Source organism: Platalea leucorodia, assembly GCF_965183815.1.
Source record: "Platalea leucorodia genome assembly, chromosome: Z".
Lineage (NCBI taxonomy): Eukaryota > Metazoa > Chordata > Aves > Pelecaniformes > Threskiornithidae > Platalea > Platalea leucorodia.
The window spans coordinates 31,294,445-31,436,002 of NC_138858.1; the positions used below are offsets into that span (position 1 = coordinate 31,294,445).

The 141,558-nt window shown below is 42.6% G+C and overlaps 1 protein-coding gene across 2 annotated transcripts; it reads left to right on the plus strand.

Annotated features, from left to right (window-relative positions):
• Positions 1–27,590: 27,590 nt before the first annotated feature.
• On the plus strand, positions 27,591–85,467 carry SLC1A1 (solute carrier family 1 member 1). 2 transcript variants are annotated; one of them, XM_082335738.1, is made up of 12 exons: positions 27,591–27,760; positions 41,787–41,927; positions 60,767–60,859; positions 62,688–62,802; positions 65,256–65,298; positions 67,128–67,235; positions 68,623–68,807; positions 72,939–73,046; positions 78,788–78,910; positions 79,444–79,638; positions 80,158–80,292; positions 83,417–85,467. In XM_082335738.1, the coding sequence occupies exons 1-12, from the start codon at positions 27,670–27,672 to the stop codon at positions 83,661–83,663; spliced, it is 1,584 nt and encodes a 527-aa protein (XP_082191864.1). In that variant the 5' UTR covers positions 27,591–27,669; the 3' UTR covers positions 83,664–85,467. The 2 variants fall into 2 exon arrangements, with proteins under 2 accessions (XP_082191864.1, XP_082191865.1); XM_082335739.1 differs by lacking the exon at positions 27,591–27,760 and adding an exon at positions 28,033–28,714.
• The last annotated feature ends 56,091 nt before the right edge of the window (positions 85,468–141,558 follow it).

A 141,558-nucleotide genomic window follows, 5' to 3' on the forward strand; every position in this document is an offset into this window, starting at 1 on the left:
CCTCATAAGACTTGTGCTCTAGACCCTTCACCAGCTTCGTTGCCCTTCTCTGGACACGCCCCAGCACCTCAATGTCCTTCTTGGAATGAGGGGCCCAAAACTGAACCCAGTACTTGAGATGTGGCCTCACCAATGCCGAGTACAGGGGGATAATCACTTCTCTAGTCCTGCTGGCCACACTATTCCTGATACAAGCCAGAATGCTATTGGCCTTCTTGGCCACCTGGACTCACTGCCGGCTCATATTCAGCCAGCTGTCGACAAACACCCCCAGGTCCTTTTCCTGAGGCAGCTTTCCAGCCACTCCTCCCCAAGCCTGTAGCATTGCATGGGGTTGTTGTGACCCAAGCGCAGGACCCGGCACTGAGCCTTGTTGAACCTCATACAGTTGGCCCCGGCCCATCGATCCAGCTGGTCCAGGTCCCTCTGCAGGGCCTTCCTGCCCTCCAGCAGATCAACACTCCCGCCCAACTTGGTGTCATCTGCAGACTTACTGAGGATGCACTCAATCCCCTTGTCCAGATCATTGATAAAGATATTAAACAGAATTGGCCCCAATACCATGCCCTGGGGAGCCCCACTTGTGACTGGCCACCAACTGGATTTAACTCCATTCACCACCACTCTTTGGGCCAGGCCATCCAGCCAGTTGGGTTTTTTTTTTTTGGTTTTGGTTTTCATTTTGGTTTTGGTTTGTTTTATCAGAAAGATAAATATTTTGCCTTTTATCATTTTACCCTTTTCCTGCATACAAAATAACTGTGTTCTCTCGCTGTGTTTTCCAAAGTCTGCCTTTTTTAATTGGTGTACACAGTCTCTAACTGTTTGTTGGCACAGCTGGCTGAAGGGTTACACTGGGGAAAAAATGGGACATAGTCAGACAGCTACAGAGTAGAGCTCAGAAAAGCTTACCATCTGCCTAGGTGCTTGCACTCTACCCATCTGAGCTCCCAAGCTATTTCAGCACCAGTACATTTCAGGGGGTGGAGTTAACTTGCCTTTGCTAGATTGATGCAGCACTAGGGCACACTCGGGTGGTTTTGGGACCTTCTGATGTATCCAGGTGCAGACATTTTACATGAGTGCGCATGGACAGTTTGTTCATGGTCAGAGAGCGCTTATTTTCTGTCACTGGCATGTAATTCAGTTACTGTGAATGTGATGGTCAGGCATATGTACACAAATAAGATTAATATGGGAATATGTCCCATATTAATAAATTGAGGTGGTAAATTTGCCTTCCTGGGTGGTGAAAAGCCTTAACTTCTGAAACTTCAAAACGCTTTTGCCCCGACCAGTGCCTCAGAGAGGGTGACACAGGCTGTTTCTCAAGACCTCTTCCTTGAGGAGTTCCCCAGCAAGACTGTCAGCTGCCTGCAGGACTTCCTGGTAGAGCAGAAGGGATGGACACATTAAGCTGCCATAGAAAAGATCTTTGCCAGCCCTGTATCGTGAAAGCACACTGTGTCGTGTTAAAGGACAGTGTGTTGGGGGCATTATTCCTTCCCCAAAGGCACACATAACATCTTCCACTCTTAGTGCAAATCAGATACAAAAAGAGCCTGTTTGAAAATGAGGCTGAGAGTACAGATTAGTTGACCAGCTATCAGGAGTGACATCAGAGCATACTAGTCACTGTGGCAGCAGGCCCCTATTAAGCAGCATAATTGCTCCCATCAATGAAAAATGCTCTCAGTTCCTACACCAAATATTCAGTAAAAATCTAATCACCACTTCAAAAATTACAGCTCCTGACTTTCTTACATCTTAACCCTGCTCTATTACAAACTGTCCATTATGAAAAAGACACAAGCTCATCATATACAGCCAATGTTTACATGTTCTTAATACTCTGATTTTAATTCATAGCATGAATGTAATCACTGTTAGAAAAAATGTAGATGAATTAAAATAACGTTTAGACTACTGACAACAAATCTGAAGTCCAGTACTTACTCACTTTGCTGGATACTGAATCTGGAAAATGGCTGCTAACTTGATTCCCACTATCTGGCATTACTTTCTTTCCTGATATATTCTCACTTACAGTATTCGTCTCCTACACAGCACATCATTATTTATATTTTGTTCCTTTATACAGTCTTATCACCTTGCCCTGTAACTTCATCACCCGGAGCCATACAGCCCAGTTTGCACATACTCAGTGCAAACTCTCACTTAGTAGCAAACCACTCCTCTGCTGTCATTGCATTGGGATGTTATGCTGTCATCATCTCTCCGATTAAGAATAAAACAGGTTTTCCTCCCTTCTCTTCACAATTCTGATGTTGCATCAGAAGGATTATATTCTACATACATAAGGGCCTAGTTATCCAGCCTGTACTTAGGAAAAACCCCACCTAAATAGGTTGCATGAAACTTGTAATATTGTCTCCTCCCTCTCTGCCCTGCATTTCACCCCTCTGCAGAAGACTGTTGTGCAGCCATCTTCCTGAAATGGAACTTTGAGGGTCAATGCCACTGACCAGCCTGGTGTGCCAGCGCTGCCTGGACAAAAAGGACAAAAACCGAACAGGCTGGTTGTGGCTCTGGGCCATGAGTGAGAGTGTGATACATATGAGGATCTGCACTCATACAAACCCCACCAGAAGACTCAGTCCCAAGGTGTGGCCTAGCTCCAAGGCACAAATTCAGGCACCACTTTTGCCGTGCTATTCTGTATCATTAGTAGAAAGTGGTTGTCATCTTTCTTTTCTAGCAGTGGCAGCTGTATGGGCCAGTGATGGGTGGTAGCATCGCCTCTGACCCGCAGCCAATCCTTCCAAGCACAGAGGGTAGACTCAACTTTTGGGAAAAAAAAAAATAAAATATAGGTGATGACATTTGACTGACAACACTCTAAAAAAAGCACTGACATTCCCACTCATATACACGTAACAGGAAAAATCCTGTCCACAAGCTTATTAGAAAGAAAGATTTCTAAGTGGCCTTAACTGCAAGAGCATTTTTTTCTGTCTGCCATATAGTTTAGAAATGTCAATGACTTCATCTCACTTAAATGATAATAACATATGAATTATAATGAACGTTCCTTACATGAAAGCAAAATTTATGAAACAAAATGTTTTGCACAGTAGGGCAGTCAACATAGCATGAAGCAAAACTCTGCAGACCAACACTTTTGCAAGCTACCCAAAGAACTCCATTTACTTTACTGAAATAATTTTTAAAGATGTAAATTACCACAAGTTAAGGTTCTACATGTTTATACTGAAAAGGGGATTTGAATGTCTGAACAGTCTGAGTTGATTATTTCAGCTAAAATAATTGTTACTTCACAAAAAAAAAAAAAAAATGCTGAAGACAAGGAAAATGCTTAAGGCAAGACTGTCATATTGGAAGCAGTGCTTGGTGGAAAAAAATGAACCCCATTCTAGGATCATAAAAAGTTTTTCAAAAGTTAAGAACTTCACCCTCTTCAAGGGTGAAAGTAAACCACTAAGGTGATGCCACATACTAAGGACACTCCTCTTAACAGAGTAAATCAAAGGAGAGAAGAGGATGCAACTGACATATCCAAAACCAAGAAGGTCAATGATCTAAGTAGCTAATGAAGCTTCATTTCATATGGATCTGTGTCTTACATTGTTTCCTCAGCAGGACTCTGATGATGTCTGTCTCACACAAACACACAGCATCATGACTCTTGCAGGAATTTTGTATCTTGAGACTGTCTTGGCATGTAGCTGGGATCCTCAAGGTGCAAAAGTCATTCCAAGAAGAGAGGAAAACACATAGACATACAGACACACACAAACACATTCACAGACAAGAATGTAGGATCAGATAAGCCTCATCCTCTAGGAAATGGATTAACAAAAAACGTTCTGGTGATAAGCTCTACAGAAGCTCTTTTAAGTAAATTAAACAGATAAGCTCTTCTACCCTGATTTTGGTCAAAAACTAGTCCAGTTGTCATCTGATACCTGTTTAGTAGCCTCCAGCCCATTCCTACTGAACTGTGGGTGCTGAGCTTCAAAAGCTACAATAGGAATCCTGTTAACAGTTACAGTACAGAAAACAGAAAATTAATGCAACGAAAACTCAGCTCCCATTTGCCTCAACATGGCAGGCAGCACAGGATTGCTTATATTGGTTGATGTGTGTGTTGGACTTTTTTGTTGCAGGTGGAGAGCTTCAGCTTCCAAACCCATCTGCCTGATATCTTTCATGAGAACTGACATGGAATAGAGAAAGAAAAGCTTGCATTTGTTGTTGAGCAAAATGAACTGCTCACCATTTAAATGGTATCTGCTGAGCAGTAGGTAGAAAGAATGAACAGCAACATATGAGGAGCAAAGGGGGAAAAGATGTTGCTGCTTCCATTCTTTTCCCCTCTTCTACCCTTTGCATTAGCACCACATAGTATGGCAGAATAAAGCCTTGTCTTTACACTGCTCTGGTACGTCTAGAAAGTCCCTGTGACCACAGACATTGCATATCTATGCTTTTCAAGTTGCACTTTTAAAATACAGCTCTGCTAGATAGAAAATTACGTTCTTACTTAGACTGCTTCAGCATCTCTGCTTCCGTCTGTCTTCTTGCTTTGTTATCATCAACAACACCAGCAGACCATTGCTAGCAGAACTGCAATTACCCTATTTATTTTCAAAAAGACCAACATGTATGGTAGTAAAACTGTCCTACTCTCAGATTTTGCTACTGAGAAACCAGCTTATTGTCAGAATGTAGTTTTGTAGCCAAAACCAAATTAAGAATTAAAAAAAAAAAAACAAACGACAAGTTAAAAACAAGAGAGTAGAAACAAGAGACTGGAAGGTAAAGCAACTGCATGCTTCAGGGCAGGAGGGAGTTCACAGGAATGGAAGGCAAATAACACTTGTTCATTATCATGATGCTTCTAGTACTGTCCATTACTAGAGATGGGAAACAAGCCTAAATGGACCTCAGCTCTGACCCAGAGTGGTAATTCCTGTGTTTTAACACAACCACTGATAGGTGGATACAGGGGAGGATTCATTTCTGCCTGAGCAATGAAAGGACATACAGCAAGACTAATCAATAAACCAAGACCAGGGAGGTGATCACTATAATGGTGAATTTACAAGAATAAGAAGGAAAACAACATCAGCCCTAATGAATATGGATGCGCTGCCACACTACCTGGGAACAGAACATCTATTTTTCCAAATAGAAGATCCCTTACAAAATGTGGAGAGGACAGCTTCTGAGTAAAGAAGAAACCAACATGTGCAAGCATCAGGTTCTTATGCAGGGTAAGAGATAAAAATAATTTGTGCCTTTTGAGACACAGCCATAGCTAACCAGTATCTTAAAAGTTCAGCAGGAAAATTTATAACTAATTTAACTGTGGAATCATTCATTATACACATCATTACACATCATTATACACATCAGTTGTGCACTCTTGCTTCAGGGAGGTCAATGGGAATTTTTCTATATGATGAAAATTTTTAATTTTATGGCATTTAATGGCTGAAAGAAAACTATTAATTTAATTTATTCATTGTCCATATGAAACAAATCAGAAGCACAGCAGCCCAGATTCTCAGCTACACCAGAAAAAAAACACACAGTACAGCTCCTGAGAGTACAAGTAATGTCTGTGTTCAGCCTATAACAGACCACTCTGAACCAAGCCAGTGGTGTGTGCAAATTTTGACAGAAGCAACCAAGTGCAAACTTTCAACAGAAAGCAGTAACTGTCCCTCCCATGCCCCCTCAAAAAGCAGCATGGAGATTAGCGTGTGATCTGCTACATCTGTCTCACAACAGGATGATCTCTGTCCATTAGGAAGTCCTCTCTTGGCTGAGTTCAAGGTCAGAATGTGCTTTGAAGGCAGAATAATTGGCCACACCAGATTTCTCTTCTGATGCTGTTATAGCTTTCATTAAATAAACTGGTAGCTAAATATCATATTTATGATATTTGCATATGACTGTGCACTGGAGATTTTTTGCCAACAGCTTAGATAGACATGCCAATGATGATGACAGCCATAACTAGAAAAGAAAAATGGACTAAATGATTTCTTAAGGTCCCTTCTATCCCTAATTTATCTTATTCTGTGAACTTCTTGAAACCACTCAACTCCCATTGGAGTTTTATTTTTTGTGCTCTAGTGCCCTGTCAATAACAAATACATTCTAATATTAACTTCATTAGGCCAAGTTGTTCTAAGTTGCATTCTGTTTTCAGCACCCTGTAGCAAAAGAATGCACTTTTAGGCTTTGAGTGTGCAGGAAATTTGGAATGTGCCACATAAACAACTTGATCAACACAATTTTCTACCTCAATATTTGTTATTATTAGAGAGTAGGACCCAGAGATTCTGGTTTCAGATGTATGCTCACAACCCTCAGGACACTGGGATTACAGCAAAGAGCAGAATGTGACTGCTGGGGAATATGTGCCTCTGAACTTTTACTGTATTTCTGTATGTGGTAACAGGGATGATGCCATGAAACACGTGTTTGTTCTGGACAGAGCTGAGCATTAAGTTAAAATTCTGCCTCTTTAAAAACATAAAAATTAGCTTCTGTCAAGAATAAAAATGAAAATCTGAAGTAGAGAGTTCATTGCATAGCATAACACTACAAGTGTGATTCAGAAACTGTCAGTCATTTATGTTTTACAGCAGATCTGTACAGAGACATATTTGTGTCAGATCAGCCCTGCATCCCAGGTACTTCTGGTACTTAAGCTCGTCTCCATAGACAGGGATGTCTGCTTGGACTGCAGCTCCTGTCCTGCAGCACATGGCAGCCATTGAGCCATTGCTTCAGCCTGTGAGCAAGCGGCAGACCAAGCTGTGCTGCAGGAGACACAGGCCAGCCAGAGAGCTTGGCATATACAACGGATGAGAGGTGTCAGGACTCTGAACTCCAATTCCATTCAGACAATGCATCAAAATAGGGACATTCAGGTTAGTGTCAGATTGACTCCAGACAAAATATTTTCTTACTTTTTTAAAATTTAGAATTCCTTAATCAGTATTTTGGGGGGTAAAATTAACATTTGCAAACACTTTCTCTCACTTTGTAGAAACTGTAATGATAATAAAAGCATTCTGAAGGAAAATTCCTTGAGAGCTCTATTTCCAGACCTGAGTGTCTTTTCACTTACAGAGGCATGTTAGATATTGACTTCAGACAAAATCAACAGAACAATCTTTAAAGGAAAGAAACAGGGACTTGGAAGTTTTCATGCCTGTTTTAAGTTGTTCTGTGGCTTAAAAAGCTGAAAATTTTTAAAAAAACACATTTTCAAGGATCTGCTAGTTTTGATGGAATTGAACTATCAAAATAGCACCTTCCATTGTATTTTCTTTGCATGTCTGAGTGTGCTGGAGCTAAATGGTTCTAAGTTGTATGATACTGTTCAGGAAAGCAGAGCTAGAAGCTGGGATACTTCTGTTTTTCTTAAGAATGAGCAACATGTTCCTATAAAAAAGTCTTGTGACATCAATATCACAAACTGAAACAAAAATAGACTTCAATGGGACAGAGCTAAATCTGGATGTAAAAATCAGTGCCATGCTTTATAATCACCTGCAGCCAAAAGAATGATTCACAGTTCTATCCAGTCTGTTAACTGCCAGATAATTGACACTATTTTTCCAGATCCAGAAATTTTGGATGTGGGAACTTTATAACCTTGGAGAGATTTACAGGCTGGTTATGGCACACTTTGTCAGTCCTTCATGCATTCAAAACAAAGAGCCAGCAATGTGGTCCTGGAACAAGGAGAAAATAAACACCTTTCCTCCTTGCTTCCTCTTCCCTACAGTCAAGCAGCACTAAGAGACCTTGAGCACTGAATCATTTTGTCAGCTATGTTAACAGCAAAGATCTTCTCCCCTCAACCTAGGTATAATTGGAGAGGTCTAAGTCTCCCACCACAACCAAGTGCATGATAATGTTTACAACATGATCTAAGCACAGGATACATTTGCTGCTGCTGAGCATACACATCTCAGGAGTTTAAACTTATTAGGCAAATACTCTTGCACACTCTTCTGCATTGGGGAAGGGTAAGTTTATTATCTAGAAAATTTTTCACTATTTTGATCTGGAATTTATAACTTCTGAAATAATTTACATTTAGATGAAGGGCTAAATATTTGCAAAATAGTTTCTTCCTATATAGATAACCACCTTAAAATAATGAATTAGACTTTAAAGAACTCTTGCTCATCTTATATTCACCATGATGGAATTTTATTTAATGGAAACATCAAAAGAATCTGCATAGGATTTCTGAATTGGTTTCCCTGGCAAGTCAGCTAAAAATACTTTCTGCATGATACATTAAAGAAGCAGTAAAGATGAAGATAAATATATCCTGGAGGAGAGGAGCCATAAGTGGAAAACTTCCTTTCCAAGACTTGTGGTTTCCATGCTGAAAATACTGGCTCTCAGTCTATGCATTCAATTTGTTCTCAGAACACCTGAGCCAGCAACAGGCAGGAGAATATATTTGTCACTACTGAATTGAGCACTGCTACCCTTTGCTTCTTTTTTCCTTCTACTGAAGCATAGAGACATTTAAAATGCAGAGCCTCACTCAGGAGTCCTCATTCAGCTGATTTGTTAACAGAAGACACAAGATGCAATGCAGGAGGTGGCAGACAAAGAATATGTACCCAGGTCTGTTTTTCCACAGTAAAGGTAAGCTGACTTGGCTGTGCATTATTTTCCCTTCCTGTTGTTTCCTCTTCAACACCTTCCTGAAATGATCATATTTACAAATAAAAGATTGAAAACCCTTCCCACTCCATAAGTTATCATTCAGCTGGGTTAAGAGGATCAGGAAATCCATCTAGGACACTAATAGCTCCCTCATCACATAAATTAAATCACAGCCTTCAGACAAAGCAGCATGTTGCAAGGTGATACCTCCTTCTCAGTGTTTCAGTGCAGAATAAGCCTGCCCGCCCACTCTAAGCCATTATAGCTGGAAGGTAACAGCCAAACATCCTTGAGACAGTGTCCACTATTCTCCTACAAGGAAAAGAACCACAGTTCCACCTTGACCTTATGGGATCCACACAAAGGCAGTTGAAAGATGGATAAAGGGTGCTGTACACTCTCCTTCGCTTCCACAGTACACACCTACCTGTGGCTTAGAAACAAATAAACTGAAGTTTACCAAGTACTGACCTTTTTTACTGCTTTCCCATCCATGGAATTTTGATTGGTGTCTATAAATATGAGAAAAGTTTACCTCAAATAAATGCCCCTATAGTTGCAAAAGCAATATTAATTTATATCAGCCTGAGCCAAAGTCAGCCATGCACACCACTCTCTGGTACAGTGTTTTCTTACTAGATTAAGAGTAATTGGTGTAGAGAACTGAGCAGAGGCCACTGCAGTGCCACAGGAAAAAACGGATGTGCATCCTCTAACCTTCAGAAAATGTCTTAGTAAAGTCTAACACATCTGTCTCCAGCTTTCTTTAAGCAGCTTTGGACCAGTATTATTTTCTGTCAAATCATCATAAGCTAGTAAGTTCATTCTTGCCACAAACTTGTTTCATAAAATATATTTTTTAAATGCTGTAAAGACATTAAGAGACATAATAGTGGCCAAAACTATATGCTGGGGACTGGTACACTTGCTAAATTAGCATGCCTTTTCCCATTCTGATGACTTGACTTTTAGCTTTCCTAGTTTTATTTACATTTAATCACCCAAGCTGAAACTGTATACCAGCTGTCTGTCAAGGACTGATAATTTCTCTTAATTTTAATGACAACATTTTGTCGGAATTGTTCTGTTCTTTCTAAGAACAGGACTAGAAAATATGTTGCTCTGCTGAAGTTAAAAAAAGCTGGCAACACATCCATGAGGAACTTTAAAGTCCCTCTTAAACTGGGTAGAAACTTAATATGCTATGGTAGGGCATCAGAACAGAGGGCAGACCACAATAAAACTGTTAGTCTGTTTCCCAGTCCTGATGGCATGCAGTGGTGAGGCAAGAGCTTCTCACATCTGCTGCTGAAGAGCCTAACCAAACTGTAGGCACAGCAATTAGACTGGTACTCCGGCAAGGAAAGTAACCTTCCCCACTTCAGCCAGTCTCAACAGGTTCCCCTTCCACCCTGAGAGACAGGTAACGCTCTCTTTCACAGTAGGGAGAAGATGGCCAACAAAAAAAACACTAAATAAATACAGCTGATAGAATTAAAGCCTTTCTTAACACTTACCAGTGCTTCCATAATACTTCTTCTGCGTTTTATGAATCACAAATGCAAATTCAGAAAAAGCAAAAAGTGGCTATTGTTTTGGAGCAGGCCAGTGCTTGTAATGCAGATGGGAATGTTTGACTGGAAATGCTGTGCAGAGACAGCATCACATTATTATCTGCACGTTTTCGGGTCTGTTTATTTCTGTGAGATCAATGCTCCGATCCTGTGTAAGAAAATATCACGTGGCATTGTAATTAAAAACTATGTAACAATATATATGTAGAAAAGAAAGGAATCAAAGTCCAGTGGAAACTAATCCTAGAAGCTACTGGCTTTTGAAGATTGATTATGCAACTCTAATAAAACTCTTGCGGGTTTGATTACATAGCTATATTTGACAATTTTGGAAGTACAGTATTTACTACATTTGAAGATACATATATATAAACTGCTCTATTGTAGTAATTGAATCTGTAGAAAATATGATTTTTCTTGTTAGTGATAAGCATATACACACACACACACGTCCTTCATTAGCCCACTTAAACACTTTAATAGCAATAAAAACAGATCCTTTACCCCAGGTCTGCCCTTGAAATCCATCTGCTTTGTGACACAATGGTCTTTCAATTAATTGTCATTCCCTTGCCTTATCTACTCAGAGCCTGAATTCATCCCTGGATAAGCTCGTTGCACTACATCTTGTTTGTTACGAATCCACTTCGTGATAACCAGCAGTTTAATGGTGTCCTACAAGAGGATTTGGATTCATGGATTTCTGACTGCATCCTAATTACATGCTAAACACTGCCTACAATTACAGCTTTGTTTCCATACCACAAGAACGGACGCACTTCTGTGAAGTCAGTTCCTTTCTAGATCACAGCATTCATAAAAAAAGGTTAGATTGTCATTTACTCACAGTTAATCGAGAGTTTATATCTTTTTGGTGCCTTCCGTTGCATCTGCCTAGTTTTGGTATTATTTAATAACCAATTTACTGTGTCCTTCATGTGTCTATTTTAAAATCCCTCATTCTTTTCCTTTATGAAGTTACACTTTGCTATGATGATGGGTAAAAAAGAATAATTATTACTTGTTTCCAGCATAAGCAAAGCAATTTAGAGCACTGCTAATATCACTGTCAAGCAAACAGTTCCTTTTCTCCACAACAAGCATTTGATGTAGTCAGAAAATGACATAGATTACAGTTCATTTATATTATTACAAAGCATGAAGAAAACTCTGCCAAAAGCTTCTTTAATGATTGTTCCCTTCTCTTTCCCTTCCCACCATCTCTACCAAATAATATAGTCCAGTTGCTTTAACATGTGTCAATGTGGTTCTATATTCAATGCCCAAGAGAAAACAGAATACACATGGAATAAAGACAACTCTGTTAATCATAGCCTACCTTTCATTACAGCTCTTTCACACTTGTTTTGAGAGCATCTGTTGATTTCTCTAAGCAATGAGTAGGAAGTCTTTGATATTTTTGCAAAGAAATATGACCAGTTATTGAAAATGTACTCAGGAACTCATAATACCTTTTTTCTTGTCTACTTTGATCTCAACAAAGAGCCATAATGATATAAAAATATAGATGTGGAGTGTTTTGGCTAAGCCACGGGAGGGAGTTGGTGAGTAGGCTGGCAAAAAAAAAAAATAAATCCTTTTTGCTGCTTTTGCAAGGCTGTGCTTACTTATGCTGCTTGCACACACACAAAAAATCAGCCTTCATTTCAGGGAAATTGCCTAGAATTCCGTGGAAATTTGAAGAGCAATGACTGCCTAGCTGCTCACAACCTCTGCCTTACTCTGAGCACGTGGATCATGCTCTTTGAGCACACCTTCAGGATCACTCTCTCTGAACAGAGCTTTGTGGAAAAATGTTCTTTAAGGCAGCATAGAATAACTTGCACTTATTTAGAAAATAATCAGCTTGGACTGAACCTGATGTTTTCTCACTGTGTAGAGGAATGTAGGAAGGAAAACCTGGATGAGACAGAGCGCATCATTTTTTCTTAATTGTACACTGTGTATTTCTACAAAGAGATCTATTTCTGAAATCTGGCAACATTTCCATATATGGAAAATACAGATATATGTTTCTTATGGATGGTACATAGAAAATTGTGCAATGAGCATAACTGGAATGTATACAGATTATAGATACAGGAATGACTTTGCAGTTAATGTCAGCCTGATTGCTAAGGTCTTGTAAGAAGATTGACAGTTCATATATCTGTCAACAGTAGCATGACTGACTCATTAGTCACAACAGTATTCCCTCTCATTCGTCCTTCCCTTTCAAGTCTGGAGCACGTACAGAGGATACCAGGTCTTCTACCAAAATCAGATGCCATTTTCAAGTACTTCGTAACTGAACCCACAGATAATTCACAATCAGATTCTGTCTCTTTCCAAAACAACGTGGATCAAAAATTAATAAAAAGAGACAAGAAAGCATCATTCTGTGAAAATAAACTCGTATGTAACTCAGTTTCTCTGTAAGGTTCCTACCTTGCCAAATGCAAGCTGCCCAATATCAATTTAAATAAATTTAGACATGGTTTATAATACAGAGGAACAGCAGGGATCCTTTTTGATTCTCCCTGAATAAAGAATTTTACACTATAGCCATTGAAGGCTTTTTAGGCCTTTGAAACATCAATCTCTCAATCAGGCACATTAAGAGATCAGAATAATAGCAACAGTAGAGCACAATCCAGCTTGTTGAAGTCACAGACTTCCAAGGGTCCATGGCAAAATTAAGACTAGGATTGCCTTGTCTCAAAGACATTCAGAAGAAAATATCTCTTTCTTACTTTTTGTTAAGTAGAATGCCTCTGCAATTATTTCTTAGAACAGCATTAGTATTGTGATTGCTAGTGTAAGCTCTGCTGCGATGCAGCGAGGTGAAACAAGTGCTTGATGGTACAAGGACACTTTCACTGAGCATGAAGAGAGAGTGAGACAGACAAATCCATCAAGCTTCGCCTGCAGATCCAAATGCACAAAGCAAAGCATGCTGAAAACCTACCACACATGCAAATAAAAGCAACAAATGAAAAGCGCTATGGATATGCACGGTGGGATAAAATGGGGAAAATACAGCATTAAAGATCATCCTTACTGCTCTCAGGAAGCAGTGGAGACACAATAATCAGATTAGCATTTTCAAAGCAAGAAGTGATGTCAGGCATCCAGTTGGAGATATTGAAGCCTAGGTTTCAAAGTGCTGAAGATGAGCAAGTCAAAGGCAGGCATAACATGACAAAACCCAAGCCAATCTATCTACTGCTGAGAACACAAAACCTAAGCAATTTTGAACTGTTTCCAGTTGAGTCCCTATTCTCCAACTACTTAACATTCCAAGGAACTGAATTTTTAAGAGTCTCACTCAGCAATAAGGACCCTATTAAATGATATAGAGTAACATATACAATCAGAAGCAGTTACCCTATTTTAATATGACAGCTCCCAAGAAAAATGATAATACAAATCCTATTCTTGCAGAAAAGCATTGGAATTATTTTATTAGTTGTTATTATTATTATTATGGTTTTTATGCTACGATTTCAGCAAAATAAATTATACAAACAAAACAATGTTATGTATATAATAAGAAATTAATTAGCACAGGAAAAAACAACTAAGAGCTTTTCTTGTTGTTATTCTAGTCTTTTTTTGTGCAGGCTTAAATTTGAACTATAAAAAAAAAATTGGCCCTAGTATACGTACATAGAAGTTTCTCTAGTACAATTCCAGTGATCCCACTGATCACAATGAGATTAGTTATCTGATAAAACAGGAAGTCAGATGAATAGGATTGGTCCCTAAGCACACACAAATAAAATCTAAGAAAATAAAATAGAACAAAATAAGATAGAACAAAATAGATATTAATATATTATAATATACATCTTGTAATAATAAATTATAACAATGCCAAGTAATTGATTTTATTAAATGTCAAGGGAAAATGTTTTTCTGTCTTCCAATCTTCTTGTTTAAGCTTTGTATTTCTTTAGTTTTCTCTTCTTCAGGAAACTCCCTATCAGCTTTTACTGTCACCTCATTAGGGACCACATTGCTTTGCTGCAGCCCATTAGATGAATGAAAGGCGCAAATGCGAAAAAGACATTGAGATCTTGACATATGCAATGGTAGAAGGCCAGCTAAACCCACAGACTAGAGAACCAGAAGGGCTGCCAACTTACAGGCACCACACTGATAGCTATACATGGCCACAACTCTGAAATTGACTTGTCAGACTGCAGCAGACCTGTAAAACTCATAAAACATTTACTGATAAGGTAGTATGCAGACAGCCCAGCTAAGGACTTTTCATAATGCCAGCACTATTGCTATTACCCAGGAGGTATCTTCAAACAAAAATTTTGGATTTAATTACACACAACAGCTTCACAAGAAAAATAGCGACCCCGGCATATTTTTAGATTCCAAATTTGCTACACTGGGGTGTCCAAAGCATTTCCTCATTGCACTGGCAGAAAATATTAAACTTTGAAGAAGAGAAAAGTCACGCTTTACATGTAAATGCCATGTAATTTGTCAAGGGCTTTTTATATGTAAGTGATGACCTGGCAAAATTGAAGGCGGCTGTGGTTTTTCTAATTAGTTTATAGGGGAATTTCTGCGGAATTATAATTAACAAGTCTAGAAAAGATCTCTTCACAACAAGTCTTCTAGCACTGTTAAGTCTATGCCATGATGATTCCCCTTGTGATCCAGGTGTGATTTCCCCAAGAAAATTAGGACCATGTATTCCAACTTGACTTGTAATGATATCATCCCTATATTATCTTCCCTATTTACAGCTGTAAGTTATAGCAAGCATTTGTAGGAACTTGCAATTTTCCTCCAGACAGAGTTTATCATGTCTCACCAGAGAAGATTCCGTTGCCTATCTTTCTTTGTTGACTTACTCCCACCCAAAATGTTTATCTCACTTTCTACACATATTGAAGGAATGAAATAGTCTGTCTTGTAGCAGAGGTGGGGAAAAAAAGGGTTCAATATAATCGATCAAGCTGCCATGGACTAGCCTTCCTGTGTCTTGCATGATACATGCAGATTGTGCACTCCCAAGTCCAGGCTGCCCCTCTGGTTGTTTGATTCACAGGAACGCATTGGTTTACCTCAACTCCCCCTGTTTTATGTTCAGGCCTGTCTCTTCCAGAATTCAGAAAAACTGCAATAACAAACTTCCAGCATCACATGCATAGCTAAAGTGACATATAATAGTAATTGGAAAAACACTTTAAACAATAAATTGCAAACCTCCTAGACAAACAATGGCCTCTACCAGATATTTAATGTCTTATTTTTCAAACTGAGAAAAGCCTAGGCAACCAAAAAAAAGAAAGAAAATTATGACTGTTTACTCCATTCAGTAGAAGTTTCATTAAAAGAAGAGTTCTTGCAAATTGCCCAGTTAGGATAACTTCACTAGTAAAACTAACTTTTCTCTCAGCACATACAGTCCCATGTTCTGAGATTTTCTGCATTGTTCTGTTATGGTTGAATTCCTTGCTGTTTCTTGCAACCTGTGACCACTTGTAGTGCCACCGGATCTGAAAACTAAGTGACCAACCCACGACTGAAAGTCATTTTACTGAACAAACATGTCCCCATATGTATCAGAATTTCCTCCTTACCTTCCTGTAAAAGTGACATAACAAGCCAGTAGAAGGGGTTATCAGCCCCAACTTATCCATGTATTCATTCACCACAAAGTAAGAAATTGCTAGATGATTATTTTCAACACGCAGCCTCTTCCAAACAAACTTACATACATGATTCATTGGCTCGTCCTCGGGATGGTAGAGCTGATAATAAGCTCTCTTTCAAGATCCTACTGTTGACTTTCACATTCACAAAATTTGAGACCAGGCAATTCAGTGCTACAACAGGCTCTATGCCTGACATTAGATTTTCATTTGCAATGCAGAATGTACTTTTATTTTCAAGAAAACAGGCGGTCTCAATCTGAAAATAACCGCATTAATCAGGATTTCTTTAGACTGATGCAACTGGAATACCCCACAGACACATTAGATGAAAAGGAGTTCCTTTCAGCTGACCTTGTGAGGACTATACAATAACATGATTCCTGTGATGTGACTCCTTTTTTGACAAAGAACATGTTTTACCCCTTCCTACTGGTTGATTCCATGACAATATGAAAGACTATTGCTATGGTCATATCTCTATGTGGTCACCAGATCCAGAGAACCTGGAGAGTTGAAGCCTGAAAATTCTGAAGCAAACCTACAATTGAATCTATTAGCTTGAAAGATAATATTCTGCTACACACTTGGTCCCAGGTCCTCCTCTGCTCTTTAGCAGGTGAAAAGAGCACAAAAGTAGGGGGACATGCTGGCACAGAGGTCTCCTCACAAACTGGGCCAGGGCGGGGAGAGGGGATGAGTTCAATGTTCACAAATTTATATACACATAAAGGAAAATCTGCAAAGAGCTTCTTGAATACTTTCTGCTGCTGCCATGGGAAAGGGCTCCCTTCTGCGGGCTTCTGAATTAGCCGTGCTGACACTGAGCAGCAATGCAGGATCACTTTCACACAGTACTTTTGCTAGCACAGGACAAAATAAGCTGCTCACTTGTTAAAATATTTTTGTATTTCAGTCAGTTGAAAATCTTACCATACAAATTTGCTATACTGCAGTTAAGTTCTGATGTATGGAGGGACTTTATGTCCTCTTGGATGACAAAGAGTTTCCACTGCTACTTCTCAGAAGAGTTTTGCCTCTCTAAAGGCTATTTCCAGAAAGACTTGTTTGTACTCACAGGTCGTTTCTGTCAGAACTGTGAAAATATGCTTAACCTGCCATGGATAAATTATAAAGCTTGCTAAAAGCACAGGTTGAAGTCCTACTTGCTGCTGGTGACTACAAGTTTCTGTCTGACTGGAAAAGTCTGCTGCTTCAAGTCCAGCAGCATTTTCATGACAACATGGTGTTAAAAATCCTCATATTTTAACACTTAAAAAAATAAAAAAGTAATTTTTTATGTTTTTCTTTCTATTTTCTGTCTTCACTGAAAGGGTAGTCAGGCACTAGAACAGGCTGCCCAGGGAAGTGGTTGAGTCCCCATCCCTGGAGGTCTTTTCAAAAAAGACGTGTAGATGTGGTGCTCAGGGACATGGTTTAGTGGTGGACTTGGCAGTGCTAGGTTAACAGTTAGACATGATGATCTTAAAGGTATTTTCCAACCTAAACAATTCTATGATTCTATGATTTGCTACTTTGTAGCTTGCTGATCTCTAGCTAAAGGATTTCTTAGGAGCTAATTTCCAGGTAGACTAAAGCCCTAAGGCAAAGCCTCAAGATTTCTCCTCTGGCTAGTGTAACTAATAAACTAGAAATCCTTACCTCCTGTACAGCACCGTTCCCTTACCAGTGTTAGATGGACCTCTGGTGAGAAGACAGCATAATCATCCTCATTTCACGGGCCTAAGAACTGAAGCACAAGAAGGCATAAATAGGACTGAAATAGTTACAAGGTAGAAAAGAAGACACTAAGAATGACAGTGAGTCCCATGTGTCCTGTGAACTACTATCAACAATACCCCTCACATGATATAATGAAACAATGACCATACCGCTGTACAAACTGCTTGCATAATTTGCACTAAAATATAGTCTCTTCTATAGTAACAGCTGTGTGTAAGATTTACTTACCACACTGACTGAGCATTCACCTGGCTCCTCTGCACTGCACTGCATTCATTTCTCCTCTATTCCTAGCAGGCTTTTTCTGCAGCTAATGCACTGAGACAGATGCTTGGCTGTTTAAGGTCTTCCTACAACCACGAAAATTTGGCCTATGACTTGCAGTGTGGCTGAACCAAAGCCCAATGGCTAAACTTCAAGTCTCAAAATAATATCAACTCCAAACCATGGGAAATTTTCAAATATCAGCTATTTCCTTACAGCTGCAGCTACTGCTGCTCATTTCATTGCAGTTCAGGGAGGGCTGTAATTTGTCAGCCATCCCTTCATCTAAGCTTGTGGAGGCATGCTAACACGTCGTGGTCATCCTGTTCCTCCTGGGGCAATACCTCCTTTGCCAGCTTTCATCCCTCAGCTCTTGCAGAAATTCTGTCCTTCTCAGAAGAAGTTTCAAAACATGGAAAAAGGATGAAAGCTGTAAGGGTCAGGTTTATCTTCCATCAGCAATCCTTCATAGCTATGGGAGGGTGGATGGGAAGGACCCCTCTTATGTTTCAGAAGTCTTTAGAGGAGGGCAGAGGTCTTTTCTGAAGACAGAAAAGTTGATCTGCTGCTGCTTGTTTCTGCCATGCATGATTCCTTGCCACTTCCAGAGTCACAGTCATACCCTGGAACCCCAACGGAGTGAAAGTGTAATACTTGTCAGTATCAGTCATCAGATAACATAGGGTCACAAAAATATTTTAATGAGGAAATGTCAAGGGAAAAATCTGCTTCAGATCCCCCCTATATTTTTGCCGCAGTAACAAAAGAAAAGAAACACAGCCTCTTTGTTTTCCATTCATGTAGCCCTATTAGACAGGGAGGCTGTTTTTAATTCCTCTGTGACTCTAACTGCCAGGTAACACTTTAAATTTTTGCACTGTTTTACTAATCCTTCTAGACATACTTTGTTTCCCAGTCTTTCTGAAAAATGTAAACAAGTATGACTCAATGGCACAGTTCCAATGCAACATCTTATACTCTACCTACGCTTATCCTAAATTTCGAAGATCATAGTAAACCCAGTATCAGCATAGTACTGAGTATGCTGCAGAAGTTAATGGTCAGAACCTAATTACACAGCTTTTCCCAAATCTCCTAATTTTCTGTCTGTTGCAATTGGGCCATTACAGGTATAAAATCTCACAGATGACAAAAATAAATATGTACATTGAACTGCAACATGATTTTGCTAGTACAAGCTAGTGTCCTGGTACTCCTGGGTGAATTCAGCATCATTTTTCTTCCACGGCTCTCCATTTTCTTCTCCAAATCCACCTTCATGTTCTGATTTCCTGAACTCTGCCATTAGTCAGTACTTTTCTATCCCAACAGCACTGTAAGTTGCATATTTTCCTCCGTACTGCAGCCCAAACTGCAAGCCAGAAAATAATGTTATCGTCCCTTTCAAAGACAAATAATATCTGCAAAATCATTTCAGGAATTAGGGTTTCTTATCCTCCCCTCCAATTTCTTATGCTGATAATACTGAATAGGTAAGGTATTTGGGGCATAGAGGCCACTGCAAATGGTCTTCCCCTGATTATTATTTAGAGATTGCTACTACTGTTACTGTTACTGTTACTGTTACTGTTACTGTTACTACTAATACTAACACTAACACTAATATTACTGTCACTATCACTATCACTATCACTATCACTATCACTATTATATAGGTTTTGAAAGTACACCAAGACCCAGTTGTGGAGCAGGGCTCTATTAGCAAAAGCAATACTTAAATACAGACTGAAGTGATGTCCATGTGACAAAGACTTTGCCCTCTACAAAATAAGTCTGTCAAGAATAACTACAATTCCCCAGATGTGTACAGAACACGACTGCCAACCAAAAGTGTTAAAAAGCCATGAGTAATTCCCTAGAAAATGGTGAGGCTGGCTCAAACATCATGAGATTTTAAAAAATCATAAAATATGAGTTCTGCCTCCCTTCAGAGTGTTTACAGTGTGTTACCATTGTATTTTTCAACTTTTTCTTCACACTCTTTTGGGCTAGAATCTTAGTTTACAACTGAATGTTAATATTCTAATGTGTTCAGGCAACTAAAAAAGCTGAGGCTTAGACACAGCCCACTAATACTCCAAGTCTTGTGATAAAGCTCCTGGTGACAAATTGGCAATGCAATGATTGTTTAGCTCTGGCTAGAAAGGATGTCAACGGCACCAAGCATTTTCAAGTTCTTGAAATAAGCCAAAAGGTCAGATCATGTGCCTGTAACTCATTCTCGAGAATCGCATAGTCAATAATTCTGAATGCCTTTCTCCACTTCACCCTCCAGATCTTGGGGTATGTAACTCAACCTATTTCCTCAAACTTGCACAACGTTCTCCAGATTAGTGTCACCCACTCATCTATTTCAATGTGTTACCAAGAGACTTGAGCTTTAAAATAATTTTGTCATTTGCTATCATTATCTTCTATCAAGAAAGTGTTCTGCTTCATTATGTCTTCATGAAAATAAGTCTCCAAATGGCATGTGGGTGAACAGAGCCCTCCAATTCCATTTATGCCATTTGTAAAGAGTGGTAAAGAGCAACTGCCTGGAAGAATCAATAATTTTATAATTACATACGTATTAGAGTAGCTACATGTATGATATATCACATAATGAGTCATTCTGCAGAATTGCTGGAGCAGCAGTAGAATATTATCCTATACTTTGTCCTTTGTTCACTGACACCATATATGAATGCATATGCACTTTGCACACTGTGGGGATAAAACAATGTTACTCCAACATGGCAAGGCAATATCATCATCTTCATTTGGGGAACAATTTATTATTCTACTAATAAAATGATATTTGTTTAACATACTTTTACCTGTCAGTTTTTCAAGATGATAAGAGCTGATTGCCAGTACAGCGCGATTCCAGCCTTCTTCCATGGTCCTGGAGGTCAGATGTCAGTGCTACCATGGAGTAACTCTTCCTCTGAAGTGGAGGTGCCTTGTAGGTATTTGTGTGCCAAAGAGCAATATTAAATACATTTTTTCTTTTGCAACAGACAATAGCAAGTCACATCTGCAAACAATAATGCTGATCCACAGCCCAAAAATCTTGGAAACATGTATCAGGTTCAGTTCAAATTCCTGTTAGTCATTTGCCTTAAGCAGTGTCCATTTCTGACCCAGCAGGTGGCAAGCTATTGCAGAAATCAAAAGGTCAGCCTCCACTCCAGACTGCAGATGTATTTATCTTCTCTAGCTGATCCTATCTTAAGCACATCTGGACCTATCCATCAGTTGAGGACAGCACCTTTATGAATGTGTATGAACATTTAAAAATCGGTGACTGAATACAAGTTTGCCCATGAAGACATCATCTTTCCACACAAACCTCATCCCTGCCACACTGATATTATCTGCCAGGCACTTTTAAATGCTTTGCAGAAACTCAGAAATTTTTAATCACCACGCAAAATGAATTCATTTATTACTACTACCAGAACTCCTTCTCACATGAGGCTAAAGAAGGGCGCTGTGAGAAATATGTGTTTTTCATACTTATCATTGACATTTTGTGTAACTAAAAAGGAAAACTGTTTGTAGTCATATTGATCTATCTCTTTTCACAGACACTTAATTGGCTGAATAATTAAGAAAAAGGCAGAACCATTTTTAAAACCATTACCACAATATGCATCTGGAGCTACACAGCTGCTGGCTCATGATCGCTTCACAGCTATGTCATCATACTTTATAGGCAAATGAGAACTGCTGGACTTTGTAAAGCGTTTCTGCCCTTACTTTCAGAGCATGGCTTTCATTCAACCCTCGGTAAATAGTACGTAGCTACCATTTAAATCTCGATTTGTGAAACACGTTTTTATGCCACTTTCCCACTCTGCTTGCCTATGTTCTTACAACATCAAAGGTCTGCAGCCAGGCAAAAGTACAAGCATTGTATGAAATGTTTACACTACTTAAAACAAGAAAAAAAAAATTCAAAGCATTTCTCACTGATAGGAATTCCTTTAATTATCACATGGGCACAGTCTCTTCCAGCTTTCATCAAAATCTGTGACAATATTCACAGTATTCTTAGTGGAACAGGAACACAAGTTAGAAAAAAATAGAAGTGATCTAGAACATAGCGTTCCAGATCCAAGGTTTCAAAAGCATAACAACGGCACCATTATCAAGTAATTCTACTATGTTTTCATTGTTACTCTTTTACGTTAGTTGGACAGGGGTGAGTTCTTCTGATCTCACAGTGAAAAATGGCTGATAAAACACTAATGTTTAGTTGAGATAGAACAAAACTGGGTTTTGGTAGAAAAAAAGATATTCAGCATTAGAGGGCTATAAACTAGCAAAAAAAAATCCCTTCTTCAGCTGTCATCTTCCTCCCAGCTGTGATCCCGTTGCCTACAACAAAGTTAAAAAATCCCATTGATGTGGCAGAGGATTTCATTTAATTAAAAAAAAAAAAAAAAAAAAGAAAGAAAAAAGAAAACCCTCCTCTCCTTGTTGATTTTAGGCCAAATCCAGACCATTTTACCTACAAGGAATGTATTTTGACCAATAACTCAATAATTCTGAAAAAAACTCAGTTGAGGAAAATATAAAGAAGAATGACTAATTCGATAAGGCTTAGAGTGTCTTTGATAAGACAGTAGAAAAACCTATGCAAACAGAAGATAAAGCAGCTACTGGCAATCTTACTGAAAGTTATAAGTAGATAACAAGGATCCCTCAGTGTATTCAGAACCAGCTACTGGTATAGAAATAGTTATGCCTTTAAAATTAAAAGAGTGGGTTGGATTAGTTAAATATACCAATATGGGATCTGGTAGCATAAATCTAACCTACATTGGATTAAACAGGATCTCCTGGGATAGTCAGAGCATCTGTCAAAGAGGTCTTATTTATTTATTTTACAGGTCAGCTCAGCACCAAAATAATTTTTTTTTTTTTTTGCTTATCCAGCTATATTACATAGTAAGTATGGCAGTTAAACTTTGAGGTCAGATGTCAGGAGGCACAGGTTCCAGGCTATAAGGAAAAATCCTGCAATTTTGGGTGCTTAGTTACAGTAAAGAATTCTTACAGACATAAGACACAGCTTTGTGCATTTCCTTAAGCCTCATTTGGCTCTTCACTGAACTGCATCCAGGATCACACACTTTTCATTTCCAGCTCTAATTTCAGCCTTCATATTTAGCTAGAAAGCTAAAGAGTGGAAGTGAAGCAAGGCAACTTTGCTAATAGCCTAATTCTGGAATTCAGAGATAAAAGCAATGTGCTTGCTGGCTCATGCTTAGTTAACTCCATAAAGAGCTTCCTCTTCAACTTACTGTATTCCACAGGCAAAAGACTTTCAGTGACTTTAATGATAAAAGAAGCCAGTGCAGCAACATGGTCCAGTGCCAAAGGATGACAACTGGAAATGTTCACAGTACTTAGAAATACTATCCTTTTTATTGGATTATTTTCTCATTAAGATGAGATGTATTAGACAGGAATTGATTACTCTGTATTTTGAAATCTTGTGTGTGCTCCCTGGCTTTATGGTGTTAAAAAAAAGTTGCAAACTTCTCATCTGGTGGACTGGCCTCAAATAAAAAAAGCAAACTCAATTATTCTACCTGCATTCTAGGTAGACTATTAGCACCTGTTTTTTGAAATCTTTGCTAAATACTGTTGTTTTATCAAAGCATTTAAAAAAATACAATACCCACAATTTCAGCATTTCCCTGTCATGCGATTTCTTATCTATGATCACCATAAACTATGAGGAAAAGACACTTCATTAGTTTTCTATGGAACAAATCAACTGTCACCAAAACTTATACAAATTATAGTAATAGGCTGACCTAGGTAGAAAAAGTTGAAGGACTAAATAAGTAAAACTCAATTGCTTTCTCCTCTCTTAACTACAATCCCTAAAGATATTTTTAGTGAGTACGAAAAGGCAAGCTTCCACTTGCTACACTGTGCACTACACTGTGCTGTCTGTGTTCCTGTAGGACCTCTCTGCCTCTCCCAGCACTGAAACACTCAAATGGCTCAAGAAGTTGAAAATATTCCTAGCCTGAGAAATTACTTGCTATGTTCCCAAGTAATTCACTTAAAATGTTGTTAAGACAGTTCTAGAGATTGGAAATGAATGTTGAGACACAGGGCTACATACCTATTAGGTCATCATGTGGTAATAACTTGTCAATATAATAGTTATTTATGTATTTATGTATGATCCTAGGTCTACAACAAAGTAACCTGGATTAGCTTAGCCTTCAAGAAAAAAATCATACATGTAAATGCATGCCACTTTTTCCCAGTTCAGATTTTCAAGATCAATTCCCCTGTATGTTTCATTAACATTAAAAAACATTTAAACACAACAAATAAAACCATATTGTCACGCATACAATCTTACCCATGATATACTGTTAGGACTTTGTAACAGTGAGCAATATAGCTAAAGAATGTATTCCCATCATCTGTGCACATGAAGTGTATTGACATTTTTTCACACATGCATCCTATTCATTTCACAGTTATTCCAGGATGTCTTGAAATCACACAAAGCTAAAAATGGTTTAAATAGAATTTAGATTTTTGTTTGCTCAGCAGCTGTGCTTGGTAGCTGTACAGGCAGCTCGTCTCCCAAAGTATTAGTTCTTTTGCTCTTTTTCCATAGCTGAGTTCATTTTTAAAATAACTTCAACATTTCAAGAATGATCCATGGGCTTGGGCTACCTTTAATTCTTTTCCATTTTATTGGGACACTTTTATTATAGTTTTTTCATTTATAGCTCCCCATACAGAAACCGCCAGCTTGACTCTACATCCAGGATCAAAGCCAATGTCTGTCATTCTATAATAGGAAGATCAAATTAAAAACAGCTTGCTCATCAGGATGTTTAAAACATCTCTATTTCACCTGCCTAAGTCTTTTTTTAAATGCTTCTTTAAGTTTCTACAGATGCCATAAGTTAACAACTTCTTGTTTTCAAGGTCATGTCCATGGAATTATATTTGATGAAGTGAAAAAAAGAAAGACAAGTTATTAAGAAAAAAGCCTAGAATTTTGGCACGCTTTTTTTCTTAAATATTTTTAGGGACAAAACACGAGCAGAAAAGAACAGAAACATTGTACTTTGACAGGAAACAAAGAATATGTAGATGTCTTCAATACAATTCAATATATATTATCATACTGTTGCAGAACATGGAAATAAGATATGTCTCTAGCCTTCACAAGTTATATAGCATAATTGTATTACGTTTTTTCTAAGGTTGCACAACTCCTCTAAGATATTGCAAACACCAGGAAGGCTACAATCACATTTCTTTATACTAGTAGGAGGGCATTTTTTTGTGCTAAGAGTGCGGCAGACAATTCCAGCTCTTCCAAAAAGGTACCATGAAATCCTCAATGTGAAAAAAGGATACTTAAACATTAAGAGAAACACACAAACCATGGAAACTCCATAAAGGAAGAAGTAAACTCTAACTTAATTTTAGCCAGTTTTCAGGAACCGTTGTATTGCAGTTATTTCCTCTAGCTCACCAAAACAGCTCAAAAGAAAAGCAGAGTGAGTTTTGAGAAGTGATACATGGGAAAGTGAATAGACAGAAAATTAAAGGAAGGCCTAAACTCTGATGTTGTCTTGCAACTGATTTTGTTGCTACTGTCCAGAGAGGCACCACCTCCCCACCTCCTGGGACAAATCAGACCTTTTAGTTACTGAAAGCAACATCTGAGATTCCTAGTACATGTGGGAGGAAATAAAAAATAACAAATTACACTCTGTGGCAGTGAGAACCAAGGCCAGAGCTCTCCTGCACAGGGTAAGCCTGATCCTGCCCGCCCTGAAACCTCGTGTGACTTTTTATTCCTATACCTCTTCAGTGCCACTCATACTTTGCCACATTTCTGTAGCAAAGTCTGGAGATAGTCATGGTGTTTCTTGCTGTTTCTTTGCGTTAGTTATTTTTGTTTTGCCTTTTCTGTGGTTTTGTAACATGGTAGTATGCCAGCTTTCCTTTTAAGTGGTCTAGAACCTTTTATGATTTAATTAAACTAATATGATACTTACTCATGTGCTTCCTTTCTACCACTAGGCTTCCTTTTATTTTTTTAATTAAATTTTCCTAACGGTGACAGATGCAGACAAATTACTGCAGTTGCTCAAAACATTTGAAAAATACAGCCACTTTTTTAGGAGTCTCTATATAAACTTATGCAGCTGGCTCCAAGTTTTAACACTTGGGATATATGATGGCTCTTGCTTCTCATCCAGGTGGATTTCAGTGCTCTTCCCTGTCTCAGCAAGGTACATATTTGTCTCTTCCCCCAAGCTGTCACCCAGAACAGCCAGATCCATGTGAAGAGGAAATGTGACAAGGTTTCAATTGCAGTTTTTGCTGATCTACGCCAGGCTGTAGTTACCTGGTCATCACAGACAGGAATCATGGAAGCTTCACTAGCGTATGCTTTGGAATGGATGGTGTCAAGTGTAATTAAATAAGATAAATTAAACTTCCATTCTGCACTCTCCTTCATATCATTCAGGAAGACAACAGCAGTGTTTGGGGGTTTTTTTGCCTTACATTTACCAATTGATCTCCAAGTCTGAAAATCATAATGAACAAGTTTATGAACAGATATTGAAAACCCTACCATAATCCCACAGGGAACTGGGTCTCAATATTATACACACCTTCATCATGCTTATGGGTGGGGAGGGGGAAGGAGACCGTCGGCAAGGAGAAATAAATGCTTCTTCACAATTTTGGTATTTAAACTTACCAGAATAAAACCCCAGTGGGAAATCCTACAAGCAATTTCTGTACTCTCTACCCCCAGTTTTCCCACCAGCAGTGCAGGGCAGAATATTTCTCCTTAATATTTAACCAGAGATTATCCCCAGCGCAACCACGGGTGGCTTTCCAGCAGCCACCAACACCCAGGACCAGTCCTTCTGCCTGGACTTGTGGGCTTCCCACAGCCCCTCGCAGAGCACAGGCGGTGAGGGGACACAGGCCTTGCCTTGGCACAGCCTCCCCTCCGGCACGGGGGTTGTCAGGCACGGTGGGGGCTGGCTCGCACGTCTCTTTGGCACAAAACCCGGCGGCCCGGCCCGGCCTGGGGCATACAGGGCACAGGGGGAGGGAAGGACGCTGGGGCAGCGGGGTTTGGGCACAGCACCCACCAGCCACGGCCGCGGGCTGTCAGCCTTTGGCAGGGCCCACCAGCCACCTTTGCTCCTTCCTCCCCTCGGCCTGGCCTGCGGCCCGGGGCTGGCGGGCTCAGGGAGGTGAAGCGCTCCGGGGAGCGGCCCCCGCGGGGAAGGCGGGGGGCCCCTGCCCTCTCCCCTCCCTGGCCCGCGCCCCAGGGGGCCGCCGCGCCCCATGCGCAGCCCCGGCGGGCGTGCGGGAAGGGCCAGCTAGGAGAGGCGGCCGTCACCCGCGGGCCGGCTGGGCGGGCAGCGGGGCCGCCGGGGCAGTGAGGCGGAGGGCGTGCGGCGGGGTGGGTGGGGAGGCGGGCGGGCATGCCGAGGGGCGGGCGGAGGGCCGGGCTATCCCGTTGCCAGGTGAGGCGCAACGTCTCCGCCTCCCCTCTGTAAGCGCGCAGCAGCGCGGAGGGCACGCAGGCGGGCGGCTCGGCTCGGCTCGGCTCGGCTCGGCTCCGCACGGCGTGGAGAGCCCCAGGCCCGTCACCCCCCCTGCCGCCGCCGCCCCCCGCTATGGCGAAGGCGAGCAGGAAGGGATGCAGCTGCCCGGGCTTCCTGAGGAAGAACTGGCTGCTGCTCAGCACGGTGGCCGCCGTGCTGATGGGTGAGTGGGGGGGGAAGGCGGGCGGCCGGGAGGGAGAGCGGCGCCGCCGCCCGCCGCCTGGCCTTGCCCGGCGCGTTACGGCCCTGCCCGTCGCAAGGCCGGCGCGGCGCCAGACCGGGGCCGGCGGCGGAGCGCCGGGAAACGCCAGCGAGGGGCGCTCCGCGGCCGCGGGAGCGGGCCGGGCGGTGCGGGGCGATCCGCGGCCCACCCCCGATCCCGCCGGTGCGGCGGAAGGCTAACGGTTCTCACGGCGGGCGAGGGGGGGCCGGCTGCCCTCCCCCGACGGCGCGCAGGCCGGCTGAGGTGCTGCGGGGCCGGGGCGTCGCGTAGCCGTGGCGGCGGGGAACAGGTCCGCAGTGGCATGCTGCCGCGGCGGCCGGTCTAAAACGGGGTTTTTCGTGGGTAAACGCAGCGGCCCCCGCCCCCGGGCGATCCGGTGGGCAGCGGGGTGCCGAGAGGCGGGGTGCCCGGGGCCTGCCTCCCTCCAGCCTCTGTGGCAAAGGTCTGCTGATTAGCAGGGTAAAACCGTGCTATGAAAAACCCGCAGGTGCACTGGGTGGCTCTGAGCCCTTCGTGCGTGGGTGCTGCAGGCCTCCCCGGCCCACCCGTGTCACGCTGTGCCCCGGGCCGCCCTTGCACACTGTGGAGGGACCGCAGCACGCTCGGCCGGGGCTGACTGACCGCGGGGGACGAAGCCAGACTCACGGCGCCTTCGGGTGGTCTGCAGGTTGGAGCCCCGCCGAGCCAGAGGCTGCTGGGCAGGAGAGCGTTGGCGGTGGCTTTGGGCTGCTTCTGATGGCCTAAGCAAGCAATGCAACTGGAAGAGATGGCAATACCACCCAGCTTTCAGTGGGGTTTTCAGGGGTGTCATTGTAAAGATAGGAGGATTTCTCCTCTGCTTGCCGACAAGTTTCTGAAGGAGGAATGAATTGAACGCCATCTTATTAAGAATAGGTGGGCAAAAAGGTCAAGAGAAGCTGTCAAATGGCTTGGCCGAAGAGACTTTTCCATAGGATGTAATTTTGGTCCTAGTCACACCCCCTTTTCATTTTCTCCTGGTGATTATTTTGACGCTAAGCAGGCAGAGCTTCCTTTGAATTATTGCTCCTGTAGAGAAGTGCTGCTTTAAGTACTTCATTAAGTACGCTTGCTGTTTGATGGGTGTCTTTCAGATGACTTTTCTGCTGATTTGAATTTTGGCTGGAACATATCTGTTTCTGTGCATGTTTGTTCAGGGGAGAGTTATTCTTTTGGAATTCCACCCCGCTATTTATAAGCTGTGATCAGAGATGTACTTATGTATAGATGTGTGTTTTCCTCCACGCATTCAGTATTTGAAGGATCTCAGTTCTTTTTCACTTCTTTAGTAAGTGGGAAGATTTTTGTGGGTTCTGTGTACCAGGTACTAAGGGCTTGCTTTGAAAATCTGTCTGTAGCAACTGGAGGAGTGTTACCATGTGTCTGTGTTTGTGTGTGTGTACAATTGCTTTTTTATGTACTCCTGTCAGGTGCACCTCTATGAGTTGACATACTTGCTTCCCAGTTACAGAAGTGGTTAAGAAATATTCCCCTCTCATTATCTTCAATGAATATAGGTAGAATTGAAGCGTGTGATGTGATCCTACAAGTTGATCATTCTGAAATCAGATTTCCTTGAGAGCCACAGAGCCTGGCAATGTGGGAACTTTGAGGACAACTTGACCCTAGTCCCCCTGATACCCAATGGGAATTCACAGTGAGAGAGGGACAGGCACCCAAATACTTCCTATGTCTTTGGACTTCTCTGCCTGCTACACTGTAATTAACAGTCCGGAACTCAGGGGCGCTCCATAATATGGCAAAGAAAATCTTCATAAAAATTCCTTGAGCTTTGGACCAAATTACTTTTTGCGGGTAGCTATGTGTCTGCTGCATTTTCAATATTTCTTGGGGGTGAAATAAATTACTCAAGAAGAACAGTGAAACTCTCATAAGGGTGGCTCAGTTGAATTGTATGTTATCTTTTTATTACAGCTTGAGGAATGTTTGTAATATACCTGGAGTCCACAAACCCCTCATAATTAAATTTACATATTTATTCTTCTTTAATATACACTGGGGAATCGCTCTGAGGTTTATTAATCTACTTAGTTTGGAGGAACAGTGTAGCATTTATGAACAGAAGAGTATCACTTATTTTGAAAGCAGAAAATATGTTTAGACTTTTCAGAAAAGTATGCATGAGTGAGGAGCGGAAATATCAAATGCAGCAAGGTGTGGAAATGTACTGTGAAAGCTGTCCAGGTGTGCTGCATGATATTCCAGCACTATCATATGGAATCATGATTTTTGCTCATCATTATCAGAGCAGTGTTTAGCATCCTAGTGAGATATGTTTATATTTGCTAGTACCCTTACTAAGCTGAAGAGTTCTCCTCATTACTTGTTGTGCCCATCTCTGACAGACGAGACAGAAACAGACAAAAACCCCTCAGAATTCCAAACAGTTCTTCCTTCAAGAGTAATTATTTTGTGTGTTATATTTGAAGCATTATTGCTCTCTACAACTACCTGAAAGGAGGTTGCAGTGATGTGGGGGTCGGTCTCTTCTGCCAGGTAGCAAGTAGCAGGACAGGAGGAAATGGCCTCAAGCTGTGCCAGGGGAGATTTAGATTAGATATTAGGAAAACCTTCTTCACGGAGAGAGTGGTTAGGCATTGGAACAGACTGCCCAGGGAAGTGGTGCAATCACAGTCCCTGGAAGTGTTCAGAAAACATGTGGATATGGTGCTTGGGGACATGGTTTAGAGGTGGACCTGGCAGTTAGGTTAACTGTTGGACTCGATGATCTCAGAGGTACTTTCCAACCTTAATGATTCTATGATTTGCCTGTCATTTACATTTTCAAAACCATTGGAATTTCTTTTATAGCAGTTGGGGGGGGGAATTATTTAAAACCTGTACACAAAATATCTTCACATCTTTTTGGTGAAAACACCTCCATGTATTATTCAAAGAAAACAAAACTTTGAGGCTCAAAGAGGTTATTTTTCTTACCTTAGTAAGGGTTCTGTTTCAGACCACCAAACTGGTGTGAGGATATCTATGAACTCATATTTGGAGTCTGAAATTGACTGAATTTCAGATTCAGGGCTAATTCTGAGTTTGCGGTTTGTATGATTTCAGTTATAGATTTCATAGAATCATAGAATGTCCTGAGTTGGAAGGGGCCCACAAGGATCATCGAGTCCAACTCCTGTCCCTGCATAGGACAACCCCAAAATTCACACCATATGTCTGAGGGTGTTGTCCAAATGCTTCTTGAATATTGTCAGGCTTAGTGCCGTGACCACCTCCCGGGGGAGCCTGTTCCAGTGCTCCACCACCCTCTGGGTGAAGAACCTTTTCCTAATATCGAACCTAAAGCTCCCCTGGCACATCTTCCTGCCGTTCCCTCGGGTTCTATCGTTGGTCGCCAGGGAGAAGAGATCAGCGCCTGCCCCTCCTCTTCCATTGTGAGGAAGCTGTAGAGCACGATGAGGTCTCCCCTCAGTCTCCTCTTCTCCAGGCTGAACAGACCAAGTGACTTCAGCTGCTCCTCATACGGCTTCCCCTCTAAACCCTTCACCATCTTCATGGCTCTCCTCTGGACACTCTCTAGTAGCTGAATACTGGGCCCGAGAAGCGAGTTCATTGTTCATTAGTGCTTAGTGCGTACTTAGGGCATGCAGTGGGGTCATCTGTGCTGACCAGTGGCTCAGGGGTGAGGTTTGGGCTCATCTGCACCTCCCGTGTCTCACTGCCCTTCTCCAGGAGGCAGAGGGACAGGAGAGTAGCAGCCCCAGGAAGGTAACTGTGAAAGGAGGGATATCTTGCATCCTTTTGCTCCGCTGGCCTTACTGAGCCCGAAGCAGCTGAGCTAACAAAAGCAGTTTAAAAGTCAACTTACTTCAAGTGCTTCTTCAGCCTTTAATAAAGGAAGTTATATTGCTTCCAGTTTGTACAATCAGGTCAAAATAAACCAGAAATATCCCTGAAATTTACTCACCCTGAAGCAGGTTTCCAAAGGACAATTGCAAAGGGAGAGTTCAAGTCACACTTCATAGGATTCTCATAGAGCGTCTATTTTTCATCATCACTTTGTCTCCAGGAGGTCACTGCTGCAACGCAACCAAACCAGTCATGAAGGCAGAAGGCTGATGATGTGTAAATACTTACTCATTCATTAGTCTGTGGGCCATAGCCTAATAGCTTGTAGTCCTGGGCAATTCTTCAGCATAACAGCTTTTTTCTTACAGTGGAAATAAAAGAGTAAGTGATATGAGTACATATGGTCTCAGGCATTGAGTTGCAGCAGCACACTATACTAAAGCAGAGATCTTTTTACATATGTACTCAGAGAGTATACGCAAATAGGTTGCAATTTTTTTGAATACTGATATTTTTCAAATCCTTTAGACCAGTATCCTTTTGTAATCGTTCTGTGGTTGGGGAACATGATTCTGAGGGATTTGCTTTGCAGGTTACAAGTACTTTTATTTGTTGCTTAATGGGATGTCTGTCTGCCACTCCCTAAACAAATTCAGAACTTCCGTCACAGGCAGGCTCATAGGTATCTGAGATTTTCTTTGTTTTCAACAGCACGCGTGCGGGGCACTGAAATTGTTCAGCTATTCAGGAGGGAGATGTGAGAAGCGCAGTATTTAGATTGATGTAGCCACCGATCAGAAGAGGCTGTGAATGCCGGGTGTCCTTTCTTCAGCGCGCCGTAGAGCGCGGTTGTCAGAGGCGTGAAAACGCCGTTTCCGCGCGAGGCGGTGATGGACGTTTTGCGCTCTGCCGTGAGCTTGCGCCTTCGTTCTCCTCTTCACGTTCGTCGCTGGCGCTCGGCGCTCATCCCGTACACCTCGGGGCGTCAGGGAGACCGGGCTTTTCCCGGGGCCGAGCCGGAGCGGGAGCGGGAGCGGTGGGCGGGCGGCGGGAGCTGTCCGAGGTGGCCCGGGGCGAGCCCGGGGCGAGCCCGGGGCGAGGGCGGCCGGGGAGCGCGGCGGAATGCGGAGCTGCGGGAGCCGGGAAGCGGCGGCGGGCGGCGGCGTGGAGTGACTGAGAGAGGGAGGGGCTGGGCGAACTTCTCCAGCGTGCCTGAACACCTGATTTTTGCACCTCTGGAGCGAAGGGAATTTTATGCAGTCTCTGCAGGATCAGGCACCTTGCCTGTGCAGTTCCCTTGTTGGAAGATCGAGGCTGGCCTCCGACCTCCTTTTCTCCCTGCGTTTGAGAGCAAGACTGAAATATACATAGTTCCTATCTGTAACACCAGCACTGCAGAAACTTTGAGTGGTGCAGCTATAACTATTTGCCAGGATTTGATGAGTGCGGCAGCCACTGGAGCTTCTGTTTTGTGCTTTACGGTATCGCCCCAGCAGTCCATATGCCAAAAATCTATTATCTTTAATTTTAATGAAAATGATTATTTTATACTATGGTATTAAGTAGTAATATCTCCCTATAACAATATTTTTTGTTCACAGGTCTGTGTTTAAAGAAAAAATTGGCAGGTGCATTCACACCTACTAGCTGTAGCTAGAAAGGCTAGGCTTCCTCTGGAATCAGATACAAGGGAATTTAACAGCTGCTTTTAAAAGCACTGGTTCCTTTAAAATTCACCCGTGTCAGAGCAGTGTCAGCACATGCTAGCATTACTGGAAGCCCAACAGTGCATTCTTACAAGAAGAATGGTGAAGGGTGAAGATAACAACAGAACAATTTGTAGCATAGCACTTTATTGATGGCCTCTCACCACGTGGAAGGCCACCCTGAATCCAGGGAGCTCACCATGCTCCTGAGGGTGGGAAGTTTCTTTTGCAAACGTAGCCTGCAGCCTCTAAACCCCATACACCTATAAACTCTTTCAGTTTCTCCCAGTAAGTTGTTTCTGTTAAATTACAAGTGTAATTTAAAAATAAAGGCCCATTCTGGATATGAAGTAAGGCTTCACTATTTTTCATTTCCACCCCCTCGTACCTTTACCAAAAAGTGGCCTGTTAGCTTAGTTTAGGCTGTCTTCTGTACCATTTCTCTTTGCTTGCACAATACAGTGCGAAGGTTACAAACAATGAAGCAGCTTAATTGCCTCTTGAAATACACTAGCGAAAACAGAGCTCTCCACAGCAGGAAAAAAATTAAAGCGAATATACTAAAGCAAAAGAATTATTACTCTGTCATTTTCTGATGAGTATAGTTGTAAAGCAAACATCTGATTCCTTTCTTGAATTTTGAAGCATAACATTGTATTAATTTGGAATTTTTAACAAGTGAAGACCAGACATCCTGAATCAACTGTGGTAGCATGGAAATTTAACAGAAGACTGGTTTCTTCCTGGTGTGATTTAGAGCAGCATAGATGATATACTTGTGACTTTTTATGCCTCTTTAGACAGTTGTGGTGCTTATCTGTCTGTTCTCTGGCACACTCCATACGACCCGATACAGGATGGGATCTGTTCAGAAATGTGTGAAACCCAGTAATTCTGAAAGAATGTCTGAATTTAATTTTAAAGACAGAAAGTAAAATGCAGAATGGCCAACAGTTTCACCTGAGAGTTTCACATACTACTGAGGATCAAAAATGCTCTGAGCCAGAAACTCAGCCAACAAAAGAAAACAAAGATAACTGAAGTTAAACATGGTGCCTCTTTTGCTCTTGAGCTGTTTTGAAGCAAAGAAAAACTAACTTTTATTTGTTCTTCTGGCATGTAAAGTGTTTTCTTATTGCCCCTGTATTTTGTGTCTTGTTTTAACATAAAGCTTGTGTTTCACTTTATGTGAATGAAGTGAAACTATCGCTAGAGCTGAACTTTTAAGTAAAGGGAGCTTTGTAAGGACTGAGCCGAAGGTCAATTTACACTCTACAAAGCCCTAAAGCTACCAAAGTCAATGAAATATTTCTTTCCATTTGAAACAATAACACCAATACTAATACCAGCAAAATATTTACTGTTACCAATTTCCCAATATTATTTAAGGGAAAATACTACAATGTAATCACAAAAATATATTGGACTTAGTGTTCCAGATTTATTTTTCTGTCTACCATTGTTCCACATATTGCACAGTCCATGAGAACCCGATAGCACGCCAGAAGATTAAATGTGACATGTGATAACAATTTCTATGGATTATATATAATCTAAGTATTTTCCCAATATATTGGAAAGCAGCCGTTTCTTGGTCCTTTCATGCTTTTGGAACTATAAACAACCTGGCCTTGCTTAATCTGAACTAATTTTCTAGGTCATATCTCTGATCTCTCCACGGTTTGATGTCTTCATTAGTTTCAGAATAATGATGTTGCTGCATGTCACTATCTGTCTCTCTTTAGTTTCCACTGAATTGCCTTTCTGGCTGCTTATCTCAATTTATTGCAGTCAGAATCATTCCAGTGCCCTTCCAGCAAGGGGATAGCTAGAACAGTGTGTCCTGTTTGCTGTCCTTTCCTCTCATCACAGTTTAAAACAGAAGCTGTAACAAGGGTCAGAACCTGGCAGATGTTCCCAATTAATAGCCTTTCACCTTTCTTATACCATTGCCAACCATTTAGTTTCCTGTGTGTTTCAGGGGTCTTAAAAGATGATGTATTTTTCCTGATGTGCTCTGCTGAGCTAGTGTCTCTTGGGCTGTACAGGATGTACAAAGATGCTCATACAGCTTTGGGACAGCAAGCAATGTGTGTGGAAAGAGAACAGAAGATCACTGGGCTTTTGCAGGAAAGGGTGAGAAGCTCAAATTTTTTTGGGTGGCATTCGAATGGTGCCATTGGTGTTGTAATATGTTAGGCCATGTAAGCAGAATGTTAGACGCTAGGAACACCAGAAATGGAGACATGACAGTATCTGAAATGAGTGACAAAAGGGGTCCAAATGAAAGCACTATTTTATAAAATTGAGTGGATTTGGAGACATGGAGGAAGCAACAAGACCTGTACACATCTGGATGACTGCAGAGGAGAGAGGTCGTAGTTAAAGAAGGCACCCAAGTTACAGGTGGGTGGGGTGAAGGAGAATGGTAGTGGGTTTAGAAGTGACAGCTGAAAGGGGTCATGGGGAAGGTCTTCAAAAGAAGAAGGGAGAGTTACCGTTGTCATATTACATTTCAATTTTACTGTAAAATGCAGGAATATGAGACAGAAAGATACCTCCTGGTTTATCACATCTAGTCCACTGCTGCTTCAGGTCACGCCATTTTATATAAACTTCTGTGACACATCATGCTCCACCTTAAAGCTGGATAGGCTTCTTGGTGCTGCTCGTCCTCCTAGGAAGCTATATTGATCAGTCTGATTGTTGAAAGCCTTTCAGTTTCCAGTCTAAATGTATTGTGGTTCAGTGTGCATCCATTTGTTAAAACATTGCTCTTTCTCTGCTATTCAACCATTTTCTGTATTTCTACCTCACTCATCCTGTTTGACAAACTAAGCTCTTTAATATCCTTTCAGAAGGTAGGCTCCTCATTCTTTTCATCACTCCACAATCCTTCTTTGCGTGTGTTCCAGTTTGAGTTCACTTTTCCTGAAGCCTTGATGAGTTTCATACAGTATTCCCCAACAGAATAGGTGCTTTCACCAGGACACATCCAAATTCATGAAGAAATGTGGGTGGTATAGCTGCTGGGAAAGAACTGTCATTTTCCCCAAATGACTTAATTTATGGCATAATCTTTATAATATAGTGTTTATTATGTTAAGGTTGTAAGTACTGTACTTAACTTCACAAATCTAATGAGTCACCGCATTTGCTGAAAAGCTGTGAAGGAGGCAAATTGTATCTCTGATACAACTTAATTTATCTTAACAGAGTTAAGGACTAACCAAGGAACGAATTCTTCACAACACTGCTCTGTATTTTTTTTCTGTATGTTAATGGACTGTTCTGTAGGTAGGTTCTGTGCGGCAGTCCTCACTAGTGTACTGAGACACATACACAGATGAAGCACAATCATGAATTTTTTTTCTTTCCTTCAACTGTATTCTTTTATCTTGGCTTTCTCAGCTAGAAGTTACATCTGCATACTGAAAATACTTGGAAGATATGTAGACATGAAATTCATCTACAGCATATTTAGATAAATGAGAGGAAACTAAGAGTCCAGCAGGAGAAGCTGTTAAATTATCAAACTGGTTAGCCATCTGCACATTGCTGTTCTGCGGCAACACTGGTTCAGCGTTCAGCAGAACTGTGGTCACTCCTAGCCACAGGAGAATGGCCATTATTTCCCTTTTCCTGGCTGAATGAAATAACCGCCCTGGGTTTGACTAAGGGTGGGGTGGGTCCTGTGCAGGGCTGCATTGCAGAGAGGCCGCTCTGTGTTATCAGTGACTGCTACAGGCTGCTCTGTGTTATCAGCCTTGCTACAGGCTCCCGCAGCACAGAATGTAGCAGGAGTTATGTGGCTTTGCCACTTGCAGCGGCCCTCGCACCTGCTGTGAGGAAGGGGAGTACCCCACACTGGAGAAGCTGGTTTTTACCCCTCTGGCCAATGCTCCACCTTGCCTTCATTCCTGAAGGTCCATCACAGGGAGTCACTGTCCACCCAGACTTTCCTCACACTGCAGTCAGAGGACAGCATGTCATTTGTGTGAAGGAATTTACAACTGCTGCACCCTCCACAGGTTAATCAGAGAGAGGACACAGGGGGTCTCACCACTGCGGAGGAATGAACACACCTTCCTCCATTACATTCCTGCTAAATATTTTTCAGTAGACCAAGATTTGACTTGGCAACTTTCTTCTTCTGGAAGATTTCTGAGAGGACTTTTCTTCATGTATCTTTGTAAGCAAGCTTGCAGTCTGGGCAACACCAGCATCCAGAGAGTTAAGATCAGTTGCCATGCAATTGTGCCCCAAAGACTCTAAATCATACCTCAGTAGTTGCCTGCAGTTTTCTAAGAATCTTGGGGTTTTTCAGTATGTTCATTAGAAGGAATATTAATTGTCAAGTAAGACACTAAAATGCATAACAGTAGAAAATATTAAAAATAATCCAAAGAGAGCTGAATTAATAAGCTGAAATAATAAGTTTATAAGTATTATTATAAGTAAGAATTTCTTCTACATCCTCTATTTAGCGTTCTGTAGTTGGTACCGTGTATTTCTTTGTAGTTAAGAGACAGCCAGTGATATTACAGAAACTCTAGAGAGAGCAGAAAAAAAATTGATTTTATAAAATATTACAAAAGGACTCAGACTGTATCACAGACTGCAAAAATCTTGCCTGCCTGTGCTGCAACTTGATATGTTTATATTGAATGTTTTGCATTGTGTTTCAAATCAAGTCAGTGAACTTTGTTTGCCAGCCTTTTCAGTCCCATGCATCATCTGCTCTAAAGATAATCCAATTAAGACCCACTGATATGATAGAAATAATTGTATTTTAGTCTGTCACGTGAACAGCATATCATGTGAAATTATGAAGAGCTTAATCACTTTGTTAATAGTACAATCCATGTTGCTGCAGTACAATTAAATAATATCAGGTTCGAACCATGAGACGTGCCCACGTTTTTTCTTCTTTCAATGCCATATCAAAGCAAAATTCCTATAATTTCCCCAATGTCTGTCATTATCAACCAGAATCACTAACTCTGCTCCAGTGAAAGGGAGTTTCTACATGCTGGAATTATATGAAAACAGGAAAAATAAATACCACAACTTTTTTCAGAGGCGGACATGGTGCAATCCAGAACAGATCATTTTACAAAACAGGTTCTTTGTTCTCCAGAAATATACACTGGATTTCTTTTCTCATTGTCTTTATGGTTCATTCCTAAGGTTCATTCCCGTAAAAAAGTCAGTGGGAGCTGAAGGCGATGTGCTGTTTCTGCAGTGTCGTGCACACTGGTGAAGTGAGAACTCCCTACCAATTAACACCATGCATCCCATATCAGTGTTGTCATCCATGAGTGCAAATAGCACGTTAGGGAGTCCTACCTGTTAGATACCGATTTTATCTGGTTTATATTCTCCTTCAGTGAGAAATAGGACTAGGCATGTCTATGTGTGGACTTCAGTTATCTGTTTCTAAATTGCCAGTTGTTTTACCTGTGAGTGAAGGTAAAGAAGGTAAAGATGCATAGTATCATGCTGTCTTGTTATTGAAGATATAATCAGGTTCTGAAGAGCATCTACCCCACAATGGTAATGATGTAAAGCAAGTAACTACAGTCACTTCATACTGCATGTCCTGAACAGATTCAGCTACTCAGGCATTCTGAGTTTTCAAATTCAAGATCTGAATTGTGTTGCCCCCACAAAATTATACAAAAAAGGCTTCAGGATTTAAGCATCACTCCCTGAAAAACTGTAAATAGTCTCCACATTTGTTTGCTCAGGTGGCTGCTGAGAGGACAGCGAATTTTTACAAGTTTACAATAGCTGTAGGACAATCTGTGACATTCCCCATGTATGCTAGTATAGATGAGCCCAGAGATTATGGAATTTGTTTGGACAGGCTGTGTGTTTGTTTTCTTACTCGTTTCCAAATCTGTGTCATGAACTGCAGCACAATACTTGAAGAAAAACGTAGTAGTCCTGTAGTTGTTCCTATGCAAATAATTTGCACTTTTCCTTAGACAACATTTCAGAACAATAGCAATATGCAAACAGACATACTGTAGATGTAGGGCAGATGGTGATAAATGAGTGTTCACCAGATATGCAAATGTCACAGAGTTAGCTTTGCAGATATGCAGAACCTACAACATAATGGTCTCCCAAGACACATTTTACCTATTTCTCTGGTTCACTCACTGCACGGGCCAGACTGGTTCTGCCACCTTATTACACACAGCCCATCATCTCCTAGGCCCTGGAAAGCCTTGGGCTTGGCAAATGTGATGGATCGAGTGCTAGATGCAGTGCAGCCAGGTGCTATCCCCTTGCAGTACTTCCTGCCCCCCTTTCCCTGGGTAACACAACAGAAAATGGGCCATCCCATACAGAGGAAGCATGTATTCCCTCTAGCTTTTTATACTGGGACTCCTGGGACTACCTGAAAGATGGATGCCAACAAGTTTCTCTTGGTATGCTCGTTTTCAGCGGTTTTCTTCCGCTCTGTTTTTCTTCTCTTGTTCTTCTTACCCTCACCCCTCACTTCTCTTCGTCTGCATTTACAGCCTTTCTTTGAAGGATTTTCTGTCTGTTACAAAGCTTGTAAAAAGACTATGTAGTACCTGGGAGAAGTAGTGCCAAGGAGTCGAGGCATGTCTTGTTTCATATGCGTTCAAACAAGAGAAGTGTGCTGTGGCCTCTTCATGTGTTGCAATCCCAGGGACCCAGACTGCACCTTTCGCTTTCTGTGTTAGTGGCTACTGGGAGAGAAAATGTAGATGCCACGCTATACAGCATGTGCTGTACTGTGCACAGTTGCAAGGAGATATTTGCCTTAGAAAATTAAAGACATGAGATTGTATTGTTTTTTCCACCTTCGTGCTTCCCTTCTGCCCAGTATTGCAGAAGTCTGGACCTTGAGCGGTACATGCCATTGAGCTGTAAGTAGAAGATTGCTCTTGTGGTAAAAATCATAACCTAACTTAGCCATACGGGCAAGAACGAAAAGCAAGGAGAGGGGATGAAAAGAAAGAAAAACAATTTAGCATGGAGTAGAAGAAAGGTGGAATGGTTGAAACAGAAAAGATGAAGAGGGCAAGCAGGAAAAGTGATGTTTTGCTCTTTAAAAAATGCATTATTCCATAAATGAAAAAGAGAGAAATGAAAAGAAAGGAAAAATCCTAATATATACTAGAGGCTTTGCCTACTATAGGGTGTTTTGTGGTTGTTAGAAGTAATTGCACATGTAAGAATTAGTTTCAGAAATGATGGAATATCAGTAGCATTCATGTAGAGAAATTAACATTTTATAAGACTTTTGTCTATCCTTGCTTACATTTTAATCAATATGATGTTAAAATCACGGTGACCATGTGAAATATGTTTATGCTCAGCCACACTTCTTTCTATGCATTATAATTCCCAGGAAGAAAATTCCAGTTGAACTTAGTTATTGAGAGACAAGGACCAAAAAGTTCTATATATGTCCATTTCCAGTGCATAAGCAGATTTATTCTGCTAACTTTCTAACTTTCTCTTGTTACTGTTACAAAATTGTATGTGAAATAACAGTCATAATGGTTTCTAAATACTGATGAACACATTTCCTATACCAGTGATTTTCATTCGAAAATCATGTTGAAATGGAAAATAACGGTATTGCCTCTCAAAATGAAGAAATTTGTCTTTGGCCTATGATTTATTTTCTTTTGGTGGAGCTCTTATGTGTGATTTGTCTCAGAAGCTAGAACTATCTGATAACTCATTTAATCCAAAGATAAGAGGAAGTATCAAGGTGCCTTGTGCCATGGCTCAATCACTGATTATACTTATTGTCTGGTATTTTGTAGATCAGTCATGTACTGGAATGAGTGTGAAATATGCTGAGAGTATTTTTGTTGATCAATTTCCTGGAAATTATTAGATTAATTTAGTGATTGTAGTCACACTCTTTTCTAATTATGTAGAGTAGCAGTTACTGAAAGTATTGTCGCTGGGTAGTCATATTTTCACCAATACAAAATACGTAAAATATTTATATCATATCACTTACTTTCTTTAATGTTTGGTTGTGGTTTTATATTATATTGATTTTTTATAATGCCAGTTATGGGTCTTCTAGAGCTAGTGAAAGCAGGTAAAAAGTCACTGCTGGACTGGACTGATAATCAGAGGGCATAATCAAGATTTTTCCAAAGACATACCTAAAGGCATCCTTCAAGTTCAGAATTATGTGTGTTATTACTGTGCGTGTCATCAATATATAGAACAAAAAAGGAAACATCTCTTCTCTAATTTGCTTTAGAAGTTCCACCATGTCTGTAAAAACATGTCTATTGCTCGCTTTTTTTTGTTTTACTGGTCTTCTATTTTTCCTCCTTTTTTCCCATGTCTCTACTATGAATTACTGCTAATTTGTGTCACATTTTTTGTGTGCCTTTTAGGTATTGGAGTCGGCATGCTCGTACGGGAATATGGCAAACTGTCTAACCTGGATAAATTCTACTTTTCCTTTCCCGGGGAAGTGCTGATGAGAATGCTCAAACTCATCATTCTGCCGTTAATCATATCAAGTATGATCACAGGTATGAGTGGAAATGTACTTTTAGCTGATGAGATTATCATTGTGGTTTAGCTTTCTTTCTAAAAGAAATAACCTTTAAAAACAATTTGATGGAACTCTATATGAAAAGTATAGATTGCATACATTTAGAGTAAGCTTTTCTATAAATAACGAGAATGGATTTGGAAGGATTAGCACCATTATCTGGTAATGAAGTTATAAAGAGCTGTGAGATAATAACTTATGTGTTTATAGATTCTTGTATCTCTTTCTCCCTGTTTTGGGGAGTGGGTTAAAGAGTTGCAAATTGCAAGCCCAAAGCTGCAACTGCATATTCTCAGGTACAGAGTTAACTATTGTAAGTAGTCTCATGCTGCCATTTCACAAGAAAGGGAGAGCTGATCTCACAGCTTACTGTCGTAAAAAGAGGAGATTCCTCACCTACACTTCCCTGGCCTCAACAAACTCCTGTGAGGTACCTTGCATGAGCTCTGGCGTTTGCTGAATCCTTCTGTGAGTCCATTCAATTCACTGACCTGACAGAAAACTAAAAATTAGAAAAAAAAAAAAAAACATCTATTTGGTACGTTGGTTCAAAGGAGTTTTGGGGATGTGCAAGAGAGTGGGGAGGGAGACTGTGTGGCCAGGAAGGAGTTATGGAAAGAAGAACAAAGCTTCCCTCTTTTGGAAGAAGCAAGCAAGCCGTTGGCTGGAACCCCGCCATGGCATGCTAGAATTCGCTAACAGCTCAGTCAGTAGAAAAGATTTGGAAAGATTTGCCGGAGCAAGCCCAAAGCGAAAAGACAGAACTGGATGTCAAGTGGCCTTTCTGGGGGGGGGCGGTAAAGAAAGCCGAGCAAACTTATCTTTATTCTTTAAGCCTTTACTGAAGGAACAAGGGTTATAGCTATTTTCTTTTAGCTTCCTACAGTGAATCAGGACACATTTGTCACTATACCATCCCCTTTCATCTCCACAAAGCCTATATTTTGGGAATGTATTCATGTCCAGGTGTTTGTTGTTTGGTTGGATGGTCATGGAAATACATCAGACATTTGACTGCCGAGAAGGAGAGCATGTTGTCATCAGAAAATGAAAGGGGAATTTCGATCGTGCTATGGAAGTGCTTTCAAGAATAGGATATTGAATACAAACTCCCAAGCTCCTCAAAGTTCATGGCCAAAAGTATCACTAATTTCAGCAGCACACCCCAAAGTGGTCCTGTGACAGGAAGAGCCAAAGGGAAGCTGCCAAGGCCTTTGGGACATATCTGTAATGCAGGGTGACAGAAACCCAGTGTTAGAATTGAAATGGAGAATGTCAAGAGCTGCAAGATGGAGACATCCAGAAAGGAAAGCTGCAAGAGGCAGAGTGAGAAATGGCGGCAGAAAATAGTCAAGGGCTATGTCCAAAGGAATGAAGGGAGGTGAAGTACTTGTTAGTATGTAAAGGAGAGAAGAACAGAAAGAGCAATTAAAAGGTCTTGGTGTTTTAATTAAAAGACGGCAGCATTTTTATACAGAGAAGGAAATGAGACAGAAAGCAAAGGAAAACTGAACTTGACTTTTATCATGTTGAACTTGAGTCTGTGGCAGGAGATCCAGGAAAAGCTACCAAGATAAGACTAATATATTTCTTTTTTCAAGCAAGCTTTTATTTGTGAGTGAAGTTGGGCCTGTGTCTTCAGAAATGAATTATATAATTAGGATAATGATGAAATGAATTATTTATTAAATGTACCCCTGTCCAGCACTTGCGAGGGGAAACAAGAGTCATTCTGTTAAAAATACTGTGCTGCTATTTAATGTTTAACATTCCAGTATGAGTAAACCACATTTGTAACTACTAACATGAGCTTGGATTTTAAAGATTGCAGATTGTGGGAGTTAAATTCATATACAGAGATGAGAACGAGATGCTCTGATTCTGACCTTGGCATATCCAATTTACGTAGAAAAGAAGGGCTTATTTTTTCTACACTTCTATGTTAGTTTTTTATGCAAGAAGAAGGGAACAAGATTGATAATGAACAGAAGCTACTTCAATAGAATATGCAGAGCTTTGCTGTTGAAAACAAAAGCACTAGCTGCCTGTGTGCAAGTGCTGCTGAAACATGTGGCAAGCAAATGGACCAGGCATGTCCATGCATGACGGTTTTCACTGTTCACCTGCATCCTTCTTCAGGATGTTGATGATATATTTTGCCTCTTGTAAAAGAAATGCAGTAACCTTCCAAGCATCAGAAATGTACATTTGAATTGAATAAGTAGGCCTGTGTATAATCATAAAGCACACTAGTCATTTTTCCTCTTTCACACAGAGTCATACAGAATGGTTGAGATTGGTAGGCACCTCTTGAGACCATCTAGTCCAACCCCCCTGCTCAAGCAGGGTCTAGAGCAGGTTTCACTGATCCATGTCCAGTCAGGTTTTGAATATCTTCAAGGACAGAGACCCCACAACCTCTCAGGGCAACATGTTTGACCAGCTTCACAGTAAAACAGTGTTTTCTTGTTCAGATGAAATGTCATGGGTTTTATTTTTTGCCTATTGTCTCTTGTCTTATGTCTGGGCACCACTGAGAAGAGCCTGGCTCATTCTTCTTCATTCTCACCCATCAGGTATTTATACACATGAATAAGATCCCCCTTCTCTTCTCCAGGCTGAACAGTCCCAGCTCTCTTAGCCTCTCATTATGTGAGAGGTGCTCCAATCCCTTTGTCACCTTTGTGGCCCTTCTCTGGACTCACTCCAGTAAGTCCATCTCTTTCTTGTACTGAAGAACACAGAACTGGACACAGTACTCCAGGTGTGGCCTCACCAGTGTTGTGTTCCGGGGAAAGATTACCTCCCTCCACATGCTGGCAGTGCTCTTCGTAATGCTGCCCAGGAGGCTGTTGGCCGCCTTTGCTATGAGATGTTGCTGTCTTATGATCAACTTGTTGTCCACCAGGACCCTCAGGTCCTTCTCTGCAGAGCTGTTCTCCAGCCAGTCAGCCTCCGGCATATACTTGTACCTTGCATTGGAGTTCCCCCAATGTAGAGCTTTGCATTTATCCTTGTTGATCTTCATGAGATTTCTCTCAGATGAATTCTCCAGCCCATCCAGGTACCTCTAAATAGCAGTGTAACCATCTCATGTATCAGCCACTCCTCTCAGTTTTGTATCATCTGTGAACTTGCTGAGGGAGCACTCTGCCCCATCATCTGGGTCATTGATGAAGATGTTAAACAGTATTGCCCCCAGTATTGACCTCTGGGGTACACCAGTAGCGACTTGCCTCCAACTGGACTTGTGCTGGGCCTGGCCATTCAGCCAGTTTTCAGTTCACTTCATCGTGCAATTATCTAACCTGTACTTTGTCAGTTTTTCTGTGGGGATGTTATAGGAGACAGTATCAAAAGCCTTATTAAAGTCAAGGTAGACAACATGACCTCCTCGCAATTCTGAATTTTAGCGTCAAAGCAACATACACACTTGCAAAAAATACTGTAAAGAATAGAACAAGGAGAGGAATGAAATAATTAAGGAGGATCCAGGATGTGTCTTCAGCTACGTCTCTAAACAAGACGGGCACTTCACTGTTAGTGGCAAAGGCACATCTCTCTGCATTTGGCTGTGAACATTCCCTGGAATGAGACACAAAGGTATTTTCCTCAAAAGTAACCTCATCGTTATTGACTAAACACAGGGCATGCAAGGATAGCACCACAACCTGCATGCTGGCTGTCCTTGGTGGGATCTGATGTGCTCTGACTATGCACACCTCCTCAGGATTTGCATATTATGCAGATACCTGTAGGGCTTCTATCCAATGATCACAGCTGTCAGACCTGCGTACATGTTCACGTGCTCAGTGGCAGACATTTAGGGCCCCAATACATGTGAAGTTACTGCACTGAAACTTGTGACAACACTTCAGGTGGGCCTGAATGACTGTCTTTTTAGTTCACAAGCTAAGGGGATGCTACTTAGCTCACCGTGAGAGAAAGCTAAACATTAAGTCATGTTATTGTGCCTTTGCTGATGCTAAGACTTTGCACAGAGAAAATTGTAATGGCTCATTCAGTGCATAGTTGTAACCAGACCATGGTACTGGGTCCAAAGGCATCTGGGAAGTTTTGAAGCCTACAGGAGGCTGTTTTGTGAATGTATGTCATGTCAAAATACTGGGTTTTGGTGACTAGTAACATTTTTTGCACAAGAATCACCAAGACGCTATTGAGGATATGATCTGTAGTTCTATTTTAGGATTAGAATGTCTTAAAAGGTAATGTCACATCCTGAAAAACATCAACTTCTACATATGCTTTTGAGGCAGTGAGCTATGTACAAATATATGTCCCCTGACCAGATCCCTGTCCGTTTTGACATAATGATGTAAATCAAGCCCACAGCAAAGACAGTGATGGCAGGAATCACTCCTTGAGATTCCAGGAGTTTCTGCAAAATTTAAATTATTAGTAATTTTAACTTGTTGGGGGAAATCCTGTCTTAGTGGAAAAACTCTCACTGACTTCTTCAATTAGAGTAGCAACACACTTAGTCTATTTTCAAATTGAAAAGGCAAAATTCTCCCTCTTTGGTTAAATGGAGGCCTTTGTAGAATGTGGTTTTCCTTCACAAACCCAGTTCCTCAGAGTGTAAAAGAGGGAAGACATTGTTTACATACATATTTTACGTAGCGTACGAGTTGCAATTTGTGGAATTTTTCCACTGACCTGCCTAGAGGCTGAACTGCAACCTAGTAAAAACACTAACGTAAGCACTAAGCATTTATTTGTTTGGAAAAATTTGAAAAGCATGGTTCATAGATCCTTGCTTTGGGGACAGGAGAGTCTGAGTAGTGCCATGCTCTTTTAAATTATTCTTAGTCTGCTACTTAGAGCCGAATTTTAATTGTTCTCTTCTTATCATAATTATTTTAATGGATGGCAGATGTAAGTTTAGTTTACCCATAAGCCCACCACTGATAATTCAGTTCAAAATATCTAGCTCTTTTGGATCTCCATGACATTTCTATCCCTCAAATTAGCTAATAGTACACTAATGAATCATTCATGTGAAGGAATTATTTGTATTTTCTGTTTCCTGCTGTAGCGGCATGGTAAAATGTAAAATGAAAATCAAAAACCTAGAGTGTTACTCAAGACAATTGCTATGACATCCAGAACTACACCTGCACTAAGTGTAATACTCCACATCTCAAATCCACTTCTTTGAAGTAACGCTCTAAAAGAAGAAATGACTAGGCAAATACCAAAAATATATTATTTTTAGGGGCTCTGTAGGGCGTAAGAATTGAGAGGAATCTCTTGTGTGCTTCCTGGGAGTTTTGAGGCTTAAATCTAATCCTTCTGGGAGTACTTAAAAGCCTATAAAATGTCTTTGAAAGTCTTGGAAATTCACAACTCTAATTTCATTCAGAGGATGAAAATTCTGTAGAATTGTGCAGTATATTTCATCATATGTCTGCATACTGAGCAGGCTAGTCTCCTTTAATCACTTCTAGCCTTCTTTTTCATGGACTGAGATTCACAGGGTATGTAATAGCAGTAAATGTTTGCAAATCTGTTTTCTGTCTGGATCGCAACAGGACTTAGGCTGGAGACAACTGTCCAGTTTCCTGGAGCGTTGTTCCCCTGTGCTTGGGTACAAGCTGGGGAAACTTACCTGCCCAGCCTGGAGCTAAGTCCTAAACACAAAGTTTCTGGCCTTCTTACCTGCACCTAGGTCCCATGTTAGTAGTTAATGTCAGGAGATCTGGATCTTACCTAACACCCTCAGCCCTCCAAACACTACCAAAGTGCCATGGCTCTGCTTCCCATCTCTCTTCAATCAGTCCTTCTAAGCTGGGGTTATTTCAGGCTGCCTGTCTCATTGATTTTCAAGCTACAAGCCATGGACCATGACGTGGAGCTCTTTCTTTAGGGCTGGAATGTTTCCTGTCAAAAACTTCCCCTAAAAGCTGGCATCACATGTCTGATAAATTATTTTTCTTTGATGATGTTTCCAGGGTTATCCATAAATACCAGAAATCTTAGCTGTGTAGTGGTCACGTCTGTTCTGTTTTCTGCATCATGCTTTGGGTTAAAAGATGTGACACATACATCACACAGCGGGTTCATATCTCAGATCTCAATATTGATGCCATGATTTTACCAGCTATTCAACATCTGTTTTAAGTTCTACAATAACCTCTCTCTCATTTGTTATCTTTTCTCCCTGATGAAACATTAATAAAGCTCTTCCTTATGTTTCTGACCTTCCCTGCACTTACAGTCTTCACAGACAGGTCCAAAGAGGCTCAAACAGATGCATAGGAGTTTCCTGGCTCGTGAATTTGCACAGATTTGCACAGTGTCAGCTACGGGGAACACCAAAATTCCTTAAAGCAATTGATGAGGTATTTGTAGGTTACACACAGCATACCTCAGGAACAGGGAAAAAGGGCAGTATCGGTTGCCTTTCTGAGGGCAGCTGTAAGTGAGCTATAAAGACAGTAACTGCCTTGCTGTATGTTTGATGACGCCTCAACTACTAGGTTTTCGTGACTATAGAAGTAAACTCTTCTGTTACTCCAGGGCCTGCTTTGATTACTGCTGCTGTACTGTCTGAAGCATCCTACTAGTTCCACCTTTCCCAGTAGCAACTGCACACTCTTTTATTTGCACTTCTTGCTTGTAGTACAAAGCCAATGATTCCACAACAAATCTGAGTTACTCTAGCTGACAGTGACCTATTACAACTATGTGAGAGAGAAGAATGTCCCAGTGAAGTACCTGGGCTATGTGACCTTTCTCATTTGCAGAGACCATTGCTTACCCTGTGGAACGAGGATGTTGAATCGTGGGTGATGGATGGGTATCTTGAATAGATTATTTGTTCTCTTCTGTTGTTCAAAATTAAAGTGTCAGTTTCCTACCTTGGATCTATGTTTGGGAAGTTACTAGTTTGCTTTATAACAATGCCACCGAGTTCGGTGAATGGAGACAAAATGTACAAAATGGGAGACAAAAGAGCTGGAATGTAATGAGAAAAAATCAAAGTAGAGTATTAATCAGCTTGTTCTTATTTTTCATGTTTGTCTTTGAAAGTTGGAACAGTTCAGACTTAAACAACCTTTTTTTTTTGTCCACTATATTAGTAACTGAAGTTAAAACACACTGAGGCTGTGCGTATGCTCAGGAATAGACCTGCCAGTTCCATTAGATATAAAACATCCACAGATTTAAAGTACTGTAAAAGAGCACAGGCAGGGAAATAGTAGGAGAACAAATCTGTTTTGTTTCCTATAATGAAGGGCTTCCAAATCACTTTTTCTTTGGTACCACCATTCCTGGGGTGGCAGCTGCCTCAGCAGTTTCCATTTCTGCAAGTCCAAGAATCGCAGCTATTGAGAGATGCCCTGTGACTGAGGCATCTTTAACAGGCCCTGTGCATCACCAGGAGGCACACTAGTTTCCACTCCTTGGGGAATCCCTGATCTAGCTTAACATACTCAAGAGAGTGTCTCTTGAGATATCTGCATGCTCTTCACTTGCTTTTCTATGTTTCTGAAGCCAAGAGAACCTCCAAGAAAGCCGGTCCATTCTATAATATTAGTAAACTAGTTATCTGGGCTCAGGCAGGAAACTCACCTTGTCCGTTTCTATCATGTACATTGTGCAAAGGGCAGAAAATGTTGCGCTACTGTTAATGAGTTTTGCCTTCAGTTGTACTGAGGAATGGTGGAGGTCCTGTCCCTGCTGTCCATGTGCAGTCATTGAGGCAGGGAGGACTGCAGAGTCATGGGCTATTAATGGACAAGGCTTTGTGCCCATCCTCTTCGGATTACTTCTGTCACAGTCATCTATTCCTTTCCCATCAATATCAGTTGACCTCATGCAACTGAGACAGCCCCTACATTATTTAAGGTTTTAAATTATCGTAATAAAACTTTGAAGTACCCTTCTGGTTCATGGAGCATGATTACCACCAGCTCTCAAGGGCAAAGAGCCCCAGCACAACAGCCGTTCTGCGGCATTGGCAGTCACTGCCTCCTGTCCCAGCCATATCACTGGGGGGCTGCTGGTGGGGCCACTGTGGTGGGTCTGCAGTGAGTTAGTGTCTTCTGCTCTTCTGTTCTGGAGCTCAGGTTGTAAACAACAATTCCACTATATAAAACAGGTTGCATTCACTTTTTTACTCCATTTCCCTGTGTGTGGACATCATGATCAATTAAAAAATGTAGTGTCATGTAAAGTTTTCTTTTTAAGAGTCTAGAAGCTAAAACTTGTCCACCTATACATTTTACCACCAGTAATTTTGAGGTAATTTAAGTATTTTCAGTACTCCAGGTTTTCTCTTTTAACTTCATACATATTTAACCTGCAACCATGCAGAGGCTATATTTCTGCTACATCCATGAACTAAATCTGATTTCTCTTATGAATCTCGCTAGCCTGTCCATCTTGGCAGATTGATGTGTCATCTTCCCTCCTTATAAGCTCTTATTATATTCCACCCAAGGAACATCATATCTCCTGAAAAGGCATTAATTTGAGATTATATAACCTCTAAGAGCTTTCTAGAGGAAAATTAAAATTTTCCTACAAGTGATACTGTTTGCAAATAAGAGGAATGGAAGGCAGTACTAGTACCTTCTTTCTATGCATGTAGTCCAATAAACCATCTAGGGAAAGATCATAATACAATGCTGCAATGCTGATTGTGCCAACTGCCTACAGGGCAGCACAACAATCCCTTAGCAAACTTATATCCAGGGTCATAAATTTTTCTTTACATCTTACCTGAACTTCCTTCCATTTTATAATGATTTCATCCCTTTCATTGCCATAAACTATTCATTTCCCATTTATTCCTCCCCTTTTCTCTGGTATTTAGAAGGGTGCATAACAACTACTTCTTCAACCCCTTCCTAAATCATCCAGGACATCCCCTTTCACTATTTGGAATATTCTTTATAACTATTATTGCATTCCATGCTTTAGTCTGTTTCTTAAAAAAAAAAAAAAATCTTCTTTCAATGTCTCTTCAAAGTTAGAAGACCAATATTTATCATGCTAATCCAGTGGTAGTCTCACTAGGTCATCTAGGAATGGAATTGAGAATTTTCTGATTTAATTGTTTGTGGTATTTACATAGCACTAATAGATGCTTATTTATTACCTGCATGCATCTCTCTCTCTACCCCCTCTCCCCCCCTGCACCCCACCAAATTTGCTAGTTTTTTTCAGTTCCTCTGTAAGACGTTCTTATGTTACATTTACACAACGGTACTAGTGGAATAACAGTTGTTTGCTCCAAAGAAGAGAGATTAATTAAATTTCTGTCAAGTCTGTTGAAAAGGTAATTGCTATAAGCCCTCATAGAAATCCTTTTCCTTTACAGTAAGGAACAATGAAATTTGAATAGACAGGATAACTGCTGTTATGGAGGGACTGGCAGAAGAGGAATGGAAGACTTCTAGTAACAAACACTAAAGACAGAGGTGGTAGGTCACCAAAAATCTCATTTGAGAGACTGCGTATCACAGTGTCTTCAGGGCTTCCATTTGCCATAGCTTCGTCCTTACCTAATCTTCTCAGCCAACATCTGAGTCAGAACTGTCCTCCTAATGAAACTTAGCTATATATGCCATTCAGTTAGCTAGTGGAAGACTAGATACAAAAGGCAAGTCAGAGCCCCATGACACAGAAAACAGGAGGAAAAAATAAAATTATATGAGATGCATATCAAGTGAAAGATGGTTGAGAATGACCTACAGGTAATAACAGATAGCAGCATCCGAGTCCTGTGTCTCAGCTGGATGGTGAAGTTGTGCATAGAATCATGCTATCTGAAGTCCTGAATGCAGGTGGTATTTCAGTAAGCAGCTGTGCATTACTTGCTTGGGCCTGACAGTCTTGTTCATATGCAAGGGATGTGGTATTGCATTTCGTAGAGTTCCACAGAGCAAAGGGAAAAAGAGCAAAAGATCCACCATTCAGCCCTTGGAAGGAAACAACAGTAATTCCTGTTGAACCTAGTTTGTGAACTTAGATTTCAGGGAGAATATGAAGAAAGTGAGCTTTCAGGAGATTAATCACGGTCAGGGTAAACTTTTACTACAGGGTCATTCCAACTAAAAGGGCAGAATGGGAAAGAAAAGGCTCAGAGTCTGGAATGGGAAGAGGGAGAAATCACAGATGAATCAAAGATGGCTTCAGGAAAGCATAGGCTCTGAATTCACCAGTGTTAATGGTGATTTCCCCTGCAGCTGTTATTGTCTGAAGTGGATACAGGACAGTTTTCTCTTCAAAAGGTGAGCATAGGCCAAGGACAAAAGGAAATACTGGGCCAAGGACAAAAGGACAGAGGACAGCTGGCTTTGGTACTCTTCCTTGTTTTTCAGAAGGCCTGAGAGAAGCATTCGTCACACAGGAAGTGAAGAGGTAGTGGCAGGATTGCCTTGGCAAAGCAGACATCCAAAGTGGATATAGCCACATCACCAAGAGACTGGGTGGGTGAAAAAAGTTCAGATTAGTTGGTGAATTTAACATTTAGTCTATTCATACCCTTTCTGAGTCTCAGGGAGTGTGACTCCAACATGTGTCCCTGTTTAGGAAGAATTGCTGTGGACTGATGAGTCACAAGGGAGATTGCATAGGTGATGCCAGGCACTTTGAGCACAAAGATCTCTCCAAACCTGACTTCATATTTATGAACTGTCCCAAATTCATAGGACAGCATAGAAGACCTTTCCCTGCTGTGAAAAGGAAACTTTTCCATTTCCATCCATCACCCAACTGTCAAACAATGACAAAATTTACATGGAAACAGGATGAAATCTAATCTTATATGTGTGATTTCTTCCTTTCCTGGCAGTAGCTGATTAGAGCTGGCAATAGCCCATGGAACAAGAATGCAAATTTGTAGTCTCTTAGACACATAGAGGAATAAGAAAATAAGCAATAAGCTTGCTACACAAGTCAAGACTGAAGCTAGAATCTGGTGTTCAGTTCCTCAAGCAAAAATCATGTGTTGCTTCTGAAGGTATAGGCCAAATACTGTTTTAGTATTAGCAGTGTTTCCCATTGTAGGTAGAACAAAAGTATGACAACTAATTCAAAACGGTCTCTTGCCTCTAAGAAAGATTGCTGTTATGACATGACCATCAGCTCTGTGATGATCAGAAGATTAAATGAGAACAGTCAGTACGAGGTAAATGACATTCCAAAAAACAAATTAGAACAGAGAGGTCATACCACAGTCAGGTGCAGTTGAAATTTTGATACTGCCCATGTCTTAAATTAGAAACACTCACAGCTCCATTTTTTAAAGCCAAGTAACTTCATGCATTTCAGACAGCCATCCATTTATCAAGGGCACTGCATCTGCACTGCTTCATTCCTTTTTTTTTGCCCCCAGTATTTTTCGAAGAGTAAATCTTATATTTTTGCAACAAGGCGTAACATAGTGCACCCCTGGCAATAAAACAACACAGCTATTTTTGGGAGGATTGCTTACTGAAATCCTCTATATGCATTTTAAGATTCTCCTGTGTGTTTCTCTTTTCATATGTCTGTTGCAACATTCTGTAAAAAATTTTAAATGGACCTGACTATCCTGGATGTCCATCATGTCACTTCTATGCCCTAGTGACTGCACATTGCAGCCAGAAGAGCCAGTATGGAAGGAAAGAATTAAAACATGTATGCTTGGGAGAAGTTGAGAATTCTTTAGTGATTCCTCTAGCATCTGCAGAAATTCCTCAATTAAAGCAATAAGGCTGATGGCACTTTGGAACAGTTTTAGAACTGCATTTTGTCCTTGAATCAACATGTTAGTCATAGATGAGAAGGTGTAAAAGCCATAGCATTCTACTTTGCAGGAACTTCTCTTGCTATATTTTTGTTACAATAGTGAATTAGATATCAGAACTCTGAGAGAACTGTATACAGTTGATGTGCACCTTACTTCAGTTATTTCTCCTCAGAAATGTGATTAGCTCCTGAAACTAATTGAGAAAGCTACGATGTGGCTGGCAGTTGTGTGGACACAGAAGGCCCTTGAGCCAGGCTCTTCCCTCTGGCACTGAGTCACACTTAAGGAAAAGAGCCTGCCACCGGTGCTAGGAACTGGCTAAGTGGCATCAATCTCTGTACAGAGGAAACGCACATCTTGGTCGTCAAGTGTAGCGGCGTTGGCAAAGGGAGTTAAACAGCCCAGCCTTTTGCTGATTATTCTTAATGATCAATTTGTTGTGCAGATTAAATGAGATGGTGGAAGAAACATACCCTGTCAGCTTCCACTAATCTTCAGAAGCTTTGAGAACAGCTAAGAAGTACTGCAGGAGATGCACTTGATGATGACACTGAAATTTGTAGAGCAGCAAAAAAAAAAATGCCAAGATGTCTAGGTGTTGCTGTGGAACAGAGTCAATCACAGCACCAAGTTGTAGATGTAGTCTCTTATGAAGTATGGAAAAAGAACACCTGGAAGCATAAATCCTTGTGCTCAATTGGGACACCTCTGTAGAAAGTTATGACAAACTCTAAGGATGTAGATGTTATCCCCTAGGGAACCAGTAAGATGATTATCACTGGAAGTCAGAAGAGCCCTGTGATTGTTTCCAGTCCTTAATGCAACCCTTTTTACTCTCAGATCTCACAGGACCACAGGATTAATGAAGCACAGTGGACAACTCTAGAATTACAGTGTTATACCTCACGCCAAAGCCATTTAGACACGTGTGCGTTTTACAGGCCTCCAGAGAGAACTGTTACAAACCACACAACACCACAGTGCAATATCATCTTGTACAGCAGGCATTTTGTTTACTTGACTTTTAATCATGTTGGGCACTGATTTGCTTGTTCCAGTTTAAAATATTTATCCCAACTGTACACATCTCAGAGGGTAAAAAAAATCTGTAATTCATGGATCACATGGTTTCAGGTTTTAACCAGGGTTAGTACCTGTAGTACAGCGCAAGTGTTCTACCCCAGGCAGTAGATCTTGCAAGCGTTGGTAATTTTTCTGTGATGATAGCAACTGCAGTCAGTTGCTTGGCTATCCACTCCACACTGTATGAAAATATAGTTCATAATAAATGGATTTTATTATGAGGCTCCCAAATGTTGATACCAGCATAAAATTTCTTTCTGATGTGGGAAGTGTAGGTCATTCCAACAGACAGGAACAAAACATGAAGAGGAGCTAATGAGGTAGTAGCCTTTCAACATCTCTGAAGATTTTATTAATGCACTGTAAATGGTTCCATCTCCTGCACTCCATTAAATAAAATTAAAAGATTAGTATCGATGAGTACTTGATTTTTTTACCTGACTTTATAGGTTGCACCTTAGGAACTGCCATCAGCTCTTAAGTCTGTGTTAATGGCCAGCTTCAGAGAAAGATAAAAAAGCTTTATAATGTCCAGATACAGAATAATTTCACATCACGGAGATTTCAGTCTAATCTAGTAGCTTGATATTGCTAGAAACAGAAACAACTGGTTTCTTTATCTTTCATGTTATATTATCTGCTGTGATTTGGGGTATTTCTGCAATCTCTGTACAGGTTCAATACCTCTGTCTCCTACTTACGTCTTGGCCTCAGCAACACTCAAAGACAACACAGTCTGCAATCTAGTTACACAGGTGATGAAAGATATTTCCTTACAACTAGTTTGAAATTGCTACATTGCAGTATAGGTAGTTGGTGGCAGTTTCCACTGCTCCTGCCTCAGGAGAGGAAGAGAGTAGGAATTCCCTGTTTTCTGAATAAATGCCTCAAGACATAGTGAATATGAATCATGTTGCTCTGGGATTTGTTGCAAAGGCCACAGTGCTTTACCTGATGCAGAGGTATATAATTACGCTGCCCCATAGCAGTTTTGCTGGCACACTAGTGCAGGGTTTGAAAGACCTCAGCTGGATTTTTATTCATCAAAAACCTGTGGGTATTTCAAATGTCAGGGGCCATTTGGGAGTGGCGGACAGGTCTGGTTTGTCACTATGAGTTTGTCTGAATGGTTTACCTGACTCCAATACCTGCGGAGTTTTTTTGATTAGCTACTTGGTTTCTTTTACCTGAAACATTATGCATTATTTGTATTCCCAAAAATCTGAGTAACTGTTTTTGAAAACTAAAAAGGAAGTACAGAAATCAACAAGAAAGCTGTAGACCAACCTGGAAGCAGTGAAAAGAGGTTGACTCTGTTGACAGTTGAGCAAAGACACTCCTGTATTTAATGGGAGTGGAGTTGTCATTAGCAGCAGAAGCGAGGAAAAAGAAAGAAAACCTGAGGACTGATTTGTGTTCAGAATGTTCCAAAACAACCTTTCTAAGCAGCAAGGCAAAGACAGACAAGCATTTATCACAAAAAGTTCATAAAATCAATTTCCTGGATTTGCTTGAAGCTTCAACAGCATCAGTACCATTGAAACATATATTTTAATAATTTTTCAAGACTTCATTATAACTTTTCCAGCACTTTCAAAATTACAGCTTTGTTCAGGAACATTCTCTGTTCCCCTGTGACACCAAAATGAAAAAAAAAAAAAATCACTCTTGTCAGAGAAGAACTAGACAAGTAAATATTGGTCTTTAATGAAGTTCAACCTTGTGTTATACTAAAGTGTCTTTTTTTTAAGTCTGTGACAAATGGAAAGAATAATTCTTGCTTCCATCAGTGGCTACTGATAAAAATTTCTGAACACCATGTTTCATATTTAGGCTCAATTTTATTTAAATCAGACTATTCCCATGTGTAAAGTAGCTTTATACAGTAGCATTTCAGCAAAGCGGCTCTAAATATGTACCACAAAACAAGATTATGAAAGAAATTTCAAAGGAACTTTGAAAGTTACAGAAGACTGGTGGTGCTATCACCCAGTCTTAACAGGACTCTTGGTTTGATAGTTAACCAGGTAGACATGGGTTCTAAAGTAAGAGTTGGAGAAGCTATGTGTCTTTCTCTAATTTTGGCAGCACAACATATTCCACATGCAAAAATCAGTAGTTGAACACAACACAGGATTAAACTGGTCAGTTGTAACCATTCCATTTTTCCACTTCTGATTTTTCGCAAGTTTCACAATATTGTCCTCCTTTCTGGTTATTTTTTAAAGAGGAAGGTCCTGTGAATCCTCTAGTATTAGAGCAAAAGTAACAGCTATAAAAATAAAAGAAAATTAAATACGTAGGCTTCTTGGCAATACCAACCAAAAGATTCAAGTAAAAAAAGACCATATACAGAATTTTTAAAAAGTTATTGCAATGTGAGGATAAGCTGGGTTAGAGTTTTCCTTTTTTCCCCAGCATTTAAAATGGGATGTTTGTGTATCTTACCCCAAAGTATGTGCCTCTTCTGTTCTGTTGAGGGTCCTGTACCATCCACATCTCTGTTGTGCTTTGATGCCTTCTAAAACTCTGTCAAACAAAATTATTAACATCAGTCTTATTATTTATCCTCCTATTCTTTTCTCAAAAAAAAAAAAAAGGTGCATATACAGTGCAGCATTTCATTTTGGTAGGGTTTTCAGATCCTGGGAGAAGAGAAAGAAGATGTGAGAGACTTGACTTCACTGATTGTTTCCCTTTTTATTCTTTTACAAGTGTATGTGTTGCAAATTAGAAAAACAGTACAAAGAGCTTCCAAGTTGGAGACTGTAACATAGAAAACATGAAGCTGAATTGCAGAAGACTAGGCAGTTAATTCCCAAATTTGGCTTCAGATATTAAAACCTTAACTCTGTTCTGCTAAAATAATATGGGCAGAGAGGAGGATAGATTAACAGATTTTAACACCATTTGGTGTCTTTTGTGATCGTCTCCCTTAAGTCTTGTATATCACAGCTACAGAATTGTATTCCATGCTTCAGTGGCTGTAGCTGAATTAGAATCTCTCTTGTAGGAAAATTTAAGGAACTAATCTGAAATACTCCAGTTTTAAAATGCCCAGGGATGGAGAATCCATCATGCCTGTTTAAATTCTGTACAGTAGACTACACTTACAGTTTATATGCTCAGACCTGTTTAAACAGCTTAAAAGCTGGGGGTAGGCTGAGGGAAAGGGCAAATAAAATAGCCATAAAAGTTTAGTTGTAATTCACAGTAGATACCCAAGTTTAATTACACTGATTTTGTGATCTTATCTTTATTTACAACACTGCAGGCTTTCCATTTTGAGTAGCATGAGTGCCATCTTAGTGTGAGAAATAAGTTTTCTCATGAACTGAAATCAGTGTTAGTTGTATGCTTTGTTTAATACATCTTCCATTAACTCTTTCCGTTATGTCCAAAGAAATTATAAAGCCATGATGTTGCTCAAAGGAAATTTAATTTTCGGTTGGCTTGAGAAGGCGGCCAGTAGTTATCAATTGTAATATATTATCAGTTGCTTACTAATTACAGTAGGATATATCCTATTTTTATATATTGTGTTTTCCTATGTGTAACAAGCTAACATGAAAAAAAGCAACTTAGCAGCCTAAAGCACCCAGTGCAAACCTGTGTCTGCGGCACTTGTAGTGAATGCTAATTCATTCTCTAAATGGAAGCATAATCCTGAATGCAGTTTTGTTTCAGAGTACAGCAGTTTAAAAAAAAAATAAAAACCTACACCTGTCATCCTCAGAGCATACTCATACTTATTCAGTCATGTCTGCGTGACTGATTTGCGTGTTTTTATAGCTACTAGCAAAGCAGCACCGCCATGACAGTGGAGGCACAAGCTGAATTCTAGCACAGCTCACTAAGAGCATCGTTATCCAGTTTAAAAATGCAGGAGCAAAGTTTGTCCGTAATTATACCTCTGTAACTCCAGTGAGCATAACAGTTTGCAAAGGGATTTCATTTGGAGCCAGCAGAATGGCTGTCACAGGAACTTCCTGCCATACTAATTGTAGAATCTTTATAACTGAGTCCTCCAGGGAAATAACCTTGCATGATTATTAGGCTCTGGGCTGAGTCAGCGAGACTGTCAGTTAAAAATATCTTAAGGCAAGCTTTGTGAAGCACTCCATCTCACAAAAAGATTATCATCTTACCTCCACTGTCTGTCTAACTGCTATTGACAGTCAATACAACAGGTTTTAGAATAAAATTCCATGATTTCTAATTTTTATGAACTTTTCATTAAAGGATATGAAAGTTTGGCAATACCAGTTTGCTCTCTTTTAAAAACATGATGTAAAGTCTTCTAAGTTAATGTATCAGGTGCAGAAGTTTCAACATTGACAGCCTTCAAAACCAGCTCTTCTATTGTCCACAGAACCCATTATGTATTACTGTCCATTCTCAAAAGTTCATACTGCTGTAATTTCCACAGCTGAGCCCGCAGGAATGCAAAAATCCTCCTTTCTACCTGTTTTTTCCCAGTTCCCAAGCTGAGAAATAAAAATGATGGTCCAGATTCTGTGTCCATTCTGTTGTTTGTGCCTCAAACAGTATCCTTAGTGCTGACACCCTCCTGTAGTAGCTGTGGCATTGCTTTTATCTGTGCACTGGTCTGTATTCCCTTGCCATATGAATAGTTATTTTATTATCCTTATTTGCTGTACAAGTGAGATAGTCTTTACGTCATGATTTCTGCAGGTATATGTAGTTCTCCTGTAGTCAGTCTGATGATATGCTATCCCATGGAAGACCCCAAAATAATGAAATAGATGGTGAAGTAAAATAGCCTTCATTCTCCCCTCCCAGTACTGTTTGCATTTTGAATAACAATTAACAGAACAAGTAAGGCATTATGTGAATGCTCTAGGCACAAGTTGTTACTGCTGTTAATATACCTTCTGAAAGGTACATCAACACATGGTTAAAGTATGCTTGCTAAGAGCTCTGTGGAGCTCAAAGATCAATGTTACATTTGTGTCAGAAAGATCTTTTGATTTTCCTTCCTTAGTTTTTGAAACTTTATTTTCTTCTACAAAATCATGCTTCTCTGAGCTTAAATATCCTCATAGTATTTTTGCTTTCCTATACAAGGGAATCTGGCCAGTCTCTGATAATCTGCCTCAATAAACATAAAAATATAAATGGATCACAAATGTATAATAAAGAGATAGCAGTGAATTATTAACTAGTGTGATTATAGGCAGTCAAGTTTTACAGTCACAATGCTCGTTTTACTCTGGTTACTGAATTGTATGCGTACAGATATAACTGTAAAACTTTTAAACAATTAAAAAATGCTTCATGAGCAGTTTGATACAATATTGTTGCCAGAAGTTAAGTTGACCTCAGTATAACACCTGCCTCAACACTTTCCCCACTTCAATTAACAAAAACTGCCCTCAGTTTCTGGCAATGACAGATACAGGCAGAGGAGTGGGAACAGCCCAGACTTCAGAAAAGCTTTATTGAAAAAAAAAAAAGTAAACCTGTTAATAAAGGCAAGCCCACCAGGAATGAGCCTTACTTGTCTGAATGTGCCTTTGAGGAACCTGGGGTAACAGCCCTGAGCAGCTCCCTTTTCCATGGCTTTTAGTTTTAAAGCCAAAATGTTACAGATCTGAAGAAAGTGAAGCTATTATTGAAGTGAATATGGAAGTAAATTGTAGCATACTTTCATAAACCAAAAAGAAGTCTAATTCATCACCAATATCAGGGAATCAGAAAACCTCAATTATTTTCTCATAGGAAAATCCAGGGAAACTGGATTTTTTGCAGAGAAGCAGAAGCAAATATATGGGTCTGCTACAGATATTTTTCAAAGTGCAACTGGCAATTAGGTATTTAGAAATACCTTGAATAAGAAAAAATTTCCTGCATAGAAGTAAAAGACAATAAATAATTGTCTCTACAAAAATAACAAGTTTCTTCTAAGACTGTTTTTTAGTATTTTGTTTTTGTGGTTCTTTTTGCAGGTGTTGCTGCTTTGGATTCCAGTGTTTCTGGGAAGATTGGTTTGCGAGCCGTTATATATTATTTCTGCACTACAGTCATTGCTGTAATACTAGGTACTCTGTGATACTGTAACTTTTAAAATCCTCAGCATTGCCTAATTGCAAGTATACAGCACTGTGACATTACTAATTTCCCAGGACAGGATGAGAAGAGACAGGAATCATACCAAATATCTTGATGTACTTGTAGCTGGATACAGGGAGAAGTTAGTCCTGCTGTTCACAGCTGGGGTGTATTCATATCTAATATGAAGCCACAGGCAATTTCGCCATACATTTCAGCTCAGGGAAGATTAGGAGCTGTCTGCTTAGGTAAACAGTGACCAGCAGTGGGAAAGCTGAATGAACATTAAAGGCCAGCCTTAACTACAAAGTGAATTTCCTCAAGAGCAAAATGATAGATTGTCGCTGATTCTCAGATACGAGAATGTATAATGTGTCTCACCTGAAAGAATGACAGAAAATATTGCTTTCCTTGTTATCTCATTTCCTTCCTGAAAGGTTTTTGTCCCCTCTGTCACTGCCAGGCTCCACTCCTACCTCTCTGAAGTCCACATCTCCCTTTGCAGGAAGTTCATTCCCTACAAGCAGCCTTGAAATCTTCCATATTTGCTTAAACAAACATCTTCAGCCTGCCTTCTTAAATAAGAAATAAAATTAAACGCTCCTCTGTCAGCTGTCATGTAGTTTGTGGCTTGTCTTTGTATTTTGTTGAGCCTGAGTGAATACTGTGCTTAGCTATCACCTGCTAAAAAGAAACGTGTTTATTTGAAGGACAAAATATACTTCATAGGTGGCCTACTTGTAAAGCAAAGCAGTATTCAACAATAGAAAAGGAATCACATGCAGACATATAAGGCCAGATTAATTTCTAAAGGTTGCATCACTGAGAATAATATATCACTGCAGTTACACCATTCAGGCTGTCTCATCTGTCTGGGAATTTTCTGTGAAGACATACTGAGGAAAATTACTAAAGACTAACATTAATATGTATCTGGCTTTGAAATTGTCCCTACCCTGAGAGAGGGGTTAAACCAGACAACTCCAGAGGTTTCATTTTGCAGAGTTACACAAATTCAGTTCTGCTTTTATTCACAGCTGTCATTAGAAAGCCTTGTTCCTGGCTGGCTGAAGGGTTATCCAAATGCCTCCTTCTCACTACACTGAGATTTAGTAGTTTCATTTGCTTTAGGTTTGTTTGGATTTGGGGGAGGAAAAAAAAAAAAAGAAAAAATAATGTACATTTGGAAAGGCCTACTATTTCATATAATAGAAAAAATGCCGAAAGTGAAGCCACTAAAGTAAATGGAAAATTTGTCATTGATTTCAGTATTCACAAGGTCAAAGCTGGTATTTCTTGCCCATAATTTTTTATTTCAGCCTGTTTCTGAAGCCCTTCTTTTATGTAGCTTTATTGCTAACTAACTTTATCAAAACATCCTGTTCTATGTTGGGATCACAGGACAACGCGCTTGTATCCATATCTGAAAGCTAGTAACAGGAAGAGCTTCGTAAGGCAAGAGGTAAACAGCAATTCAAAATATCACCATGCAAAAGTTGCAGAACACTTCAGCTGAAGCCCAGCTGAAGTTATTTACCCTCTCAGTGAGCAGTAGCGATCTAGTACCATACAAAAACAAAGCTAGAGTGCCTAAGTCCAGTGGCAAATACGCAGGTAGCTCCTGTGTTGGGGGAATCCACACATTGAAGGACACCACCTGTAGACTTCTTTTTTCTGAACAGCACTGCATGAGCACCTAGGCAAAGCATCTGGTGAGTTTAGCTCACAAAGAATTTAGCTACATGGGATACACTGAGGGAGGGTGCACCAGTACCTCTGCTTGCCCTGTGAGCTCTTCTTCTGGCTCTCCTTCTGCAGGGATTGTCTTAGTTGTGACCATTAAACCCGGAGTGCCTCAAACAGCAAATGAGATTGACAGAGTGGGCAGTACCCCAGAAGTCAGTACTGTTGATGCCATGCTGGATCTGATCAGGTGAGGTTTTCTTTTTTAGTTTTGTTGTGGTTTAAGCTGGCAGGCAGCTAAAAACCACACAGCCGTTCGCTCACTGCCCCCCTCCCCATTGGGATGGGGGAGAGAATCGGGGGGGGGGGGGGGGGGGAGAAAAAAAGGTAGAATTAGTGGGTTGAGAAAGACAGTTTAGTAGGACAGAAGTAGTATCGTAGGGACAAGTTTCCATGCCCTTATTGCAGAAGTCCAAACAAATACAAATAAATTTATGATGTGTAATACAATAAAAATGCTTTCTAATGTTCAGATGAATAAGGAAAGAATAACTTGGATTCCAACAGGTTAGACATTTTAGAGTATATTCAAAGCAGTTTATTAAAAAAATTCCTCTTTACACCATAGACTTTGATTAATAAACCAGTGACAACAAAAATTCCTTTCTTCGCAGAAATTGATATGCAAGATTTACCTAGTATGAAGAAAATATCCAGAAAGGATTGAATGGTTGGCAGGTTACTGAGTGGCAGCTTCTGTGTCATCCAGCACAGACAACCACCTGTAATTGCAGTGTTATGTTTCCCCTCCTCAAGGCAGGATGCAGAGTAACAGATGTAGTAAGGAAAGGTTTCTTAGGGTTGCACAGTCAACAAGTTTGCTGCATCACCAATAGCTACGGCAGCCTTATAAAGAGTCTTTCCCTGTCAGCATCCTGGAAAATGGTAGCTACTTCAAGTGGTTAGAAAAGGGAAACCCTTAGAAAAGTCTGCAGAAGGCTTGAACAGGTTTTCAGAGCTAATGTGTTTAAGGAATTAGAAAAAATTCACAAAAAAGGGATGCATTTCCAATAGTGGCTAAGTAGTTCCCTCAAAAATGTTACAGGAGCTTATTTTTTTTCTCCAGCTGTCCTGTATCACTATTCCTCCCCACTGTTTTCTTTTTGTAGAATTTTTACTTGATCTATCATGTAAGAATAAACTGCTACATATCTAAAATTTGCTTTCTCAGCATTTTTTATTTCAGGAAATGTGACTTGCATTTGCAGATGCAACTCCAGACACACAGTTCTTTGACATTTGTAAAATATACACACGCATATATACGTATATGTATATATCTGCCTTGAAAAAGTCACCATCCTATTTAATAGCAAATGTCTGCTGTCACCTGGGGCATCTCTGCCCCAGCACAGATCAAGGTAGACCTCTTTGAGAATAACTCAATTTGTCTGAGGTTTGTATGTGAAAGAGTTTACAGTCCCCAACCCCACAGCCCCACATCCAACAATGCACAGCTCTTCCCAGCCTCTGTCCCCTCCTGCCTGTGCATGACCAGAATGGCAGCGTCTTGGGTGGCTCATCTCATTCCTCATGGTCACTTGCCCAGGAATCGATGAGGGGAACCGTGCAATCAGCTGCATTATAAAACCTAATGCAGTCTGTTACCAGTAGCTTCCACATGAACATTTCCACACGTATTCACATGACTGATATAGCTCCATGCACAAAAAAGTCTTCTTATAGTAAGAAGCGGTGTCAATTGTAATTCAGAGTAGTTTGGGGTTTTGCTACAGTTTATAGCTCAACTTCTTGTAAATAAATGTAAGACTAACTCTGGAGTTTGAGATCTGAAATTCACTTTTAAAGGAATTAAGGTTACTTTTCCTACATGTTTATATTCATCAGATTTAAGATCCAAATCCAGACAGTCTTGTAAAGATTAAGGAAAACCCTAGGCTTGTACAAACTACTCTTGCCTTTGAAGAAATTTTGCTTTAAAAACTTGAAAAATAAAGGCAGGAGTTGTGAAAGATCTGGAAGGGAGATAAAGGCTTCTGCTTCCATATATAAACTGCTTTTTTCGCCACTGGGCTGTGTATTCAATAAATACCTAATTAATGTTTTTTTTCTGCAATCGTTTGACTCTGAAATTGGAGCTTGGAAAGGAGGCACACAACTGGATTGCACTGCTTCTGATCTAATTTCCTGATTTTTCAGTGTGCAAATATGGTTCTTGACCCTGGAATAACACATGGGAATCTTCCATCAGCCAAGATTAATTTCTGAATTCAAAACCACAATAGAGCACACCAACTATCTGATTCTTCCAGCACAGTGTTTATAAGAGGTTTTTTTTTTCTACCTGTATTTGACAAACCCTATAAAAATGGTGTCTCCTGTATTCCTTACGCAAATGATGGAGATGATGCAACAGGGAAAAAAAACACCGGGTTTAGTAGCTTACCAACAGAAATGTCAAATACAGAAAAATAAGCCTGAAAATTCAACAGCAGGAAAACAGTCAGGTGATTGTCGGGAATCCTGAACCCTTACTTTCTTGTGTCTTTTTATCTGGCTGCTTTCTGGATAAAGGAACACAACCTGATCTGTTTTTCAAGCAGCAGAATTAATAATTTTTTTAATATAAACAACGTGTTTGTAGTATGCTGTAATGTTGAAATGCATCTGCTTTTTTAACAGGAATATGTTCCCAGAAAACCTTGTCCAGGCCTGTTTTCAACAGGTAGGGTTGAACGTTCCTCTTTGCTACTGTAGTTTTCATTGCTAGCTACAAATTACTCTTTTTTTATGTCCCCAAAAACTATGTCAGGTAAAAATTATTTCTGATAAGCCCAGGAGTATCTTAATCTCCCATAAAAAGACTTCTTGGTTTCATTTCCATTGTGATAAACACTCTGTTATCAGCTCTTAAGTCCTTGATCATTCCTTGCAAAAAAACACTGTTTGACATGATTTTTCCTTTTGGGACAGTCAGAGTTAGAAGAACCATGTCGTGAGCATCTGTTTCCTTGCTCTTAAAAAGCCTCAGTGTCTGATGAAATCTGCATAACTTAGCCCTCACCCCCATGTGTCTCACATCTAATGTCTATTGCCAGACCTGATGATCCGTCTTAAGGAAAAGACAGCTAATTGGTAAAGTCTGTTTGGGTCATCTTTCAGAAAAAGTGAGATTTGCAAGATGAAAGAGGACACTGCTGTCTGGATATCAGATTTACTTCAGATTCAGTCATTTTTATCTGTATATATATCAACTGGGTTTTGTGATGCTCTCTGCTTCCCTTTTATGTCTTTCCCAGGAAATGATGTTAACTGTCCTGCTGAGCACAGCACTCAATGCATTTCCAGTTTATAAAACTTCTTAATCAGTTTTTCTCATATGTTAATTACTATCACCCAACACTAAGGGGACAGATAGGTTCTTTTAGGGATCCTTGGCAGAATGATGACAGCACTAAATCGTAGTTAAAATTAAAGCTTTATTTTCTTAACAGGGTATTTTGATTAGTATAGCACAGAATTTATAATCAGGATAGCACAGGATTTCTATAAGCAGAATCAGTGTAGTACAATTTTATGGCAACACCACTTAACTTATGGTTTCTAATCACCTGGACCCTCTGCAGATTGAGTCAAATCTTAATACTTGGTTTGCTGTATCAACATAAAAATCATAATCTAGACTCAAAAAATGTATAAAAGAATACGAGTCACTCCCTCAGTCCTCGGAGGAAGCAGACGATGGTGGAGGCGTCCCTGGCCGCCGGGGGGGTCACAGGTCTCACTGCCCAGCAGCAGCTCCGGTCCAAGTTCATCCTCGGGACTTGTAACTGCTTGGTTTTATGGACAGTGCTCTGGGTGCTGTTACACTTCCCTGTTCAGTGGCGGGGTCAACAACACCTGGCTGGCTGGGTGCCTGGGACCTTCAAGGCCGGCAAGAAGGGGAGTAGTCAGCCTGGCACCCAGGAATCTTGAGGCCGGTAGGGAGGGGAAGAAGAAATCTGTTTGGTTCATCTACCTGGTGCACAGGACCTTCAGGGCCTGATAATATAGGGAAAGGGAATGAGTAACTGACCAGCCTGGTCACAGAGAATGGCTGTTTGCATTATATAATGGCGTTAGTTATGCTGACAACATCACCAGGGGTCTAGTTGTATCAGGTGCATCTGCTCTACGGATCTCTCCGGGGGTGGCTGTCGGCAATTCCCTCCGGACTGTTTGTCCCAATAAAAAGGCCCCTTGCCATTATCAGGAGCTCTAGCTCATCCCCCCACCAGACCGCACCAGGTCCACATGGCACCCGAGAGTCTGGGGAGCAGAATTCATGGCATATTATCTGTGGATCACTTGTTTGATCTACAGCATTTGAAGTTCAGAACCGTGATGGCCCATGGCCCATTGGGAAATAACACATTTGTCTATGTTTGCTACCTTCAAGTCAGACTGGTTCTTTTTTCCCCTTATTTTTATTGCGCAAAGGGCATGCCTTTGTCCATCCTTCAGTTTCCTCATGCTTCTAAATAAGTTTTTCCATTTCTTTAAAAACTTTTCCAGTATAAAACCAAACGTGAAAAAGTTGAAGCTACAACTGGCGTGGATAAAAATAGCTCCACATTTACAGAAGAACCTGTTACAACTGCTACGACAGCAGAGGCTTCAGAGGTGTGACCTTTATTGTTGTATTCCTTCATAATATATGAAGTGGGGAGAAAGAACATATAGATTAAATTTGGTTTAGTTGACATGGTTAGCGTTTGAGAAAAGGAAGGAAATGGTACATAGATAGATTTTAACAAGAGCACAAAACTTAATAAGTAAATGCTAGAGGTGATTATGACAATCTTCAAGTTTAAGAATACTAGAGCAGTCCAAAGATAATAGATGATGTGAGAAAATAATACATTCATATACCCCATTAAGTGTATATACTAATGAATTGTCAATTTGCTGAGAAATTAAAAAAAACAGTCACTGTGGAAAGGCTAGATGTATAGCAGCATGAGATGTTTGAGCAGCAATGAGATAACTGTAAGCACTGCAGAAAGAAAGGAATGGAAAATGGTAGTAATTTTTTTTTAATGGAAAGCAAAACAAGGGAAGGCATTTGTTAATTAATAGTCTGTTACTCTGCAAAAAAACTGTAAAGAGACAAAGTGAAGAAGAGGTTAAACAAGCCTCTCATTAGAAGTGTGGAAGGCTTATGGGTGTTGATGGTTTATAAAGCCTAGAATTACACTGGAGGAGAGGGAGAAAGGAATTCAGTTGAATATGAACACAGAACTATGAACAGTACCAAATCAATATGCGTTTTATTATACTCCTTCCAAATTTCATCTCCTAGTAATGAGAGCATGGGAACATGAGCTATATGAAAAGATATGAATTAAATCCTGAATCAGGGTGTAGTGAAGAATTGCACTCGTTCCTTCATATGTTCATACTGCACAAACACAGAGGAATGTGTGAATACCTACCTATTTAGTAGGATTTTTATGTTCTATGCATCCAATTCTGCTATAAATTATGCAGTTTCACCGATTTCAGCTGAACAATAGATTTTAAACTTGGGGCAACACTGGACACTGTTGTTCCAGTTCTTACGCAATGAGCTATTTATCTTAAATCTAGACAAACCCTTGACTTGCTCAGAAATAACCACAAGGATTCTACCTCAGCTGTGTTTTGTTCTCCACAGTAGGAAGTGAGTCTTGAGTATATTGAAGGCATGACTGTGGATACGTAGACCTTGCCATACTTTGTGTCAGAAGTCTGTAGAAAGGCCAACATAAATAAAGAGATGCTTTATCCCCTGCTAGGGTTTGGTCAGATCCTTGCGTAGCTTTAAAATACAAAGCTTTCAAAGACAATTTAGTTCTACATTCATTCCTGAACTTGCCCACTTGGCACTGTCAGAAAGGGAATAGAGTGACTGGAGAAGAGCTCCGTGTCTTTTCAAAACAAGATCTAAATGTGTTTTCATTTTAGAACTCTTGAAAGTAAATTCAGTGTTTTCAGATAGTAACTTTTTTCTCTTGAATCTAATCTATAGAACAAAACCCAAGAATACAAAATTGTGGGCATGTATTCCGACGGCATCAATGTGCTGGGGTTGATCGTCTTCTGTCTTGTTTTTGGAATGGTTATTGGGAAAATGGGAGAGAAAGGACAAGTGCTGGTGGATTTTTTCAATGCACTGAATGAAGCTACAATGAGAATAGTTCAAATAATTATGTGGTAAGTCCAAGGGCATACTGGGATTTTCTAACAACTTCTTTAAGCGGGTTTTGTCATTGAAGAGGTAGGAGCGAACTCATACTTCATATTTTCTCTTGCATAGTGCTTTACAGCATAAAACTTTAAAAGAAAGGCTGGTAAAAAGTTTTCTTTCTACAGAATTTGTTCCTTTTAAGGAAACTGGAGACAGGGCTTCCACTTATTATCTACTAAAGAAACAGTTCTATTGGTACACAAGAAACCTGAGTTTTTCAGATGTTCTTGCTGGAGGTTTATATCAAGCCAGTACAACTGGCTTCGTATAAACTGCACTAGTGATTAGAGGACTGTAGAAGCATTGCTACCCACATGCCCTTCTCAGTCTTGAACACCATTCCCTGGTAGCCATTGTTTTGACAGGATAGCTGTCCTTGGAGCTAAGTTCATAGAATCACAGAATCATAGAATGCTTTGGGATGGAAGGGACCTTTAAAGGTCATCTAGTCCAACCCCCCTGCAATGGGCAGGGGCATCTTCAACTACATCCGGTTGATCAGAGCCCCATCCAGCCTGTCCGTGAATGTTTCCAAGGATGGGGCATCTACCACCTCTCTGGGCAACCTGTTCCAGTGTTTCACCATCCTCATCGTGAAAAATTTTTTTCTTGTGTTTAGTCTAAATCTACTCTCCTTTAGTTTAAAACCATTACGCCTTGTCCTGTTGCAGCAGGCCTTGCTAAAAAGACTATCCTCATCTTTCTTGTAGGCCCCCTTTAAGTATTGAAAGGCTGCAATAAGGTCTCCCCACAGCCTTCTCTTCTCCAGGCTGAACAACCCCAACTCTCTCAGCCTTTCCTCATAGGAGAGGTGTTCCAGCCCTCTGATCATTTTTGTGGCCTCCTCTGGACCTGCTCCAACAGGTCCGTGTCCTTCCTGTGCTGAGGACCCCAGAGCTGGATGCAGTACTCCAGGAGGAGTCTCACCAGAGCAGAGTAGAGGGGCAGAATCACCTCCCTCGACCTGCTGGCCACGCTTCTTTTGATGCAGCTCAGGACATGGTTGGCTTTCTGGGCTGCGAGAGCACATTGCCAGTCATGTCCAGCTTTTCCTCTATCAGTACCCCCACGTCCTTCTACGTAGGGCTGCTCTCAATCCGTTCATCCCCCAGCCTGTACTGATACTGGGGATTGCCCTGACCCTGGTGCAGGACCTTGCACTTGTCCTTGTTGAACCTCATGAGGTTGAGACATGGTTCTCAAGCTTGTCGAGGTCCCTCTGGATGGCATCCCGTCCCTCAGGCACGTCAACTGCACTGCTCGGCTTGGTGTCACCTGCAAACTTGCTGAGGGTGCGCTCAATCCCGCTGTCTATGTCATTGATGAAGATATTAAACAGCACTGGCCCCAGTACGGACCCCTGAGGGACACCACTTGTCACTGATCTCCATCTGGACATCGAGCCATTGACCACAACCCTCTGGATGGGACCAGCCAGCCAGTTTGCTGTCCACCAAACAGCCTGCCCATCAAATCCATATCCTTCCGATTTAGAGAGAAGGATATTTTGGGGGACCATGTCAAAGGCCTTACAGAAATCCAGATAGATGACATCCATAGCTCTTCCCTTGTCCACTGATGCAGTCACGCCATCGTAGAAGGCCACTAGGTTGGTCAGGCAGGACTTGCCCTTGGTGAAGCCGTGCTGGCTGTCTCGAATCACCTCCCTGTCCTCCATGTGCCTTAGCATAGCTTCTAGGAGGATCTGTTCCATGATCTTCCCAGGCACAGAGGTGAGGCTGACAGGTCTGTAGTTCCCAGGGACCTCCTTTCCGCTCTTTTTAAAAATGGGTGCATGTTTTCCTTTTTCCAGTCACTGGGGACTTCACCTGACTGCCATGACTTTTCAAATATCATGGAGAGTGGCTTGGCAACTACATCAGCCAGTTCCCTCAGGACTCTGGGATGCATCTTGTCAGGACCCATAGACTTACGTATGTTCAGGTTCCTCAGGTGGTCGCGAACCTGATCTTCACTTATAGTGGGGAGGAACTTTGCCCCCCTGATCCCTATCAAATGGCCCATTGACTCAGGAGGTGTGTGGAGAGAGGTTGCCAGTGAAGACTGAGGCAAAAAAGTTGTTGAGCACCTCAGCCTTCTCCTCGTCTGTTATTACCAGCCTGCCAGCTTTGCTCATTAGAGGGGGTATGCTTTCTTTAACCTTCCTTTTCTGGCTGGCATACCTGTAGAAGCCCTTCTTATTATTCTTTGTGTCCCTCGCCAGGTTCAGCTCCAGCCAAGCCTTGGCCTTCCTGATCCCATCCTTACGCAACCGGGCAGTGTCCCTGTACTCTTCCCAAGACACCAGTCCCTGCTTGCACTGCCTTTGCATTCTCTTCTTGCCCTTTAGTTTGACGAACAGGTCATGACTCAGCCATGCTAGCCTCTTCCCTTCCTTGCCTGGTTTCTTGCACCTGGGGATTGATTCTAAAGTTCCTTTAGAAATATAAATAAATATACAAACCACAGCACAGAGCAAAATCCCAACTGGTATGCAAAATACAACTCAGCATCAGTTATCTTCTGTTCATAGGTTTTGTGAGACAACATTCTCACAATATTCTCTCATAATATTCCCAGACAGGAAAAACAATTTTAAAATGTAGCAACTCATCTGATAGTGTTTGGTTGGACTTCACAGCTATTCACAGTGCTTTTGTCCATACAGATCACAATTACAGGATCAGGACTATAAGCACACACAATTCTTTCCAGAGTTTGGTCCTACATGTGGAGTGACTTGTGCCATTTACTACAATACTCTGCTCATATCCACATGTTTCACACAAACAGTAGCTTATCAGATCTGACACTTCCATGGGTTTTTCTTCCATCCCAATACACTGAGATGCCTGTAAAACAGTAAACCTGTCCAGGGTTTAGTTGTACGCTTCTTGCTGCCTTTAAAGAAAGGTAAATTAGTTTCTGCAAATTGTCCTGAGCTAGGCAGCTGGTTCATTCACCAGCTGAGTTACAGTCCCATGAAACAGGCTGCCTCACTCTGCAGCAAATAACCACTAACGAGACCTGAGAGTTAGCGCATGCCACAGATACAGGATCCTACCTATAAGCTGACTATCCAGTGTCTTGCATGTGCTTGAAGCTGTGGCTACAGGCTCCCTGTGTTTATACAGATGTGGGAGCTGTTGCCTTGAATAAGGTAAAGTTTGATGCTGGCGGTGTGAGGAATTAGTTCTGCTTTCACCAAGTTCAGGGCTCAGAAGGAGCTAGGAGTCCCTGCTTTGCACAGGGACAAGGTACTATTTTATTTGTGAGACAGCACACACACATTTTTTTTAAATTTATAATTTATATTTTTAAACGGATACATTTTATATATTCACAAACTTATAAATTAATTTATACTACTCAGAGCTCTGAAGTGGCAACTTGTCTCTGCGACAGCCTACTCTCTGGTACCAAAAGGAATGCAGTGGAGCTGGTGCTAGCCTAGTCCTGATTTTTGCCTTGAATTTTCTGTAGTCAGTAGCCCATGCAGCTATTGATGTCTGTAAGGCATGGCCTTGCGTAAGTTTACTGAGGGATGGTGACCCCTCCATCAAGCAACACACTGATGACTGTACTATCCCAACATACTAAAATCACTCTTACTCTGTGCAGGTGACCCACATATAGACCCCAGTGCTGCAGGGCAGCTACTGTAAGCACAGGAGACCTTTCCCATCTGTGTGTGCTTGCAGAATGCACAGATATTCATCTCAGCCCTGCAAACTTCCATCTCTAAGTAAGCTTATGGCTGTGCATAAACGTTTGCTGCAGTAGGGCAAAGCCCACACCCCTTCACAGCTTCTGTGTATTCTGTGACACCAGGTCATACAGTACTTGATAGACTATGCATAGGATTTCATTTACTCTGATTTTCCTCATCTTTTTTCGTCACCGCTATTGTAGTCTTGCTGCAAGTGAATAAAGTCAGTTGTATAATGGAATGTAAAAAAAATCTTCAGTTGTGTAATAGAATATAAAAAGAATTCTTCCATCTGTTGTAAAAAGTTATACTGTACAAGAAATTATTCTGTGGTGAGCATGCAATATTTCTGAGAATGCATTTTAATTGCTTTGTTTTTGCTTTCTAGGTATATGCCAATTGGTATTGTGTTTTTAATTGCTGGGAAGATCATAGAAGTTGAGGACTGGGAAATATTTCGTAAACTGGGTCTTTATATGGCTACAGTACTAAGTGGGTATGTCGTTTCTTAAAGATGAAATTAAATGTGTGCAGTTTTTAGAGGTTAGTTGATTACAACTCAATTATCCGCAACACCCAGCCTCTTCTAGGTCAGAGACAAAAATTCCTGTCAGTGAAAATTATGTGAGGATGTTTTGAATGCAGGTTTTGCTGAATGTGTGTTTTGTTTTAAAAAGTCACTGCCTTGCATTCTAAAAAAAAAAAGCAAAGGCTGTTCTTGTATTCATTGTTTTATCTTCTCAGCTTGGTGCTGAAACAGATATCATTGTATTTTTGAGAGTAGTAATGCTTCTGTAAGATAGTAGAAGAAGTTGCAAAAGGGTGAAGTTGTGAATTATGGCTTATTGGGGGTTGCCAGCCTCTTGAAAATACACTAATATCTGGATTAAGCTGGGAATCTCCATGGGACCTGTGGGACCAAGGTGTACCAGCACAGGCCCAGCTCCTCTGCCCAGTGCAAATGCATAGCAAGTGCAGTGCACAATAAATGATGCCAAAGAGGAAACTGATCCCTTCCCACTTCAGTGCAGAGCAGGCAGCGGAGATCGAGAGAAGCCCTGGGGATTGCACTGTTTGTTAGTTACTCCTTCAAGGCAAAGGTAGCTGGTGAAACTGCAAAAGCAGGAGTTGCTATATGAATAACTTAGCCAAGCATCAGAACATTTTTTCTATTCATTTTCTAGACCCTTGGCTGTGTAGAACAGTCTGGGGTGGAGGAGGTTACACCTGCACAATGTGGAGCCTTAGAAGGGGCAGCTTAATTGCTCCAAGTGATATAGGTTATAATACTAGATCATTATATATCTCTGAAGACTATCCTACAAAGAACCCTTTTGATAGATAAATGGGTATTACAGTCCCAATAAGTTAAATGCATTTAAATTTCTATTTCCAGTTCAGTGAAGCATAACTTCTAGGCTGCCTTGGTTGATTGCCTTAGCATCCACTCCTATAATTCCTTCAGTATACTAAGGATTTATTCATGTTTTGTCTAGAGGCTAGATCCAAAGTTGTTCAAGAGCTTCTTTTCCCCCACTTTATGCATATGCATGCTATTCTTCAAATGTCATTCACATGCTTTCTGACAACCAAGCAGAGAGAAGGGTAGTATATTAGTCTTAAATGCAAACTTCTCTATAAATAGTCAAGAAGGATCTCTTCTTTTTTTGCATTAATCTTTGCTAGATAATTGTATTTATTTCAAAGATGTTGTTTTGTTTTATGCATAAGCCAGTATGTTTGGACTAGCTGTTCAAAAATCATTTGCGATATAATGACTTTCTAAGTAAAAATTACAGCTCCAGAAATAGCACTGAATCATGAATTTTCCAAAATGTTACAGAGATGAGTGCAAGTTATGTTTATCTAATGCATAATGCAGTTTTTTGTGAGTTTCCATTTACACTTGGAAAAGAAATCAAATTTTTAAAGGATGCAAAAGTTGATGTTTACCAAGAGACTGTAAATCAAGAGACTAATATTTTCAATATAAATCATAAATGAGACAGTGACCACAACTTAGGTAGAAGGCATTTATAGAATGACACTGTATTGCTTTTGCAGGTTTTCTATTAAATGCAATTAACTCAGAGGAAGAATATGTTGAATGGATTATTACTGTCCTTTGACTTGAGGTTTAGATCAGGTAGCAAGTTTTACAGTTTTAGATCTGATACCAAGTTTTACGACTGCTTACCTGTTAATGGTTACTATTCCATAGAATTATAGAATCATTTAGGTTGGAAAACCTTTAAGATCATCAAGTCCAACTGTTAACCTAACACTGCCAAGTCCACCACTAGATCATGTCCCTAAGCACCACATCTACATGTCTTTTAAATACCTCCAAGGATGAGAACTCCACCACTTCCCTGGGCAGCCTTGCTACAACCTCCTTTCAGGTAGTTGTAGAGAGGAATAAGGTCTCCCCTGAGCCTCCTTTTCTCCAGGCTAAACAACCCCAGCTCCCTCAGTTGCTCCTCGTAAGACTTGTGTGCTAGACCCTTCACCAGTTTTATTGCTCCTCTTTGGATGCGCTCTACCACATCTAGACCCTTCTTGGCCACCTGAGCACACTGCTGGCTCATATTCAGCTGGCTGTCGACCAGCACCCCCACGTCCTTTTCTGCCAGGCAGCTCTCCAGCCACTCCTCCCCCAGCCTGTAGCATTGCATGGGGTTGTTGTGACCCAAGCGCAGGACCCAGCACTGAGCCTTGTTGAATCTCATACGGTTGGCCTCAGCCCATCGATCCAGCCTGTCCAGGTCCGTCTGTAGAGCGTTCCTACCCTCCAGCAGATCAACACTCCCACCCAGCTTGGTGTCTTCTGCAAGCTTACTGAGGGTGCACTCGATCCCCTCGTCCAGATCATTGATAAAGATATTAAACAGAACTGGCCCCAATACTGAGCCCTGGGGAGCACCACTTGTGACTGGCCGCCAACTGGACTTAACTCCATTCACCACCACCCTTTGGGCCCAGCCATCCAGCCAGTTTTTTACCCAGCACAGAGTGCACCCATCCAAGCCATGAGCAGCCAGCTTCTCTAGGAGAGTGCTGTGGGAAATGGTGTCAAAGGCCTTACTAAAGTCCAAGTAGACAACATCCACAGCCTTTCCCTCATCCACTAGGCGGGTCTCCTTGTCATAGAAGGAGATCAGGTTAGTGAAGCAGGACCTGCCTTTCATAAACCCATGCTGACTGATCACCTGATTGTTCTGTATGTGCTGCGTGATATCACTCAGGATGATCTGCTCCATAACCTTCCCCAGCGCTGAGGTCAGGCTGACAGACCTGTAGTTCCCTGGATCCTCCTTCCAGCCCTTCTTGTAGAGTTGTACTGTGACAGGGCGTATCTTCCTTAAGATATGTGTCAAGACACAGTGCTTTCTCCAGAGTACTTCGATTGCAAAGTAAACTACCACCACATACAGTGTCCCATTCAGGTGGTAACCATGGGCTTGACAGGCACGACAATTTTAAGTACGTTCACAGGTACCATCAAAAAGATTGTGTATTGTAAGGGTGTCACTCTTTCTCTCCATCCTTGGAGAGAAAAAGTCTCTGTTCCACTGAACTCCCTCGCACATGCCACGATTTTCCCTGATGCGTGCTAGGGTACATCTCTGCAGCATTTCTGTCTCTTACAGGATGGCCTACAGTGGGTGATGCTCAAGGTATTGTGGAGAAGGGCTAACAGCAGCACATTCTCTCCAAAACTGACCATCAGGGAGGCCGTGTTGTAATCAGATCACAGGAGCAAAGATGACAATGTATACACAAGGCTATAGGCTGCAGGGAGAAGGTGCTTGTTCCACATTTTCCAGCCTGCAAGAATACCCTTTTTCCCACCTCTCGGCAAACAGGAGAGATTGTGCTCTTTCTTTGTTTTGGTTTCTTAAACACTGCTGTTCCCATCATCCTTATTTGCTTGACCTTGTTTGTTTACAGTGTCTTCTGTTCATCAGCATCTTCTGTAGCTGTCTCTATTGCCATCCCTTTAAGCTTGATCCTGAGAATTACAGATTATTTTAAACATATTTCTTGTATTCCCTATCAAGAAAAATGTGCAAGAGCATGAGGGCTGGTGCGTCTTACCCTTCTTTTCCTTTCCTTTAACTTCCCTCTCCAGCTCATCTTCTATCTCACCTTCTTCCCAGCTTTATTATTCATGACCTTTCACATTCTTAGCCCTACCAGCTCTCACCCACCATTGTCTGCAACACATCTCAGTCTTCATGTCTCATTCAGGTCACCATGAGGGAACAGACTTCCTCCAGTGCCTCTGCTCCAAGTGGCCACTAAATATCTTCAGCCTTTCACTTTTAATGGTGGCAGTGTCAGGATGAGGGCATGTTAGCAGTCACAGAGGAGAAAAATCAAAGTAGGAGGCATAATACAAGTGCCAAAGAACTCACAGCCTGAGGTGGAAAAAAAAAAAAAAAGAAGCTGCACCAAGCAGACTCTCTCTTGCCTGTGCCTTTGTCTCTTCTGAAAGCAGCAAGGCAGCTTCATCTCTGGACGCTATAAGGAATGCCAGTTTGGGATTCTGAGGGACAAGGTTCTTCCTATGTTAAAACTGAACACTGTTAGAATTTCTTTTTTTCAGTTGCTGATTATGATTTTTTGGTATAAAAACTTCTGCTGCTTCCTGAAAATAAATATTAGTTCAAATTCGTTTCATGAAAATCAGTAGTAGCAAAGCAGATATGCACAAGTACTTTATTTTGGATAATGCAATGTTCATGCTGCCACTAAAAAAGTGCAGATCTAAATTTTTCAAAATAACTATTAGCAAGTCAGTGTTCTTCTAGATGTAGACATACTTGAAGTGTTTACTGTCATCAGCATTTTGTTAAGACACCCAGCAACACCCATACCGCTATATTTTTTCCATATGTTTTGTAGAATTCAGTTTGTTCTCAGGCACCATTGTAAAAATTGTTAGGTTTCTTTCTAGAGTTCTTTACAAAGTTCTATCAATACATGTTGGGTGCTGTTATTTACATTCCACTAAATAAATCATTTGTTCACATACAGAATGAAAACTTTAATGCTTTTAAAAAGATAAGATTTCCAAGGAAACAAATAGTTAGGTTTTGTGGGTGATTTTTGCTGCTGTTGTGGATTTCTGTACTGTGGCTACTGCTCTCTTAATTGCCTGGTTTTGTCAGAACAAATGGTACCATGATTTATCACTATCAGCTGCTCTGAAATCATAAAGCACTATTATAACACAGTAACATTTACAAGAACATCTTGTGAGGACAGAATAAAAATCCCAAGGTCATACATGACGACAGTTCTGGGCTTTATGTTTCCAAGCTATGATAATTTCTTTTCACAAGAAGCTGATGCTGCTATAATTGCTTGCAACCTTGGAACACGGGAAATCTTTCATAGACCCTTCACATATATTTCATGTCAAATATACTCACAGCAGACTGTTTACCTCTAATCTTAATGCCCACAAAGCTCTGCAGTCATATGCATTCAGGATTAATGCATAATGTTCAAAATTAATGCACAAGTTGAAGGATGAATTTGTCCCTGAGACTCACCCAAATATCCAGGCAAATACACCTGAGCAGATGAAGTCACGAGGACAGTTGGATCTTTTGCATGTCAACACACTTAATTTAAAAAATTAATAGTTTTAAAAGACAGTATTTTAGCATCTTAAAACCTTGAAGATGGTGAGACTACAGTTTCTGCAGAAAGATGTGGACTTATCTGTTCCTGACTGGGAACTGTATTTACCTTTAATTCCAAAACATTTTCTATAACAAAGGCAGATAAACTTAGAAAAATCATTTGGTTTGTTTTTCTGATTTGTCTCTAGTCTACATTGTAAGGATCTGGCAGGAGGGTGGAGTATTTTACAGTATTTCAAATCACCCTCGGCACATCAGTTTAAATATTATTTATTGCTTTAGTTTTCTCATCTTCCTAAGTTTAATATTATTTCCAATGTATTAGCTAACTCTTGTTCTACTTTGGAAAGAGAGACAATTAATAATCTCTCTCCTCCTTCCAAAAGAAAGTGTAGAACTGCATTTGTCTGCATTTTTTTAAGATGGTATACTCTCTAGGTTTTGAACATAGGTGTCACTAAAGTCACATTTAGTGTTTCATAAGTGTGCTTGAGGACAGAACTAGATACCTATTATCACCGTCTTACTAAAACAAGGCAATGAGATGGATCCATTTGTTTAAATAGTCCATTTTATTTTGCAGACTTGCAATCCATTCCACTATAATTCTGCCACTGATCTACTTGATAATAGTACGGAAAAATCCTTTTCGGTTTGCCATGGGGATGGCTCAGGCACTTCTGACGGCCCTCATGATTTCTTCCAGGTAAACAAAAGCAACATTTATATTCTGTAATGTTCTCAGTAGTAATTGTTTGTGCTCTGATTTTATTGCTATTTTGTTACATACCCTGATTTCACCTGGACAATTCTAAATCCCCTGGAGGCTGAAATACTATTTTCTTCATTATTTTTGTAGTACCCAAAGGGGTGCTGGCATTACACCAAATGAGAGTCTGTCCCTTCCAGGAGGAGGCAGTTCTTTGCCATTCAGTTCATTAGTCACAGACTTGCTAGAGTTTAAGCTGTTGCACTGTTTCTGTGACTACATGCATCATGATGATATTACCATGTAATTTTGAGGATAACTAAGACTTTGTTATTTCTTTCCGTAATTAGAAGAGAAAACAGAAGTTACTTTGCTTTAAAAGCCAGCTCTCACTTTCATGGTGCAGCCTTCCTGTCTGCCTTAGATCTCCATTTAAGTCTTAGAGCAGATGAGGCTCTGAGGAAAAGGAAAGATAAGGGAAATGGTATGGTGTTGCATGCGCTTACTTTGTGTGTTTATCTATGTGCCAGTTCAGCAACTTTGCCTGTCACCTTCCGCTGTGCAGAAGAAAAAAACTTCATTGACAAAAGAATTACCAGGTTCGTTCTTCCGGTTGGCGCTACCATCAACATGGACGGCACAGCTCTTTATGAAGCAGTAGCAGCTGTATTTATTGCACAGCTGAATGACTTAGAGCTGGATATTGGCCAAATAGTTACCATTAGGTAAGACTAAAGCCATCACACACATTTTGTTGGAGGTGGTTTTTTTGATTAATGGTACATTAACTTTGGATACCCCATGGGAAAGTTGAAACTGTCATTCACAGCACAGGAAGTAACAGGAACATTCTCACCTCTTGGTCTGAGGCCTTGCCTGTGCAACCTGATGAGGAGGTGAGATGGGCCAGGACATGCAGCTGGTACACAACATCATTCTGGAAATTGCCATTATTCTTCCACTGTAAACACTTGCAAACACAACTCGATCTCTACGTCTGATCTGTCCAGTTTGTTTGTTAGTTACCTGTTGCCTGTTATTCTGCAGTGTAACCATAACTATATCTATACATGACTTCTCCCATAAACTTGTCACCAGACTTTGAGTAGGTACTATTCGAGAGGAAAACTGGAACATTCGGGCTTCTTTCTTGCAGTGAAATAAGCCTGTTTGTGCCAGAAAATATAGTTTCTGTGAGCAACATGTATTCTGAATGCCTTTTCTGGGCTTTATTTGGGATTTAGTGTCACAGCTACAGCAGCCAGCATCGGGGCTGCAGGTGTCCCCCAAGCCGGACTTGTCACCATGGTGATTGTACTGAGCGCCGTCGGCCTGCCTGCTGAAGATGTTACTCTGATCATTGCAGTTGACTGGCTTCTGTAAGTTTAAAGCACTTGATATTTAATTATTTTTCCTTTTTTTTAACGTTTACATAAGTTTTGTGGGAACATGTGGGTATGAGAAAGCAACAAAATCACTTAGGACTGTTGCAGGAATTGGACAAAGATTCTTCTTGTGGCCAGACTTGTTCAATACATAGTTGAATGCAGTCGTGGCTTTAATTCTGAGAGAAGCCCAGCTGTGTGGGATGGCAGTGAGTAACGTCACATCCAATGGTGCTATCAACCTTAAAATAGTGGCCACAGAATTAATAAATCATGAGCATAATACTCGGGAAAGACTAATTTGACAGCACCAAGGATTGCCTCTGGAGTGTCAGCTGCCACCATATTATGATAAATTCGTACACCATTCATAAAAATCAAACGCAGCCACAAGCAGAACATCTCAGCTGATTTCCACAAAGCACGTAAAATGCCTACACTGGTGAAGAGGCAGTGGAGCACAACATGAAATAAGCAAAGCTGGTCCTGGACTCCACATGGACACACATGGCAGGCTGTACATGGGTCTGTGCTGCCGGCATTGCTTTGCTAGGGCTGTTCTTCACTGAGAGTTTTTTAAAGACCCAGCCCCTTGATCAACAGGCACACACATGCAAACTCAGAAAGCATTCCTTATGTCTGATCCAAACCATCTCACCTCATAACATCAAAACCCCTCAGTCCCATTAAGCATCTCTTTCTGGAGAGAAGCATTTTCACCAGAAATCTTTTCTATTCAGCTTACACTGAGATGTTTCTCTGCTACTTTTGCAAAAGCCCAAAGAATCACAGAGTGTATTCTGGAGGTCAGAAGGACATCAGCATTCAGTTTCGTCCCATGGTTCACTGGGAAAGAGTACCAGGATTCACAAGTTAAGGAGTATAACCAGTTTGTAATACAGCTTTTTTGCCTCCTAAACTGTGCAAGCTTTAGTGCTCAGACCAAGTTCTTGTTCACCTGCAGTAACTCAGCGTGGATGATATTTCACTGGTATCAATGCAGAGCTCAATCATTTTGTGGTCTCTGCATGTATTCTTCTTGGGCTCATATTTACACTCGAGGTAAATGTATTCGTGTTCCTCCTCACCCTTTCCAGTCATTTTCTTGAAGGATTTCTGGCAGCAACCTATGTATTTCACAGATATATATAATTTACTTGATTATATAATTCAGTTTTTCAAGCTGTAGAGAGAAGTGCCAGTCTCCAGAAAACCAGGGCTGTTGAATGGATCCAAGAATTTGGTTTCTGTACAAGCATAATTGCTCCAAACAAAACAGCTCCAGCCACAAGTGCATTCTCCCTATCAAGTGTCTACAACAGGGTCTAATAGGTTTGTTTGCTGTTCTCCACAATCATTTCATTTTCTCCAGCTCTCTTTTTTTCCCAGTGGGCATTTAGTTTTTTTAAGGGTGGTGAAGATCAGTACAAACCGCTGGCTCAGAGCATCTAAAGAAGAGTGTAAGAACAGAACAAATGTGTATTGGTTCTTTTCCCAAAGTACTCTCTTAGCCTCCTGCAAATTGTAGCTCACAGAGTTCCTGAGCTGGAGATGGTTTTTGTTTTAACAGTTCTCAATAGATTTCTTGTTCTTCCATGAATGCCTCATTGCTTTTGGGACCCATATAAACTTCTAGGTTTCCACAAGTCCCGTGCAGAGGAATTCCACAACCTAACAATGTGTTGTGCAGAGACATATTTTTGTCTGTTTTAATGTATGTCCTAATAATTTTATTTGATGCCCTCTAATTCTTTTAAGGGAGTGAGAGAGAGAGGAAGAGAACAGTAATTCCCTGTTTCTCACAGTCATCATAATTTTACGGATATGATCTCATTCCACTTTGAAAGTCCACAACTTAAGTGATTCTTAGGCACAATACGAATACATGGAAGCTACCTGTTCCACCATGAAACAGACAAAGAGTTCAAGCTGATTCTGAGATACTTTTCAGATTAGGGTGTCTTGCTGTGTAAAGCAAATTAAAGATTAATTTCATGTACCAGGGATCATTGGCAGTGCATTTTGCACCTCAGCAAATGGAATGCACATCATGAAACCACGTAGATTATTAACACTTTTGTCTCTTGTACTTATTGCCTAAAATGTATTCTTTTGCAACCTGCTAGTAGTGGCTCATTAACAATCCTCTGGTTAATTCTGAACTTACCAAGGTTTTATTACACAGGCTTGAGGAGTACTTCCATGTTTTTAATGAAGAATACAAAAATTTTGAGAATAGAAAAGAAGTATTATGAACGATGAGTTTCCAGTGCTTTACCCCCTCTCTTCCTTTCCCTATCATATATTTCCTTTCCTCATGGAGAACACATGGGCACTTTTTCGCACTGGAGTTCAGCAGAAAGAAAAACAGGGAAGCATGACCTTCCATGGTCCCTACCTCACTTCCACACCAAGTTTCAAACTTTGCTATATTGCATGGTTTTGTTGCTCCTCTGCCAAGTAGTGGCAGATTTTTAAGGCCTGCAAGTCACATTTCTGTTGGGAGAAAAATCAACAGTACAGAAGTATCATATACCTTTAAGTGACTTGTTTAATACAACTTTGTACTCAACTCTTTATCAATGAGAAGCTAACAGAAGATAGCCTTTCCCATTTCCTGGGTTTGGGCCAGATACTGAAGGTACTGGGCTAGGCACTCCTCTGGCTGAGGAAATGACTGTTAGAAAGACGACGAAAGGCACAATGCAAACTCTTCTGCTGCACCCTACAGTCTCTCCTCCCAACAAAAGCAGTCTCATCACAAAGAGAACCAGCAGTGTAGCGGACTTCAGGGCCTGAGAAGTGATCCCTACAACATTTTGTAAGGCTGTGCACAGCAGTGTGATTACTGTTCTAACAGACTAGTGATGTGACTTGCAGTTTTGCGCACCCTGTACAAAGTAATTTGTCATGAAAGTGACTCCATGTTTCTTCAAAGACATGTGGGGGAAATTCTGTTTCTTATTCTACATGATTTTTTCTTTTAATTGCAGAATTACCCTGAATCTTCACTGGGAAGAAAAAAGCTCTGCATTTGCTAGAGTAGCTTACTTTTACTAAAAAGGATTTTCTAAGTAACATACGAAATGGTTTGTCTGACAACATTTTTATTCCGTAGGGATCGATTCAGAACAATGGTGAATGTCTTGGGAGATGCCTTTGGTACAGGGATAGTGGAGAAGCTCTCTAAAAAGGAGCTGGAGCAGATGGATGTCACCTCTGAAGTCAACATAGTCAATCCTTTTGCCTTGGAAACAACAATACTTGATAATGATGAAACAGAGACCAAGAAATCGTACGTCAATGGAGGCTTTGCTGTAGATAAGTCTGACACCATATCCTTCACGCAGACATCTCAGTTCTAAAGCCAGTAGCTTTTAGGTAAAACAGGAGCACTAAAGGACATGGCCATATGCAATATCTCAAAAAGCTTAAAGGATAATCGAGAATGAATTACATCTCACGTGCATTTCATTTACTACACAGACTCTGATTCTCCTTACCAGTTCTGCCCCCTTCTCATCATGTCTCCCAACAATTTGAACTCATCACTTTTAGTCCTTGCTGATAGGTTGAAGAAAAAGACAGTTGTAAAATACTTTTTTTTTTTTTTTTTTTTAAAGAATATACACTATTGCTGAGGCTATGAAATGCCTCTTTGGAATCAGCATGCTCATAAATGGGTATCTTAGCTGGGACAGCCAAATGTGTTTTACTCAGGAGTAGCACAGCATTTCACATCTTACCCACATTACAGAATACCTGTATGAAATCCCTTTTAATATCCTTGCCTTCTGAACAGATTGCACTGTACTTGACACCTACTGTAACTTGATCACGTGCCAAAATACTCATTTCTGCAGCTGAGGGGATACCACTTGGGTGATTCAGGAAGGAACAGACCAGAAAGGCCTTGTAATAAGTATTTTACTGTGAACAGGGTTTCATTTTTCTTTAATTGTGAAATAATTGGGCATGGAAGACTTTCCAGTGTTTATGTAGCTAGGTTTCCCCATGCCTTTCATGTCAATGCCAGCTGCTGGGATTGGCCTTCAGATGTGAAATAAATTGCTGTGGTTTGCCCTTCTGGCATTTGAAGAGTTTTTGTAAAGTGATACTTCACCAGTTTAGGTGCACTCTGATGGCCTCCTAGTACATTTCCATCAGAAGCAGAAGTAAGTCCGTTTACTGTTGTTCACCTTTGACTCTAACCAAATATTAATCAGCCCAAAAGTAGGCAGAGGTCATGAAGATGAAAATAGACTGTATAGCAATGCGTAGTGCAAAATCTAAACCCTTCCTCCGTGGAATAAAAACAGATATAATATCGAGAATATAGGAGGCATACCGTTTTCTAGAAAGAAGCCACTATCACTAAGCTTTTTACACAGACTGGTTGTTTTTTTGCTCCTTGGCTTAGTTTGCCAGTTGAACATGCAAGTTCATAGCTGCAACACTACTACAGTGCCAACATACCAGCTAAACTGTATCTTACAAAGCATTTCTGGACCCAGAAAGTCATGTGTTCAGGTGGCTTGCTATAGGATAAGAAGCACTAAGAACTTCCTCATAAAAAAATCTCCATTTTCTAAAACATTTTATACAAGATTTCCATGGTGCAAAAATTACTCTGTCAAGGGAGGAGTTGCTGTAACAATTTTTTTTGCCTTGCACATTGATGTTGTTAGCCATTTTATATGTAAAGTAAACTGAAATTCATATACAGTTCTTTGTTTGTAAATAAGCTTGTGGTAAACCTAAAATTACACCCATATGCTAACAAAAAAACCTTCAAGTTCCTGCAGTGTTATATACTCAATTCAATCCTACACTTTTGTATTTAAATAAACCTGAAGCGTGCCAAAGAGAACTGATTAAGAAAAAAAGAAAATACTTACTGTAGGTTTTGATAAATTGCACCTTAACAAGTCAATGAGACATAATACTGTATTTAAATTAAACATTGTAAACTATATGGAAGTGTTAATCTAAGTATTGGTATGTTTATACAAAATAAAGAAAATGTACAGATTGAGTAAATCAATCCTTTACCTGTGCAGAAATAGTATGAGGCAGTCTTGTTTTGTACAGCTTTGCTCGTGGGAGGAAAAAACCCATCAGTTTCCACAACTAGCCTATAATCTACTCTTTGTCTTTGCTTTTTTAAGTCACCCTTTTACGATCACCCCATTATGTAGTCACCCTGTTATGATGTACTGTGAACAGTGTTCCTAACGTGTTCTAAATAAATAATTTCTCTCTTGTTTTAGCCTACCATCCTCTCCTCGGTGTAAAATATTGAGTTCCTTTAGCTATAGCAAGAAAAACAAAACTGGTTGAATTTAGGATTTATGTTATCTTCACTAGTGACTCAGCTGTAGCTTTGGCAAGAATTACTCTCTTCTTCCAATAAAATAAATGCTTAAGAGCACAGTGCTGAGACTGCAAGAAAGCCCTCCAACAACAGATGATCTGAGTTGGGGGTATGCTATTAAACACACTAAGCGGGGGATTTTTTTTATTTATTTATTTATTTATATGGATCAGATTCAGCTAAGCAGGGGTTGATGGTGCTGTTTTGCCATCTATTAACCACCAAGAGACCAAGCCATATACTGAAGATACTGTTAAGTCCAAGGATGCTTTTCCTGACACGATATTCTGAGTATGTACCTTCTATATATGTGGAAACATCCTGCATGGGCAATGCATCCTCTTCTCCATAGCCTCCTGGTCCGGAAGCTTTGGAGAGTGGTGGAGAGTCTCCCATCAGAAAAGCACCTGCAGGTTTTGGCCCTTTACGCCATGTTGTTACATTCTTGTAAGGTCTTTGGGGATGCAGAAGTTATCACAGGATTGGACCCTGCATTTTGAATAGCATGTGTGGCTTTAAGTCATGGAAGACAAGGTTACCCACATAGGCATTGCTGCTGAAATACTCAGGGACTTGTAGTTGACTCTTAACAGTGAGAAAAGAAAGCACCTGGACATAAACATACAGAGGTCTGTGAAAATGCACAGGTCAGCTGTATCAGCTCCACAAGAGTTTAAACTGTGTGAAAACAGCCATGACACATGCAGTTCACATGTTCTTTAATCTTCCCTGATAAGAAAAGAAACTGCCTGGTTTGAGATCTTCAAAGACACAGCCAACCACTCCCCCAAATTCATGGTTAGGTCCCTCCCCTAATTTACAGTTTCAGGCCCCGTTTGACTGTGTACAATGTACCTTGGAGCACCTCCTGTCACCCAGCAAGTGAGATGCCAAACAATGGAGCATGCACAGCTGTGCAGAGCTACAGACAGGCAGAGTTTTCCTGTTGTTCCTCTTTCCATGTTTTCTGCCTGCAGCTTTTTCTTGCCCAACGCCTGGCAGCACTTGGCGGACGGCAGAGCACAAGGAAGGCAGGATTGCCAGGGCATAGGAGGCAGACCAGGCAAGGAACAGCAACCAAGTCACAGCACCTTGACCACCAGACCAGTATTGCATGCAGAAAGTGTGGAAAGTGTAATGGGGAAAGGCCATGACCTGTTTATAAATATTCTTTCTGGAATCCAGTATCTCCATTGGCAAAGGCAAAATCTTGAGTAGACAAGATATTTTTTTTCTGACCCACTACTCCTCATAGGGTTTATCAAATGTTGCACTGTTCTTGACAGTCTCAGCTGGCCCCAAAAAGCCTACATTGTCACCACCATTCAGAAAAATGTGTGAGGAGGAAGGAGCAGCAGAGAAGAGCTGTTATGGACTGACCCTAATCCCCATTCCCCATCCCCCTGTGCTGCTCGGGGTGGGATGGAGGTAGAAGAGTCAGCAATGAAGGAGTGAAGTTGAACCTGGGAAGAAGGAGGGTTGAGTGGGAAGATGGCTTAGGTTTTGTTTCTCACCATCCAACTCTATTTTTAGTTTGCAATAAATTAAATTAATTTTTCTCAAGTTGAGTCTGTTTTGCCTGTGACAGTAATTGGTCAGTGATCTCCCTGTCCTTATCTCAACCCGTGAGCTTTCCCATCTTATTTTTCTGACCCCATTCTGTTGAAGGGGCATGAGAGAGTGGCTGGGTGGGCAGCTGGCCAAGGCTAACCAACCACATTGATATATACAATATATACGTATATAAAATTATAAATAGAAAGGACTGTATAAATATTTATAAATATATATTTTATTTATTTATAAATACACTGTACACTATACTACATTATATAGGTACTACTGCTATCCTACACTATGTAATAGATAATATACACACATTTATCAAGATACAGAAACATATATAGCCCTAAAAGCAAAGGTATAAAATGGGTAAAACATTCTTTAATAAGAGCTAATGGAATGAATAGGCCAGGTTGGGGTCCTGCACTTTACCAGGCTGCAGAACAAGCACTAATATCCGGGGTAGGGGGACTTGAAAAGGGCAGAGGGACGCCAAAAGGGTGGTGGAGCACAGACATGTTGGAGTGTGCCTGAGGGCTACAGACCCCTTCCAGAGGGCACCAAGGGGCCCCTGGTGCAAATCCCGTCACATGCAGAGACCGATCCTGTGAGCTGGACTGAGAAGGAAAAGACCTTAATGGAATCCCCCAAATGGCCATGTGAACCAGAAGAACGGGCAGATGGGCTTGTGAACCACAAACTGGATTTGGAGGTAGGTGTCACACAGAGAGGGCGGGTGGCTGGGGGAACTGCCTTTACCCCCATGGTTGTGGGGGATCTTCGAGCTACCTGTAAAGACCACTATGGGTGCAGGCTGCTGCTATATACATTACTTTATCCTTAGGTTGATGACCTTACAAAAGGTTTCAGGAAGCTCTGTCTGACTAAGTGATGGGGAGTCAGAGCCGTGCCATGACTTCTCTGCCTTCCTGTCTGGGCCTGCAGCAGCCAAAGACAGCAGCATGGGCACAGAAGTGACAGCAGTGTTCAAGGAAAAAAAGGAAAAAGCCTGGAGAAGTCTGACTAGCAACCAACTCCCCTCATACCCTGTTAGCAAAGTTTCTCTGTAGTTGAGTTAAATTGATTGTCCAGTGTTTCTTTCATAAGCATGTGTAACAGCATGTGAGTAGACCTCTATGCCACAGCTTCCATTAGCAGAGAGCTACTGTCCTCCTGGGGAGGTGGGAAGCTTTGGGGGTATAAATCCCCTTTCTGAATCTTCTAAAAGGCTAATTGCTGATCTCAACGGAAGCCAAGTGGCAACCTGGCTTGCTAACCAGCGTGCTTATAGCTTAGACAATCCATCTTATCAGTGATAGACATACTAGCCAAGCTTGCCTTGGCCGTTGATCCAAAAGGCAAAACATGTTCTGAGGTAGCTGAGGATTTTAACATAATTTTAGAAGACAGTGCAAGCCTAAGAAATTACAGATCGACCAGGGAAAAGAATTTTTAAACCAGACTTTAAACAAGCTGTTAAAGCAGATAATGTTCACCATGTTATTAATAATAATGAAGTAAAAGCCTCTGTCGTAGAGCATTTTAACAGGATGCTCAAAATCAAGGTGTGGAGATATTTTACAACATGCAACACTTCTTGCTACGTTGATGTGTTGTCGAAGTTTATAAAGAGCTATAACCATAGCTTCCACCAAGCTATCAGAGCCAGGCCTGCAGATACGAACACTTTAAACTCTGCAAGGGTTTGGAAAACCCTATATGGGGTTGTGTTTAAAATTAAAGAATCTGTGCTTCTGCTCAAAAAGAGAGACCTCATCAGGAAGTCTAGAACAAAAGGGAGATTTGAGAAAGGTTATGAGCAGATGTTCGCAGATGAAATTTTCATAGTAGCTGAAATTGTGAGAAAGCGACAGCTTCCTGTGTACTACTTAATAGAGTATGATCACAAAGCAATTGAGGGGACATTTTAGCCTGAAGAATTTCAAAAAATGAAGCCTGACAAGGACAGAATCTACAGAGTTGGGAAGAACATCACTGCAGAAGGGAAAGGAAGAAAGAAAACAGCTGCTGGAGAAATGGCGGGGCTGCCCCCAGAAATTTAACAGTTGGACAGGAGCCTCCCATGTCAGGACATCTAGTGACTGGCAGCAGAGCAGGGGAAAAAGGAAGGGTGGCAGGCTGGGGATTGTGAAACACCATGCTGCCCAAAATGACAGCACCGGCATCTTTCCACAATACACTAGCATGAACTTTACTGTAGAGCTGGTGAGGCGCCTTGAGTCCTCAGGCAAGTGGGAGATGGGGCTGGTGGAAGTACAGTACCCACACAGCTGGGATAACATCAGCAAAGATGCTACCTTTGAAATACCACTGCAGAGTAAGGTATGGTAGTATTCTTTGCAGAAAGGCTATTATCTGTCCCTCTCCAAGTTGATGGAACCTGTGAACCATCATATTAACCCCCACAAGAGAACTTCAACCATCAGCTCTCCAGCAGTGGACCTGGTTGGTGACACCATCATAGTGAAAACAAAGTTTAAAGCTGATAAAATCCTTACACATATGCTACAAACAGAGATCTAGCACGTATTTTGGCGGCTTCTCTGCAGGTTGCTGCTAAGAAATTGCCCTAATGGACATCACTGGAGGATTTAACTCACTCCACCACCACACATACCTTGCAGAGCACCAACTTGTCAGAGAATTTGCAATTCCATTATTGCTTTGTGTTCAACCGGTGATAATAACAATGAGATCATTACAGTGACATACGATAAGCTGCACCATGTGCTGGTAGACCACCAGCACATCAACACAATCACCACTGAAATAAAGACTGACCAGTATAAGCATGTCTCATTTTGCTTTGGATAAGTGATTGTGAACTGCATCTTCACCCCTGGAAGTAGCTAATATTTTAAGAAACCACACCAAAACGGTAGTGGTAAAAAATTATGGGAACCCATCCTTGAATGTGAATTATTACAGAGGCCAGGCTGGCAATGGTCTCCCTGGTTTTCAACCTGTTTTGTGTGAAGCATGGTGTGGGTGTTGCAGGTATATTCTTCAGCCTGTTCAGAAAGACCATCCCACGACTGAAAAGGGGTTTGGAAATTGTTAAGCAACACATTAACAGCACTGCTGAAGATACTGCAAAACATATGTTTGGATGTGTGTCCAAGGTTGTCCCAAAAAAGTTGGAAATGCCAGCAAATCAGGAAGGCTTGGGACTTGTTTGTATTGTATTCAAATAAAAAGCCATAAAAGAAAGAGATGCATGTCATGCCCCCAGAGGGAAGGTCCACCCAACCCTTTAAAAGAAAAAGGAAGGGGTACACTAGACAACAGTCTGACCACGTCAAGAAGGAGAAAAAGAAGCCATGCTGAATGGCTTCCGAGAAATACGTCCCATTCTGCCTATAGAAAAGGAAATATATTTTAAAAGGAATGACTTTCAGTCATGGCTACTTAGAAGAGTGTACCAATCCAAGCTGGATTTGTTTGAAGTGTCCCCAACACAGACTTGCTTTGAGAAAAGCCTTTTTATTGAGATGCCTTCACTTTTCACTGTTGCAGAAAGTCAGTACCTCTGGACTTTTTCATAACTGAGAATGGGGAAGATTACACAGATCTGAACAAGACCCTGCTGTACCTTTGCTGCAGGACTGTAAAAGCTGACAGGTCCAGCCTATGTGCTGGTGAGGCTTTGGGCCTCGTGAGTTACCCACTGGACTCTCTTGGCAGCCAGCTGGACGTTACGCTGGGGGACCAGCTGCCACACCCTCACTGAGTTGCTTCTCGATTACAGCCATGACACATTGTCAATGCACTTCTCCATGGAGTTGTTCTACAACACCACAGCCGGGCAGTGGGAAGTGGGCAAGCTGGATCACGTCGGTAATCAGCAGTTTAGGCGACGGTCAGCTCTGATGGCCCAGAGTAAGACTGAACTATTTGCACTGCTCCATGGTGATCTGTTCCTTCAAGGCAAGCTTTTGTTGAATGGTGTCCATGTAAAAATTGAGCTGATGTGCATCAAAGACAGCTTTTGTTTGATCAGCTCTCATGGTCATTACATACGCCTCGCTGTTTGTGAAGAAAGCGTGGGTGATGCCTGGAGTGCATTTGGGGCACACTGGTGCGTTTCTTATGGCTAAAGCAAAATAGTCAGTGCACCAGATGGGCATGAAAGTGTCCAGCATACCAGCTGGCAGCCACATCAGCAACCAGGAAAATTTGTTTCTAGAACAGCTGTACAAAATTCTTGTTATTGAGTTCATAGATAATGATGCTTTTAGCAGCTATTATGCTAAGAATCCTTTCAACTTCAAGCATTATGATATAAAGTCTGTGGCCCTGTATGTGGATGATGAACTAACACCAGCGAAACCCAATGCCAGCACTGCAACGCAATTTTGAGAATGTCTGCCACGTGGGAGAGTACACATGGCTCATTCAGGTTGTTGGTAGCCATATGAAAGACCATTCCTTTCTGGTTGACAGGGAAGAGTTCGCCAGTGACTATACCCAGTTTGCCTTTGACCTGTCTCCAGACAAAGAACATGCTCATCACTATTCCCAGATTAAAACAGGAAACGTCAGAGCAGAAGTACACTTTGCAGGGACCTTGATCACCAATGTTAATATGGTTGTGTACAGGGTATTTGACAACATGACAGAAATAAAACAGTGGAGACACATGCTCTTTGACTGCATGTGAGAATAGACACTGAACAGCTTCCTTGGTTTTTTTTCAGCAGACCCCCTACGCCAAAGAAACATTTCTAGGTGTTTACCTGAGCAACTGGCTCCCTAAGGCCTGTGTTTCTCCAGGATCAGCAAGCATGATTATGAATAGCACAACTTCCCTGGTCATCCCAGGAAGAAATATGCTTCTGTTGCCCAAGTATACTTGTGCATTCCTCTGATACTGTGTGTGCACAAAATCCAACATGTCGTGAACTACAGGGTCAGAGGCCTCAGGAGTCTCAAGGGGCTTTTCCACTTCCTTCTGCATCGGAAGCCCAGGGAAAAAACAGTCTACAAGGCAAGTATACCTTTACTTTGACCATCCTAAAGCAGGTTGTCAGGGTGTCAAAATTCTCAAAAATAACTTTGGGGAGTCTGAAACGCTATTGTTTTGTTTTGATGATGAAGGGAGAGAGGCTAGTAAAATCATAGAAATTAATCTTTTCATTGGGAGCTGCTTTGTCATATGGACAAATGGTATTTGTCCTGCCACCAACAAGAATGTCTCTGGGGACCAGCAGTGTGTCATAGTGGCCCACACATGCTCCCATATAGACCTGATGTGAAAACCAGCTTGTTTCAGGTAGTTCCTCTTCTGTTGTATTGTGTAATACAAATAAGCAAAGGTGGTCCCCACCAGAGGGTTCAGGTCATTTTCATGGTAGCATTTGATACAGCCATAGAAGAAGCACCTGTTAAATTCAAAAGGTGTTGGCACCCCATCCATAACTGCATAGACATCCAAGAAGTAGGATCCTACATCAGTTCACTGTCTTGTAATGCTTGACAGATTTTAATGTTTTCCTTTTCAGCCACATACATATGCCATTGAAGGGGCTTGTATATCTCCTTTTCCTCAAATGGTAGTCATCAGAAGGAAGAGTGCTACTGTGTTATGTTTAAGAAACATAATCCAGTATGTGGACATGCAAGTAGAGACTAGTGTCGTACACTGTAAGGGATCTTCACCTTCACCTTGTCATTGTCTTCTTTCTCATAGAATGTGTGATGGGTTATTACCATAATCTCACTACTGTATGATTTCAAAAGTTTTTACATCATGCTGGCAATAGTAATTCAGTTGTTTTTGCAAGTCAAAAATCTCCTGACTAGCTCTGTGCCATGCCGAGAACTGTTTTTTCTCTTCAAGCTTCATGCTGTACACTCCATAATATTCCACTGAAGAAAGAGGCCCCACATAAATTTGGTTTTCAGCAGTGCTGAAAAAATGGGGGAAATAACCTTCGCAGCCCTCAATACCCAAAGCTTGCAGAGGGCTGCTTAATTTCATGGGTAGAAAATTTAGAGCCAATAAAACGTATACTTAGGCTGGGTACTTCTATGTACATGAGTTCACCGCCTTGGGTGATAAAACTGCACATCCACTCTTACCTTCAGAAGCCAACTAACAACAAAGTAGCCATCCCAAGCCTTTGGCATTATGAGCTAGGAAAGTGTAGCCCTGAAACCGTGTGTCCACAAACAACTGAATGAAGTCCGCAAGACATGTGTCCTCGTATTCTCATTCAGTTTTCCTTTCTGCCCCTTCTTCTTCATCCCAGGGAGCACCTGGTGCTGACTCCATGGAAGAAAATGTAGTTTGGGTTATGTGTCCTGGTTTCCTGCACACATTCCACATCATAGATAATATAGCCCTGCCCTGCCTCTGGATTTTTGATCACGGGCATCAAACATCAATGCTGGTTCATGTTACACATCTGTTCACAGCACAGTCCACACTTCCAGACTTTAAATTTGTGATGTTTTTCTACATAGGCTTTACACTTCTCACAGAAATCTTAACCAAACAATCAATTTGTTTTTTACCAGCCAGGGTCTTGTGTGTCTGCAAACATTTCCCAGACTGGCACAGCAGCTTCCAGCTGGGGCACCTTATCTGTGCCCAAGTAAACTGCACAGCTCTAAGCTGTGTGTAAGACTCCCAGCAAAACAGAGATTATTGTGATTATTATTTAGATGAATTAAATAACACCACTTGTTGTCCATAGTTTTGGAATGGAAGCTAGACTGTAGGGTTCTGCACGCCCTGTTCCTAATGGCTTTTACAATAATGGTCGCTAGGCAGAAAGACTGAGCCAAACACAGCTCTCTTACTTTGCAAAACAGTACTGACCCAGTCTAAAAATTTCTCAGCCTTCATATAGCATAAATTACTAGTGTGAGATTACAAAGAGTTATGCATACTGGCAGTTCCAAGACAGAGCTGAGCATAATCACCAGGTTCAAACAGATGGTGTAAATGATCAAAAATCTGCTCTACACCCCAAACAAATGTTTCATAAGCTTCATGTAGTGATACCTGATCTAAATTAACTAAGCTGTATTCTTTGACATATTGTCTAGCCTTGAACCTCGGGCTCAGCCGTTTTCCCTGCTGAATATGCACCACAGAACCCATGGGGTTATCTGCCACCCCCTCAACCACTCCTGCTACATTTGAGGGTGGGGTAAATCTGGGCACTCAAATGCCTCCTCATTGCATGGGAGTGCAGCCAGTGGAACCCCTGGGAAATATCCTTGTGCTCAACAGCCTCTTGCTGTTCAGGGTGCTGCAGTAACTGGGAAATTCCCTCCAGGGGGTCATCTTCTACTTCAGTGGATGAAGTTTACTGGCCCACTAGGTTCAGAAAAGTAGTTTGCATGTAAGAGCCCCATAACCACTTGCCAACAAGACACTTGCTCTTTCTGCAGCGGCTGTGGTCTCTAAGAGCACAGGGCTGCAGTGTGTGTCCCAAAGTCTGTGTCTTGCTGTTTTTGCAGCAATCATCATCTAACATGCATGCTTGGTTTTCTACTTCTCCTTTGCAGCATTTCCCTAAGGATAAAGAGACATATATAGCAGCCTCCAGTTGGAGGCTACAAAAAATCAGAATCCAACTACAGGGGCTGTATTAGGAAACTACCTTAAAAATCTCCCATCATTGTCCCTGTTGAAACAGTGCCACAAAGGCTACTAGCTGGAGAACAGTATATTAACCACTGTTTTAGTCACTGTCATTTAATCTTCCCCAGAGCACGTCAAGCTGAAACTTTGAGTAACTCCCATTGACCAAGCTGTGCAGATACTGGCAACAAGACCATTTTTAAGAGGAAGGTGAGAATGTACCTAAGACAGATGTTACACTGGCTAAGTCAGTGTAACAAAATTTGGCCTATGATATTTGCAAATAGAATAGAAGAAATTTTGGGAGGAGCTAAACATGGTATATGGAGATAATGCAACAGTCACAGCAAAAAATAAATATCTTTAAGACAGAAAAATAAGGGTGCATCTTGGTGTGAACTCTGCTGAGCTGCAGCCAGGGATGAGCAAACAGTTGTGATAGTTGAAGAGCAGCTTTCTCTGAATTAAAGGCAAGTGAAGGAGCTCTGAAACGAGTAGAAGACCCTGCTCACAGAATAGCTCAATAAAGGGAGAACACATTGTTCTAGGTAGAAAGAAAAAAGCAGTACAATGCATTGTAAAAATGTAGTGAAGGACTATAGAGTGCAAAACATGTAGGCTCTGAACTGGTGAAGAAACCACAATAGTGGAGCAAACACAGACTGCAAGCACAATCAAAGAGAATATGCACAGCAGCCCAGTTGCCATGGACCATTTCTGGAGGGCTACCCATCCTGCAGCTGCTGGCAGGAAGATCAGTCCTGCAGACCTTGGTCCCAAGTGACCAAGATTCAGGTTTGGTATGCTAACTTCATTGACACATCGGGAGGATACACAGGGAAGGAGAAGAAGAGGAGAAAACAGTGCACCTCACACGTACTTCCATTTCAGGATTGGCTGTTGGGACTTACTACTCTAAATATACATAAGCCTTCTGGGACTCCTGCAGATGCAGAAGCATCTGTACTCACACTGTTTTTCCAGGTTACTCTAGTTAAATGAAAGATGTATCTGCGCAAAGCCTGGCCCCTTGACTTGACCTCTCCACCTTTTCACATATTTGTTCTTTTAGGTGGCAAGATATGTGTTATTAATCCTTTTTCATAAACTTCCAACTTTTTGTCTTAGTCAGCCAGTAAGTGACTCATTCTTGCCAAGGACATGAGTTAGCTCTGCTAACACTCTCCTGCCTGAAGTTCTGTGTAGGATGACATATTCGCTTTTCCTGTTCTCAGAGGTCCTGCTCAGGCTGTTTGTTTTATGAGCATATGTACAAACAGCCTCTTTTTAAAGGCTTATTAAAGCAAAGCATCAGGGGCTTAGCAAGGTAATTTTTTTCATCGCCAGAGTTGCAGGCAGTGTATCCCAAACAATTTACAGTATTAGGCAAAAATACAGCTCTTCTCCTGTTCAGCAAGCTCAAGATAAGAAGTGCACTGCGCATTAGCAGGAAGGCCGCTGATCTTCATTTACAAAAAAATCCTTTAATTTAAAATGCAGTGACTGTATGTTTTACGGGGGGGGATAGGGACTTCAGTATAACAGAGTGTCGCAAGAACATTGTTAGAAGCTGTCTTCTGTAATAAAGGCAGACATGCAATTAAGTATCTTCTGTTTATCCCCTGGTATTACCATTAGGGATCAAAAAACTGTGAAACCATCTCATCAACCACAACACTCAAAGACAAATCAAGAAAACAAGTCAGTAACCCAGTTCAAATAAGGACAACTGTCACCACGGTGCAGCAATAGGAGTTAAAATTGACTCTTCTATGTGTTTCCATGGTCACTGTACCTTCATAATTTCTTATTGAATGAGAAACAATTACATGGTGATGACACTTTCTGCATTTTCAGAGGAAATCGAAATTTAAAACTGCAAGGATTAGTTTCGCATGAAGACCCTGTTTCTCTTCATAAATTCGTAAGGAAAACCTGTTAATAACAAAACTTACCTCTATGTGTTCACATCTAGAAATCTTGCCAGATTCAACTCCCGGTTGGCCTCGGCTTTCCTAGTGCTGTCCCTGCAAGATCAGACAGCAACTCTATACTCCTCTTGGGTCACCTGTCCCAGCTTCCACTCCTTATACACTTCCTTTTTATGTCTGAGTTCAGCTAGGAGCTCCTTACTCACTCGTGCCAGTCTCCTGTTGCCCTTCTTTAATTTCCTATTTGTTGGGATGGACATTTCTTGATCTTGGGGGAGGTGATCCTTGAATATGAACCAGCTCTCATGTAGCACTCTTCTTTCCTGGACTATATTCCATGGGATTTTTCCAAGCAGATTCCTGAAGAGGCCAAAGTCTACTCTCCTGAAACCCAGGGTTGTGGTCCTGGTTTTTGCCTTGATATTGCCTCTCAGGGTCCTGAACTCCAATGTCTCATGGTCACTGCAGCCAAGGCTGCCCTTGACCTTCACATACACAACAGTTCTTCCCAGTTTGTAAATAGCAGGTCTAGGAGAGCACCTTTAGTTCTTTGCTCCTTAATCACGTGTGCCAGAAAGTTCTGATCAGTGCAGTTTGGAAATCTCCTAGATTGCTTGAGCCCTGCTGTATTTTCCTTGCAGCAGATATCAGGGTGGTTCAAGTCCCCAGAGAGGACCAGGGCCAGTGAATGTCTGGCTTCTCCATTTTTTGAAGAAATCCTCATCTAATTTTCTCAACCTCTTCTCAGTCCGCCAGTGCTTTTTCCCCTGGGACAGGAGGATGATGAGTATGTTCACATGTTGCAGATTCTCAAACAAGGAGGTGCCACTCAACATGACCTTCCTGTGCAGAGCCCACCCAGGTTTGTCATGTAGCTCTTTTGCTCTGCTTAACAATTCTGCATCGGTTAGATCCCTCACAGCTGTAACCTCTGTGTAAGACTCCCTGCCCTCCGGCATATCAAACGCTCCTCCCAGCTTGGTAGGATCTGTCAGCGTCCTGGGGGTGCACTTTGCTCTATTGCCTAGGTCACTTGCAAAGGTGGTGAACATTATTTGCCTTATATTGATCCCTGAGATATGCCTCTAGGCGACTGGCCACTAGTCGGACTTCAAGCCGTGGATAACAACTCTTTGATCCTGGTGATCTAACCAACTTCCCATGCACCTTACAGACCTTACAGTCCGCTTCCACTACCCGTATCTCACCAATTTGGCTGTAAGGATATTACGCACTGTGTCAAAGGCTTGCTAAATGACATCCACTGACAGCTTTCCCATCGTCCATTGACAAATTTTATCCACCCGAGGATACTGAGGGAGCTGGCAGAGGAGCTCAGCAAGCCACTTTCCATCATTATTCAGCAGTCCTGGTCAACCGGGGAGGTCCCGGATGACTGGAAACTAGCAAACGTGACGCCCATGTACAAGAAGGGTCGGAAGGAGGATCCGGGGAACTACAGGCCTGTCAGCCTGACCTCGGTGCCGAGGAAGGTCGTGGAACAAATCATCTTGAGTGCCATTACGCGGTATGTGCAGGACAACTGGGGGATCGGGCCCAGCCAGCACAGGTTTATGAAAGGGAGGTCCTGCTTCACTAACCTGGTCTCCTTCTATGACAAGGTGACCCGCTTAGTGGATGAGGGGAAGGCTGTGGATGTTGTCTACTTGGACTTTAGTAAGGCCTTTGACACTGTCTCCCACAGCATTCTCCTGGAGAAGCTAGCTGCTCACGGCTTGGATGGGTGCACTCTGCGCTGGCTTAAAAACTGGCTGGACGGCCGAGCCCAGAGAGTGGGGGTGAATGGAGGCAAATCCAGTTGGTGGCCGGTCACGAGTGGTGTTCCCCAGGGCTCAGTACTGGGGCCGGTCCTGTTCAACATCTTCATTGATGATCTGGACGAGGGGATTGAGTGCACCCTCAGTAAGCTTGCAGATGACACCAAGTTGGGTGGAAGTGTCGATCTGCTGGAGGGCAGGAAGGCCCTGCAGAGGGACCTGGACCGGCTGGATCGATGGGCTGAGGCCAACTGTATGAGCTTCAACAAGGCTCAGTGCCAAGTCCTGCACTTTGGTCACAACAACCCCAGGCAACGCTACAGGCTGGGGGAGGAATGGCTGGAGAGCTGCCTGGCTGAAAAGGACCTGGGGGTGTTGGTTGACAGCCGCCTGAACATGAGCCAGCAGTGTGCCCAGGTGGCCAAGAGGGCCAATGGCGTCCTGGCTTGTATCAAGAATAGTGTGGCCAGCAGGAGCAGGGAGGTGATAGTGCCCCTGTACTGGGCACTGGGGAGGCCGCACCTCGAGTACTGTGTTCAGGTTTGGGCCCCTCACTCCAAGAAGGACATTGAGGTGCTGGCGCGTGTCCAGAGGTGGGCAACGAAGCTGGTGAAGGGTCTGGAGCACAAGTCTTATGGGGAGCGGCTGAGGGAGCTGGGGTTGTTTAGCCTGCAGAAGAGGAGGCTGAGGGGAGACCTGATTGCTCTCTACAGCTACCTGCGAGGAGGTTGTAGCGAGGTGGGGGTCGGTCTCTTCTCCCTAGTAACGAGTGATAGGATGAGAGGAAACGACCTCAAGCTGCGCCGGGGAGGTTTAGGTTAGACATTAGTAAAAATTTCTTTACTGAAAGGGTGGTCAGGCATTGGACCAGGCTGCCCAGGGAAGTGGTTGAGTCTCCATCCCTGGAGGTATTTAAAAGACAGGTAGACGTGGTGCTCAGGGACATGGTTGAGTGGTGGACTTGGCAGCGTTAGGTTAACGGTTGGACTCGATGATCTTAAAGGTCTTTTCCAACCTTGACGATTCTATGATTCTGTGATTCCTGCCTGGCAGCCCGTCACTGCTTACACACATCGCAGTACCCTCTCTGTGTACCTAGTCTTCACGGTTAGAGGTTCCCTATCCTCCCAGCTGGCCAGGGCAGGTTTCTTCTACACTGCTTCTTACGTAACGTACGTTAATGACGGTTCCCATTCTGAATTAACTGGGGATGCAGCGTTCCGTGACCTCATTGAAACATCCGCGCAATATTTAGTAACAGAAACAGACTCCTAATCTTGCCGACCTGAGTTTTGTCTTCACAGTCTTTGCCATCTTACTGCCAAACATGTTAAAGAGGTGGGCAGTGAGACTTGCTGAGATCACACGAAACCTCCAGCCCGTATCTGGCATTGGGGAACACTAGCAGTCCTTTGAGAGGATTTCTATTTTAGCGTGGAAAGCAGAGAAAGCGTAGTGACCGGCCGTCGGGACTATTGGTCTAGCACTAAGGGGCTGTCTATTGACATAATCAGTGCTTGGAAGAGGGAAAGAGGAGTCTTTTTCCTACTTGGGAGCAGGGATCAAGTCAACAGGAACTGGGAGCCGAGGACGTGTTTCTCTGAGGCAGAAAGAACCTGCCTCTCACAGTAACAACTCTGATCGCTTCCTCCATAGCAGCATTTCTTACCTTTTAAAAGAAGACGTTTTGCTTTAGAATTGTTTTCACTGCAGAGAGTTGAGGGCCGGTGCAGGCAACTGAGAGCAGAAAAGTTGTTCTCGCTTCCACTTTGTATTCCTAGAACTTGTGCATGTTTCTTGCTGGACATTTTGTCCTGAAACTTTACGTTGTGTGGGAAGTCTCTAGTTATGAAATTAAATCTAAAAAGCAGAGCAAACTGTGTTTTTAGAGGAGGTGATTTTACAAAGAATGTTTGCGTTATGCCGTGCACATAATACCTTTGCACTTCTGAGGAGGAAAAAGAAGGAAGAAGAAAGGGAGGAGGAATGAGTTTATTATTGTCTGTGAAGGGCAGAGATGCTTTACATTAGACCAAGTTTTTGTACGTTAAGAAGTGCATCTTCCTACTACTTCTTCATTTTTAGGCGGACAGTTCTAAATCATCCAGTGAAGTAACCTCGCCGTTGCCTTACCCTAAGGTGATGGAAAGCATGAGATCAGCAAGGGATTCTCTTAAATTCCATGTGGAACGAGGTACTTTTATAATCTGCTGCTAGTAACAATAGATCAGGGCTAATACCGCTGTTGATATTACCACCTATCTCAAACAACTTTTTTTAGAACTATGTGCGGGCTTGTGCTGTTTTTCAGTTCAGATGAACTGTTCACAAAAGAGGACACTGTTTGGGATGGACAGGAAGGAATACCTGGCTAGAAGGGGCAGAACGTGAACACGGAGGTGGGAGTTCCAGCAAGTGACTTCCCCCATGTTAAGCAGCATACGCCTGTGAAAAAAACCGATCTTGAAATCATTTCCGGATAAGGGGATCCCGATGTCTGTCTTCTTCACTGTCTGAGGCTGTATGTGTTACTCCAGTTGTTTGTCGCTTCAGTGAGGACCTCGAAAGGTCCTCATCCAAAGTCCGTTCACGTGAATAGAAATCCTTACGGGGGGGAGGGGGAGCAGCCGAGTCCCTGCGTCAGTATGACGCTGTACCAATTTTCATGTGTCATCTGTTCTGCCCCTTGTCATATGCAAACTGTTCATAATCCAATCAGCGTACTGGGAAGTGACAAAGAAGTCGTAGAGTCCAGGCAGGTCTGTGCAGTTCTGTTCTGAGAAATAGCTTGGTACAAACCGGTCCTTCTTCTTCATGCGTATTGCTTTAGAGGACCCAGAAATTTAAGAGGCGTTACGTAATGGAGGCAATTTCACAGTAGTAGTTTCTCCAGATGGAAAGACTGTAACACAAGTACCTAATGTAATTGAGACTACAAAGAGCATTTCCTGCAAGAAACGTTCTAACTTTTTTACGTTAGGGCTAATGTGTTGAAAGTACCAATGTAAGATCAATTGCCAATAACAGTCGCTGAAACACTTTTTTGTTTTCTTTTAGCTTCATCTTCTGATAACTGTGAAGCATCAAACACCTCAGTTAAGGTAATTAAAAAAAAACAAGTGGAAAATTGTGTCCCTTCTGTGACTACGTATTCTAACGGAACAGTTCCACGAGGAGGGCTGATGGTTCAGAAGACAGGAATGGGTAATTGTAGCTATCTGTCATGGAGACAACGCGAGGGACGTGGTACTTTGGTACAGGGAAGATGAAAGCCCCACAGAAGTAAGCGAAGGTATTTAAAAAAAAAAAAAATCACCCCAAATCCTTAATTTTGCAAAAAAATAGCGATAGACTATACTGAAGTTTCTCTGCCCAACTTTACTACTTTACAGACCACATTTTAATACAACCTGTGTACAGCAGTCTAGCTTCTAAGTGGCCTACAACTAGGCCAAAAAGGAGAAGACCACGCGGCTCTTTGCCAATGCCTGCATTTCATTTGGAGGTGTGGTAAGTAAAAACATACTCGTGTTAGCACTAGTCTAACTTGCTTGACTATTAGCAGCAGCAAAACCACTGTAACGTGATCTTGAAAGGGAGTTTCTTGTGCAAATATAACCTTCGGTCTAGGCTTCCTTGTACAGCTGCTAAAGAAAGCCACTGCTAGCACACTAAAAGACCCAAACTGACTTGAGACCAGGTCAGCGTTTTGTCACACGCTGCATTGCTACGCCAGACTACACGGCAGTCGTGCTCAAGAAGTTGTAGCTGTGTCAAATGTGCAAAAGTCTTTCACGCAAAAGCGGTAGCTGGAACACCTCATGATGGCAATATGAGAGAGGGGTGCTTCGCTCTCAGTCATGAATTCAAACCTAGCTTAGATTAGCAGTAGCAGAAAGTAATTTGCATTGACAAGAAAAGGCTCTAGAGCCATTGCTCTGCATCGGCAGGTCCTGCCATGTGCTGAAAGGGTTCGTGTCCTGACCATCTCTGTCGAGTACTGCCCAACCAAAATACCAAACTTGTAGCGGAAAAGAATGTTTGCTCTTCATGTGTGTTAGCCTTGGTCATTCTCCGCCTGTCGTGCACTGACTACCCTCTAGGTCCAGTCAGACTCCAGCCTTCGTAGCAAGGGACTGGCAGAGCCACATACAATGGTATTTCATCTGTTTTTAATGCCTGTTCCTTATAATTGAACTGGCATCTGCAGTAACATCAGAAAGAACATGGAACGGGCAACAGTGAAGTAGCAGTCACCTAAGGTAATTACAGCCAGAAAAAGGTTTGGCATGTAGTCTGGGCTAAACACCCCAGCTCTTTCCATGGGTGGTGGAAAGATGGTGATTTGGTCTTTCATAAAATCACCATCTAAGGCAAGTGGGGTGTATCATACACTAGCAGTTCTTACCTCTCTTCCTTGATTATCTAAAATGGATGGCTAGTCAAAACTGGATGCCAAGCTTTCATGGGGCCAATGTTAAGTAAGTGAGATTACCAGCGCACGTACTAACCTGCAGTCAGTATCATCAGAGGAGCAAGATTAATTTTGAAGTGAACCATACCACATCTCATCACCTGTTCTAGAGACTAGAATTTGCTTTCAGCCGTTTTCTTTGTCCTCCTCTGAATAAAGGATCCTTGAAAGGCATAAGGTATGTGTCTGACGAACGGCAGGTTTGCAGAAGGAGTCATGGAGACACAGTTGTAGGCCCTATCAATTAATGCCGTTGTTTTTCTCTCAAATATCAGGCATGCTACTAATTATGTCTGATACCAAAGATGAGGTCAAACAGTCTTTCGATATCTCCCGGCTCTTCACTGAACCAAACCGCGTTCATCACGGAGCGGGCGGCTACTCTGTCTCTCTTTCATCGTTTAGTCACAATCCACCTGAACTCCCACTTTGCAAATGAAGGCGCAAGCGCAGGTTTTGTAAAAACCTCTCTCAGGGCGCTTGTGTGTGGCACGTTCTTCCCGATTCCCTCACGTGACAAGGGCCAGCAGGACTAGTTGGGAGGGATGCTCATTAGCCTAGTGCAGCAAAGTAAGCTTTTGTACGTAACGACAGGAGCAGCTTGCTCGTGTTTCCTGTGGCGTCCTACCCTTTTACGAATGAGATAGGATCTGGCTAAAGCAATGAGTTTGATTAGCTTTTGTCGGCCACTCATCAGCATGAGGCATTTTGCATATTTTTGTGAATTATGGGCCACAGTTTTAAGAGCTTCCATTTCATGTGCCTCACAGTGGGTCTGCATGCCTCGTTTACGCTTGGCATTATGAATTTTCAGCTTACCTCTAACATCCCCCTTATTCTCCCTTTCCACAAAGTGGATGACAACTTCTCCCTTCCTGTCTTTCCCCAGTCGCCTTCTTCTGCTATGTCATCTGTCAATTCTAGTTATGGAAATTTGCGTCCTTGTTCCCCAGATGATCAAGGAACCATGTGAACGGGCCACTTCTGAACGTGATTCATCATCTCTTGGAACAGACGGACCTGTGAGTTACTTGCGTTATCCTCCCAATCAGAGGGATTCAGCTTTCACCATGCAGCGTCATCTGCTGTCTCCCGACACCTCAAGTCACCAGTCCTGTTCGGAGTCCCGCTGCTTTTCAAAGCAGGTTACTAATTCTTAGTCAGATCGGCTACCTGAGTGACCTTGTGCTGTGAGAACACAAGCTGAATGACCAGAAAGATTCACTTTCTGACTGCTTGGGCACATTGAACTTGCGATTCTCAGATAAACTTCAGTAGAGAAATTGTGACGACTCTTCAGGACATGCTTTCTTCGTACGGATATATAGAAAAGCCATGATTCACCTAGCAAGTCTCCTTCAGTGGCTAGGACTAGACACTTCAGAAGGGGGCTACATGGAAACCCGTGTAGAATACAACTGTGTGAAGAAACACCCCGAAGAAAGTTTTTGTCACCCCTGTCAATTGGTAGTTGGCTTTATGCCCAGAGAGGCGAGATTTATGTTCCATGCAAATTCCTTATTTCTCTTTATGATACCCTTTTGTTATCATGAAATAATTTTCTGCGCCTCCCTGGAGAGTTCCACGGTCGAATGATGCCTCAGGTAGCCAAACACAACGGATGTATTCCCTTCTGTTGTTTTCACAATCATGGTCCTTATCTGGAGAGGAGCTGAGATTCAGTTGCCCTCCTCTCTAGCATGCAGCCGCCTCTGTCCTTCTGTTTGAAGTGGATGACCCTCCCCTTCAATTTGTGTAGGAAGAACCCCACGCGCTCTGTTCATGCCTGCTCGTTTACGTCAGAAATTTTTTGTGGGATGAGCGTACGGCGTTAAGATTAGTTTCTGGGGAGCGCGAGCAACCGTTGTCGGTGTTTGGAGGGCATTCCCTAGCTTTGGGTTGGAGAACGTGCAGCATCTATCCTGTGCCCCCTTCAGGCCCAGCTCTCAAGCCAGACACGGTCACTCTGAGCAGCAAAGTACTAGACATGATCGGCTGTCAGCTTTGGGGAGGAAAAGTAGGTAGACTTCCACTTCTACACAGAGTCGCTTCCTTCTCACGTACGTAGGGCAACTCTGTTTTGCTCTTTCCTTGCAGGACCTTTGGAGATCAGTGTGCCGTGGTATGCTGTGGAATGTAAGTTACACCAATTTCTCTGAGCAACGGCTCAGGTTAGGTATCCATCTGCTACCAATGTTACTGAACGAGAGAGAGCTTTTCACTGTGGCAGGCCTTGCTTAATAGGCAGACAGATATAGTAACATTGCCGACTTTCTGCAACCGTATTCTGTCCCTTCCAGTTCAGCACCTGCCATCTACCCTCATCATGACTCGGGTGAAGTGGGTCTGATCTAAAATCACTCGCTCCCCAAGAGAAGAAAACAGAAACTGCGCAGGCACTTCAACCTCCAGGCAGGCCACATAAACAAAGCCCAAATGTAGGCTGACCGTGGAGAATACAGTTTGAAAAAGTGCTGCAGGAGCTGCACCTGTATAAATCCCTTGCCTTGCTGCTGCTTTGCACAAGGGAGAGTTCTACTGTGCCTTCATTATTCTGAAGCAGGCTCTGATTGTGCTAGGCTCTGAGTAACGAAGTTTTGCCCCACGTGTGTACTGTCTTTAAGGGACCGTTTTGTTTCCCTTTAGGTGCTAAGCATACTGGGGATGCATATTTCCTTCTGCACCCATCGTGCACCTGGGTACAAACACGCACATAGGCATACCAGGACAGAGTATTTTTTCTGTCAAGTAAAGCTACTTTTTTATCACTACTCTTCGAGACCTCAGTCCAGCGCTGAAACACAGGTAATCTCAACTTCACTATGGTGAAATAACAGGACGACTCATGGGACTAATCACAAGAGGTGCTTTGCTGGAAGAGTCCCTTGGTCAGGACAGATTTCTTGCTGACCGTGCTGTACCTGGCTGGGATCTGATTTCCACCTCCTGTGTAGACTCTGTGGGACATGAGGGCTGATCAGGAATTTGGGAAAACGATGGCTAGACTCGACTGGGCTGGGCTGCCTTTTGCGACTTAGGGAAATTTCTCTCACGCGTGGAGAAGACCCAAGAACGCAATGTTACTGTTCAGCCTTTTCATACCAATTTTACAGACATTGAGAAGAGTTTTCCATTAATCCGTAACTTGCAAGAGCAAACGCAGAGGAGTAATAAGAATTTGGTGCTTCGGTTTGGTTTGGTTTGGTTTGGTTTGGCTAAGTGAAGAGGCCTTCTTTTATAAATGTGATGCCTTTTATTGAACAATATGAGCACTCCTGCCACATGTGAGTATTTTACCTGGGTGGATTTTATCTGGGAACCCGCTTTCTCGTATCTTTGAGCAAATGAATTACTCAGCCGTTTCACAACTGGATTTTGAACCACAGAATCATGGAATGGTTGAGGTTGGAAGGGGCCTCTGGAGGTCACCTGGTCCAACCCCCCTGGTTTTTCCTTAGGTCTTGATGCTTACTTTTTGCTTGGGCTTTCTGATGCTTTGATTAAACCACATGGTATTTCTGTGAGCTGGTTAAGAGAGGCATTATGTCCACCTTAAAAATAAATCGCTGAACCAGAGGGAAACGCTTTATCTTCACCCCAGCCGTATTACTAAGGGAATGGCAGAACAGGCACAAAACGCGTTGAGGGATTCAGGTGCTAAGCACAGGAGCTTGATACCGTTTGGGATGCCCTGCGTTATCCCATGTGGGCTGCTGCTGCCGCCTCAGAAGAACGTGAGCCTCCTGTCGGTCTTCCCTCATATCTTCCTGGTTTGCATGGGAGTTTGGGTGCTCTTTCATATCTAAAAAGCTAGAAAGGCTGCCTGTATTTAGTCCCCGGAATCTTAACCTCCCAGCAGGAAGGTACTGCAATTCAGTCTTACCCTGTGTCTTCATTTCTTTCCCGTTTTTACCTTGGTACTGGTTCCCATGGCAGTGAAAGTCTTACACGGCATGTGTGCCCACGCTGCATGGAGATTATGGCAGTAACATTGACTTTGCTTTGAGATACCTGGCAGACTTGTCTGTCCTGTGTCCTTTCAAAGCCGTAGGCCCTGCAGTTTGCGCAGGAGGGCAGGGCTGGTGGGGTGGAGGCACTGCGTTTGCCCCACGGAACCTTTGCTTGGGGCAGGGGCAGCCAGCAGGAGAAGAGAGGAGGGGAGGAGAAAAGAGTGTTGAAGGAGAAAGAGAGGAAACAAAGGCAGAGGTGTGGGGGAAGAGACTTCACGGAATATGTGGACAAGCAGAGCGGACTGGAGGAAAGGATGAGGTGGGAAAGCACGGCTATACGGGGAAGAGATCGCTGAATGCAGTGGAAGACAGAACAAGTCTGGAGGGCAGCAGCGGAACAGGAGCTGGGGATGAAGGAGAGGGCGCGAGAGCTCCACGGGGAGTATAAAACCTGAAGCAAATGGCAGGAAGAAATAAGTAGCCCGAAGGGGAAAAGGGACAAAAGAAGAATTATTTGTGGGCGTCCCTATTCGAGGATTTGATACGAGGGGACGAAGGGATCATCATGATTTTATATGATGGTTTGAAAGGATGTGACGAATGAGGCATTAGAAAAAACATACCTAAAGGGATGAAACGATGTCGCTCCAGAGGGGAACTGAGATGTCGCTGTTGGATTTCTTTCGGTAGGTTAAAGTCCGGTTTGGATCTCAGCTGGGAGAAAATCAACGAGCGGGTGCGGAATCTCCTCACCTCTGCCCAGGCCAAGCAGCGGCTTGCTTCTGTGACTATTAACGTTACAGGTCAAGGGCCACCGGTGCTGACCTGACAGTGTCTCCTGGCTATCTGCCCTTTCCGGTGTGTCAGGATTTTTGCCCATTTAGCTACCATTCTTCCCTTGGTCCATACAGGTGCCTGTTTAGTTGTTGGTGGCCAGTTATCTGCCTGACAAGGTTGGCCAATCCAGGAACGCTCTGTTGCTGCGGAGTGCCGTGGAACAGAGGCTAGAAGGGATGTCCTGGATTTCCACTTGTGAATGAGCACAGCAGTGGTGTCTGTAGCATCAGAAGAAAACATATGCATTTAATTAGCACTTGGGACCTCAGAAACAAAGGACTAAACAGCCGTGTCCATATGAGCCCACTGTCATTGACAAGAGAACTGGGGAATCACTGTATTTGTTCTCTTTTTCCGGCTACAGTAACAATAGTTGGTCCGACAGGACATTGCCTTTCCCTGCAGTCCGCATGTCTCTCTTCCCTCTGTCTTCCAGAAAGGCTACTGCAACCCCGCTGTTCCACATTGGCATACAGAAGGCTATTGCACTCTGTCCCTGGTTTTTGTTTCAATGACAAATCCAAGCCTGAAGTATTTATTTCACAGTCAAGGGAAGGGCTATAAATCCCAATCATTGATGCTCCCTCCCTCCCTCTTCTATATAGGCTATGAGTGGGAATTGCCCACCGCAGCTGGCAGAAGTGACAGAATTCAGGCTCTTACTCTGTTAACTTTTTGGGCTGTAAAACAGCCTAAACAAGAAGACTGTAATGATTAATTACCTTGTAGGAGTCAGATGGTAAAAGATCTTGTATGAGTCAGGCTTTCAGGATAAGGCCCTTTATTTCACTGAGGTAATTTCCCATTGTTTAGCTAATTGGTTGCACCTGATTGTGGTTTGGAGTTACACAAACATCGCAAGTCTCGGTTAGCCTGGCACCAGCATGAAGGGACAACCCTAGAGGAAAGAAGGGCAATGTATGAACAAGGATGAATGAATCAGTGTTGCTAGCCTGGTGCGAGATGCAGAAATCAAATTAGCATTTTGATTTGCTTTCTAGTTCTACAGGCTACGTTATTTAACGCATCTAGCAGTTGCTGTAAAGAGGCACGTGGCTCACGGCTCCCTAATTAGTTACAAGTTAAAGGTGTTTACAGGGATAGGGTCAGGTGCTTCAACTGGGGCAATATGCATCACCAAACCCAAGCCCTTGGATGATATTTCCCACTAAATTTATCTGTCTTTATCAGGTATTTCCACTAAATTTGTCTGTAGCATGATTGCCCGCTGTTTGTTTCAACACCTGAAATAGCATTTGCTAATCTGCTTATCCTTACAATACAGCAGTGGGAAAATTCAATATCCAGTCATGAAGTTGTTTAGCAAGACTCTGAGAAGGAGAAGAGGTGGAAAACTGCCCAGCCGATACTTCAGGCACAGCATCATGAAAGCATTTTCTGTAATACACAGTGCTTACTGTCATAGGTACTTAGCTTCCACTCTCAACTGGAAGGCCTCGGTTTTCCCCGAGCAATGTTGTATGCCACCCCCTTAAGAATGTAAGAGTTTATTTTCACTCTCAACTATGAAACAGAGGCGGAAGAGAAATAAAACCTACGAACCTACTGCTGGAAAGTGCTACACATAAAAGACAGCCAGCAGAAGCGTTCGTGAGCGTGATAGCAGCCGCTGCTGTCCCGTCTTCCTACCGTATTTGACCTCAAACACTGAAGTACAAAATTCTTGATGAAATCAGTGGGTTTTTTCTCACCAGCATTCATGTTTTCTAATGAGGAAGTCCATTTTCTGCAGTCGACCTCAGCAGACTGATAGTCTGTGTAGTTATTTTTACTTAGGTGGAGTTTACGCAGGAATGACTTTGAAATTGAGAATTGAGCCTGCGGCATATGAGAAACATATGGGAATGGGTTCCTCGGTTGTCTTCTGTCCTCTGACTCTCAGCAGCCCTTTGGAATGTTGATTGCTCCTTCCCTAAGTACGTAAAACACTTCTCTGACGATAAAAAGTTTGTAATCCCGAAGAATTCCGTCATACTCAGTGTAGCTGGTCTATCAGTCAGAGACTGTTTTTGTCGCAACCTTTAGGTGGCGACAGAGGTCCAGTGAATTTCTTGAGGCATTTCTTGTGGCCCTGTCTTGCTAAAGGAAGGTTTACTAATGAAGCATCCAACTCTTGAGAAGGCTACGAGGGACAGAGGACAGTGTCTGTTGCCCTGGACTGGTTCAACTCTTTTGGAAACAACTGAAAGGCTTACTTTGGCCTAGATAGTGTTATCAGTTCTCTTGAAGACAAACAATGAATGAACTTGAGGTGTTTTTGCCAGGGAGCTTCTAAGAATGAAGCCGATGATGTCCTTGAAAGAAGGCCTATCTCTCTGAGGCGTTCCCTGTACGACGGCTCAAAGGAGTAAAGTAGTTGTTATCAGAGAGGTAAGCAGCCTGAGCCTTAGCCTTTTGACCTCCTGAATTTATTCCGGATCCAGAAAGATTATAAGTGAGCTACAGTATCAGCAAGAGAAACTGTAGTGAAAAAAGTCTAAGCAATCCTATTTCCTCATTCTGGAAATGCAGGTGATTGTGACTGCCATCTCTTCTGTCTTTTTAGCTATCCAGTCACTTAAACTCTAAACTCGGAGCTCTAAAAAGGACGTATGAAAATCACCCGTTTCTCTCTCTAGCAGTTTTGTGTTTGTGCGTGAAAACAGTTTTAAAGGTCTGCCAATAACTGCTTTTCCATAAAATTCACAGGGTGGGTGTCTCCCTCATTTGTGCATCTTTGTCAGCATGAAAGATAGATTCTGCATTGGGAATTTTGTGTGGCATTTCTGATTAGACTTTCAAAGAGGGCAGGCGCTATTAAACTTCAGTGTATCGTAATGGAATTGGAGCACCTATCTCTCTTGGACTTTCTGAGAAGTTCCGCTCTTTTTCAGCTCTGTCATACCAACAGAGCGAGTAAAACTGGCAAAATACAGTGAAACCCACAGCTGTCCATTCTGGTGGCAATACAACTGAAAAGCCTATGATTAAGACTTGATGTCACGGGTAAGATGCTGTATTTGCAGTGTTCCCTTTCATTCCAGGGTCACATTTCCGCACATTTTTTCTTTGCTTGAGTCCCAGTTCTGAGGCACTATAGTTGGACGCAGCCATCAATCCAAATGGCAGATGCTCCCATCCTTCAACTCAGTGAAACTCCCATGAAGCAGTCTGTGTAAATTAAGCGCAGTTAACAACTGCAGAATCCGTGTGCATATTCTGATTTTGCATTAGCGCACTTCATTAAGATTTTAAAGGCCAAACACAGTGACTAAACACATCTTTCCCAAATGCCAGCAGATTCATACTAAGGGGTTTGCATCAGTTTTTTTCTTAACCATGCTTGATTTTAATCTTCTTCTTGATATTCACCTGTTGTGAGTAAAAAAACGACCAAATTCTGCCCCTGTGCAGTGGTCTTACCGTTAGGTGATTTATCTGCATATAACTGAGAGCAGTCCTGAGCATTTCCTTACACAGTCACTTAGACAGTGTCCTGAATAGCGTGTCGATATGTGTAGCATATGGCCAGTTCTTCACATGGCTTCTCTTGGAAAAAAAGCGTTTGGACTGTCCCCTCAGGCTCAGGACCCCTTCTGCATGACCAGGTTGAGATGGCTGACACAGAGTAATACAGAGCATGAAGAACCAGTGGGCCACATCCTGGAGTCTTCACTTATGCAAGACTGACTGACATCAAATTCAGTGGGATTTTCATTTTACTGGGGACATGGGATCAGCTCCTTTATCTGTGCGACACGGATTCTAGTAACTCTCAAACAGCACATCAAAATGATCTATGCTTGAGTCTGAAACCCTTTATGAAACGCCTGATTCTGAAAGCATATTCTTAAGCCCAGTCGTCTCACAGATCATTGTGTAGAAGTGTTTTGGATAAAGCGCTCTTGCAGATACTCTGATTCGTGAGCAGTAAAGTTATTCTTGCTTCTGCAGGTGGAACAGCTCAGTGACTGCTGGACTCTGACCTGAAGAACATGATGAGACGGATGCCTCTATTCCAGCTGAGTGCTGGTTCTTTTCTCTCTGGACGTATGGCATTTTACTCCTTACAAGGTTAAGTAACACTGTTGATTGAAATAAACTGAAGGCTACAGTACAGCAGCTGGACGCTATGGAATACCGAAGTGGAAATAAAAAGATCTGCCATTACTTTTCATTTCTATAAACCATGTTGCCCAAGGTGTTGAGCACTGACAGTCATTTAAAATAGCATTTTTTAAAGACAATTACTTTGATAATCTTCCAGCTGCTCAGATGTAACTTTTTCAAAAGAAAATATTATGATATTGCAAGGTGATTGCAAAAATTGTAAAAGGCCAGAGCCAGGGTTAATCTGAGAGTTAATCTCATAAAAAGAGTAAAGACTCTTTGCCTGCTTAATAACTATGTCATATATTCTTCCTCGTTCTTGAAGAAAACTTGTTGAAATGGATCTTTAATAGATGTACTTGGAACATCACTTTTAATAAAATGCTTTGATTAATTGAGAAATATACCGTATTTTATTTTAAATAATTTAATGTAATCTTGTAATTTTTCAAATTACCATTAAATTTTCTGGGCAAGCACAATTATGCTTTTATGTAAGAATGATTTTTCAGAGTAACAGATGCTTGCAAAAAAAACCCCAAAACCCAAACCACAATCATATGCCATATACAGACAGCAGAAATAAGCCCTTAGACTTTGGAGGGGAAATCAGTGCTGAAACTATGGAGAGCAGTATTGGCTCTGGCAAGGTCTTGGTCTAACAAAGGCCAGCCTTCTCCAGTGAGTAGTACCAGTTGATCTGGACGTAACAACAGGCCCTGCGAAAGCTGTCCCCATGCTGATTGAGAGACTCAGCAGGACAGCTGAGAAACACCCAGGGTGCTCCTGTGACACCAGGCACAGGCACAGTACAGCCGATGAGCATAGTACCATACTGGCATGGTGTCCTGGTTTCAGCTGGGATAGAGTTAATTTTCTTCCTAGTAGCTGGTAGAGTGCTGTGTTTTGGATTTAGGATGAGAACAATATTGATAACACCCTGATGTTTTGGTTGTTGCTAAGTGGCGCTCACACTAGTCAAGGACTTTCAGCTTCCCCTGCTCTGCCAGGTGCACAAGAAGCTGGGAGGGGGCACAGCCAGGACAGCTGACCCAGACTGGCCAAAGGGCTATGCCATACCGTATGACGTCAGGTTCAGTATATAAGCTGGGGGAAGAAGAAGGAAGGGGGGGGACGTTCAGTGTGATGGCGTTTGTCTTCCCAAGTAACCGTTAGGCGTGATGGAGCCTTGCTTTCCTGGAGATGGTTGAACACCTGCCTGCCCGTGGGAAGTAGTGAATGAATGCCTTGCTTTGCTTTGCTTGTGCCTGTGGCTTTCACTTTACTTATTAAACTGTCTTTATCTCAACCCATGAGTTTTCTATCTTCAACTCTTCTGATTCTCTCCCCCATCCCATTGCGGGGGAGTGAGCGAGTGGCTGTATGGTGCTTAGTTGTGGGCTGGGGTTAAACCACGACACATGGCTACAGTGTTTTCAGACCTCAGCTCAAATCTGTCATTCTGCACGGTGCTGTACTAGTTCAAGATGAAGCTTTTTAGAGGGAATCCTCCAAGTTTCTTCATGGAGACACTCTTCTTGGCTACATTGCTTTAAAAAGAAGGGACAGCATCACAGCAAGGAGCTGGGAGCCTACAGCAGAAGGAAGCAGAAAGCAGATGAACAGACGGGTCTCTAGAGTGACAGAAGGAAACTTCTGCGGACCCAAGGTTGCTGCAGTGCAGCCGTTCAGTTGACTAAAATCAAGCCAGAAAGTAAGGACTTGTCCTGGACATTCATAGCAGTCAATGGAAGGGTCTCGTATCTCTCTGGAAGCAGTCTGTCTTCAGACATGTGCGATGGAGCACAAACTACACCAGAAGGTACACAAGCCTCTCCAGGCAACTATCCCAGACAAATAACCCGTGTGCTCCTGAAGCTTGACTGGTTCCTCACAGATAACATTAGAATCATGGAATCGTTAAGGTTGGAAAAGACCCTTAAGATCATCGAGTCCAACCGTGAACTTATCACTACCAAGTCCACCACTAAACCATGTCCTTGAGCACCACGTCTACCCGTCTTTTAAATACCTCCAGGGATGGAGACTCAACCACTTCCCTGGGCAGCCTGTTCCAATGCTTGACCACCCTTTCAGTGAAGAAGTTTTTTCTAATAGCCACCCTAAACTTCCCCTGGCGCAGCTTGAGACCGTTTCCTCTCGTCCTATTGCTTGTTACTAGGGAGAAGAGACCGACCCCCACCTCGCTACAACCTCCTCGCAGGTAGCTGTAGAGAGCAATCAGGTCTCCCCTCAGCCTCCTCTTCTGCAGGCTAAACAACCCCAGCTCCCTCAGCCGCTCCCCATAAGACTTGTGCTCCAGACCCTTCACCAGCTTCGTTGCCCACCTCTGGACACGCGCCAGCACCTCAATGTCCTTCTTGGAGTGAGGGGCCCAAACCTGAACACAGTACTCGAGGTGCGGCCTCCCCAGTGCCCAGTACAGGGGCACTATCACCTCCCTGCTCCTGCTGGCCACACTATTCTTGATACAAGCCAGGACGCCATTGGCCCTCTTGGCCACCTGGGCACACTGCTGGCTCATGTTCAGGCGGCTGTCAACCAACACCCCCAGGTCCTTTTCAGCCAGGCAGCTCTCCAGCCATTCCTCCCCCAGCCTGTAGCGTTGCCTGGGGTTGTTGTGACCAAAGTGCAGGACTTGGCACTGAGCCTTGTTGAAGCTCATACAGTTGGCCTCAGCCCATCGATCCAGCCGGTCCAGGTCCCTCTGCAGGGCCTTCCTGCCCTCCAGCAGATCGACACTTCCACCCAACTTGGTGTCATCTGCAAGCTTACTGAGGGTGCACTCAATCCCCTCGTCCAGATCATCAATGAAGATGTTGAACAGGACCGGCCCCAGTACTGAGCCCTGGGGAACACCACTCGTGACCGGCCACCAACTGGATTTGCCTCCATTCACCCCCACTCTCTGGGCTCGGCCGTCCAGCCAGTTTTTAAGCCAGCGCAGAGTGCACCCATCCAAGCCGTGAGCAGCTAGCTTCTCCAGGAGAATGCTGTGGGAGACAGTGTCAAAGGCCTTACTAAAGTCCAAGTAGACAACATCCACAGCCTTCCCCTCATCCACTAAGCGGGTCACCTTGTCATAGAAGGAGACCAGGTTAGTGAAGCAGGACCTCCCTTTCATAAACCCGTGCTGGCTGGGCCCGATCCCCCAGTTGTCCTGCACATACCGCGTAATGGCACTCAAGATGATTTGTTCCACGACCTTCCTCGGCACCGAGGTCAGGCTGACAGGCCTGTAGTTCCCCGGATCCTCCTTCCGACCCTTCTTGTACATGGGCGTCACGTTTGCTAGTTTCCAGTCATCCGGGACCTCCCCGGTTGACCAGGACTGCTGATAAATAATGGAGAGTGGCTTGGCCAGCTCCTCTGCCAGCTCCCTCAGTATCCTCGGGTGGATCCTATCTGCCCCCATGGACTTGTGAGCATCCAGGTGGAGGAGCATGCCGGTGACTGCCACCTCTTCAACAACTGGGACTTCATTCTGCATACTATCTCCATCTCCCAGCTCAGGGGCCTGAAAACCCCGATAAGGATGGTAAGCAGAGGATATGATCATGTCCTGCTAGATTAAATGAGCAACCTTTTGAATTTGGAATCTTCTTAATGGTGTTTACACAAAACCACTTTAAGGCACACATTTAAGCAAGCAGATCACTTAGGGGGTTTTGAACTACTTCATAAGATTCTTTGTTGCCCAGAGGCTCTGATATGTGAAATATAACAGGATACAAAAATGAAATGTTTTTTATTAGAATGGTCATCTTGTTCTGAGATAGTTTTGTAGGGTATTAAGTTAGCAATATCAAGTTTATTACCATCTCAATAAGGTATGTTCTGGATATCCTTAATGATACACATATTATATGGGAAAGGAGACAGAAATAAGAACACTGTGTTCTGATTCCAAGAATTAAGGTTTTTTTGATTAAATCTTTTTACCATGTGAGTGCACTGCTGACTGTTACTGCTAAACCTTAGAGTACATTAAACCAGTCTCACAACCTGTATTGGCATACGCCCTGCATGAAAGGTACCCCCCCTCAGAAGTTACTATGGAATGGTGGAGAAAGAATAGAAACAAGCCAGATGTTTGCTTTATGATAAGCAAAATTATGTATTTTAAATGAGGTACCAATGAACTGAACAGCTTAGTAGTAAAAAATCATAGCAGACTCAAGTGTTTTCTTCTATAGATGAAGAAGCCATGAATCTTCATCTGTAGCTTGGCCGTAATGGCTACTTCTGTAGTACTATAAACATGAAGCCTGCTTAGGTATGTCGACTTCAGTTCTCTAAAAAAAGTATGCCACAGATATTAAGACTTTAGGCTGTGTCTTATTCCATCTGTTTCTAAAAAGCTCCATTCATGATCTAGCTTTGAAGCTGGTAGCTTATAAAAGTACACAGGAAAACCTTTGTGCCAACACATGCTTGAGGTCAGTTTAAAATGCTACTAGTATAGGCTACTGAGTGGAGGTACTGTGGTGTTCATCTATTTGTGCACTGCAGTGATCGCTGAAGAGAATCTGTTTGTGAACTTTTTAGTGTAAATTGTGTGTTGTCTGCTTGCAATTCCATAATTACATACGATACAGTGAGAAAATACTTGCTTCTGTTTCCGTGAGAGGAAAGGATATGTAGCCTAAATGAAAGAAATACCTTTTTTAGAGCATGGAGTAGTTTACTAAGGTACATGCTGCCTTTACTGTTTATATTAAAGCAGTGCAGGGGAAAATCAGTAAAGGAATGGATCCCTTTGCTAAGTGTTGTACGCCTAAATAAGTAAGAAAAGTTCTCTGCCCCATAGATCAGTCCTCTATTTGTCTGATAGAGCTTGAAGAACACTGGTGGACTGAGAAGTTTCAGTGACAACAATTTATCAGAAAAACAGAAATTAAAACTTACCACTTACCTTTTGTATAGTACTTATTTCTAACTGTGTTAGGGGAATAGTGTAATATTTCTTTAGACTGTTGTACAGAGATTCCTTAGAATACAGGTGGCACCATATGTAAATGTGTGCTTCGTGACTTTAATTAAAACTTTCCTTGTTGACATGGTTTAGCATGGGTTGCTACAGACTTCAAGATATATATCTATATTGGTATCTCCATTTTTAATAATTTGTTTTTTAACACGATTACATTACTCTAACTTGGCTAATGACAGCAACAGAGAGAATATTTAAACTGATGTCTGCCATATTTAAAAGGCTGCCTAATGCAGTGCAGCAGAGATACTCATTTCACAACTGTCTGAAAAGGATGACAGCTTGTCTTCAAAACAGCATTTAAATGAAAAGTATAATTCAGTGCTGTGCTACTGCAGGATGTTTTAAAGCGACTGTCAGCTACAGCTGATCCCTGCTTTGGACACACACTCATTGTCCCAAATTGTTTAATGTGTTGGTTCAGCACATGCCTGAATGTAATGTGCAGTCACTCATTCACTCCTCAGAAAGATTTTAATGATGGGGAAACTCAAAATGATCAATCAGATTTTCTGCATTCTCACTTTTTCAGAGGGATACAGGCTCCTAATTTGTTATTAGTTCCATTTGGGAGAGTTAGCATATTGCTTCCATATGTCTTGTGAAGCTGAGATCTTGCATAAGCATCACTGTAAAGAGAAGCCACACCACTTAGATCTTTTTTTCTCCTCTCCGGAGAGCATTTTCGTTTCTCTTCATAGAAACAAACTTTAAAGGCCACACACTTCCACTTCATCATTTTCTGTGTTTGGGAGCCAGAAAAAATTACTTGAAGCTCCATTACTCTTTGATTGTTTATGTCTTTGCATTGCAAAATTTATACTTTACATGTTAGTGTAGAAATGAACAAAAGACTGTCATTCAGATTAAAAATTAAAACCCAGTCATAATATAGCTCTTGCCAAGGACAGGCACTGAAAAAGAAATCTGAACTCTGGTCTTCTCCTGCATGATCACAAGTTCTTCACTGGCTGAGAATACTAGTTTGTTCTCAAAAGGTGTGGAGGAGTGAGTAAGGAGAAAAGATGGGTACTTCTGAAGCTGATATGTCTCTACTTATGAATCTGCACATGGTGCTTCAGGTATTAACCAGTGGTGGCTGAAGTAGACTCAAGCACTCCTTTGATCATTCTAGAGCACTGTCTGCTATATGGGAAGAGATTTCCTGGTGTAGTGAGTCCAGAACCCATTATGCAAAAAACAATGATGGAAAATCCTATACACAGAAGGATAAATACCCATACTTGAATTGCAGAGGTAGAAGATCTATGTAGTTTAATCTCAGAATTTCCATTTAATCGCTAGAACCCTTTTCACTAATTTTGGACTACATTTGGCTGACTGATTTTCATTTGTTTTATTCTCAAGATGGAGCATGTCTATTTATCACCTCCTTCATTTTGGAAACATTACATTCTTTGAACTTTGCACCAATATCTTAAGTGGTTTTTTGAACTTCCAGACCCTTGATTATCGCTGTCCAAGGAAGACTGAAGCTCTAAGTTCATTTTTGCTATATTAGTTTGAGAGAATCTTGCCTGAAAAAAACTGGAGCATTCCTTCCCCTGCAGGCAAGGGTCTTGCATTCTCAGAGAGTGCAAGTAAGTTTCACTTCTCACAAACGATGCACTTTCAAATAAAAAACGTTCAATGCTTTCTCCAGCAATGTAGGAGAGAGTTAAACACAGGCTAATATAAAATAGATAACATCTGCTTACCCATTGTGTAATCTTTTGATACCAAATATAGGACTTGGCTGAATCTTCAGTGTAATATAATAACAATTCATGGGGAATTTTATTGCCTTTGTGCTATAAAATAATAGAATCATAGAATCATTTAAATCGGAAAAGACCTTTAAGATCATCGAGACCAACTGTAAACCTAGCACTGCCAAGTCCACCACTAAACCATGTCCTTGAGCACCACGTCTACCCGTCTTTTAAATACCTCCAGGGATGGAGACTCAACCACTTCCCTGGGCAGCCTGTTCCAGTGCCTGACCACCCTTTCAGTAAAGAAATTTTTCCTAGTATCTAATCTAAACTTCCCCTGGAGCAACTCGAGGCCATTTCCTCTTGTCCTATTGCTTGTTACTAGGGAAAAGAGACCAACCCCACCTCGCTACAACCTCCTTGCAGGTAGCTGTAGAGAGCAATCAGGTCTCCCCTCAGCCTCCTCTTCTGCAGGCTAAACAACCCCAGCTCCCTCAGCCGCTCCCCATAAGACTTGTGCTCCAGACCCTTCACCAGCTTTGTTGCTCCTCTTTGGATGCTCTCCAGCACCTCAATGTCCTTCTTGGAGTGAGGGGACCAAAACTGAACACAGTACTCGAGGTGTGGTCTCACCAGTGCCGAGTAAGGGGGACAATCACTTCCCTGGTCCAGTTGTTGAAGAGGTGGCAGTCACCGGCATGCTCCTCCACCTGGATGCTCACAAGTCCATGGGGGCAGATAGGATCCACCCGAGGATACTGAGGGAGCTGGCAGAGGAGCTGGCAGAGGAGCTGGCCAAGCCACTCTCCATTATTTATCAGCAGTCCTGGTCAACCGGGGAGGTCCCGGATGACTGGAAACTAGCAAACGTGACGCCCATGTACAAGAAGGGTCGGAAGGAGGATCCGGGGAACTACAGGCCTGTCAGCCTGACCTCGGTGCCGAGGAAGGTCGTGGAACAAATCATCTTGAGTGCCATTACGCGGTATGTGCAGGACAACTGGGGGATCGGGCCCAGCCAGCACGGGTTTATGAAAGGGAGGTCCTGCTTCACTAACCTGGTCTCCTTCTATGACAAGGTGACCCGCTTAGTGGATGAGGGGAAGGCTGTGGATGTTGTCTACTTGGACTTTAGTAAGGCCTTTGACACTGTCTCCCACAGCATTCTCCTGGAGAAGCTAGCTGCTCACGGCTTGGATGGGTGCACTCTGCGCTGGCTTAAAAACTGGCTGGACGGCCGAGCCCAGAGAGTGGGGGTGAATGGAGGCAAATCCAGTTGGTGGCCGGTCACGAGTGGTGTTCCCCAGGGCTCAGTACTGGGGCCGGTCCTGTTCAACATCTTCATTGATGATCTGGACGAGGGGATTGAGTGCACCCTCAGTAAGCTTGCAGATGACACCAAGTTGGGTGGAAGTGTCGATCTGCTGGAGGGCAGGAAGGCCCTGCAGAGGGACCTGGACCGGCTGGATCGATGGGCTGAGGCCAACTGTATGAGCTTCAACAAGGCTCAGTGCCAAGTCCTGCACTTTGGTCACAACAACCCCAGGCAACGCTACAGGCTGGGGGAGGAATGGCTGGAGAGCTGCCTGGCTGAAAAGGACCTGGGGGTGTTGGTTGACAGCCGCCTGAACATGAGCCAGCAGTGTGCCCAGGTGGCCAAGAGGGCCAATGGCGTCCTGGCTTGTATCAAGAATAGTGTGGCCAGCAGGAGCAGGGAGGTGATAGTGCCCCTGTACTGGGCACTGGGGAGGCCGCACCTCGAGTACTGTGTTCAGGTTTGGGCCCCTCACTCCAAGAAGGACATTGAGGTGCTGGCGCGTGTCCAGAGGTGGGCAACGAAGCTGGTGAAGGGTCTGGAGCACAAGTCTTATGGGGAGCGGCTGAGGGAGCTGGGGTTGTTTAGCCTGCAGAAGAGGAGGCTGAGGGGAGACCTGATTGCTCTCTACAGCTACCTGCGAGGAGGTTGTAGCGAGGTGGGGGTCGGTCTCTTCTCCCTAGTAACAAGCAATAGGACGAGAGGAAACGGTCTCAAGCTGCGCCAGGGGAAGTTTAGGGTGGCTATTAGAAAAAACTTCTTCACTGAAAGGGTGGTCAAGCATTGGAACAGGCTGCCCAGGGAAGTGGTTGAGTCTCCATCCCTGGAGGTATTTAAAAGACGGGTAGACGTGGTGCTCAAGGACATGGTTTAGTGGTGGACTTGGTAGTGATAAGTTCACGGTTGGACTCGATGATCTTAAGGGTCTTTTCCAACCTTAACGATTCCATGATTCTAATGTTATCTGTGAGGAACCAGTCAAGCTTCAGGAGCACACGGGTTATTTGTCTGGGATAGTTGCCTGGAGAGGCTTGTGTACCTTCTGGTGTAGTTTGTGCTCCATCGCACATGTCTGAAGACAGACTGCTTCCAGAGAGATACGAGACCCTTCCATTGACTGCTATGAATGTCCAGGACAAGTCCTTACTTTCTGGCTTGATTTTAGTCAACTGAACGGCTGCACTGCAGCAACCTTGGGTCCGCAGAAGTTTCCTTCTGTCACTCTAGAGACCCGTCTGTTCATCTGCTTTCTGCTTCCTTCTGCTGTAGGCTCCCAGCTCCTTGCTGTGATGCTGTCCCTTCTTTTTAAAGCAATGTAGCCAAGAAGAGTGTCTCCATGAAGAAACTTGGAGGATTCCCTCTAAAAAGCTTCATCTTGAACTAGTACAGCACCGTGCAGAATGACAGATTTGAGCTGAGGTCTGAAAACACTGTAGCCATGTGTCGTGGTTTAACCCCAGCCCACAACTAAGCACCATACAGCCACTCGCTCACTCCCCCGCAATGGGATGGGGGAGAGAATCAGAAGAGTTGAAGATAGAAAACTCATGGGTTGAGATAAAGACAGTTTAATAAGTAAAGTGAAAGCCACAGGCACAAGCAAAGCAAAGCAAGGCATTCATTCACTACTTCCCACGGGCAGGCAGGTGTTCAACCATCTCCAGGAAAGCAAGGCTCCATCACGCCTAACGGTTACTTGGGAAGACAAACGCCATCACACTGAACGTCCCCCCCCTTCCTTCTTCTTCCCCCAGCTTATATACTGAACCTGACGTCATACGGTATGGCATAGCCCTTTGGCCAGTCTGGGTCAGCTGTCCTGGCTGTGCCCCCTCCCAGCTTCTTGTGCACCTGGCAGAGCAGGGGAAGCTGAAAGTCCTTGACTAGTGTGAGCGCCACTTAGCAACAACCAAAACATCAGGGTGTTATCAATATTGTTCTCATCCTAAATCCAAAACACAGCACTCTACCAGCTACTAGGAAGAAAATTAACTCTATCCCAGCTGAAACCAGGACACCATGCCAGTATGGTACTATGCTCATCGGCTGTACTGTGCCTGTGCCTGGTGTCACAGGAGCACCCTGGGTGTTTCTCAGCTGTCCTGCTGAGTCTCTCAATCAGCATGGGGACAGCTTTCGCAGGGCCTGTTGTTACGTCCAGATCAACTGGTACTACTCACTGGAGAAGGCTGGCCTTTGTTAGACCAAGACCTTGCCAGAGCCAATACTGCTCTCCATAGTTTCAGCACTGATTTCCCCTCCAAAGTCTAAGGGCTTATTTCTGCTGTCTGTATATGGCATATGATTGTGGTTTGGGTTTTGGGGTTTTTTTTGCAAGCATCTGTTACTCTGAAAAATCATTCTTACATAAAAGCATAATTGTGCTTGCCCAGAAAATTTAATGGTAATTTGAAAAATTACAAGATTACATTAAATTATTTAAAATAAAATACGGTATATTTCTCAATTAATCAAAGCATTTTATTAAAAGTGATGTTCCAAGTACATCTATTAAAGATCCATTTCAACAAGTTTTCTTCAAGAACGAGGAAGAATATATGACATAGTTATTAAGCAGGCAAAGAGTCTTTACTCTTTTTATGAGATTAACTCTCAGATTAACCCTGGCTCTGGCCTTTTACAATTTTTGCAATCACCTTGCAATATCATAATATTTTCTTTTGAAAAAGTTACATCTGAGCAGCTGGAAGATTATCAAAGTAATTGTCTTTAAAAAATGCTATTTTAAATGACTGTCAGTGCTCAACACCTTGGGCAACATGGTTTATAGAAATGAAAAGTAATGGCAGATCTTTTTATTTCCACTTCGGTATTCCATAGCGTCCAGCTGCTGTACTGTAGCCTTCAGTTTATTTCAATCAACAGTGTTACTTAACCTTGTAAGGAGTAAAATGCCATACGTCCAGAGAGAAAAGAACCAGCACTCAGCTGGAATAGAGGCATCCGTCTCATCATGTTCTTCAGGTCAGAGTCCAGCAGTCACTGAGCTGTTCCACCTGCAGAAGCAAGAATAACTTTACTGCTCACGAATCAGAGTATCTGCAAGAGCGCTTTATCCAAAACACTTCTACACAATGATCTGTGAGACGACTGGGCTTAAGAATATGCTTTCAGAATCAGGCGTTTCATAAAGGGTTTCAGACTCAAGCATAGATCATTTTGATGTGCTGTTTGAGAGTTACTAGAATCCGTGTCGCACAGATAAAGGAGCTGATCCCATGTCCCCAGTAAAATGAAAATCCCACTGAATTTGATGTCAGTCAGTCTTGCATAAGTGAAGACTCCAGGATGTGGCCCACTGGTTCTTCATGCTCTGTATTACTCTGTGTCAGCCATCTCAACCTGGTCATGCAGAAGGGGTCCTGAGCCTGAGGGGACAGTCCAAACGCTTTTTTTCCAAGAGAAGCCATGTGAAGAACTGGCCATATGCTACACATATCGACACGCTATTCAGGACACTGTCTAAGTGACTGTGTAAGGAAATGCTCAGGACTGCTCTCAGTTATATGCAGATAAATCACCTAACGGTAAGACCACTGCACAGGGGCAGAATTTGGTCGTTTTTTTACTCACAACAGGTGAATATCAAGAAGAAGATTAAAATCAAGCATGGTTAAGAAAAAAACTGATGCAAACCCCTTAGTATGAATCTGCTGGCATTTGGGAAAGATGTGTTTAGTCACTGTGTTTGGCCTTTAAAATCTTAATGAAGTGCGCTAATGCAAAATCAGAATATGCACACGGATTCTGCAGTTGTTAACTGCGCTTAATTTACACAGACTGCTTCATGGGAGTTTCACTGAGTTGAAGGATGGGAGCATCTGCCATTTGGATTGATGGCTGCGTCCAACTATAGTGCCTCAGAACTGGGACTCAAGCAAAGAAAAAATGTGCGGAAATGTGACCCTGGAATGAAAGGGAACACTGCAAATACAGCATCTTACCCGTGACATCAAGTCTTAATCATAGGCTTTTCAGTTGTATTGCCACCAGAATGGACAGCTGTGGGTTTCACTGTATTTTGCCAGTTTTACTCGCTCTGTTGGTATGACAGAGCTGAAAAAGAGCGGAACTTCTCAGAAAGTCCAAGAGAGATAGGTGCTCCAATTCCATTACGATACACTGAAGTTTAATAGCGCCTGCCCTCTTTGAAAGTCTAATCAGAAATGCCACACAAAATTCCCAATGCAGAATCTATCTTTCATGCTGACAAAGATGCACAAATGAGGGAGACACCCACCCTGTGAATTTTATGGAAAAGCAGTTATTGGCAGACCTTTAAAACTGTTTTCACGCACAAACACAAAACTGCTAGAGAGAGAAACGGGTGATTTTCATACGTCCTTTTTAGAGCTCCGAGTTTAGAGTTTAAGTGACTGGATAGCTAAAAAGACAGAAGAGATGGCAGTCACAATCACCTGCATTTCCAGAATGAGGAAATAGGATTGCTTAGACTTTTTTCACTACAGTTTCTCTTGCTGATACTGTAGCTCACTTATAATCTTTCTGGATCCGGAATAAATTCAGGAGGTCAAAAGGCTAAGGCTCAGGCTGCTTACCTCTCTGATAACAACTACTTTACTCCTTTGAGCCGTCGTACAGGGAACGCCTCAGAGAGATAGGCCTTCTTTCAAGGACATCATCGGCTTCATTCTTAGAAGCTCCCTGGCAAAAACACCTCAAGTTCATTCATTGTTTGTCTTCAAGAGAACTGATAACACTATCTAGGCCAAAGTAAGCCTTTCAGTTGTTTCCAAAAGAGTTGAACCAGTCCAGGGCAACAGACACTGTCCTCTGTCCCTCGTAGCCTTCTCAAGAGTTGGATGCTTCATTAGTAAACCTTCCTTTAGCAAGACAGGGCCACAAGAAATGCCTCAAGAAATTCACTGGACCTCTGTCGCCACCTAAAGGTTGCGACAAAAACAGTCTCTGACTGATAGACCAGCTACACTGAGTATGACGGAATTCTTCGGGATTACAAACTTTTTATCGTCAGAGAAGTGTTTTACGTACTTAGGGAAGGAGCAATCAACATTCCAAAGGGCTGCTGAGAGTCAGAGGACAGAAGACAACCGAGGAACCCATTCCCATATGTTTCTCATATGCCGCAGGCTCAATTCTCAATTTCAAAGTCATTCCTGCGTAAACTCCACCTAAGTAAAAATAACTACACAGACTATCAGTCTGCTGAGGTCGACTGCAGAAAATGGACTTCCTCATTAGAAAACATGAATGCTGGTGAGAAAAAACCCACTGATTTCATCAAGAATTTTGTACTTCAGTGTTTGAGGTCAAATACGGTAGGAAGACGGGACAGCAGCGGCTGCTATCACGCTCACGAACGCTTCTGCTGGCTGTCTTTTATGTGTAGCACTTTCCAGCAGTAGGTTCGTAGGTTTTATTTCTCTTCCGCCTCTGTTTCATAGTTGAGAGTGAAAATAAACTCTTACATTCTTAAGGGGGTGGCATACAACATTGCTCGGGGAAAACCGAGGCCTTCCAGTTGAGAGTGGAAGCTAAGTACCTATGACAGTAAGCACTGTGTATTACAGAAAATGCTTTCATGATGCTGTGCCTGAAGTATCGGCTGGGCAGTTTTCCACCTCTTCTCCTTCTCAGAGTCTTGCTAAACAACTTCATGACTGGATATTGAATTTTCCCACTGCTGTATTGTAAGGATAAGCAGATTAGCAAATGCTATTTCAGGTGTTGAAACAAACAGCGGGCAATCATGCTACAGACAAATTTAGTGGAAATACCTGATAAAGACAGATAAATTTAGTGGGAAATATCATCCAAGGGCTTGGGTTTGGTGATGCATATTGCCCCAGTTGAAGCACCTGACCCTATCCCTGTAAACACCTTTAACTTGTAACTAATTAGGGAGCCGTGAGCCACGTGCCTCTTTACAGCAACTGCTAGATGCGTTAAATAACGTAGCCTGTAGAACTAGAAAGCAAATCAAAATGCTAATTTGATTTCTGCATCTCGCACCAGGCTAGCAACACTGATTCATTCATCCTTGTTCATACATTGCCCTTCTTTCCTCTAGGGTTGTCCCTTCATGCTGGTGCCAGGCTAACCGAGACTTGCGATGTTTGTGTAACTCCAAACCACAATCAGGTGCAACCAATTAGCTAAACAATGGGAAATTACCTCAGTGAAATAAAGGGCCTTATCCTGAAAGCCTGACTCATACAAGATCTTTTACCATCTGACTCCTACAAGGTAATTAATCATTACAGTCTTCTTGTTTAGGCTGTTTTACAGCCCAAAAAGTTAACAGAGTAAGAGCCTGAATTCTGTCACTTCTGCCAGCTGCGGTGGGCAATTCCCACTCATAGCCTATATAGAAGAGGGAGGGAGGGAGCATCAATGATTGGGATTTATAGCCCTTCCCTTGACTGTGAAATAAATACTTCAGGCTTGGATTTGTCATTGAAACAAAAACCAGGGACAGAGTGCAATAGCCTTCTGTATGCCAATGTGGAACAGCGGGGTTGCAGTAGCCTTTCTGGAAGACAGAGGGAAGAGAGACATGCGGACTGCAGGGAAAGGCAATGTCCTGTCGGACCAACTATTGTTACTGTAGCCGGAAAAAGAGAACAAATACAGTGATTCCCCAGTTCTCTTGTCAATGACAGTGGGCTCATATGGACACGGCTGTTTAGTCCTTTGTTTCTGAGGTCCCAAGTGCTAATTAAATGCATATGTTTTCTTCTGATGCTACAGACACCACTGCTGTGCTCATTCACAAGTGGAAATCCAGGACATCCCTTCTAGCCTCTGTTCCACGGCACTCCGCAGCAACAGAGCGTTCCTGGATTGGCCAACCTTGTCAGGCAGATAACTGGCCACCAACAACTAAACAGGCACCTGTATGGACCAAGGGAAGAATGGTAGCTAAATGGGCAAAAATCCTGACACACCGGAAAGGGCAGATAGCCAGGAGACACTGTCAGGTCAGCACCGGTGGCCCTTGACCTGTAACGTTAATAGTCACAGAAGCAAGCCGCTGCTTGGCCTGGGCAGAGGTGAGGAGATTCCGCACCCGCTCGTTGATTTTCTCCCAGCTGAGATCCAAACCGGACTTTAACCTACCGAAAGAAATCCAACAGCGACATCTCAGTTCCCCTCTGGAGCGACATCGTTTCATCCCTTTAGGTATGTTTTTTCTAATGCCTCATTCGTCACATCCTTTCAAACCATCATATAAAATCATGATGATCCCTTCGTCCCCTCGTATCAAATCCTCGAATAGGGACGCCCACAAATAATTCTTCTTTTGTCCCTTTTCCCCTTCGGGCTACTTATTTCTTCCTGCCATTTGCTTCAGGTTTTATACTCCCCGTGGAGCTCTCGCGCCCTCTCCTTCATCCCCAGCTCCTGTTCCGCTGCTGCCCTCCAGACTTGTTCTGTCTTCCACTGCATTCAGCGATCTCTTCCCCGTATAGCCGTGCTTTCCCACCTCATCCTTTCCTCCAGTCCGCTCTGCTTGTCCACATATTCCGTGAAGTCTCTTCCCCCACACCTCTGCCTTTGTTTCCTCTCTTTCTCCTTCAACACTCTTTTCTCCTCCCCTCCTCTCTTCTCCTGCTGGCTGCCCCTGCCCCAAGCAAAGGTTCCGTGGGGCAAACGCAGTGCCTCCACCCCACCAGCCCTGCCCTCCTGCGCAAACTGCAGGGCCTACGGCTTTGAAAGGACACAGGACAGACAAGTCTGCCAGGTATCTCAAAGCAAAGTCAATGTTACTGCCATAATCTCCATGCAGCGTGGGCACACATGCCGTGTAAGACTTTCACTGCCATGGGAACCAGTACCAAGGTAAAAACGGGAAAGAAATGAAGACACAGGGTAAGACTGAATTGCAGTACCTTCCTGCTGGGAGGTTAAGATTCCGGGGACTAAATACAGGCAGCCTTTCTAGCTTTTTAGATATGAAAGAGCACCCAAACTCCCATGCAAACCAGGAAGATATGAGGGAAGACCGACAGGAGGCTCACGTTCTTCTGAGGCGGCAGCAGCAGCCCACATGGGATAACGCAGGGCATCCCAAACGGTATCAAGCTCCTGTGCTTAGCACCTGAATCCCTCAACGCGTTTTGTGCCTGTTCTGCCATTCCCTTAGTAATACGGCTGGGGTGAAGATAAAGCGTTTCCCTCTGGTTCAGCGATTTATTTTTAAGGTGGACATAATGCCTCTCTTAACCAGCTCACAGAAATACCATGTGGTTTAATCAAAGCATCAGAAAGCCCAAGCAAAAAGTAAGCATCAAGACCTAAGGAAAAACCAGGGGGGTTGGACCAGGTGACCTCCAGAGGCCCCTTCCAACCTCAACCATTCCATGATTCTGTGGTTCAAAATCCAGTTGTGAAACGGCTGAGTAATTCATTTGCTCAAAGATACGAGAAAGCGGGTTCCCAGATAAAATCCACCCAGGTAAAATACTCACATGTGGCAGGAGTGCTCATATTGTTCAATAAAAGGCATCACATTTATAAAAGAAGGCCTCTTCACTTAGCCAAACCAAACCAAACCAAACCAAACCGAAGCACCAAATTCTTATTACTCCTCTGCGTTTGCTCTTGCAAGTTACGGATTAATGGAAAACTCTTCTCAATGTCTGTAAAATTGGTATGAAAAGGCTGAACAGTAACATTGCGTTCTTGGGTCTTCTCCACGCGTGAGAGAAATTTCCCTAAGTCGCAAAAGGCAGCCCAGCCCAGTCGAGTCTAGCCATCGTTTTCCCAAATTCCTGATCAGCCCTCATGTCCCACAGAGTCTACACAGGAGGTGGAAATCAGATCCCAGCCAGGTACAGCACGGTCAGCAAGAAATCTGTCCTGACCAAGGGACTCTTCCAGCAAAGCACCTCTTGTGATTAGTCCCATGAGTCGTCCTGTTATTTCACCATAGTGAAGTTGAGATTACCTGTGTTTCAGCGCTGGACTGAGGTCTCGAAGAGTAGTGATAAAAAAGTAGCTTTACTTGACAGAAAAAATACTCTGTCCTGGTATGCCTATGTGCGTGTTTGTACCCAGGTGCACGATGGGTGCAGAAGGAAATATGCATCCCCAGTATGCTTAGCACCTAAAGGGAAACAAAACGGTCCCTTAAAGACAGTACACACGTGGGGCAAAACTTCGTTACTCAGAGCCTAGCACAATCAGAGCCTGCTTCAGAATAATGAAGGCACAGTAGAACTCTCCCTTGTGCAAAGCAGCAGCAAGGCAAGGGATTTATACAGGTGCAGCTCCTGCAGCACTTTTTCAAACTGTATTCTCCACGGTCAGCCTACATTTGGGCTTTGTTTATGTGGCCTGCCTGGAGGTTGAAGTGCCTGCGCAGTTTCTGTTTTCTTCTCTTGGGGAGCGAGTGATTTTAGATCAGACCCACTTCACCCGAGTCATGATGAGGGTAGATGGCAGGTGCTGAACTGGAAGGGACAGAATACGGTTGCAGAAAGTCGGCAATGTTACTATATCTGTCTGCCTATTAAGCAAGGCCTGCCACAGTGAAAAGCTCTCTCTCGTTCAGTAACATTGGTAGCAGATGGATACCTAACCTGAGCCGTTGCTCAGAGAAATTGGTGTAACTTACATTCCACAGCATACCACGGCACACTGATCTCCAAAGGTCCTGCAAGGAAAGAGCAAAACAGAGTTGCCCTACGTACGTGAGAAGGAAGCGACTCTGTGTAGAAGTGGAAGTCTACCTACTTTTCCTCCCCAAAGCTGACAGCCGATCATGTCTAGTACTTTGCTGCTCAGAGTGACCGTGTCTGGCTTGAGAGCTGGGCCTGAAGGGGGCACAGGATAGATGCTGCACGTTCTCCAACCCAAAGCTAGGGAATGCCCTCCAAACACCGACAACGGTTGCTCGCGCTCCCCAGAAACTAATCTTAACGCCGTACGCTCATCCCACAAAAAATTTCTGACGTAAACGAGCAGGCATGAACAGAGCGCGTGGGGTTCTTCCTACACAAATTGAAGGGGAGGGTCATCCACTTCAAACAGAAGGACAGAGGCGGCTGCATGCTAGAGAGGAGGGCAACTGAATCTCAGCTCCTCTCCAGATAAGGACCATGATTGTGAAAACAACAGAAGGGAATACATCCGTTGTGTTTGGCTACCTGAGGCATCATTCGACCGTGGAACTCTCCAGGGAGGCGCAGAAAATTATTTCATGATAACAAAAGGGTATCATAAAGAGAAATAAGGAATTTGCATGGAACATAAATCTCGCCTCTCTGGGCATAAAGCCAACTACCAATTGACAGGGGTGACAAAAACTTTCTTCGGGGTGTTTCTTCACACAGTTGTATTCTACACGGGTTTCCATGTAGCCCCCTTCTGAAGTGTCTAGTCCTAGCCACTGAAGGAGACTTGCTAGGTGAATCATGGCTTTTCTATATATCCGTACGAAGAAAGCATGTCCTGAAGAGTCGTCACAATTTCTCTACTGAAGTTTATCTGAGAATCGCAAGTTCAATGTGCCCAAGCAGTCAGAAAGTGAATCTTTCTGGTCATTCAGCTTGTGTTCTCACAGCACAAGGTCACTCAGGTAGCCGATCTGACTAAGAATTAGTAACCTGCTTTGAAAAGCAGCGGGACTCCGAACAGGACTGGTGACTTGAGGTGTCGGGAGACAGCAGATGACGCTGCATGGTGAAAGCTGAATCCCTCTGATTGGGAGGATAACGCAAGTAACTCACAGGTCCGTCTGTTCCAAGAGATGATGAATCACGTTCAGAAGTGGCCCGTTCACATGGTTCCTTGATCATCTGGGGAACAAGGACGCAAATTTCCATAACTAGAATTGACAGATGACATAGCAGAAGAAGGCGACTGGGGAAAGACAGGAAGGGAGAAGTTGTCATCCACTTTGTGGAAAGGGAGAATAAGGGGGATGTTAGAGGTAAGCTGAAAATTCATAATGCCAAGCGTAAACGAGGCATGCAGACCCACTGTGAGGCACATGAAATGGAAGCTCTTAAAACTGTGGCCCATAATTCACAAAAATATGCAAAATGCCTCATGCTGATGAGTGGCCGACAAAAGCTAATCAAACTCATTGCTTTAGCCAGATCCTATCTCATTCGTAAAAGGGTAGGACGCCACAGGAAACACGAGCAAGCTGCTCCTGTCGTTACGTACAAAAGCTTACTTTGCTGCACTAGGCTAATGAGCATCCCTCCCAACTAGTCCTGCTGGCCCTTGTCACGTGAGGGAATCGGGAAGAACGTGCCACACACAAGCGCCCTGAGAGAGGTTTTTACAAAACCTGCGCTTGCGCCTTCATTTGCAAAGTGGGAGTTCAGGTGGATTGTGACTAAACGATGAAAGAGAGACAGAGTAGCCGCCCGCTCCGTGATGAACGCGGTTTGGTTCAGTGAAGAGCCGGGAGATATCGAAAGACTGTTTGACCTCATCTTTGGTATCAGACATAATTAGTAGCATGCCTGATATTTGAGAGAAAAACAACGGCATTAATTGATAGGGCCTACAACTGTGTCTCCATGACTCCTTCTGCAAACCTGCCGTTCGTCAGACACATACCTTATGCCTTTCAAGGATCCTTTATTCAGAGGAGGACAAAGAAAACGGCTGAAAGCAAATTCTAGTCTCTAGAACAGGTGATGAGATGTGGTATGGTTCACTTCAAAATTAATCTTGCTCCTCTGATGATACTGACTGCAGGTTAGTACGTGCGCTGGTAATCTCACTTACTTAACATTGGCCCCATGAAAGCTTGGCATCCAGTTTTGACTAGCCATCCATTTTAGATAATCAAGGAAGAGAGGTAAGAACTGCTAGTGTATGATACACCCCACTTGCCTTAGATGGTGATTTTATGAAAGACCAAATCACCATCTTTCCACCACCCATGGAAAGAGCTGGGGTGTTTAGCCCAGACTACATGCCAAACCTTTTTCTGGCTGTAATTACCTTAGGTGACTGCTACTTCACTGTTGCCCGTTCCATGTTCTTTCTGATGTTACTGCAGATGCCAGTTCAATTATAAGGAACAGGCATTAAAAACAGATGAAATACCATTGTATGTGGCTCTGCCAGTCCCTTGCTACGAAGGCTGGAGTCTGACTGGACCTAGAGGGTAGTCAGTGCACGACAGGCGGAGAATGACCAAGGCTAACACACATGAAGAGCAAACATTCTTTTCCGCTACAAGTTTGGTATTTTGGTTGGGCAGTACTCGACAGAGATGGTCAGGACACGAACCCTTTCAGCACATGGCAGGACCTGCCGATGCAGAGCAATGGCTCTAGAGCCTTTTCTTGTCAATGCAAATTACTTTCTGCTACTGCTAATCTAAGCTAGGTTTGAATTCATGACTGAGAGCGAAGCACCCCTCTCTCATATTGCCATCATGAGGTGTTCCAGCTACCGCTTTTGCGTGAAAGACTTTTGCACATTTGACACAGCTACAACTTCTTGAGCACGACTGCCGTGTAGTCTGGCGTAGCAATGCAGCGTGTGACAAAACGCTGACCTGGTCTCAAGTCAGTTTGGGTCTTTTAGTGTGCTAGCAGTGGCTTTCTTTAGCAGCTGTACAAGGAAGCCTAGACCGAAGGTTATATTTGCACAAGAAACTCCCTTTCAAGATCACGTTACAGTGGTTTTGCTGCTGCTAATAGTCAAGCAAGTTAGACTAGTGCTAACACGAGTATGTTTTTACTTACCACACCTCCAAATGAAATGCAGGCATTGGCAAAGAGCCGCGTGGTCTTCTCCTTTTTGGCCTAGTTGTAGGCCACTTAGAAGCTAGACTGCTGTACACAGGTTGTATTAAAATGTGGTCTGTAAAGTAGTAAAGTTGGGCAGAGAAACTTCAGTATAGTCTATCGCTATTTTTTTGCAAAATTAAGGATTTGGGGTGATTTTTTTTTTTTTTAAATACCTTCGCTTACTTCTGTGGGGCTTTCATCTTCCCTGTACCAAAGTACCACGTCCCTCGCGTTGTCTCCATGACAGATAGCTACAATTACCCATTCCTGTCTTCTGAACCATCAGCCCTCCTCGTGGAACTGTTCCGTTAGAATACGTAGTCACAGAAGGGACACAATTTTCCACTTGTTTTTTTTTAATTACCTTAACTGAGGTGTTTGATGCTTCACAGTTATCAGAAGATGAAGCTAAAAGAAAACAAAAAAGTGTTTCAGCGACTGTTATTGGCAATTGATCTTACATTGGTACTTTCAACACATTAGCCCTAACGTAAAAAAGTTAGAACGTTTCTTGCAGGAAATGCTCTTTGTAGTCTCAATTACATTAGGTACTTGTGTTACAGTCTTTCCATCTGGAGAAACTACTACTGTGAAATTGCCTCCATTACGTAACGCCTCTTAAATTTCTGGGTCCTCTAAAGCAATACGCATGAAGAAGAAGGACCGGTTTGTACCAAGCTATTTCTCAGAACAGAACTGCACAGACCTGCCTGGACTCTACGACTTCTTTGTCACTTCCCAGTACGCTGATTGGATTATGAACAGTTTGCATATGACAAGGGGCAGAACAGATGACACATGAAAATTGGTACAGCGTCATACTGACGCAGGGACTCGGCTGCTCCCCCTCCCCCCCGTAAGGATTTCTATTCACGTGAACGGACTTTGGATGAGGACCTTTCGAGGTCCTCACTGAAGCGACAAACAACTGGAGTAACACATACAGCCTCAGACAGTGAAGAAGACAGACATCGGGATCCCCTTATCCGGAAATGATTTCAAGATCGGTTTTTTTCACAGGCGTATGCTGCTTAACATGGGGGAAGTCACTTGCTGGAACTCCCACCTCCGTGTTCACGTTCTGCCCCTTCTAGCCAGGTATTCCTTCCTGTCCATCCCAAACAGTGTCCTCTTTTGTGAACAGTTCATCTGAACTGAAAAACAGCACAAGCCCGCACATAGTTCTAAAAAAAGTTGTTTGAGATAGGTGGTAATATCAACAGCGGTATTAGCCCTGATCTATTGTTACTAGCAGCAGATTATAAAAGTACCTCGTTCCACATGGAATTTAAGAGAATCCCTTGCTGATCTCATGCTTTCCATCACCTTAGGGTAAGGCAACGGCGAGGTTACTTCACTGGATGATTTAGAACTGTCCGCCTAAAAATGAAGAAGTAGTAGGAAGATGCACTTCTTAACGTACAAAAACTTGGTCTAATGTAAAGCATCTCTGCCCTTCACAGACAATAATAAACTCATTCCTCCTCCCTTTCTTCTTCCTTCTTTTTCCTCCTCAGAAGTGCAAAGGTATTATGTGCACGGCATAACGCAAACATTCTTTGTAAAATCACCTCCTCTAAAAACACAGTTTGCTCTGCTTTTTAGATTTAATTTCATAACTAGAGACTTCCCACACAACGTAAAGTTTCAGGACAAAATGTCCAGCAAGAAACATGCACAAGTTCTAGGAATACAAAGTGGAAGCGAGAACAACTTTTCTGCTCTCAGTTGCCTGCACCGGCCCTCAACTCTCTGCAGTGAAAACAATTCTAAAGCAAAACGTCTTCTTTTAAAAGGTAAGAAATGCTGCTATGGAGGAAGCGATCAGAGTTGTTACTGTGAGAGGCAGGTTCTTTCTGCCTCAGAGAAACACGTCCTCGGCTCCCAGTTCCTGTTGACTTGATCCCTGCTCCCAAGTAGGAAAAAGACTCCTCTTTCCCTCTTCCAAGCACTGATTATGTCAATAGACAGCCCCTTAGTGCTAGACCAATAGTCCCGACGGCCGGTCACTACGCTTTCTCTGCTTTCCACGCTAAAATAGAAATCCTCTCAAAGGACTGCTAGTGTTCCCCAATGCCAGATACGGGCTGGAGGTTTCGTGTGATCTCAGCAAGTCTCACTGCCCACCTCTTTAACATGTTTGGCAGTAAGATGGCAAAGACTGTGAAGACAAAACTCAGGTCGGCAAGATTAGGAGTCTGTTTCTGTTACTAAATATTGCGCGGATGTTTCAATGAGGTCACGGAACGCTGCATCCCCAGTTAATTCAGAATGGGAACCGTCATTAACGTACGTTACGTAAGAAGCAGTGTAGAAGAAACCTGCCCTGGCCAGCTGGGAGGATAGGGAACCTCTAACCGTGAAGACTAGGTACACAGAGAGGGTACTGCGATGTGTGTAAGCAGTGACGGGCTGCCAGGCAGGAATCACAGAATCATAGAATCGTCAAGGTTGGAAAAGACCTTTAAGATCATCGAGTCCAACCGTTAACCTAACGCTGCCAAGTCCACCACTCAACCATGTCCCTGAGCACCACGTCTACCTGTCTTTTAAATACCTCCAGGGATGGAGACTCAACCACTTCCCTGGGCAGCCTGGTCCAATGCCTGACCACCCTTTCAGTAAAGAAATTTTTACTAATGTCTAACCTAAACCTCCCCGGCGCAGCTTGAGGTCGTTTCCTCTCATCCTATCACTCGTTACTAGGGAGAAGAGACCGACCCCCACCTCGCTACAACCTCCTCGCAGGTAGCTGTAGAGAGCAATCAGGTCTCCCCTCAGCCTCCTCTTCTGCAGGCTAAACAACCCCAGCTCCCTCAGCCGCTCCCCATAAGACTTGTGCTCCAGACCCTTCACCAGCTTCGTTGCCCACCTCTGGACACGCGCCAGCACCTCAATGTCCTTCTTGGAGTGAGGGGCCCAAACCTGAACACAGTACTCGAGGTGCGGCCTCCCCAGTGCCCAGTACAGGGGCACTATCACCTCCCTGCTCCTGCTGGCCACACTATTCTTGATACAAGCCAGGACGCCATTGGCCCTCTTGGCCACCTGGGCACACTGCTGGCTCATGTTCAGGCGGCTGTCAACCAACACCCCCAGGTCCTTTTCAGCCAGGCAGCTCTCCAGCCATTCCTCCCCCAGCCTGTAGCGTTGCCTGGGGTTGTTGTGACCAAAGTGCAGGACTTGGCACTGAGCCTTGTTGAAGCTCATACAGTTGGCCTCAGCCCATCGATCCAGCCGGTCCAGGTCCCTCTGCAGGGCCTTCCTGCCCTCCAGCAGATCGACACTTCCACCCAACTTGGTGTCATCTGCAAGCTTACTGAGGGTGCACTCAATCCCCTCGTCCAGATCATCAATGAAGATGTTGAACAGGACCGGCCCCAGTACTGAGCCCTGGGGAACACCACTCGTGACCGGCCACCAACTGGATTTGCCTCCATTCACCCCCACTCTCTGGGCTCGGCCGTCCAGCCAGTTTTTAAGCCAGCGCAGAGTGCACCCATCCAAGCCGTGAGCAGCTAGCTTCTCCAGGAGAATGCTGTGGGAGACAGTGTCAAAGGCCTTACTAAAGTCCAAGTAGACAACATCCACAGCCTTCCCCTCATCCACTAAGCGGGTCACCTTGTCATAGAAGGAGACCAGGTTAGTGAAGCAGGACCTCCCTTTCATAAACCTGTGCTGGCTGGGCCCGATCCCCCAGTTGTCCTGCACATACCGCGTAATGGCACTCAAGATGATTTGTTCCACGACCTTCCTCGGCACCGAGGTCAGGCTGACAGGCCTGTAGTTCCCCGGATCCTCCTTCCGACCCTTCTTGTACATGGGCGTCACGTTTGCTAGTTTCCAGTCATCCGGGACCTCCCCGGTTGACCAGGACTGCTGAATAATGATGGAAAGTGGCTTGCTGAGCTCCTCTGCCAGCTCCCTCAGTATCCTCGGGTGGATAAAATTTGTCAATGGACGATGGGAAAGCTGTCAGTGGATGTCATTTAGCAAGCCTTTGACACAGTGCGTAATATCCTTACAGCCAAATTGGTGAGATACGGGTAGTGGAAGCGGACTGTAAGGTCTGTAAGGTGCATGGGAAGTTGGTTAGATCACCAGGATCAAAGAGTTGTTATCCACGGCTTGAAGTCCGACTAGTGGCCAGTCGCCTAGAGGCATATCTCAGGGATCAATATAAGGCAAATAATGTTCACCACCTTTGCAAGTGACCTAGGCAATAGAGCAAAGTGCACCCCCAGGACGCTGACAGATCCTACCAAGCTGGGAGGAGCGTTTGATATGCCGGAGGGCAGGGAGTCTTACACAGAGGTTACAGCTGTGAGGGATCTAACCGATGCAGAATTGTTAAGCAGAGCAAAAGAGCTACATGACAAACCTGGGTGGGCTCTGCACAGGAAGGTCATGTTGAGTGGCACCTCCTTGTTTGAGAATCTGCAACATGTGAACATACTCATCATCCTCCTGTCCCAGGGGAAAAAGCATTGGGGGACTTTTAAGCCAAATGATGGTCTTCAATACTGCAAGGTCTGTTTCCTTCTTTTACACAATTAACATTATTATGGTGTTATGGATGTTAAGAAGGTATTTGGGGTAAGAAACTTCTGTGAGCTTTGTCATACATTGTATAATCATGGCCAAAACTTTAAATACTATTGCTGGCTCTGCTTGTCTCATGACTGTGCAGTTTACTTGGGCACAGATAAGGTGCCCCAGCTGGAAGCTGCTGTGCCAGTCTGGGAAATGTTTGCAGACACACAAGACCCTGGCTGGTAAAAAACAAATTGATTGTTTGGTTAAGATTTCTGTGAGAAGTGTAAAGCCTATGTAGAAAAACATCACAAATTTAAAGTCTGGAAGTGCGGACTGTGCTGTGAACAGATGTGTAACATAAACCAGCATTGATGTTTGATGCCCGTGATCAAAAATCCAGAGGCAGGGCAGGGCTATACTATCTATGATGTGAAACGTATGCAGGAAACCCAGACACATAACCCAAACTACATTTTTTTCCATGGAGTCAGCACCAGGTGCTCCTTGGGATGAAGAAGAAGGGGCAGAAAGGAAAACTGAATGAGAAAGAAGAGGGTTCCATGAGAGCTGGCTGATATTCAAGGATCACCTCCCCTAAGATCAAGAAATCTCCATACAAACAAGTAGGAAATCAAAGGCAGCAGGAGACTGGCACGAGTGAGTAAGGAGCTCCTAAGTGAACTCAGACGTAAAAAAGAAGTGTATAAGGAGCAGAAGCCTGGACAGGTGACCCAGGAGGAGTATAGAGTTACTTTCTGATCTTGCAGCAATAACATCAGGAAAGCTGAGGCCTTTGGCCTTTCCTGTCCTTGAGGAATTCCAAGCCCCAGAAACCAGACGGAAAGTCTGGAACAAGACCTACCCTCCATGGAAGGAAGATCAGATTAGAGAGAACTTACACAAACTGGACATATATAAGTTCATGGGGCATAAGAGGTTACACCCACAAGTGCTGAGGGAGCTGCATGATGTCATTGCAAGTTCACTCTTGATTATATTTGAAAGGTTATGGCAACTGAGAGAGGTTCCTACAGACTGGAGGAAAGCAAATGTCACTCCTGTCTTCAAGAAGGGCAAGAAGAAAGGTTCAGGCAACTACAGGCTGGACAGCTTCACCACAATCCATAGGAAGATAATGGAGCCAAACACGTGAAGCACAAGACAGTAGTCAGGAACAGTCAGCATGGATTTACGAAGAGGAAGCCATGCTTAACCAACCCGATAACTTTCTACAATGAGGTGAGTGGCTTGGTGGATGATGGGACACCAGTGGATGTTGTTTACCTTGACTTTAGTAAGGCTTTTGACACTGTCTCCCACAGCATACTTGCAGAAAAGCTGACAAAGTACAGGTTAGATAAGCGCACAGTGAGGTGGAGTAAAATAGCCTGAACAGCCAGGCCCAGAGGGTTGTAATCACTGGCTTAGGGGCGAGTCATTAGTGGTGTATCCCAGGGGTCAATACTGGGGCCAATACTGTTTAACATCTTCACCAATAACCGAGTGCACGCTCAGTGAGTACACAGACAGTACAAAACTGGGAGGAGTAGCTGATCCATAAGATGGTTGTACTGCCATTCAGAGGGAGTCGGACAGAAAAAAGGATGTCCGAGAGAAATCTCATGGAGATTAACAAGGATGAATGCAAAGTCCTGCATCTGGGGAGGAATAGCCCCAGGCACCAGTATATGCTGTGGACTGACTGGCTGGAGATCAGCTCTGCAGAGAAGGACCTCAGGGTCCCGGTGAACAAGTAGTTGACCATGAGCTATCAATGCGACCTTGTGGCAAAGGCAGCCTCCTGGGCTGCATTAGGAAGGGCATTGCAAGCATGTGGAGGGAGGTGATCTTTCCTCTCTACTCAGCACTGGTAAAGCCATAGCTGGAGTACTGTGTCCAGTTCTGGGTTCCCCAGTACAAGAAAGAGGTGGACTTACTGGACCAAGTCCAGCAAAGGGCCACAAAGATGATTAGAGGACTAGAGTGTCTTTCATATGAGGAAAGGCTGAGAGAGCTGGGACGGTTCAGCCTGGAAAAGAGAAGGCTCAGGGGGAATCTTATTCATGTGTATAAATATCTGATGGGTGGGAATATGAGTACAGAGCCAGGCTTTTCGCAGTGGTGCCCAGAGGCAAGACAAGAGGCAATGAGCACAAATTAAAAAACATGAAATTCCATCTGAACACAAGAGAACACTGTTCTACTGTGAGGCTGGTCAAACACGTTGCCCAGGGAGGTTGAGAAGTCTCCATCCACAGAGCTACTCAACACTCAAATGGACGTGGTCCTAGGCAACATTTTCTAGCTGACCCTGCCTGAGCAAAGGGGCTAGATTAGATGGTTTCATGAGCTGTCTTCCAACCAAAATAATTCTGTGACTCTGAGACTGTATATTGTTGTCTATGACTAATGCAAGGATGCAGGAAAGACTGAGCCAGACTCTTTTCAGAGATACCTAGTGGAAGAACAAGAACAAATGGCGAAAGCTCCAGATACAAGGACAACTTTTTTTACCATGAGGGTGGTCAGCCCAGAGAGGCTATGAAACCTCTGTCCTTGGAAATATTCAAAACTCAGCTGCACAAGGCCTTAAGCAGCTTAATCTAACTGGACATGCTTTAAGTGGGGTTTGGACTAGGTGACCTCCAGACATCCATCCCAAGCTGAATGGTTTCATTATTCTCATGCAAAGCTGGATTTAAAGAATGTAACCTGTCACAGATTAACATATTTGTGGAAACACTTAAAATATACGACTGTTAAAATACAGGGCTGGCAACATATATGCACACTGGAATAGGACTGTGGAATACACGAGCAGGACCTAGGCAAACCTAAGTTACTCAAGATAGCTATCACGTTAGCCTGGAGGTACTGATCACCAGAGAAACACTGTTTCCCTCTCTCTAAACCAGGCAAATAGTCAGAAGAACACTGTCCTAGTAATTGTTAGTGCTTTGAAGCATTCAGATGGAACACCCTACTGGCTAAACACAAAGGTTTATTGATGAAACCCCAGAAACACTTGCCACTAACTTCAGTGACTAACAAAAGACTTTGATGGATCTAAGTAGAACCATGAGGACTGACAATCCCTGCCATATCATCAGGTTCCTCAGTTTACAGGCCTGTCAGTAAGTACAACCAGTCCCAGAGATTTCAGAAGAAAGCAGAAGGACTATCTCAAAAATATGAATTTTTTTCTGCTCAGGGATTCCTTACCAAGTACAGAAATGAACAGATTGGTTTATGTCCAAAAGAAAAGGGGAGAGTTAAAGTGTATTATTTTTTTATAGTATTTAAACATGTCTTTGAATTCTTTGTTTGTAATATCTTTTCCTTTCCTGAATGTTGTTAATTGACTGACCTGATTTCCACCACCTGTCAGTGAGTTTGACAGGCCAGTTACCTATCGAACACCATATTCAAAAGAGTACATGAACATCCCCCTCTGCTCAAGAGGACCACAGAGACAGTCAAAACTCCAGTCCTCACAAAGTTGCTACTAAGTGGCTGAATTCCTTCCTTCTTCAGACATGTATGGTAAGTACCAGTTTCAGGCAACTTACTGGGAAATGAGGAGAAGTTTTCATCAGTAATTCTCTGTCCACACCAGGATTATGCAGGAGTCAGCTTGCACTCTGGGAACAGAAAGTCTCATGTATTCTCTTCATAAAATGCAAGATCATCCCCTACAGAAAGAACGGAAAAACACCCACAGAAAAACAGCTGTCAAGGTTTTACATGGAATTTTCATTAACAGCTGTGCAATGAAAACTCAGTAAATTATGTATATCCTGGACAGAATGCTGCCCTTCTCATGCATAAAGACGCTGTCAGTAATAGGTGGTGGCTGGGACATTAGTGGGCCTGCGAGGGGTGGTACAGGAACAACACACTCTGCATGATTTAGAATTATTTGATGCTGGAAATGTTTAAGACAGCAGGTCCTTTTTAATATGCTGTCCTCCTCTGTGTAAGGGACCTTTCAGTTCACATTCTTAAGGGCCACAGCAAACAAAACCACAGAAAAACAGCAAGGCCAAACCATTTTTTTCTGTATTTGTATACAAGAAAGAACGCAGCAACATCAGATTTTTTTTTTTGCCTGCTTGACTGAGAGAATAACTGCTTCTCCAGTAAATGGCTTATTCACTTTACCTCCAGTGCTCTGACTATGCTGTAGCTGATTACTTTATCTTCTGAACATGAAATGAAGAGGGCAAAAAGGAGGGAAACCATTTATGTTTTTATTAGTTTTGAAAGATTTGGCTTAGCAGA

What these genes read in the sequence shown, in the direction of transcription:
- SLC1A1 (XM_082335738.1), top strand. Translation starts at nt 27,670, where the DNA reads ATGGCGAAGGCGAGCAGGAAGGGATGCAGCTGCCCGGGCTTCCTGAGG. An exon ending in ATGGCTACAGTACTAAGTGG is followed by an intron (nt 73,047 to 78,787) that starts GTATGTCGTTTC and finishes TTTATTTTGCAG; the next exon opens with ACTTGCAATCCATTCCACTA. An exon ending in GCCCTCATGATTTCTTCCAG is followed by an intron (nt 78,911 to 79,443) that starts GTAAACAAAAGC and finishes TCTATGTGCCAG; the next exon opens with TTCAGCAACTTTGCCTGTCA.